The following is a 121,896-nucleotide window of genomic DNA, read 5'->3' as shown; positions in this document are numbered from 1 at the left end:
CCTTTAGATGACGACATATATTGTCTTACAGTAGCTTGTTGTAAGCAAAGAATTTATAGCTGTTACACCACCCTTGCAGTAGTATCCAAGTCCAAGAATGTAAGAGTATGTCACTAATATCAAACACAATCCAATGTATGTCCAATAGATCTACAAACAATCTCTGATAAAAGATCTTACCTTCATACACTGAAGTCAAAGAAATTTTACCACTTTGAAATTTTATGATTCATTACATCTTGGTTATACAAATACTGTTGAAAATCCTCTAAAAGCAAAACAGTTCAGCAGCCATACAATGATACATTCTGAAAAAGAAAAAGAATCTTTAAAATGTCCGCTAAGAACTGGACTTGTCTATGTGATCAACTGCAGGAATCTATATTCTGTGTACTGATGCCAAAGAAAAACGGATACAATTTTACATAAAAATGGACTCTGGAGGATTTTGATCATGTAGTCTTTCTGCAGTCCTCACAAGCAACCTTTCTGTTTTTGTTTTCATTTTTCCAAACACAGAAAGACAAGATGGCCACAAAACCTACAGAGTCGATCTTCTAAAAATCACCAGTTGTTGTTACAGTGTAGCAATTAAAGCAAGGCTCTCTCAAAATGATCTGCATGTCCTGCACATGGCCGCTGTCTTCTTCCTTCCACTAGAACTGGATACAGACTTCCTGGATCACTGTGCCAGCGTAGAATCCAACAATGCTGAAGCAATCGTCTGGTGGTATCAGATCGCGTTTAGCCAAGTAGTGGCCCTCTGTGAACAGGAAATTGAGTGGTCAGCCTGGCATTGAACAGTTGGCAAGATTAGAAACAAGCACCACTTGTACATGCTTCTTTCTAACAAATTGTAAGACTTCAAACAGTCCAGTCACAGCATTAGAATCTGTATCTCTAACATTGTGTTTGGAGAGCTTCCAGTTCAAACCCATGCCATGTCATACCACATAGAACTTATGAGAAAGAGTGGTAACTTGGTAGTTGAATGTACACCACTACCAGTGGGCAACTAGCCCCCTGCTATAGTACTGGCACAACTGTGTGGCTCAAGGGCTACAGAAATGGGGATATCCACTACCTCTTATACAGTTTCTTTACAAGTGTTGACTAGCTCTTTCAGTTCATTCTAATGACACTGAAGAATAGTGGATGTCACTAAAAGTAATCTCTGTAATTTATGCAGTGGTAGGTAGAGTTTGAATTGTCTTTATTCTTTTTTGCCCTGTCGCTTCATTTTTTTCTGAAAAAATCCATGAACCAACAAATCAAATTGGCGTGGCCTCATAACAAAAATGTAAGGACTACAAACCTGGGCGCAGGTCATCATCCTTCTTGACGCTGGCCAGCCTGTAGGTGTCCACACCCCTACACAGGGCGTGGATGTACTGTCCCAGCTGTGCCGTGTCAGCGATCGCAGGCTGCACCACGCGCATCACTTCACGGTTCACGTAAGCCTGTGGCATGTAGCTCCCATCCTGGGGGGACAAAGGGACATCATTTTGCATACTGAAATTTCTTTCTTAGCTTACAGTATCTGAATTGGTATACATGCACCTGGTATAACCGCCCTTTGGCATAACACACCAGCTTCGCAGCCACGTGGCGCGGTGGCAGCTGGCTACATTACACCGAATGACTTGTTACACCTAACCCTAACATTGTTTAAAGCCATCTTATGATAATGCCCCTACTGAACTTGGTGACAGCGAGTCCCACTCTGCGATAGGTCTACAAAAGAGTGAGTTTTTGAACACTTTAATCCTTGGTTGATAAGTCTGGTACTTGAAGGCATGACTATTTCTTGTTCTTTTCTGAATATTATGCATAGTCTGGACAATTTTCGTCTGTCTTCCAGTGACACCCACTGTAGGCTTCTTTCATTCTGTCACACTAGCACATACTAGTTGATTCTGTACCCTTTCCAGTTAATCTTTGTCTTTCTACCTACAAGGATGCCATACTGTACACACATGAAAGTGAAACACAATTGTTTTACATGAAGCTGAAGACAAGGAAAGTCAGACATACGCTGATGCGCATCAGCAGGTCGAAGAGGCTGCGAGGGGGGGACACGGCCGACTCGTTCAGGGCCATCACGAAACACCTCATGTGATCCCAGTCCTTGAAGGCAGTCAGTTGCTACGGGAAGAACAAAATGCAATAATTAGATACAAACAACTCGTAATGTTCCGTAATTACTAAATAATTTCATCAGGTTGGTAAACGAATGAATAGCAAAGTTCTTTGATCACAACCATTTATTTTTCACGAGCCGACGTTTCGATGACCGTCTGTCATCTTCATCAGAATTGCCCTGATGAAGATGACAGACGGTCATCGAAACGTCGGCTCGTGAAAAATAAATGGTTGTGATCAAAGAACTTTGCTCTTTAACTTGTAATGTTCCTGATGAGTGTAGTTTATATTTTGAGTCTGTCAATGTGCTTGGTAGTCATTCGCCATGCCCGTAGCCAGGATTTTGAATGGGGGGGTTCTTCCCACTGCTTGAGGGGACCTCGAGCGCCGTAGGCGCGAGGCGAGCGCCGAAGGCGCGAGGTTCCTAGGGGGGTCCGGGGGCATGCTCCCCGGAAAAAATTTTGAAAAATGAACCTTCTAAAATGGTATTTCGTGCATTTTTGAGAGGGTTTCCAAGAAAAAATCAGAGATAATTTTTTTTCAATAACAAAGGGAGCAGTTTTTCTACGATTCCAGTCCATCTTTTCAAGAAAAATCTTGGACCTTTACATAAAAAGTGGACCAAAAAGTGGACCTTTACATAAAAAGTGGACCAAAAAGTGGACCTTTACATAAAAAGTGGACCAAAAAGTGGACCTTTGAGCCTTGTGGGGGGGTTCTTCCGAACCCCCCGAACCCCCCCTGGCTACGGGCATGTTCGCAAATGTCAGTGTTTGTGTCCTAGTGTCTGTTAAAGTAGTGTATACTTATGTGTATGGTTTTGACAATGATAGTATAGTTATCAATAGATAATTTTGCAAAACTGTGAACTGTAAGGAAGAGAAAAAGGCCACAAAAGATTGCTGACTTAACTTTAAAACATCTTTAAATATGTTCTTTATGTGATCATGGCAATGGCTGCTTTATCCTGTGATTTCCTAACGGATAGCTCACAAGGATATCTGTTTACATTTAGTTGTCAAAGGTATACAACATGATCCTAGTCTTACTTCCATAGTGCTAAAATTGGGTATGTTTCACAATTGACACTTTAGGACTTCCAACTTATGAAAAATGTTGAATTCCTACCCTCCTGAAGTCGTGCAGGACCGTGGCGTGGTTGCACTTGTCAAAGTCGGGCACCTCGATGCGCTCATACTCGCCGTCAATGTCCACCTCCACATCCTCCTCCAGCATGGCCCACTGAGCGCGGGGGGTGGTCGGGTCGTGCCCACGGTTGTAGTAGTGGCTGTTGTAGCGCACGCCGCAGCGCCCGATGAACTAGATAGAGACAAACTTGTTCTTACCAAAACATCTATATTTGATAACATCTTCAACCATTGCAGGAAGGTATCATAGTACCATATATCATATGGGTGAGCAATGATAGCTGAGTGTGAAAGTTGGGCATACCCCGCCTGGCACACCATCATACCTTTCTGTTTGGCACTCTAACTTCTAGTCTAAGGTGATAAGAGTTTTGTGCCACTCTCAGACTATTCCAGAACTTAGGTTTCATAGTCATACAGCACCTCTAGAGAAAGTGTCATTCTTGGCCTTTGTAATTAATATCAACAACTGTGCCAAAATAATGGCCACAATACAGAAATACAATGTTTGTACAGAAAACTTCTAATAGAGCCCTCCATAGATTTGAAACATCTACCAACAAGAAGTAGCACCATTTCCCAGTGAGAATTTTTTGTGTAGCACAAACTTCCAAATTGCTTATGGCACTATGAGGCTCCCCAATTCTTGGCGCACAAACAGTAGTAGGTCTACAAAAGCATGTGTTAGTCAGGCTAGTGTTCCCTGTACCTTCCTGTGGCGTCCGAAGTGGCGGTACAGGAACAATCCACCAGCGATGCCCCCAATGACCAGCAGCATGCAGATGAGGGCCATGATACAGGAGGTACAGCCGTTCCTGCGCCGGGGCATGGGCTGGGTCACCGCAACAGTGGCCGTCTCCACATCATTCTCACCATCTGCTGGTTTCTGGGGGGAAAAGGGAACATTCATACGTCAACTAAAAGAAAGTGGTTTCCTGAAAAAAAAGAATTGTATAGGAGTGAATTGGTGTTGGGCTAGCCTGGGTGCCAGACTGGTACACACTGGACAAAATATCTCAGTGAGCATACTTTGTGTCCAGTGTGCTATGGGTTTGGCACCCAGGCTAGTGTTGGGCCAGCAAGATCTCACTCAGTCCATCTTAATATCTGCATCTAGACTTTTACATGCAACAGTATTTGTTAAGTCCTTAAAATCTACATGTAGACTACATGAACATTATGAGTATTTGACACTATCTATGAGCCAAATATCTAGAGGAAGAAGAAATAGGTACATGTATGTACCACTTTGGAAATCAACTTTTAATGAGATTAAGTAGAAACTCTTAAATTTTCTATGTTACTTTTTATATATTACAATGTATTTATGCAGAGTATTATACATATACGAGTAAGAAGTGTGGTTTAAAAAAGCAGTACATATGCTGTTTGTTTCAGCAGCATTGACTGACATGTACTCGTACAATAACTTGTTGATGTTGAGACTAGTCTTACATGTCTCTGTACCATTTACATTTGTAACTGTCATCAATATGCATGTCATGTCTGTTCCTGCCCCAAAGCCAGACAAATTAACAAAGATCACGACACCCACACAGTCACCTTATATCAGGATTTGAATATCAATCACCAACAAAACCAGTGACAGAAGTGAAACTGATAACCTTGCTTTGTCTACATGACAGCAAATTGCAATTACAAACATGTACAATCTTCACAAACATCTTAGAACAAGATACTTATTTGGGTTGTTTTGTGGCCTCTTGTATTGTATTGAGTTGTCATGTAGACCAAACATCGAAGAACTAAATAACAGTATATTTTCCATGTTCAAACTATTAGTATTATTTAGTATTAGGAATGTCCCAATAAGGTTCTACATAGAAAACTGAAGGCCAAACCACCTGTAACACTACCATATGGAACATCTCTTCTACACCTTTATTGAATTTCAGACTTTAGACAGCTGTGTGTGTAGTTAGCACTGAGTGCACAACCTGTGTGTTTTGACACCAGGTTGTTGGCTCCCTGTCAGCACTATCAATGTTCCCATCTCCCCAAGGTGATAGCAAACATTAGGAAATTAAAACAGCTCTTCGGGCAATTGGTGGGTTGTTTTCATCACCCTTTATGTCTTCCTTACAACATTACACTGTGCAAAAATCCATATACGTGTATATCATTACTGCTGTGGCGCTGCTTCGGTTTCACATGCCAAACTTGGGAAAATTATATTGATGTAACATCATCCTCCAAGAATGCCATATAATAAGAGCTGAAAGTAGATGGTTATTAGCCTGATATGAAAGTGAACATGTTTTTGAATGGGCAACTTGCCACTTCTAGGGAGTGGAAACACACTAAGTTCAGTAAATTTTTTGACATTTTATCTTGTAAATATCAACGCCATTCAGGCAACATTGTATGTCATGTTTGTCTATTATGTTTGGTATCCAAATAAAGAATTGAATTGAACCAAATCTAACATAATGATATATTCAATCAAAAACCTTTTAAGAATCTACCAGGTATTTTCACTTTGATAAAAAATTGACTTAGTCTTTAGATGAACTGGGAGATGATAGAATAGTCAAACATATAAACAGACTGTATGGTGGGGTGTCTCTGGCAGACTTGGACAGACACTACATATGCATGTTGTAATGTTGAGACAGAACAGACATGAATGCATACATATGTACCGCGTACACGTACATGGCGATATACTGCTGTGATCTCACTACTGCACTGCAGCAGACAGACAATTCCCAAGGCCCCATCTCTGTACTGTTGCCAGCAACTCACTCAGACCCTAGACCATAGGTCTGGGCCAGATGGAGGTTTACCCTATCTCCAAGCAGATATTGGGGTAGAAAATCGTAATGATTTCTGTCTACTGGTAGAAGAACTGTCAGAAAACTTGAGAAAGCCTGTCCAGTCACAATAATCTACCACAACAACTGCTTGCAGATTAGTTTTACCCACTCCTTCCCTCTCTAGAAGGCTGAAGAGGTTCACCTGTTACCCTTCAGAAGCTAGCCAAATGTGACGTCTGTAGTATGCTCGTGTATGAAAGGGGTTAGTGTTCCGGTGTTCTGGACTTGAAGCAGTGATGCTTGACTCTTCATAATAGACCACACCTTTAGGGCATATTTTTGCTGCGTCATTCAGCAAAAGAAAATGGTAATGTTCAAATAATTGGTGTTTATTTTGGTGTAACATCGGCAAATATGTGACCCGCAATGCAAGGATGCATTGAACCACCTCACACTTGTTTTCAGCTTAAAATCTCAATCTCCTTTTGCCTGACTGCTTGCAACACGGCCACTGGCATTATACATAGAAAATTGCCAGAACGTTTGCTAGCTGAATACAACTTTTATTTCCCTTTACAGATCACATGACTTTTACCTTGGCTGATTTTTGTTTATATTTTCATTCATGCAAAACAAAAAGGTGAAAAAATACAAAGACCATTGTGTTCTTGTGCAAGAACTTAGTATGTTTTTTTTCTCCCTCCAGACTAATCTAATGCTTTATAAATCATGTATCACACGTAAGCGGGAATGCCACGTTAAAAAGGGTTGCCTGCAAATTGTGCAATTACGCTCAAGGGAGGGCGGATCGTCTAGACATTTTCATATTAACTCAACAGCCTAACACTACACTAATGTACAAATGGACGATACTTTCAGCAACATTTTTATAATGACCTTCAGGGAAAAAAACATCACAATTCTGACACAATTTTTCTCACATTTTACAGTTTGCTTTAAAACATGAAAAGAGGGAAGAAATGAGGGAACATTATTTCTCTTTTGTAAAATCAATACATACCTGTATCTACAGAAATTTAGGAATTAAAAAGTTGGAAGTATTCCAGAAACTATCGATCATTGCAGGATAACAATACTGAAAACAGTACTGTAACAGCTTATGAGGCCTTCCATGGCATTGCAGACAGAAATTGCTTGCAGTGGCTTTAATCTCAAGTAAATAATGCATATATTTATGCCAACAGAAAGGTGTGGCCCCCAAAAACTAGACATGTTCGAGTTTTGGTACAGAATGCAGAACTTTCCTGACATAACAAGGAAATTTCCTTCACAATTTTCGAACTCGAACTTCCATGGGGATTTCCCTTAGTCAAAGAAAAAGGAACATGAGTTATCTTTAAATGTAATTCTTCAATGTTTTTTTTTTTAATGTTCTGTTTTCCGTAAGCGTTGAGGTGTCCCTCCTACCTTCTAGAATTTATGTTCGACTGGTTAACCCTGCCTAAATTTGTACTGATTCTAACTTCCAGTGTTGTGAATGGTGAAGAAGGTGACAAAATAAAACGTAAGAGAACTGAAAGGTCTGTAATATATGATTTCTACTCCGTTGGGAAAATACATCAAGGAGGTTACAGACCTATTAAAAGGTTGTTTACATAACTTAGGTACGTGTACTTTCAAGTCAGCACGTACACGTAACTAGCTGTCTGGAAGGAAGACAGTTTTCGCAGTATTTCCTTGCCACAAAAGTTTTCTTCTCTTTCGTAACGCTTAAAATTTTGGATCCTTGCCAAAAAGGAAGTGGCGATGGTTTGCCATGTCACGGCTCCATTTTCACTTGGTTACATATCCTTTGGGGTTTTCCTCTTCAAACAAATCAAATCGACTGGACTGTGTAGATCATTAAAAGGTGTCTATAAGCATGCTAATTCCCATAAAATACGGCGAAGATGAAGACCAAAAAGTGTCAATCCGTCAAAACTAAACAAACACTGAAAGAACCCAATCTTTGCTGCGATTACACAAACGCAACACAAAATGGCCGTCACCTTTTTACGAAACAACCACTGGCCAAAAATTAACAACACAAGAACGGCGCTTACCATCGGGATTTTCACATCCTTGACGGGGTCCTTCTGCCCGCTGGGGTTAGCTAGGGTGATCTTTCCCATCTTGTTGTCCTGTTCTGAGGGAAGAGGGGGAGAAAGGCCGCCTGAAAGACGCTGAGCGAGAAGGAAACGGTCTCTTCTGTCAGCTTCTGCTTTCGCCTCTGATTAGGTCACGTGACGAAATTGTAAATGTCGTCAGAGACGATTGTCTCACGATTTAGAACTCTTCGTTAATTTGAGTGATTTTGGTTTAGATAACATTTAATCTTTTAATTTTTCGCAATAATCAAGCACTTGGTGGAATGTATAAGTTTGAAAAGTTGATTTTCGGTTCTATTTGTTTACCACCTGTTAAAATAACCACACCCCGGACAACAAGTGGAATCGCCCAGGTAGAGGCTGACGGGAAGTCAAGATGGCGCCCAACTTGAATTTTTTTGTGACTTTGAACACTTTCGGTCAGAGAAACGCGATTTTGACGTTCGATTTAGTATCTATATCACCACGCGACATATCCACTTATACATAACAGACACCGGAGACATTAGAGCAAGATAATTTGGATTTTAGGTGTCAAATCCGAGTAGAAAATGGCTGAGGGACGTAGTCACTGGGTGGAGCATCTTTTCCCTCCCACCTTTGGATACACGGCCGACCAGCTGCTTTCCACGGGAGGACCGACTTCTTCTCAGTCTGACACGGACTCCGGCACCAAACTGGGGTCTCCTCCTCCCACAGCGTTACGGCGTGTATACGAAAAGGTCCTGGAGGATTTCAGTGCAGAAATGAGGGGAAGGGAGACAACATCAACAGCAGAAACCCCGGAAGGTGAAGTCGCCGGGAGAGTGTCTAGGGTATCGTGGGGAGGGGGGCCAGACGAGTCCTGTATCTGGACACAACAGGAGCTAGAAACCTTACGAGAAGTCTTCCGGGCTGCCAAGGATCAGAACAGAAAGCTGACCACTATCTTAGACTTGGCAAACAAGCAGATCAAGACCTTGGAAAGTAAATGCAAAGAACAAGAGGAACAACTGGAAAAAAGGTACAAGCAACTAAAGGAGGCAAGGAAAGAAATACAGAGGCTGAAAATAAACTCTGATCAGCTGATCAGTGAAGTGACAAAAAGTCACAGGAAAATCACAAATCTGAGCGAAGATGTACAAGACTTACAAGCTGTTAGAGATGACCTACAGAGGCAACTAAACGAAACAACAATTGCTTATGAGAAAGAGAGATTAGCGAGGTGTGAACTGGAACAACGTCTTCAGACACAAGAACAACAAGTTGAAGATGTCAAGTTCAAGAGTGAGGAGGCTACGAGGCTTAAGTACGAGAGGGAAGTTCGAGAGTTGCAGCGGCGGGTTCTAGCACTACAGGAGGAACTGGACAGAGAGCAGCAAACTCATGGAATCAACCAGAAGGCACTGGACAATATGAGGAAACATTTTGCCAGCCTGCCAGACACTACAAATGATGAGAAGCCAGAAACTGAGGACCATTTCTTGTCGAAGCTCAGTTACTTCTGAGTTCTGACTTAAAATAATATACTGACATGTACATGGATCACTTTTAAGTACAGTAATAATGTGTAACATGCACTTAACAATTAACTCAAGTTGTAATTGTACAAAGTGTACTCATATTATGTCACAAACATAAATCTAAGTCTGGTGGAAGTTTATTGATCATCATGTTTCAAGAATTTCATACATTGCAGTCATATTCACCATAACTTAAGTTTCTTTAATTTATTTGGCTGACACCTGTCTCACATGCTGTACAAAATAGTGTCATTGTTGAGAAAGTGGAGTGGTTAGATCATGGAAGGAGCCCAATAGTACATGTAACATTACTGTCAAAGAGGCCAAAATACCTCGTCAAAGAGGCCAAAATACCTCAAACAAGTCCTGTACAAGAGTCAATTTTGTTTGGGGCAGCATCCACATCATGTTAGCATACATATAGAGATTAACCTGAATACAAGAATATCAGGAGCATGTTAAGTTTGCTTCAGTTCTTCATGTAAAAGTCAGTAGGTTCCTGGGGTTGTTAATGAGGATCTTGTCCACCTGTTCTTGTGAGATGCCTCTGGTCAGCATCTTGGGTACAACGTTGAGGAGAATGTGGGAATAACCATGGCCTCCATAGTGCATCTGAGGGAAAACACACATAAACAAGGGTGGTCATCAAAGATAAGATAGTGAGAGCAATGGTGAATGCTGTATGGGTAGGACCTTTCCCTCAATCCATGTCAGGCATGTTGTTGTTGTTTTACTTGATCATGATCATTGTTTATCTGGCCAGCAAGCAAGCTAAAAAGAAAGAAATTGAAAAAGATCAACCTGCAAAATGCTTAAAATTGGGAAATAGGGAAAAACAATATCTAGCAGTTTTTATAGCAACTTACAAGTCTATGTTTGTTTGCCAAGTCATGTGCGATCACCACGCGATCTTCACAGCCGTCCTGTATCACGTGTTTGACCATCTGGATACGCTGAGCATCGGTGGGCATGTCGAAGTCTAAGGCCAGCTGATAAAGTGACGTCTCGATCCCAAACAGGTCAAACTCCAGGTAACAGCCCAGGGTGGCAAACTCCGAGAGGTCCTCCTTCTTACTGAAAGTTCCTGAAAAATAAATGATTCCTCCAAGATGTACTCTCTCTAAGATACAGTAGTTTGGTCGTGATGTCTCAAGGATATTGACAATTCTTTGTTTTAGGATAACAAATCTACTCACACTCACTCTTTCCTGTCATGAAATCAAGTCCACCATGAAAGAAAAATGGATGTACTACAGTATGATGCAGAGTCAAATAGTTGGAAACTTACTGTCCAGATGGGACATGGCAGTCTTGCTGATGTCTCCTCCTGCCTCTGCCAGAATGCGGATGACCTCGGCTGGAGCCTGTTTATCCCGGCCGGGGTGGATGATGACTGCACAGCCCAGCTCACTCTGAGCTACAGCAGCTGCCTGGAGGGTCTTCTTCTCTGTAGCTACAGAAAGGAAGAAAGAAAGAAGGAAACCATTCAATAATACAGCACCGCAGCTGATTGGAGGGTCTTCTCTATAGCTACAGGAGAAAGAAAGAAAGGAGGAAACCATTTAAAAACAGCCCAGCTCACTCCCAAGTTTTCTTTCTGTAGCTACAGAAGGAAGAAAGAAGGAAATGGCTAACCCTTTGTCATGGCAATACAGGTACCCTCACCTGTTATCGGCCAGCATGTTCCTATCTCTCCAATTACCCCACACCTGACGTCTGTTCCATCAGCCCCCTGGGTGACGTCACGGACCATGGTAGACACCAGCTCCTCCTGACTTGCACTATGGACCTCTGGTGGGAGGGAGGACCCCACATAGTAGCCTGAAAAGGGACAGGAAAAGCTGTCATTCACAAAAGGCAAAGCATGATGCATCTTTAAGTAGCCAGTACTTGAGTGTACTGCAGCATGACTCGGGTATTCAGACAACCACACCAGGGCACCCCTAATGTTCTCAATAAGTGTGCTGGGTTCTTTGACGTGCAAAGGTTTGACACCTAAGGCTTTGCCTGAAGAAGGAAAACTGCTTTCACAGTGGACTTTGTGTTTCCATTGTAAAAATATTATTTTAGTAAAAGAGTTTATCTACTAATATTACTATGCTCTACTGCTGGGTGCTTTGGCCAAAGTTCGTGCTCTCTTTTTAATCTTTAATACCAGTTCCTGCAATGATGTTCACCCCAGATTCCTCTGACATCTTCTTGAACATGTGTACATCTCTCCTCAGGCCCAGAGTGGTACATTCCACAATGGAGCCGCCTCCACGTTGTTTAAAGAACTTCAGCTCTTCTATGATGTGGTGTTCCTCCCCGTACATAGTTGCATTCGCGTGGTAGCTCCAACTGATAAAAGATAAACTCTACATTAATAATTGAAAAAATTGACATAACATAAACATAACAAGATAAACATACTAATAAAAACATTTCTATAAGGTAATTCAATGTCAAGTAGTTAAACCATGGTGATGTATTATATTTTATTTTAAAAAAAAACAGTTACTCAAGCAACTGGATATGATTTTGGAATTGGCCAGAGGTTTGAGTAACTGTTTTTTTGGTGTATCTTATTACCTGGATGTCTAACCTTCACCGACATATTAGATGTATTACTTGTGAGTTGCGACAATTTTATTCCCAACATCGATCATATGTCGATGTGTGTTTCTAGATGTTTTCTCGAATCCCGTTGCATGATGGGAGACATGAAGCATTATGGGTAGCTCCACGTATAGGTCAATGTTTAACTCACGGGTATTGTCTGATGAAGCCCAGGTTGTCCATGGTGAAGGGCAGGTCGTTCATGTGAGGGAGGAAGGCAGGAGGGGGGATGTCTGCACGAATGGGTAACGTGTCGCACATCAGGTGTTCATGGGTCAGGGTACGGCCCAGGGCTGACGGGTCTATGGGACCTAGAACTGGATAGGTGAAAAAAATGGCTACATTTATTACTGTATTCAGACAACAACAAAAACGCTAAAAAAAAACAACGTATACTTTTTTGGGGGAAAAGTATAGCTTGTAAATGCGACCTACAACTGGGCAAATGAATGAAATGATTGAATGCATCACTTTAATATTGCGAACAATAAAAATGAAAGAACAACGCAAATGAAAAGCTAGAAAAAGAACGGCGTGTGTGTAAAGTTTTACTTCTTTTATAACCCTCAAATGTATTCCCAAACAGTCTGTGTTCAACACAAAGGTTACTGATTAAACACAAGCTGCCACGCCCCCTGTCAATTTCCAGCAAGCATCAAATAGAATAATAAAGACCATGGTCAAACTACAAAAATGTAGTATAGTGGAGACTGTGACTGAAAATATAGAGAATCCGGGGGAAGTTACTAGTACACCCAGTGTCTGGATGAAAGAGTTGATAGTATACAATTCAAAACTACGGTAGCTGGAACATTTTTGGGCCACAGGTCCAAAGGTCGGATATGCAGGTTTATGTGTTTGGCTACCGTACGTCTGCACCGTCAGCACTTCCTCCTTCATAAGTAAATGGAGACTGTACTTGTTGTGCGATACACCTCACCTGTTAGCACCTTCCCTTTCAAGTCAGCCGCCATGCTGCACCGGGTGGAACAGTCGAAGTAGTATTCTGTAGGGACCTCTTTTACCTTTCTCGAGTCAATGATCGTGTTGTCATTTGACTGGAGGCCACAACGTTTACCCCTGACCTATATACAACCTCTACGAAGGATGGCCTCTATGATAAGAGTTTCTCCTTGACAAATTTCCGATCTTCCTTCAAACCAAGTACATATTGGTATTTACTATTGCTAACACTGCATTGCAAACCGGATAGATTGTGACTACCTGTACTTTGCGGAACTTTATCTGCGAGGAGTAGAAGCTTGGACTATCGTATCTCAGGTCTTTCGTAATGGTTAGCATTGTGTTTTACTAGTCTATCATTTCAAAGCGTATTTATTTCTGATATCCAATCCATAATGGTCGTGCATTTTTGCCATGCAACACGAAGGCTGATTTTGAGACTGAAGAAAAGAGACGACTAGCGGAGTGTATGGGAAGTGCAGTTAGCGGAAGTTGACAGCCTTTTTCAACGCATCGAAACTGTAATGGTGACAAATAAAAGACATTGCTGTCACCACTTTCAATAACCCAATCCAAAGTATGAAAAGTTTGAATCAAATATAAACAATTATTTTGTAGTGAGTACAGCTTCTATATAAGAACTACGCAATTTAAAGATCTTTGAAAGCAAAACTTACCATCGTTTGTCTGCGGTGCAAAGGTCAAAGATTTGCCCGCGCTTTTCGGTTGCTTGTTCCTGGCCTACAAAATAAGTGTTTTTATCACGAGTTCACCGAAGTTTCGGTACATTGCAGTTATACAGGATGGTGCAAGAGTTTCACGTCATCCGCTGCTTTTCTTGTGAGACCTTCCAAGTCCACCAGGTTCGTTGAAAGAGAATTTGATGACGGAGTCTTGCGATAAAATGTACATGTATCATGTCGGAAGAGACATGTTTTCTAAGTCTTCTTTGTGTCTTTTCCACAGGTTAAAAAGAGTAACAAGTGGAACTGTAAGTTGTGTGGGGCAAAGCAGTCTATCAGAAAGGTAACGTTGCAGATTACCGTAACTATTACACAGAATATTATTTGAAGTACAAAATTGTCAACATCAGCTTTAGTCTACAACTACAAGGTTGCACTTTTATTTCATCCTGCTAGGTGGCGTACGTGATACATGAGCACCAGCCTTAGTGCACTTGTGTAGTGTTATAATGCCTTCTTGTTGAAACCGTGACGTTAAATGACATAAAACTATTAAGAAGAGGTACGAAGTGAGTCTGTCATTCTAAAAAGCAGCACAAACTCTAACATGCCATGAGTTGAATTTTGTTGTATTTTAACAATACATGTATTGTCCCTGTTTCATGCAATATAACAGTTAACACTAGAAAGGCCAATATTTGCTTTGGAGCAAATACAGCGATGGGTTCACCACATTTTACGACATGGCAGGGAAAGAATGGGAAACACAAGGGAAAACAATGATTTACATTGATATAACTATAATATGAAGTAAAATACAACTAAAACAACAGTTGGATAGCTATTCCCTACTTTATTGGTTAGGATTTTTAATTGCATAATGCAAACTGTTGATTTTCAAAATAAATAAAAAACGTCCATGCCCGGCATTCCAATGCTGGAGCAGGAAAGCTTGAAATACCTACCAAAACACTTGAATACAGACATACTGTCAGTATGGAAATGCTTCTGTGCAGGTGTTAATCAAGTTAAATCCCAACAGCCAATCAGCAAGAAGTATAGAGGAAAGCTGCATGCCTATTGGTTGATGCCCTGCATTCCATTCTGATGACTCATGCCCAAACGTGGTAAACAAGGCAGACTAACACAGTAATACATTTGCTATAACACAGCCAAAAAACTTAAATAAAACCATTCTAAAAGCCTGTATCACAATAATTTAAAAAACGCCTAGGGGTATTTGCCCACTGTACCTCCATACCAAATTTCAGGACCTTAGGCCCTAAAATGAAGAAGCTGAATCCATTTAAAGATATGGCAGGAGGAGGAGGAGAAGGAGGAGGAGGAGGAGAAGAAACATCAGAAAAAGCAATATGGTTTCACCACACCACTTCGTGGTGTGGTGAACCCATAATGAGTGAAGGATGGGGGTATCCTTTGACTATCATCACCTTGACAGTAACTTTACCTGTATGTTGACCAGGAGTATGGGCGTGGTTCTGGGGCAGACTGTAGGAGACATGTGCAGAAACTGAACATGATGAGAGCCACTCTGGACACTGCACCACCTGCAAGTGATGACCAGGAGGTTTCACAACAGGAATGGCAGGAACGCACAGAAGATTCTCCAGATCCACAGGTACACATGTATTATATCTTACCAGTCATGCCAGTACACCTTTGCCAAGAGGGTTATGTATTCAAGTTAATCTCTATATGGCCACAGCAAGTAATTCTTATGGATGACATCAGCGTATGCATCAATTTTCGCCTGATTTTGGAAAAAAAAAGTTGTTCTCTGACAGTAGTCAATATGCAGAAAATGGGCAAAGATGTCTGTTGCCATGCTGGAACGTGGATGGCAGATAGATATGAAGAAAGGAGACAAGACAAGGCTCTGATTTAATGTTTTTTTTTGTACTGACAGTATGACTACACTGAAGATTGTCAGAAGCCCAGTAAGTGGGAGAAGTTTACAGCGTCTACAGACAAGACTGATGACAATCAAGACCCTTCTGACTCTGAAGACCCCCAGTTCACAACTGACAAGAACAGATTCCAACAGAGGAAGAGGAAAGGAAAAGGACAAAGGTATGCATATGATAATGTAGTCTTCTGCAACCAAGAATGCCATTTTTGTTCTACATTTTGAAAGGGAAGACTACTAGTAGCTTTGTACACAAAAATGTAGTCTTATTACCTCCATGAAAAATGGAGGTATTGTTTTTGGCGTGTCTGTCTGTATGTCTGTCTGTCTGTGTGTCTGTGTGTCTGTGTGTGTGTCTGTCTGTGTGTGTTTCCGCAACTTTGTGGTCAGCATAACTTCAGAACGCCTTTATGGATTGCGATGATATTTGGTGTGCTGGTAAGTCTTGGAAATACAAAGGTCAAGGTCAAATATGGGCCTCCTGGTGGATGACCTTGGTACTGCAGCAGAACTTCCGGTTTTTGTATCTTTTGTCCTGAACAAGCTATGGTCTTGATGTTTTGGTGATAGATAGCTTATCCTGTCAGGAATAAGTGGTGTGAGTTTGGTCCCCCTAGCAGCTTGTTCTGGAACTGCAGGGCACTTTCTGGCGAAATGTTTAAAAGCCAATAAGTCCAGATAGGAACAACATATTTTCATAATTTTTGGTGTGTAGGTAGCTGAGAGAGAGATGTACATGATTAAATGCAAATTATGCAAATGAGGACTTTATTTGCATAATTAATGCGGAAATTCTATAATTACAGTGTTTTGCATCATACTACTTTCATACATGAAATGTATGTAACCTATGGCAGGCAGATACTAATTATGCAAATGATGACCTAATTTGCATAATTTATGCAAAAATTCTATGATTTCTTAATGGTGAATGATGGGAATGTCATACTTGGGACATCTGTAACTTAATCAAAAGTTAACATACATCATGATGCATATATCATGTTAATGCAGAGGTAATTTGCATGATTAAAGAAGAAATTTACATTTACATATCAAGCCCATATTTCATGGAGGTATGAGATCTCGGAATTCTTGTTTACCATTGCAGTTCACTTTGGAGTGTTTTGCCCTCTGTTCTCAATTGAACTTGCATTTTTATATACTTTTGTCATCTAAATTAATTGCATATTACCTCTTGCTTTTCCTTGTGAACAGTTCGCAGTCTTATGACAGACCAGGCAAAAGACAGCGCTGCCAGGTATGTTTTCCCCGTTGATAATTCTTGCAGGTAGAGTTACCTAAATACTAGCTCCTCTTCCAGAATGATAATGTAATGTTTTGTCAAGAGAGCTTTGACCATGCTTTGTTGCCATGTTGCCATAGATACCAAGAAATTTGATAATGTAACACAAATGATGTTCAAAATATTCATCTAAGTATTTGTTTTCATTATCTAAGGTGTTAGTTAGCATCGTAATGTAAACAATTACTAGTACAAGGTGATGTTTTTTGTTTGTTTTTAGGGTGCAGTACCAGATGTACCTGCCAGGCCATCAGTTGTCCAGACATGTGCTACAGACTGGCAGCTTCCTACAGCTGAACAAGAGAATTCTCCAACGTTTCATGACCAAAGAGGTTATTCTAATATCAACACTTCACACAACTTGTGGTACAGACGTCAACATCATGAAAACAACATAGGGGGAAACACAGAACCTCAACCTACAGCAGTACACACAACATGGCAACAAAAGTTACATGCAACAAACTTGACACGCAAAATTCAAAATCAGGATTTCACAGAAGGAAACACAGAACGTGAGAGTACAGCCCAACCAAGGTGGCAACACTCACATACAACAAACATGACACACTCCAAAGTTGCACTGTCGGAAACCTCGAAAATAAAACATGAAGAAAGAGAGGAAGTGAAGTTTAGGAATAAAGAGAGTTGGAAAGACCTAGACAAAAATAATGACGACAGAAGTGTAGACAGACAAATGCCTAACCTGGCTATTAAAGAGCAGAAGGGTCAAAGGTCATTGACCTCTAATTTTGGGTCAAGTTCACGATGGAGCAGGTTCACCAGTAAGGCTGTAGATGATGATGATGATGATGACGAGGCTCAACAGGTACATGTAGAAAGCTACGGTAGTAACCAACCAAATGATAGCAGCAGCTCCAAATGTGATATTTTGAGTGCACAATTTACTGCAAATGAAGGTAATGTAGAACAAGATAGTAGTTTGAAAGAGGTGTTGAGTTATTATAGTGATGATCCCGCCATTGAAACATGCCATCACCCAATGATGGTAAAGCCCTGCAGTGACCCACAGGGTGATGTGAAGACCAGGATGACTGGTGATGTACAGACCTGTGGAGTGTCTGAGCTGAGAACAGGGTTCTGTACAGGGGAGGACCTGGATCAGGTACTGGGGGAGGACATTTGGGACGTGTGATATAAGGAATTATATCATACCCGGGCCGCGATAACGGTCGATAACAGGTTCCGGACCGGGCCGTACTTTACGGTACGGCCCGGAACCTGTTATCGAACGCTTCCATGGCTTCCATAAAACGATTTGAACGCGTTTCGCCCTACCCGCTTGTGCCCCTTTCGAAAATTTGAATACAGAATCCGGACGTTGGAATTGATGTTGCATTTTAGGGTTTAGTGGCACCAATTTTTGGCTCATCTTGCATTGAAAGGCGTGTTTTCTTGGGTGGGTATGATAAAAATAAAATACAACACGGTGTATTCTGCATCGCCCTCGGTCCCGGCCCTCCCGCGAGTCGGATCGCCCGGAGGTGATACGGAATACCCCGTGTTGTATTCTATATGTATCTGGTACATGTAGATCTGATGATAAATAGACGATGTATAGCAAATAATGGAAATTTTGTATCTGAAGGCAAGTAGTCATTTCTGAACTTGATATTGTTAAATAAAATGTCACATTATCTAGGTTGCGTTTGAAGTTAGAATTTTTGCTCCAACACAAAGGTAAATGTTCTCACCATGAGCTTTCGACCAGTCACTCTCGTCTTCCTCAGTACACTGACCCAGTGAGGCTTGTCATGTGACTTCTCTGAAGTGTGACGTCAACACTAGGTGTGTATGCACTCGAGTTATCTAACACTACATGCTGTAGAGTGTGATTTACCTAACACTAGATGATAAAGTGTATGTTAGATTTACCTACAATGTAAAACAAGATGAGAGAGTATGTATGCTAGATTTACATATTAGTAATACTAAAAGTGTGTGTATATTTTGTATGCTAGAGTTCCTAATACTAGATGCTGTTGAGAGTGTGTGCAAGATTTACCTAAAACTATATATTTGAGACACCGTGTGTGCAAGATTCACCTACAGTAGGCTCAAAACACACAAGAGAAATTTCAAACACCAGTTCCGTCATATCAAAATATAGCAATTTTTTATTCCAGACTGGGTTTAAATCACGAAAGCTACAGGTTCAGAGGTAGGATTCTTCGGTCAGAAAGTACGCTGAATTAGACACTGCACAGGCTAGCAACTCAGAGGCAAAAAGCACCTTGTGTCAATCTAACAACCAGGGTTAGGACTCCACACTGTAAGCTGAGCTGAAACATAACACAGCTTTTCTTCCCATAAAAAAACATTTGGATCTGAAAAGTGCATTTTTGCACTATTCTTTAATCAATCACTGAAGCAAACAATCCAAAGGGGAAATTTTTGGATGGCAATAATAAGCATGATTTATACAATCAAACATCTTTAATTCAACCAGAATTGCTTAAAAAAATCTCAAACTATTTTGTGTCTTCAGATTCACCAAATCATTGAATCGTTTCAAGAAAAAATTTGGTAAACTAAGACGATTAGTTAGTTGTAAGAGATTTCTTCTTGAGTGAATTTTAGTTTCAGCTCAGGTTCCAGAACTGGTTCAGGCAACATTCTTATCCCCACATACATCCTGACTGTGACAGCTTTTTATGTACAGCAGCACACTTACAGCAGAACAACTACACAATAGTGTCATCTGAACAAAACTGCTTTTCAGAGGTGCTGCTCAAAAACATGTAATAGTGTCTAAAGAGAGAGAATGTATGCCGTACACCCAAGTTGGTTTTGAAAAACTCATCCAAACGTTGTACAAAACGATGAGCTTTTTATGACCAAAGAGCTTAAGTTTGATAAACTTTAGCTCAGTCTTTTAGTTACAATTTGAACTTGGCCTTTTCCTGATAGAAAAAAACAACAACGATGTCTTGTCAAACAAATTTTCCAACATGTAGAGTGGTAAATCAAATTTTCAAAAACAACTTGGGTGTGCAACAAAAGCATGAAACTGTGGATTCTGAATGTGAAGCGCTGTCAGCATATGTCTTTCTAGTGGCAATGTCACGGGGGAGGGGGCAGCGTGGCATGTCAGCATGAAGTTGAAGAAAATCAGCAGCGAATTTGCAGCAAAGAGACAAGAAAATTACCACGTGACATGATAATACATTGATAACACTGGACCAACCAGCTATGGACACAACGCTTGCAAGCTACCTACCAAAAATAGCAATCCCAATATTACAGTGACGTCTCTGGACATTAAAAAATCTAACAGTGCATCTTCTTTGTACAATTCTTTTGAAATATAATCAGTACATATCTAGGGACTATCATACAGGAACAATTTTGTACATACCAACGTTACCAGACAATCATAGATACAAATTGTTTGAAGATCAAGTCCTGTGATCAACCATACAGCACAGGATACGTCTGAGTGGAGGGAATTGGGCAGGGTTTTAAGTTTTGACTTCCTTCAACGTAAAAGTCACAGGCAAGGAAACATGTCACGTACACAACCAAGCTGCCAAGTTCAATCTAACCCTTGGGGGGCCAATTTCTAAATTTAAAACTGTGGCACTTAAACACCTGCAGGAAAGCAGTGGGACGAACAAAACAGACATGGTAGTTACTAAAAGCTGAGAAAACTTGCACGTTTGGCCACAATATACGAAAGTAGTCACCATGTTGTGATTCTATTACCGGTAACGAAAACCCGAAACCAACAGGGCTGGTTATGCCTTATGGCAAAAAATTACAGTTGATATACTAAAAAAAGGTGCCTGCTTCTTTTGTGATGGACCCTTGCTTGGTTGATATATCCCCATAGATACACACAACAGTGACTGTACTCATCATACCGAATTTATCAAAATCCTCTGTCAGTAGAAAATGTCTGTGCTACAGATGTAAAGAGATAGATACAAACGTGTTGGACACCTTGATTCCATGTACCTTAATACAAAGTTTTTTTTTCTCTTCTGCTAAGGGTACAAATTTGACATGGCAGTTACACGCGACTGAGTGAGCAGCAGAAAAATCACAGTCCTCCAGCAATGAATCTTGGGACGCAACCTCACAGCAATGCATTCTGGGACTTGACCTCACAGCGATGCATCCTGGGACTTGACCCCACAGCAATGCATCTTGGGACACAAATTCCTTACGTTGCAACATACGTGTGCTTTAAATTGGTTGCCCCCACAGGCCTTTGAAAAAGAAAACATCACCACTTCTTGAATTGAGGCTCATCTGCTCTTTTCCAGCCTTGGGAATCGAACCCATGCCCTGAGGTTTTCCTTCCGAGTGGTTCTTGCACACCTCTCATTTCTTCTCAGAGGAGATGATGGGTTGGTAGAACCTTACCTTTGACCAACTACCTGTGACCTTACGCCAACTTGAAAAAATCGAACTGTCAGTTTTGCCTCTCGGGATCAGGTGGGGAGCGGGGCATTGCTCTTTTCAAAACACCCGTCTAGCTCTTTTTCAAATTTTTTTTCAGCATCTTTCACCCTTTTTCGCTCTACTGGACATTTTACACAATACCCTGATGACTGGATCTATTTACAGTTTTGGTTTGTCACTAAAGATCTCTGTCAAAGAGCCAAAACAGTAAAATAAGGGACCACAAGAGCTCCTACCCCTGGACCCCTCCATAACCCTGGGCAGTGATTGGTGCTTACAGCGTCTTTTAGTTTTACCTTCCGAAAACAACAGCAAAGCCGAACCAAATCAACACACGTCCTTTCAGTTTAACCTACAAACAAGAACATCAACAGACAAAAATATACAGGGGCGCAACACCAGAATTAATATACAACAGGGGGAAATCATCCTTACTTCACGATTCAATAATAAGTATACTCATTTGTGTGGTGCTTTGGCAGGAGTTAATAAGGATAATACTAGAAACAACACTGAATCATACACTTTTAACATACACGTAGGAAAAATGTGCTAGGCTGGGCTGTATAAAACATCAGTCGCTTCAGGGGGTGCTTTCGTTTGTGGTACAATCAAAGGTTGACTTCAAATCACAACGTCTCTCACGGTGCACACGTTTTTTTTCTGCGGGATACGAGGTATCCGAATTTGCTAAGTTTCCTCCAACGTGAAGGAAATGTCCACCTCCTTCCCAATGTCCGTCTAGAGAAGACTTGGGTCGTCCTGTGCTGGCGATCCTCACGACCTTCAGGTGTCCTTCAGGAATTCCTTGGTTCTCTCCTCGCTGTCAGTTTCAAAAACTGTTCGCTGTGCCGACACCCACTCGTGATCCTGAACAGTCTGGTTTCCAATTGGTCACGTTGTGCTCCGAAGAGACTCAGAGTCATCGCTGGCGGCGCCAAACTTTGAAGAGTTCTACAAACACGATATTGTTCATTCTCTGTACAATGTGTGTGTGTCTCCCTCCTTACTTCAACGTTCTTAAGTCCAACACGCAGACCTGGAACGGAAAGAAAAAGTTGTTAAGTTAACATCAGCATTACACTTACCCTCAATAATTGTACCTTGTACAATCAATCATTAGTAAACAGCAAACAAACATGTGTGCACTTAAAGTTTAGAAAACAAACTTGGCCTTGGGGTTTGACCACCCCCAGAGTTCATACCCTGCCCCTTGTAAAAATCCCTGACCCGACATATAGTTCAGGCCTTCCTATTGTGCCAACAATTGCATTTTCCGTAATCAGTTTCCTAATGTTGTAATTCCTGTGGTTTTATGGCGCATCCGCCGACTGTTTCTGTTTTTACGACCCCAATATGACGCCCTGATTCTGTACCATAAAAGTCAACAATTGACCATTAGGGCCCGAAGAGTGCTCTTTTATGTTATATTCTGAGCACTGAAAGGTTTTACATTTGTCGGTAAGTGCCAGAGCCAATCTCGGTGCACCATCCCTGCTCCCTCAATTATGAGTTTGGCCGAAATTTTCATTGATCTGTGCGAAAAACAGCCCATGAAGGAGGCAGGGTATTGCCGTGTCCTGTCGACATTTCATTTCCGTTCCTGCCTTTATTTAGATGCCCAGTGAAGTGAGACTATTTTCTATCAGCTTCCTGTTGTTTCTGACAGTCTTAATACCTAGCCAGGACCAACTCTTCCTCCTTCTACTAGTAACTGGTAGTGCAGTTCTGAGAGAGTCATCAAAAGTTTCCAGTATTCCTTGCAAAATGACCACAAACACTTCTTTATTGCCTCCAACACTATACCCTTGGCTAGATGATTCCCAGCTCTGAGGCCCAACCAAACGGCTACCTTAGCAGGATGAAGGTAAAACATTTATGACTTCAAGGCATCTTTGCCTCCAGGGACACCCCTAAAGGTTGCTCCAACTCGCGAGGGAAGACTCCAACAGAAATTGTAATAACCCGTGCAACGATACATATCCCAGCAGACAGCAAAGGTTGGAGACATGAAATGTGAGGACGTCACCCAAACAGTCACCCGGCAGGGTTTGGCCTTTAGAGGGATGTCTGCAGAAATGAACCTTGCAACTCGAATCACCGCCCTGGGACCACACGACCTACTTCTGTATGACTTGTGCGTTCTCCTGCATTTGCTGAAGTTTCCAAAATGTTTGGAAAGGGTTTACTTATTTCAAGATACCAAAAAGTGGGGAAAGCATTCAATTCTAATTCAGTATCTAATTTTTCTGTTTTCCAGAGAAACAATATACTGTAGTCAGACAAGTGCCTAGAATCACTTTTAAATCGTGGGGAAAATTTATAGGAAAATTTCCAAAGCAGTCTCTGGCCCTAGTTAACAGAAGGCACAATCTAAAACTAATTTGATTGATTGATTGATTGATTGATTGGATCAAGATTGATTTCAATGTTAAAAGAATAATTTCTTGCTTTGTGACTTCCATCACCTTTCCATGTCACACACTGATGCTTCCAGAGACACAACAGAAGGCGTGACCCAATTCCACTCAAGTCAGGTGATTCCTCATATTTCATTCACCACGTTTCCTGACAATATTCGGATGGAGCCTCATAGTGACATAAAATACTTCTACATAAAGGGACATAACTGTATTTGAATGCTGAAATCCCATTTTGGCTTTGTAATATCAGGACCCAATATACCATCTAGGTTACATGTCAGGTAAATTTGGAGTGTGGAGAATCTGTGGAAAACATAATTATTGTTTTTGCTATGTTTCCTCTTCTTCTCCAAACCAGAAAGGTCATTGACCTGAACCAGACTGTCTGTTACCATGGTAACTAGTCTTGGGTTACATCATGTTGCAATTTTATAGCAGGAGGGATTTAGACTCCTGTCTGAATGTGTTTGAGTAAGAATTCACAGAGCAGACCATATGCGAAGGTAAACATTATGCATTTGCTTTACAAATGTTACCTTTCTAGTCAAAGATTTGATCCATTGTTTCTTAAAAATCTCCCTTTTCTAGCATAGCAGTACAGGTGTGATTTGTCTGGTGCAGGTAACATTGAATGTACAGGAAAATGTGTTTTTCCAGCCCTATTATACGTGTGTAACTGAAGCAGTACTTACTGATCCATCTGACGCGCTGGCCCCCACCCTGTCTCCTGTAGAGTTCCAACACACTTCGAAGATGCCCCCTGTCCCCCGGTAGCTATGTACAAGCTGCCCACTCTGTCAAACAAAACAAAACAAACAACATCCAGGTTAAACTTGAAGTTAACATCATGGCCAAACTTTTTAGTGTTTAACCTAGTTTATGGTGTGGTGCATTGTGGGTAAAATATGAAAGCAGCTCTTCTGTATATTACCCACAATACATCACACTGGACTTGCGCAAGAAAGAAAATGTCAGAAGAAGATATCAGACATTAAACGCACACACATGAAAAGATGAGAACATCATTTACATTCACCAATTAGCCGGCCATTTTAGAAAGATACTGCAAATGTAGGGTGCTAATAGATTATCAATTAAATGGAATTTTCAAGCAGTGAGGATAATATTGAACGAAAGCTCTTGAACATTAATATTACATATAACAGCTAAAGTAAGGATCTTTTGATTGCAGTTTTAAATTCGTAGTAAACGCAAACATGTATTTCCAAGTTCCATGTCACCAGGTGTTTACAAGCTATTCCATGGCTGCACAAGTTTCCAAATCAATCCCTGGTCCTGACAGGTTGGATAAGAACCAAGGACAGGAGCATTAACAGAAGAAACCACCCTTAACCACAGGAAATCTTCTAAGGCCTAGGAAAAAAACTGTTGTGTTTCCTGTTTCAGTCCTGAAAAAATTATGGTCCGTAGATACGGATTATCTCTTCTTTTTTTATTTTTTAGACTTCAGTGATATCTATATAGGGGTCTAACTTACATAATATAGTTTAACAAAGTAAAACTTGCATGAGGACACTTTTATTTTCAGTGTCAATGTTTCGTCACTCAGGTGTCAGATCATGGAGTTAGAAAACGTCAATCACCTCGAAAATTCATGTCCCTTGCAGGGGCCACTCACAAAAAAGGCTGGGGCTGGCAGTTTTTTTGGGAAACATGAAACACAACATTTTTTCTTAGGCCTCATCCACCCCTGCAAAAATGGAGGAGAATCCCCGCCCAGGGCCAAGGACTATGGCTGGAGCCTGGCAGCTTCCCTACCCCTGATAGAGGCAGGCTGCAGATTTCATCACTGACCCATTTGGACCCTTCATGGTACGCTACACCAACTAAGCCCCTATTAACTCTGCCTCACTGCCCACAAAACCCACCCTGATATCCATAAATATTTAACACTTAGCATCCAAGGACAAGGAAAACCGCTAAGGGAGAGTTCTACTGGTTTTCAGTGCACTGTATGTTTGTATTGTTGCACAAGTAACCCATCACCATAGCTGTACTGTTGTTTTTTTCTGATTCATCATGATCAACAAAAGAATTGCCCTAGAAATACAGTAGATCGTACTTGTTGATAAACTGATAGAATTCAGCCATTAAACTTCAACATTGGGGCACCTTTGAAGTTGCAAAACCTGGAATCACCAGCCAAACATAAAATCTGCGACAGGATTTGGAGACGCAAAAGTCAGTTGGTTTGGATTAGGACTTCTTATGAGATGTTACCTTTGTTTATTGAATTGTTGTTAGTATTACTTCAAATTGTGGCTCAGGGATACTTGACAAACAAAACCTGAGTGACCCCCTGGTTAGATAATACATAGAAATGAATCAACCAATCAGAGAACACCTCACATGCCTGTGTATTGTATATAGAAGTGAACTGACCAATCAGAGAACACCATACGTACCTGTGTATTCCATATATGGACACATTTGTCGAAGGACCCGCTGGCGAGGTACTTGCCGTCGGGACTGAAGGCGACACTGTAGACGGGTTCTTGGTGCTTGGTGAGCGTGTGGATGCACACCCCTCTTTCTACGTCCCATAACCTCACAGTCGAGTCAAATGACGCGCTGGAATAAACCAGGAACCATGGGTCATAAGGACATCAGGAAAAACTGAGAGTGCTGGGGAATTGTAGTAGCAAGACGCCCTCTTACATTCATCATTCAGTGATGAAGGATGTCAGAAGAACACCCGAAACATTTGCTTATTAAAACTTTTATCCAGTTTGAAAAGTATGAAAATTACTATCTTTCAATACTTGCGAAAATAAGACTCCCGTTTGTTCAAATAAAGTTATGGCATGGCCATAATTGTTGTGGATTATCATACAATTCTGATGTTGCATGATGTTTGGGCAGCTGACTAAACCACCTTGAAGGAACTAAGGCAAACTTTTCCGTGACAGAATAATCTGGCAGGACACAAGCAAGAATCCCCTCAGTTTGTGAGCGTACAACAATCAGACAACTCTCTTCATCTCTTCAGTCAGAAGTGTAATGAAGATTACCACCCCATCATGTATCTGCTTGGATATTGCAAGTTTCAGGTCATTTGGCCCCAAAAGTTGAATCCATTTAACGACAATGGTACTTAACACAAAGACTGACGCTTTTCCGATAGCTGATGGTACAATGCACTTTGGTCGTCTTACCTGGCTAACATGAGCTGTGCATTGGGGTTGTTGGTACCAGGACCTGTAGGACTCCACTTGATTGTGTAGATCTCCTTCGTGTGTGCCTGGAGGTCATGCACGCAACTGTCCTGTTTCATACTCCAGATCTGGGGACACAAAAATGGTTCAAGTGTACATGAGTGTGTCTGTGAGTGCATGTGTCTGTGAGTGTGTATAGTGAGTGACTTGTGAATAATAAAACTCAGGAAGTTGAGGATTCATTATCAATGATGTTTCCTGTGTGTGTACATGCGTATGTGCATGCGTGCGTGTGTGAAAAGATGTCAAAGCAAGACCACACTCTGACTGTTTGTTGTCACCCGTACCTTGAGTGTCATGTCGTCTGAACAGGAGGCCAGCAACGTTCCTGAAGGATCCCATTTGATGGCATTCACCTCGTTCTAGAGCAGACAAATTAACAAAATCAAGGTCACATAACTGTCCTCATTCAAACAACAGCAGCAAAATTATCAATGACAGCTTCAGATTGTTCGAACCTTTTATAATCGATCATATTTATCGAAAACATCAGCTTGTGAAATGTACACATGAACACAGCGATAACAATGTTAGAAATACCCATCTGCAGTCTGCATTTTGCAGAGACATTTTCAATATAGCAAGATGAAAAATTAAGCAACCTGCAATTTTGCAGACTGAAAAAAATCAGGCTAGTGGTTCAATGGTGTTTAAGTGATTTTATGTTTACTACTGACTATAATATTCACTCACTTGCATGTTTCAACTTGCAGGTAGAATGTTTGCCAACATGCAGTTTTGTGTATGCCATGGGTTTAGATCCGGACTTTCAAGCATGTGTTTGCAGCAAGTATTTCCGAATTGCGGAGCAAAATTTTGACATTCTGCTATATTGCATAACACTGAAAAAAAGTATTTCTACCACTTCAGTAATGTCAATTGAAAAAAGAAAAAAGATAACTACAATTCTCTTTCTGCCTTCCTACTGCATATCATCAAAAACCATCCCCCAGATTTATGTTGTGCTTAAAACGAGATCAGTATGACTGATAAAGCTGATACCTGGCTATCACTGCATCACACACTGGGATCGTATCTTGCTACCAAATGGAACATATGTCACTAGAGAACCCCAGATAGATACTTGGGAGCCGGCACACTTGATCAAAGTTAGATACAGAGTATCGTGTAACACCCATCATCATTTGCGGAGCCCTTCTCCTGAAGCCATGATAAGAACTAATGGTAATGGCCTCCAAAGATGTATGGGCCACAAGGGTGACCGGCAAAAGTTCTACTATAAACCTTGAAATGTTCAAGAGGTGCGTTTTTCTTCAGAGTTTTCGCACTGCAAGTTCATGACACCGCGAGTATGCACTTCTGACTTTACCACAGAAGTTAAAACACCACAAAAACTTTCTTTGCCTCCAACCTCTCTACTGAAGAATTGTGTTACTATGACAATATGCTTGCCCACTGTGCCTTTATGGAACTGGCTACAACTATAGTTTATTCTTTACTTCAGTTATATGAACCTATGAAACAATATATATTAAAATAATAGACTTAAAAATGAACACAGAAAGGACATACAGCAATAAAACCGACGACCTAGCTGCATAATAACCCAATTTAGAATCACAAGGTTGGGGGTTTGAATCCTAGCCTCCATAGCATGCCAAAAACTGGGGGTTTGGGGGGTCTTGTGTAAGTTCATCATCATGTGTAAGTTGGGAGCTTTTTAATATGTGCTATTTTCTGATTGCATAAAGACAACATAGCGGGCATGATTGAATTACCCCCGTAACTGGGCTAATCAGAAAACAGTCGAAGACCACCAAACCCCCAGTTCTATAAGCCTGCTACGGAGGCTATTTGAATCCCAGTCTTACCGAATGCCCCTGGAATGTCTTGATGGGTTTGTCCACGCCGAGTTTGCAGACATGGATGCACATGTCCGTGGAGCAGGACGCGAAGCTGGTGTTGGTCTGCCAGTCCACGTCCAGGGCTGGCGCCGAGTGGAACGGGAACTGCTGCTTTGCTTCCCCTGAGTGAGCGTCCCAGATTATTGTGGTCTGCAGGAAAACAAGAAACCGTATTCATATCACCTTCTCATCCGTGTTTTCCGGTCTGTAACACAATGTAGTAATTTTCTTTGTCATTCTGAACTGATTTGTTAAAGCATCTATTTGTATTACTATTAGTTTGCAATATCTGTTTTCTCTTATTTTCTTTTTTAATATAATTATTTGTTAAGTTTAAAGGAGGCTGGCTCAATATAAGCCAACTAGGCTTCCTACCCCCTCCTGCACACTGTCTGTTTTCCCTTTTATTCATTATCTGTATAATATGTGCGAATGGATAGAAACAAACAAAAATGTAGTACATGTTCATGTACTTTGATGAAGGTAAGACATCCAGGTAGAACAAGATAAATCAATTCATTATCAGTCACTGAGAAAAGATAATGGATGCTCTGGATAATCTGACTGAAACATCTGACTGAAACAGACTCTTTAAGATAACTTTTCTACTTGGTTCATTTCATTTTGTATTGCATATTAGAGAGAGAAGAGAGAGGGATTAGAGAGAGAGAGAATTAACATTGTGCTGTTCATACCACATCCCAAACTACCAATATAAAGATTGAATTGCACATGACACAAAAAGTATAAGATATACATTAAGTATAGTCCAGCTTACCTTATCTACACCTGCGCTAAGTAGGTAATTTCCTTTTTTATTCCACTTCAGCGCAAATATGGGCCCTTTGTGCTGGCCTAACGTTGTGACCAACCGACCTGGAGAACAACACGAAAAGGTTCAGCTATGAAATAATGTAAATAGATAAAATAAATAAGTGGGGATATGTGGAACAGAAGTATTTCATAGACTTTCTGCAACCTATGATCCACTGCTCATGAGTCACGTGTGTTATCTGCGTGACGTCACGGAAGCGGCGGATTGCTCATTCCTTGACAAAGACTGGAGTTGTACAGTTGAAAATTTCTTGAGTCCAATTTCTTGCAATTGCAGTTCAAACTTGTTTCATAATGACTTCTACCAACACAGACAAACTTTCAAGATAAAATTTATTTTGCTGTGGCCTAACATGACACTATACTCACCGTCTGTGGACCAAATTCTTGCGAACCCATCGTACGACCCTGTTGCTAGGAGCGACCCCTCTGACTGTAAAAGAAACAAACAAACAAAGCCATGTTTTCAGGGAAGGGATACTCAAAACACATGTGGTAAAAAACAAACAGGAAACAAAGACAAACATACACGTACACAGAACTACACACACGACACTGAGAAGTAGGTAGGTAGGGGGTCTTTAGTTGTTCTGGGGGAGAACTTAAAGCTACCTACTGATCTTTGAGTGCATTGAAGAAAAAAAGAGGTAGAGGTGAAAATATTGTAATTTGATCAGGAGAAAACAGGAATTATAGTGAAACCTGGCCATCTTTGTTCTTGACTCTAGACTGTACAGAAATAGAGTGTTCAAAGTAAAGGTACCTCAAAGATGTCCAAACAAGCTACAATTTTGTTTCTATTCCTGAACATACGTGTATTGCCTTTATTTCAGTCAAGAATTTCTTCCCAAAAGACAAATGTGAAAAAAATGTACCCAAGAAATTTGAGGATAATCTATCGGGGATCTTTACAAAATAGATGGCATCTGGTTTCCTTACAAAGCTATCACCATGCTTGAAATGGTAGAAAATTGGTCTCTATGCAGTGACACTAGTGTCCGGGAATTCCAACTACCTTTAGTTTCAACCTTCTCCCTGCTGCCTAAACCCGGTAACCAAGACAAGGTAGGTGCCAAATGGCTACCATAGCAGGCCAAAGGTTTGAGATCACCAAATGTTTGTAGGCCTTGCCACTGTCTTCACACATGCAACAGGGCTCGAAATTAACATTGTCCCAGTGTCAAATGACACTAAATTTTCAGCTTGGGACAATTCAAATTACGTTTCGGGACAATTTTGGGGCAATTGGAAAATTCTAAGACCATCCACGTCATTTGGGAACGCGATCCATCCATCCTGCTGCAGACTGCTGGCAGCCTATAAATATATAATACTCTGACAAACATTTAAATTTGACCAGTCAGGGATTCCAAATATCAGGGACGGTGCCATGCCCATGATATTATCATGTATTTCCCTACATTTACTAATAAAGTGGACTTCAAGTTGTACAAATTCAGTTGTTGTTTTCTTATTTTTGTCATCAACTTATTTTCTGAAAAGCAGGCTGGGACAGTCCATCTTCAGTTCGGGACAATTGAAATCTATGTTCGGGACAATTCTGGGACAATAGTGAAAAAAGTTAATTTCGAGGCCTGATGCAAACTCTACCAAAGACAGTGGGGACGTCTGTTTTCGTTTCTCTCTAGTAAGTAGATAGAATAAGCCATCTTAGACAGCAGTGAAAGAGAAAGCAGTGTAGGTTTTGTCCTCATCTGCACTGGAACAGAAATCCCTTTTCAAAAAGAGACTGTCGGCCTTTTTCAAGGTCACCCCGTGGCAAGGTGACCCTTTTTCCAGAGGCACCGAGCCTGTATCTCGGCGGCGAGCGGACCTGATGGCCGCCACATCAAAAAGAAGAAGAGACATGCTCGGCCAGATCATGTCGATTCGAGTACGGGTAAAGCGTGGACACGAGGTACTCACGTTCCAATCTAGGGACGTGACATCTTTGTTGGACGGTACTTCTTGGTCGCCTTCCCATGGCTGGGACTTGACCTTCAACGAAGCAAACGCCGCATTTCAGTGTCTCTACGATTCTTACAATACAGTGAAACCTGTCCATTTAGACCACCTCAGCAAGAGATTTTTTCCAAGGAGAGTTTGAGCACACATGGCTGCTTTTTTTTTAATTTTAATTGTCAGAAATTTCACAATTAGTGTGAGGAAATGGAGAAAGAGAGAACCTTCTGCTTGCCTCCAGAACTGTGCCGTTGAGAGGGGAGTAAAGGGGGCACCCTTCTTTTTTAACAAAGCTTACATCAGTGTTAATTTTGCAGGAGCGAGAATAGATGGAACAGAGATCACAAAGATAGGTTTCACAATGGAAACACAGCAGCAATGTCTTGCGAGACGTCAGACAGGCATTAATACCGTACACATGAATGACACGGGATACGCAAACACCGTGGACAAAGAACACACATGTGAAGCCGATGTAAAGAGGGGTTAGGCACCACGGAACGTGGCAGACTTTGGTTTTAATTTGCAGGTTTTAGTAGTAAGAGCGGGCAAAAAAACACCAGTGACTCTTGGCTGGTGGCTTGAACGAATGGGTGGGAGTAAATTGGTGGTCTTTACACAGGATTCACTGTATTTGGATCAAACATGCGCTGTGACGAGTCAGTTTCTGAGGGACACTCACATTCCAGTCGAGCGACGTGACGTCCTTGTTGGAGGGAACCTCCTGCCCGCCCTCCCGTATACAGTGCCGGAGAACCAGCTGGTTGGCACTGTTGTTATTTGCTGTCAAGTTCCATATCCTTGCTGTGGAGTCACCAGACCTGTGGGGCAGATGGAAGGGGGAGGGGGGGCACACAATTTAGCTGCTAAACAGTATAGATTCATAATCCAGATAAAGAGGTAAAAATGCTAGGGCTATCTCTCAGCCTTTTCCTTCAGCCACTGTGTATTTTTGGATGTCAATTTTTTTTTCACCAATCATATTTTTCACTACCCCTGGCTTGTATCATTTTGTGACTTCTCGAAAAAATATAAATGCTCTAAAAACATATCTTCGTTACAAAACACAGAAACGTACTCTACAATTTGTTATTAGTTGAAAGATCTATGGCAACCTCAACAGAGACATCCAACATAACTCTCAGGTCACTGACCTAGCCAAACCAATCATCGGGGAGCGAACCCGATAACGATCTAAAGGTTTACCCAAGGTCTCCATGCCTGCTGTTCACTGGAATGTAGTTAAGTGACTACTGATCTATATAGGATTATTGACAGTTGACCTGCCAGCAGTGGGCACAGGTATAACCTGTTATTACAGGTCACTCACCCAGGGCAGTGCCTGTAGACTGTGTTGTGTGGAAACATTGACAGTAGACATATCTACCACAGAATCAACATACTAAGGGCTAGTCCATTTGGAAAACTAACAGGGTGGTGGGCTTTTTTTTAACCTTGTCCAAGTGTTGCTAACAGAAATTCTAGTGCACAAATTCTTGGGTTTAAAATTCTTCATCATGCTGAACACAAGAAATATGCTACAGAAAAATTTAATGTCATATTCTAAGAAAAAAAACGTATGTTTGTAATATGTATGCTTTACCCTGATGCTAGCATGTCACTTGTAGGGTTCCATGCACAGATGAAGACCTCTGATTCGTGCCCTCTCAGTACTGTAGCCTTACTGGGTGGGATTTCCATGGTGCCGTCCACCTCCATAGCATCTACATGGTTAGCTGGTACAAACAAGAAAACTTGCTATTAAATCTGACACAATACAGTAGTGAGAAAAAGGCAAACAATCATTAGCACCACCTAGCAGAATGGCATCAAACTGCAGGCTCAGATGTCAATAATCTTTCAAAAACATTTTATATATTTGTGGTCGTATGTTGCTTGGTTTTGGAAGTATCCTCCAATTTTAGATAAAAATCTTTTACAGCTATCAGATTTCTGACACTAAATCCCTTCTTGTTTGTTGACATTTTGGCCTTCCCATCCTGGCAAAGGTTTGTAAACAAACAACCAAACGTGACACCTTTCCTGGTACTAAAATTACATCACAAATTACTTTCACTCTAAAAGCACTCAAAAGCTGTACATGTAACACAAGTAGGTTATACAACATATGTTCCTAGTATAGCTGTCCGGATGTATCCCTATAATGTACATGTATGACGCACGTGCACACATCTTACATGAGGAATGATCAGTTTTAATTATGTATGAAAGATCATCTGTCTTGACTCACTGTCTACGTTATTCGTGGTGTCTTCCCCGTTAATTTGTGCCTCAGCTTTGGCCGCGTTGGCGACTTTTTCTGCCGCGATCTTTTCTCGAAGCGCCTGCGACCTGGACTGTACCACATCCGGCATGACCGCGTCGATCAACGATAGCGCCTCGATGCCTCTGTTGTCTAGAATTGTACCATCCTGCAAGGCAAGAGAAAGTAAAATAACCTTAGCCATCTCTTTACCAAAATTCAAACCAAGAATTTTAGCTCCTTTGATTTGTGAGCAATCTTAAATGCAAGTCTACACATTTTTCTACAAAGAAATGCAAAAAGAACACAAATGCAGTGACAAATAACACTAATACTTTTCCTTCCCCCCAAATGGGCAAGTAACCTGGCATTAAAGCATTCAGGCTGTACGTGTACAGCCAAACAAAGGCTGGTATAAAAACCACAAACAAAAATCGCCTCAGGCTAAGATATCGTTCTGGCGGTCGATGTTTCACAAATCTGACAGGTTCTCTGAAACTTGAGGGGTAGTACTGAGATTGTTATCTACAGTAATGACATGTCTTTTTGTGCATGCCGGTTGCATAACCACTGACATTTACATGAGGGAAGAGGCACCGGTGGTTGAAGAAATGTCAGATGCCATTAGCGATCGGCTGGCTCACGTGCCAAATCCCGGCTAAGCTCCCCGCTACACTGACAATGAGCATTCTCCATTAAAACGTGCAGTTTGAACTGGGAACCACGTGAAGCATTCAGACTATCAAAATATAGCTGCAGAAATGCTGCAAATCTTGGAAATGGAAAGGAGGAGGAGAGAGGGATAGAAAGCTTGGCACTGAAATATGGGGAGCTGGGAGGGGTGAAATCCACCCCATCCATCAGAGTATTGAAAAGGGACGTTGACAGTTGCAAATAGAGATCATCATCAGTTTAGTTAATGTTCTGTAAAGACCTTCCTACAATCAAACTTATACTTTCATCAAGTAAAGCTAGACAAAAGATACTAAAAACATAGCAGTGACTACTTTGCCAACAGAAATCTGTTCAAAACATGGTACTAAAATTACCATATTTTGTACAAGTGAGGTTTAATCATTTGAATTTTGAGCCAGTTCTATTCACAGGTTTCGATTGCTAGCATTTCAAACCAAGTTTCTTCGTGATCCACTGGACTACACACAACCAGCAGTCTGCCAATTTTTCTGTGGCCAATCCCCCATCAATTTGTAACTCCTTCACCAAATGTCAATTCAGATATGTACTAATGTACAGTAGTTCACTGCCATTTCATATTGCCTCCCTGAAACAGCCTTGCATTCCCTCACACAGGCAGCAGATTGGGAGCCTTGTTAAGAGAGGTCCCTGTTGGTACCACCATCAATTTTACCCTCATCTTTCATTTAAAGTAGGGCATGGGGAATGGCAGCTATACAGGTGGCTGTTTTCTCTAGATTTTTGTGTGTTAATCCCTCTGAAGTGTTGGGGCTGGCCAGGGGATTAACTCCTGAAAGACAAACAAGCCCCTGGGTGCATTGCCCTTAGCATGTCGCCTGGGAGACAATATTAAGCATCGCATCCATGCCGGCCCGTGTGTGACAACCCGTGGACCCTCCCCGCCGGCCACAATGGCGTCATCCATCACGTCCCGTCAGGCGGGCAGGTAGCCGTGTCGGCGGCAACAATGACTCCTTCCCGTGCTGCGCCGCCGCGTAATGAAACACTCCGAGCCGCGATCCAGATCATTTATTTTCGGGGACGGGATCGATGGTCCACTCAACGCTTCACACAACGGAGCGGGGCTAGAGTGTCCAAACCCGATACAGAAGGTGGTCTGGATGCCAGGTCTGATGAATGATCATTGAAACAAAGGAGAGGCTTTCCTAAACCTTGATCTATCATCAGGTCCTGGCTGTTTAGTAGCCATTCCAAGCACTCAGTCCTCTAATGACCTGCACTTGCACCGAGTTTTGAAAATGTACAAACATCCTCTAGGGTGTCCACATTATCAACTGGAAGAGGAAGAGAACGAATTGATAGTTTCAGACATCACTTTATTCTCTGACTAAATTGGAAACCATCTGACTTGTTTTCAAACACCTATCAGCAACACTGTGGCTGAAACAAATTTTTTCTCTGAATGAAAAATGAATTTCTTACAGGTGACCAACAGAACTTAAGTCTCAAATCATTCAGTAGGCGTGAAGATGAAGGGGCTAAATGTGGGGAGGGGGGCTGAATGTGGGTTGACGACTGGAGGGGTGTTGCTGTAGGTAATCCTCCTGCCTGGACTGTTTCCAAAAATGTCAGCCAAGCCTGAGATATACTGAGGTGTTGCCAAAGTGGCACTTCCTTTCTCGCTGTCTCCACAGTTGGTTTCCGTCTCCCTGTGTCTGATACTGCACTCAAAAGATAGAAGCATCATCAATCTTCTGACTCAGGGCTGCCTTCTGTGAAGACTTTTCCGTGCCTGTTACTAGATTGTCCATATGAACTGACCACTACAGACTGAGCACAGCCCACTGGTAAGGGGTGTTCAACAGCGTCCTTGCAACTGGTTTTAGAGAAACTTGAGAACTGATTCTGGTGGTTTCTAATTCTGACAAGAAACGGCAAGGAGTCTGAAGTTCAAGGTCTAGTTGGGGGAACAACAGACACAGACACAGCCAGAAAGAAGTTAGTTAGGGGTCATTAACTTTGTAATGGCCTGATGCCAGAGGGAAGATGCACATCATCATGTGGCTATCAGGAACAGTCCTGGTCGGGATACAAACATCTGCGATTGGAATCTTCGTATTTTCGTATTTACCGTATCTTTCCAAAATACTGTACATGTATTAATCTACAGAATTGAAATGCTTTTACTGCAAAAGTATGTGTGAAAGTGAATGAATTTACAATGTTTTTACCCCAGACCCCTTGGTTAGACTGAGCAACTTCTCTGGGTTTAACTGGTGGCTAGCCCATGTACAGTAAGTATGGTATCCAGGCTACATTTTTTTTTCTGGTGGTACTAAGGTACTTACTTCGTTAATACTGATCTCTGCCTCCACGTACTGCAGACCCTTCTGTATGATGGAGATGAGGGCGGCAGGCGGGACCAGCGCTCCGTTGATGTTAGACTGGCTGATGTGACTCTCGATGCCGAACGTGAACGCAGAATGGGTAAACCCTGGGGAAAACACAAGGAAACCAGTGGTCAGACAAGAATCTTTTAGCAGGGGAATTGTGGTGTCGCAGGGCTCTCCCCAAGCAAGGAAGTAAGGGTGCTCCCCCTCTCTCCCAAAAATCCTGGCACCTCTCCCAAAATGTTCAAATCTAGGTTTTCCCTTAGTATTTTCATGGTGTTTTTTATGAAAACTTTCTGGTTTTTCAACTGATTAGAGAGCACCTCTTCCCTAAGAAATTCTGGGGAGACCTCTGGATGTGAATTCTGTAGCCAAAAAAAACATGAAACATGGAAAATCCCTTGTCACCAAAAGCAGATGTGGCACAAAGTTCATTGTTACAAGGGATTGTTACCTTATCTTTCCTTTTCATATGTTACATAAGGCTTATGAATGTAAGGATATGTAAGGACAAATCAAAGGATGAAAATAGCAATTGTATTGTGTAGCTTAAATGTCATTCTGCAACAAATACACATGTAGCAATGCAAGTCAAGTTATATATGGCACATATGATTACTTCATTGTTGTGGGGGATTGTTACATCATCTTTCCTTGTTATATGTTACACAAGGGTTTTGATGAAAATAGCATTGGATTGTATAGCTTCTTAAATGTCGTTCTGCTATAAATAGTAATGTACAATCATAAAGATCACACTAATTAGGTTTTCTATTATTAAAAAGAAAAAAAGAGCCTGGTGATACCATTGTACTGGAATTACAGTAACTCCAAAATGAAGGATGTCTAGAGCTACATATAAATAACTTTATCTTTCACTTATCCTGCAACTCATTAAAGCTTTTATCAGGTGCTAGACTTGCTTTGTGTGAAGCTGTAACAGCAAGACTCAGCTCCTGCTTGGCACATAACAAATGCATCACCGTCGGCGCACTTAAAATTCTACGGACGTTCGCAGTCGTGATTAAAGCTGAGCGTGCCCCTGGCAAGTCAGCTGAGTAATAACTCAGCAAAAATAGAACTAATAAACTGCACTTTCTCCGATTGAAGGTAGCCCCCCCCTCCCTGAAGCAGTCGCAGTCTCCGGGATTCGCCGCTACGTTCCCCCGCGAGGGAAACTGATGGGTCATCCCTGTTATATAATTGCTTTTGATCCAAATGAGGCTATAAATCGTCCTGGAAGTCATTAGCAAACTCGCCGTCCCAAAGGGCTCTATTGTTGTCTTGGGACAAACTCCCGGATGCAAAAGACACTCACAAATCACCATCCCCAACATTCCATCACATTACAATAGAAGAAATATGACTTCACCGTAACGAAATATTCCCCCTACAAAACATCCATTTATTCAAGAATTGTTACTCGGGCAGGAATTCCGATACATCAGCCGGCGACGTCTAATCTAAACTCTTTAACGAAATGCAGGCAGCGGCGCAGGCGGTGTCAACAGAGACCGGGCGGCAACAAAAACCGCCGCTGTCAGAATTTTCCACTCCTTTGGACAGGGCGGAAATATTTACTCTGGGTGAAGGTTCCCAGGACAGGGCGCTCTGCCTGGCTGGGAGTGGGACAAAGGACCTGCCAGGGTACATCAGTCTGTCCACCCACTCCTCTGTGTGTGTGCCTGAACAGAAGGGAGCCTGGGCCTGGCGGGGCTGAAACTAGGTCAACAAAGGAGGCAGGCTGGGGGCAGAAGGGATGGCTGGGGGCAGGGGGGCGGAGTCTGCCGCTGACAGTGACAGATTGAGCAGTATTTGCAGGGGTGACCGACCTACAGGACACCTGATGATGGGATATTGTCTGGAGGAAAAAGGGATGGTTCCACTCTAGATAACCTGGGGAGGATTCAAGGCCTTTTCTAGAGGGAAAAATCGGAACAACAAGACTTCATGTGCAAGGCAAACAGTGACTTATACAATGATTTATAACAACAGAAAATGGAAAGGAATAATATCTGTATAGCCGGCCGGTATAACCCCCCTTCGGCGTAACACACCAATATGGATTGGAGACAGAGCAAAATACTGGGACAGTCAGTAGGTGCATATTCACTTTAGACGCTTTAGTATACTCGATATTGGGAGTGTGCACCTAATTTTTGACTGTGTACAGTTACATATGTAAAGGTAGTATAATATAATTGTAAGCGTGCACCTTCATGTAAATTACTAGTGCACCTATTCCCAAAAATGAATTTCCAGTGCTGTAATTATATTCCAGTCTTCCCATTTTCTACGCCACAGTTATTTGCATGTATCCCAGTTCTCAAAAGCGAATGACATCTGACTTGACTGGCTAATGATAAATTACTGAAGCATTTTGAGCACTGATTACTTAGTGTGCCAGAAAGCTACGGCGAGTGAATACAAATTACCGGAGGCAACCAGTCCCAATGGCAAGCAGGATAGAAAATACAGGTCAAATGCATAAGACTTTTGAACAGTTTTTGAGCATGAATATTGCTTTTGGAACGAATATCAAATACAGACGTCTTTTGGACAGTTTTCGAGCATGAATATTGCTTTTAGAAAGAAATATAAATGTGTGAACTACATAGTAATGGTAGCAACCGGTTCACTGGACTTGGATCCGGACTTGTAAGAATGTTTAGGTTCAAGTCCAAAAAAACCTATAAGTCAAGAACCGAGTCCGGACTTATTATCATAAAAGACAATTTCACATACCCCTTTTCTTTCCAAACCACCTAAAACCTCCCGTAGATTGTAAAATCTTTGCTGCAAAACGAAGAAAACATTGCCATCGGGCATCGTCAAGTACCGGCCTCCATGTTATGTGGCCAAAGTTTCACCCAGACAACATTGCAAGGTTGCCAACATGCAATTTTGTATATGCCATGGGTTTAGGTCCGGACTTACAAGTCTGGAACTGAACCTAAACCTGTGGACTTGAATCCGGACCTGAACCTAAATGTGGGTTTAGGTATGCAACACTAGTAGCAACCTATAGAGCATAGCGATTCACAGTTCAATGATAAAAGAGGGCGGATCGTGTCTGAAACATCTGACTCCGCTAGACACATTATCCAGCTGTATGATTTATTTGGTGTGATACGTTATATACCTGGCTTTGATTGTCTAACCTTCATCACCGTACCGTACTCAATAGCTCTATTGCCGTGCCAGAGGATACGCTGATCCCGCGGTAAATTAACGGAGGACCTTGAAACGTTCCCTTACATCTGCAGCTTACCGATAATGCCACGCTTTTCCCAGCGGCACCGCGGTCCTTAGCTAAACGGGCAAGAAAGGACGCTGATAGACTGAACGCCTCAATAACCAGCCTTTTACCGGTTTCCTCGACAATAAATCAGGGGGTGATTTAGGGTTTCTCCTGCAGACTTGGCTGTTACGGTTGCAGCACCACACCTGCACACCCCAGGGGATCATTCTCACTCCGCCAGTACTAACAGCTTTCCCTGTCCCTCAAGACACTTGACTTTGATTTCAAAAGGGCATCAAGGAAGGCTTTTAAGGCGCTCAGGCAGAATTTTAATGGCATCTCCCCCGGGTGGCTTTCTTCTCAGACTTTCAGTCGCTGAAGAAGCACCATGATTTTTTTTTAGAAGTTTGCGCCGTTCCAACTTTGACTTCTGCTGCCGTGACAAAAAAGGATTTGCTGACAGAAAAGCTTGACCTATAGTACAAGCTTTGAACACCATTGCTTCGGGAGAAGTAGAGCAAGACTAATATATCTCCTTTACACGTTTACTTTTCATTTTCCAGCGCGAAAATCCTCCTATAGAATTATCAGCACATTTGAAGTTATGTCATGCTTGTGATACGATCTTATACATCTTGGTTGATGTCTTATTATGACAGCCGAGAAAACCACGCATAAACTGTAATGCTTCTTTCATCCTCTGCCTGTGATCCATTGCCAGAATGTGGCAGTTACTTCTTCCTCAAACCCTATCTACCCCTGCCATCCGTCTGTCCTCCAGCGGCTAACGAAAGCGCGGATCCATGTTCAATCCCTCTTGAGTCAGCATCAGGCGAGCATAAAACTTACAGAACAGATTTATGATCCTGTACTCAGCTGGATTATAAGCACAGTGCCATTTCTGTGACAATGACGAATCGACTGTGGCGCTCCCAGAGGAATGCATAACCAGGCCTGTCAGGTCTGATTAGTATTCTAGGGACAGGCAATGCCAAATACGGGCACACTCTTATTCTACATCTTGTTTGGGCTTTACTGTATGGTAAATCTCGAAAGGTTTTAGATGGGTTTTTATTCAGGTACCACTAGTACTAATATAGCAATTCCCCTGGGGTTTTGTCTGTATGAGTAGGATCTTAGTAACAATTCTCCTTCTGTATTCTTTGGGTTTTTTTTCAAGTATGGCATATTAGCGCAAATCAAACCAATCATCCGCATGTGTGTCAATAACCTCATTTGCATAACAAAGAATTCACTCATCTTTGAAATGTGTTTTATGTTGTGCTGTACCTCATAATTGTAAATAGATCAAAATCATGAAGACGTAATATCGGCTGGAAATGTAATGAATGGAATATTCAAATAGAACATCCTAAGATAAATGGTGGTATAATTAATATAGAAAAAGAATTGGGTGAAATCTATGCCTCGTCTGTACCTTTCAGGACTATATCTCACTCAATGTGATTTATAATCCTAGTCTTCTCTTCACGCGCAGAACTTCTAATCAGATGCTACTCTGACATTTTCGAAAGCTAACTGTCAGAAGAGATAACGCAGCCTTCACTCCCGAACCTGATTATTCGCCTCTCGCAGCGCGACCACGTTCAATCACGCTGTCTCGGCGAGTTCTGCCTTATCACTCAAACCCACCTGGCTAGCCCCGAGGTACAGTACTAACCACCGCATACAGGGCAGATGGCAGACCATTTGTAACAAAGAACAACAAGTGTACCTACCTGAACAGAAATGTTAACTCGGCAATAAGTGAACTTTCATATAACGTTCAATCATTTGCTGCACTTGTAGTTTGTGGCAATGTGAAAATGTCTGCAACATCATTGACTTTGTGCGTCAAAGCAACACAGATTTCAGACCCTACAAAAATTTCAAAATTTGCCATACTGAAAGGCATTAAAATCTGTTTATTCGCTGCATATTCAACTCAACTGGTACTGGCCAAACACAGCATAATGCCACGGGATAAAAATATCCAGCGATACTTTCACACAAAAAGGTCGCCCTGTTTCAAAGATAGGGCAATGCAAACATTGTAAAATACAAAGGTGTTAGAAATAGGTCATGATTTTCTATTATGGGTAGGCTGACCTGATTTTGGGGACACATTCTTTACATTTTAACTCATTTTTGTCCTACTTTTAAAAATACATAATCAAATAAAAATGATCAAGTGATACTAAATCTATTTATCTATTGCCCCCCACACATCCATGCCAAATTAGAAAATATCTTTATCATAAACACTGACTACTACACTTTAACTGTACATAACTAAAACTGAATGGCAACTACGATTAGTCTTAGAACTTACAAACTGAAATAATGTTTCACACATGCATAACGCTCACCGATATGACCCCTTCTGGGTAATAACTGCCAGCCTACATTATGGAGTGTGCGTACTTTACGACTGGACGTTATGATTTACCACATACGGTGACTTAAAACCCTGCCAGCCTGGTAATGGCCTATGTAAAATTTATCGCACGCAATGGTTTTGCTAACGTCAATGTCTCTCCCAAACTTTTGATCAATAAATATTTATGATTATTGCAACAAGAACCACTGGCGGGCTCCGATAAAACCGTTATTAATAGTCGTGAAGGAAGCAAATGGCAGGGATTTTATCGTAAATATTTCATTTCGAATCTTGCCTGGCATTAACATCTTTTTTCCATGTACATGCTAGCCTTAACGTCATTAATATACATGGTATAAAATCTTCCATGCAGTTAAAATTATACTCCAGAAGCAATATCAAAATTCTGCTTCCTGTTCATAATGATATATCCACATGTACAAATGTTTTAACTGTCTGTTGAGATGTTCATCATTGGTAAATTTAAAGATCTGTTTTCATATATCATAGATTGAAAATGCCCATTAGAGATTGACCTTTTCCATTATTTGTCCTTGGTCTGGTAAATAGGACACTCACAGACAGAAAAAAAGTAGCCTGGATGCCAGACCCATGGCATGTTAGCCCTGGAGCTTAGGACCTGGCCTGTGTAGACCCTGGAAACAGTCTGGCACCCAGGCTAAAAGGATGGCATGTGGCATTCAGAGGGTTATGACTAGAGCAGACCAAAGGTACCAGGCTGTGACAGGTAGGATCATCTGTCACCCTCCACCTTCCCCTCCCTCTGTTCCTGTGCATCTTGTTATGTTCGCCATGGTTTTACTTTCACTTCAATCCATGACACTGGGAATACTGTAATTCCTGATTTTTTTTCGCAACACACTTATGTTTCCGATTTTCACCGTCACTTCTGTACCGCAAACTTATCATTACCTCGAGCAATTAATTTGCACTTCCTTTTTTTCTGCACCTGCCACCACCGTGAATACCTCCATTTTTCTCAGACCGCGAATGTTTGCTACTGTGAACATGAAGTGAATTACAGTATGCATTTCCAATGTATTACTACTGTACAACATAACTGTTTCAGCCATGAATTTAAACCTCCTTTCTCCTTCAATGTCTCTGTGAAAATAAATGAATTTACAGTAGCATCCTGCAAAAGGAATCAGCTTCTATTTAGTATTTGAAATGTGTAACATTCATAACAAAATTTACAGTACTGCAATCATTTGATATCACTGGGAATTAAATGTAAGGCCACACCAAGTAAATTATATGGATGACGTCCGCGCCAGCATTGATTTTGGCATGTTCCTAGAAAACAAAACAAGAAATTCCGCTTCCTGTAACTATGACCAAAGAGTCACGACAGTGCCGCAAATCGTTAGATTGACGTGAAACCCGTAACGCGAAATGGGTAAACAGGGCTCGAAATACCCGGTGGCGCACTGGCGCGGCGCCACCTGATTTTGCTTGGCGCCACTTATTCCTAAACTCAGGTGGCGCAGTGCGCCACCTATAATTTGCGGTAGGGACGTCACTGCTGCGACACCGCTCTTCCCCAGCTGCTACATGTAACATCATCCTTGCGCAAACGAAGAACATGGCACACGTAACACCACCAGCATAAGTGTGCCGCAGTAGCAGCTGAGCCTGAAGACATGTAAAGGTGGCAGCAGGGTTGGACAAGTTAAATTGCCCGATTGCCCCGGGCAAGTAAAAGTGCTAATCAGGCAAGCACATCTCCCTCTGGGCTTGCCCGATCGGGAAAGTTAAATTTTTGTGACACCCCAGTATAGCGGCAAAATTGCTGATTTTTTCTCGCAAAAGTACCAATTAATTCCAGTCAAAATCATGTCCATTTGTAAATAAACCCATTAAAAGTCCCTAAATACCATTACCTTGACAGATTAATCGGTAAATAGCTTTATTTTCTACGAAACACCCGGGGCCCAGCGTCTCGCCTTGATCCGCGGCGCCATGTTTGTTTTGGTCTCGGGGGCCCCACTCTCGCGAGACTTGGTATCCTTATATCACTAGAGGGATCACGTGACGTCACGAGATCTTGCCTTTGACAGCGTTGCGGGAGTGCAGGAACAGCAGACGATGTTTCTAGAATTGTTTGGGGGATTTTGAACTGTCATCAGGCTTAATTTTTGGGGGGAAAATGAAGGAAAGAATATTCTAAACAGCCAGAAAGATAAGATTGTTGGCTAAGTTGGTTTTTTGAAATGGAATCTTCCCTTGTGGCCCAACCACGCATAAGGGCATGAAAGTTGGGCAATGCGTGACTGATTCCCTATTTCCCTTAGGAAATCTGTTTGACGACTTGGTCCTTGCTGTAAGTTACATTTGTTTACAGGTCACCGGAAGATAACACTGGGCTAGATTGTTTTGAAGATTGTTTAAGAAATGCATAGAAAACTTCTAAGTTTCTTTGAAGGTACTATTAAAAAGACATTTGTGTTGAAACTTGTCTTACATTACTGGTAAGTTCAAATCAATGACACCTTTTTTGTTGATTATTCTGCCCATTTAATGTTTTCTACTCTGTATGGTAAAGGAAGTGGTTTAGCTGAATGAAATTATGTTTAAGGTAGTTTTATGTACACTGGCTTTAATAAATTCTTTTTTGGCCAATGAAGCTTCTTCAGATTTGTAGAAAATTTTACCTGTTTTGTTGAACGTTGTCTTTAGAGTACCAGTATATTTTGCACAAAAGTTTGTACCTTGAAGTTGAAGGAAATAGTTTCAGTAGCAGCAAATATTGTCCCATGTTGTCAAACACATCATATCTTTAGTAACTTGACATAAAATTGCCTAATAACTTAACAGTGTTTTTATTTATAAAAAAAATAGAAGGATTGCATTGTTGCAATTAAGAATGCATCAAAATATGTCATATATATTTTGGGCAAGTGAAAAGTTGGTTCGGGCAAGTGAAATGACAATGTACTTGCTCGATTGGGCAAGTGGATTTTTGTTCGAGAATAACAGTAGAAGCTCAACAGAACATTGTTGTTCGGGAATAACAGTAGAAGCTCTGAGCCTGAAGACATGTAAAGGTGGCATTCTTTATTAAAACATTGTTGTTTGAGAGCTTTTGTTCTTTACATTACTTTATTTTATAACATAAAACTTCAGTAGTTAACTAGAAGAAAACGTAATAGATATAAGTAGCAGATTTGAAGAAAATGATAACTTGGAAGTGTTGCCACTTGAATACTGATGGCGCCACCTGGCTTTTGACTCAGGTGGCAACATGCGCCACCTGGCTGAAAAAAGTATTTCGAGCCCTGGTAAAGAGCACATGCTTTGTTTCTGCAGGCCTGCAAAAATGTGAAAGAAACAGGACAGGACAACAACTACATGTTCCACCTGATTTATTGCTGTTTTGATGATGAATAAAAGACTTCTTGCTTGTTAATCTGTCACCTCATTCAATTTGTGTCCTAACATTTGTCGTCTCTTAGTATATTTCTAATGTAGGCATCTTGTTTTTTAGGGCCCTTCTTGTTTTTTTTTTGCCCTCTTGCATTAGATATAGGGTCTCCAAAGGACGTCATCCATAAAATTTACTTGGTGTGGCCTAATATAGGGACGTTATCAAAGTAATAAAGACATAAGTTTAGATACAGTTTGTAATATGTATCCGGGATTATCAACAACATCACAGTCTACAGTTACTAAATTTCATGTTTTTTTTTAGTTTCCAGTTCCTGCAAAAATAAAGGAATTTACAGTAGTGTGGTTGTTATTGTTGGATTGAACCCAAACATATGCCGGAATGTTAAAATTCAAAAGCTGACTTTCAAAACTGCAGACAATCTTGGCATACCGCAAGGCACAGGCTCGTTTTGCAGACTGGCACACATAACACAGACCAGCGGGAGGGCACTGGCACGGTACTGTACATGTAAACCACAGGTCCGGGGTTTGATCCCCAGTTATGTAAATCTATGGTCACTTCCTCCCATGTGTTTCAATGCTATTAGTACCAGTATTTTTCTGACCTCCCTGGCCAAGGTAATTTACATAGATGCAACCCGTCCATGCATCTGCGTGATCTCTCTAAGGTCACAAGTAGACATTGTAACCAAAATTGTAAAGAAAGGACATAGCTAGAAAACATGGGGCGATACAGGGCAAATTTATAGCCGTACTTTTGTGTTCTATGGCTGCTTTTAAGAGCAGAATGGCATTGAGAAAATGCCTTCCTTAATCACAGGAAATAAAAGGCCAGGGACAGATTTATGAGAGTGGCGCGGCACGGGAGGTAGTTTTACTGGCTGCTGAAATTTGGCCGCAACAAAGGGAGTACATTACTCAAGAAATGTTTTTTGTACAGGCTCGTGAAAGGTTGCTGTGAAGACTGTATCATCAGCCCGATCCAGTAGGTCAAGGAATGCTCAGGACCCAAGGACGCTGTTACCGCAGATATTCAAAACACATGCATAGCCGTTGAGGCTGCCAAGGCCAAGGTGGTATATCTAAAATAGCTTACCCTTGCACGCTTGATCCCAAGCATGCATAATCGGGAAAAAATCTGGCTAAGCAAAGTCACTCAAGGTCACACGGAAAGGCAGCAACACGAAATTCACGCGTGCAGAACAAGGGTTGTGTTTGTATATGCATAACTGGCGACGGTACTCTCTTTAAGAAATCGCCGTGCTGTTTTCTGATGACATCTCACAAAACACGTTCTGATTCCCTGCATAGATCCAAAAAGGAATTTGTACACTACACATCTGACCAGTTCTGCCCCTTTAACAATGGGTAGTCATGGAAGGGTCACTGGGTTCCCAAGGCTGCCAGGGCCTTCAGTTACAAAGGCAGAATCATAATAGCGGGGTCAAAGTACAGGTCACGCTACCTTCCTGTTATATAAGCGACCTGGGGGTCAGGTTCAGTTTGTTTATCTGCACACATACAGAGACGGAATCCTGAATAGCAACACAATTCCCGAGACTCGTCCCTAAACAGTCATAGACACACAAGTACAATGCTGATTCCTCCCTACACAAGTCATCTTTTGCATTGTTTGATAAACAGAATGTTTTCTCTGTGAACTTTTTAGAATGTCTGTTAGCAGATTTTAAAAGTAATTCATATCAGTGGTGAGGCTTGCATTCTCTCTCTAAGTTCTTTTTCTAGCTCCCCACAAAAAATTTTGTGCCACATTCAATTATGGCTGTTCACCAGATTCTAACACTTGTAGCTTGTTGATAGGGGGTATGAATGGGGGCCTGCATGACATTTTTCGTAAGGTGTAATCAGACCTTTTCAGTCTTCGTAATCCGAAGGCAGCCTCTTCAAAAGTCAACGTAATATTAGTAAAACACTCGTAAAACGCTGAGACTTTAACGTAATTCGTAGTCGGTGGCAAAATTTGGGAATAATTCATAATCACTATCCCCCCATGCAGGCCCTCGTGAATGTCTTATAAAGGGGGAGGGGGGCAGGTTCATGAGGCTTACCCGACTCTTGCAGATATCTGTAGACCAGAAAGTTGACCTCGTCACTGCTGATACTCATGGTGGCCGTGTCTGTGTGTCCCGTTGTGCTCGCTACCTCCGCAGACAACACATCAGTTTCCCGCGCTCAACCAAAGACTCACCTGTGCATAGAAAACAAAAACTCAATTTAGAATTGTCACACAATTCATTCTTTTGTCCATTCAGCAAAAAATTACACTACAAAGTGCCATGTGTGACATAAAAATCATTAAAAAACTATGGGCAATGCCAACTGTGAATGGAAAACAAAAATTAGACTATTTAGAATTGCCACACAATTTATTTTTTGTCCTTTCAGTAAAAATTACAATACAAAGCGTCATGTGTGATATAAATGTCATTTAAAAAAGGAATGAAAATGCCAATCAAAAGTGAACTTATAACATTTTCAATATCCATTCATGCCACTAAAACATTTTATCACAATGATTTTGACAACTGATTTGAATATGGCCCAAATCCAGTTCATTAAATGTTGATATCACATGGATAACAGCTGTGCTACTAAAAGAATAATTAATCTTTCCCTCTTTGATTACTAACCAGTACAAGTGTGTGTACTAACTGGTAGCCTTAGAGGCCAACATTTAATTGTCAAACTGTTATATGAAAGGAAGGGGTCAACGTCCTGCCAACCTGTGACCTGTATTAAAGACAACAAACAAGATGAACATACTTGTACCAAGGGCACACAAGCTTTTATCTTTGCTCTTTACATCTGTACAAGAGCTTATCCCCTAGCCCTCACATGGTTGTGACATCTTGAATTGGCAACGTATCAAGCTGTCTCCTCAAAGCACACACAGAGCATAGAATACTCACTTTATCAAACGACAATTACTGGCAAAGGCAACAGCTTGCGAGAACAGCCTTGTTTTCGTGAGGTTTCAAATCATAACTATATATCCAGGACAGCTGAAGACAAATGCTCTCCGTTTCCCAGCCAATGGCAAATGCCACCAGAGATAAAGTCAAGCAACATCTGGGTACGACAGATAAAGCTGGGGCGCTGGCTTGATTGATAACATTTCAGAATATTACATGTACATTTGGGTGTTGACATTACTTCATGCACTTTTCCTGATGGCAGTTTTACCAAGTGTTCAGATAAACTCAAGCATTAACCCTCCTCTTGCTAATGTAGCCTTCTGGCACCTTCTACTGCTAATGGCAGTAGGCTGCATGAAAGGGGATAAAAACTTTTCTGATGTTTTGCAATACTTTATCATTATTAAAATACAGACTGACAGATGATTCTGTGAAATACAACCTGATGCGACTAGATAATGAGGACTTTGATGAGAGCAGATAGTAACACGCCCACACACTCATCATTAGGATTGAGATTTGCGGTGAATGATTAGCACAGGTTACAGATGCTGGAAAGGACTTGACCCAATAGCACTTGTTAGCCACATGGCCGGCCACCTGCTGCAAGTAAGCAATTACGGAATTATGAGGTCCCAGATGGGACTTGGCATTATGAGGGTGACTAATTGGTGACTAATTAGTGAGTAACTAGCAACAGGTAGACAATACAAATTCAGGCAAGGGTAGGCTTCTTGTCGCATTTGATCATTTCATTTGCCAGAAGATTTCAAAGTAAAGAATAATTCAGCAGTTTCATATTTATTTCTTGCAGACATCAAGTCGAGAAAGGCAAGAGGTAAACATTTGACATCAAGATTTCAAAGGCAAAATGAGCAGACTGTGATTGAAAAAGTCTTTTCAAAAGTATAGAGTTGATACATAGACCATTCCTTTGGTGTACTTCCTATTATAATAATATGTAAAGGCCAATATCAGTTATTACTCCAAAAAGCTTTTAGATGCACTCGGGAAGAAAATGCAGTTGATCCAATACAAGCATATACTGAGAAGTAGGGGTGCATACCGGTTCACTGGACTTGGATCCGGACTTGTAAGAATGTTCAAGTCCAAAAAAACCTAAAAGTCAAGAACCGAGTCCGGACTTATTACCATAAAAGACCATTTCACGCAACCCCTTTCTTTCCAAACCACCTAAAACCTTCCGTAGATTGCAAAATCTTTGCTGCAAAATGAAGAAAACATTGCCATTGGGCATCGTCAAGTACCGGCTTCCATGTTATGTGGCCAAATTTTAACCCAGACAACCCAGCAAGGTTGCCAACATGCAATTTTGTATATGCCATGGGTTTAGGTCCGGACTTACAAGTCCGGAACTGAACCTAAACCTCTGGACTTGAATCCGGACCTGAACCTAAAATTGGGTTTAGGTATGCACCACTATCTAATACTGAGAAGGCAGTCACGTTCTACCAAACGCGGACAACACTCTCAAGTACTTACCGCATCATGCGAGGAGGTTTAATTGGATGGTGGTCCCCCATTGCGTTAAGTAGGAGGCAAATGCTACAAATGTGTTGGAAAAGGTGAAACGTCCCTGAGAGCCACATAAAAACAAACAGCCATTTAGACTTCAAGCACTTGAATCTCGAACACCTGGTCCCCAGTCTTATCTGCCTGGCTATGGGGAAACAACTTCAAACAAGGCTGATCCCAGGCCGCTGCGTTTGACAAGGTTTCAACTATCCGACCTGCCAATTGGGTATAACACCAGCATAATGACATCCAAAGACTTCTAAATCGACCTATGAATTTTCCAAGGCCACCTCTTGCTTTTATGGAGTCAAACAGCTCCCGGCACAAGTCAAAATCTGAAAGCATCGGGAGCTATATTTAACATTAAAGGACTGACATTTGCTGGCAAAGGCAGCCTACAGAGTATTTATAAATAAGACACTTGTTGCTTCAAGCCAAAATCTGTCCATCCAAAGGCGGCTGTGTAATCTTAAACAGTTGGTGCAGGCCCAATAAGGGAAAGGTCCAGCCCAGGTTGACCTCTGCCCTATTTAGGTCCAGCAATGAGTAAATGGATTCGCCCCTGCAGTGTCTAAAGTATAAATATTTACACCGTGGCGCCCTAGATCCACAGCGGATCCAAGGTCGCTCCAGAGTGACCGAGTGTTATCTGAGGAAGCAGGCAGCAGCGCTGGTTATGTCTGGTCCTGCCCTGTTGTTTGGGGATGTGGGATTTTTCGAGGAATGACCACGACCATGGTGAGGTCTGTGTGGATTTGGAACCGTGCCAGACATTCCCTGCTGCTGCCCTTGGGTGACCTGGAGGCTTGGCTCCACCCCTTTCCATTACATCATGTCTCTTCTCTGGATCATCAAGGAAAAAACCTTGTCTCATGTCCTCGAAAAAATAAGGCTGCTCCCCCCCCTCAAAATAATATATTATAATACATGTAGTCCAATTCAGACATCTGCTTGAAGGTAAGAACACCCACGAAATGAATGTTTAACCCCCCCTCACTGAGAGACAATTTATGCAGTGTGAACACCTACCACATGTCCAACCTTGACTTTGAGTTTGACATTTGCTACAGAGCACAGCTTCAGGAATATCCTTTCAATCAGAAAACGCTTGTAAGTAGCTGAAGGCGCGTGCACTGAGCAGACCACAGCACAATGATCTGATTAAAATACCCAATTTAGATCCTGTCCAGACAAGTTATCAAGAGAAACTTGGTTTCTTGGAAGAATGTAGAACCATCTGAGTAAGTAACTCAGCGTGGAACAATATGGCCAGCCAAAAGCCGTTGAACCGAGGTTCCAAATGGGTTTTCCACAGCTATAGCCTGTCCCATGAACTAGTTTACTTGAACCCAGATCAAAGATGGCCCTAATCTAAATGAGGCCATAGACTATATCTACTGTCCTACATATGTAATTATATAAGGTATGAAAGGCTATTGTGTTGCACGTCATACGCTAGAATGGAACAACAGCCACATCAAATGCATCTTGGCAAGGTTAGCCTTTGTGGGGTATTCGTACAATTATGAAAATGTGCACTGGAGTGCCTAAAACTCCAAGGCTGGCGCATACAGGGCTATTTATCACTGTCTGACAGGTCCGCATACACAGCCCCAGGCTAGGCAGACAAAGAAACTATAGTGGTGGGAAACAAAATTTTGCAGAAGGACATAAAAACAATTTCATACGAATCGTACGTTTGAGAGCATTTAAACCGAATGCCATGAAAAAAACACTGTCTACTTGTACAATCAAACCTGAAAACCTGCCAACCAACCGACATACCGATGTGACATGGTTTTGACATTGTCAATATTCGCTTTACCCATGGCATAAATACAGTTCACATAAACCACAGGTTGCCCTTTGGACCTGCTAAAGTGCACCACCGCCAGGGCGCAGCGAACGACCTTTCTAGCAAAAGGACAAGGGTTACAAAGATGTGTGCTTGGGGACATGTCCTGTAGGTGGGGCCCCAACATTCATTAACTACACATACCTGGACCAACAGCTTGTCTTTGTTGGCTAGCTTGATTAATGACTCGCCCTGATAAAAGCACATGGAAAACATCAGCTTCCACCAGAGCGTTAAAAGAGCTTAAGAGAACAAAAATGATAAGCATCCCTTTGGAAAATGGCAACCTTCGTGGCAAATTGTACCAGAACTGGATTGTATACATACATATACACATATGTTGACACAAAAGAACGCATCCTGTTTGGTCTTTATCACTTCCTGACTTATAAAACAATAACAAGAACGCTAACATACAGGACGCTACCTTAGAAAACGCACATTCAATACTTTTTGTCATTGACCTTTCAGAAAAACACTTTTGTCTCCAGAAATAGTACAGGATATATGAGTCAAGTGTCCTTCATACATAGGTCAAACTCTTCTGTGGAAAAAAATCAATGGTGGACCTCAGCAAAGGTCGACCATACATTGTACATGTAGGCTATGCTTCATGTAGATGTTTTTCTACAACTAACAACGTCTAAAACGGTTCACGGAATGTTCCAGAGCCTTCCACAAAGCTGTACCTAGAATCACACCATTAGGAATTCAAACAAAGGATATCCGTCCAAAATCCACAAGTTTTAGGAAAAGCATTTTAGCAAAACTGAAAATGTGTGGAAAAATTTTGCCAGAGGTTATAAAACTATCATTTGTATTGTACAACTGAAAATGATTTGCTTCTACCTTTTATTCAATGCCACCTGACCTACTAAAAAGGACAGTCAACGATACAATCTGCCAACTGAACTAGAGTGTAGCCTGGGTACCATCCTACTTGTATACCGGGGCTCCCACACTCGCTTCCCTAAGAAGTAGGGAAGCGAGTGTGGGAGCCCCGGTATACAAGTAGGATGGTACCCAGGCTACTAGAGTGAACTCTGAACACACATTTATGCCATGTAACACCTTCTATAATCACTACGCATTTTCTTACATTAAAAAAAAACATGACGCAATCTCAATTTAATCTAAAGTAAAAGAAAGAACCACCAAGATACCTAAGCCATGCCATGGCACAGTTTTCTACTGGGATGAGTATCATCTGAAACAGGAACGAGTGACAAATACGCATACAGAACTTACCTTACCAGCACAAGCATACCTCGAAAGGCTGAATATTCCAACTTATGACAGGCCAGACTGCTAACAACAGTGCTGTAACTGTTTACTAAGCAAATCAGCTAATCAGTTACACATTTACAGGTCAGGCATGGGATGACATCACATTTCCTGACCACAAGTGTAATCTAATCAATCTACGCCACATTCTCGGCCAACCAAATCAAAGAACTCGCCTTCAGTCCCTGTGAGATGCCATTTCACAGACACCTGGCCAGCTTAATCCTTGTCAGTTCCCAATGCTGTCTGGCGGAACATGTGGCATGCTCCGATGAAACAAACCCCCTAACTGGGCCCTCGCAGAAGGAGAAAAAAATGGATCAGGCACTCAGGCACAATGCAGTGGGCAGCTGGTGTTTGACATCAGCAAAATAACCCTCACAAAAGAGGGTGTCCTTTATGGGCATTCGTGACAGGCGATCGATGGGCACCTGACGCTATTTGTCAAGGACATTCAAGACACTCAGCATATCAATTGCAGCAGACTTACAAAGAGAAGCCCCAACCCATCCATACAGATGAGGGGGAAAATCCTTTTAGGCCTCGCAGATAACAAATATTACACTCAGTCAGAGTAGACATCGCGCATGTCCCTGACTACTAGATGTAAGTAGTTGCCAGCAGATAAAACATATCACGCATGGCTCCGTAATGAATCTACATTCTGGAGATATAACAGGCAATGGAAAAGTTTGGCAGGAGCACCAATAAACAGGTGCTTAGGGAGGCCCTTCCCCCTTGAAGGTACCATATCTGTAATCCTCCGCCCGATTTCTGTCTCTGGCAATGAGACATGGTGAGACTGAATGCAGACATTTGGAAGCTAGAAAATACTCCTGAGATTTGAAGTGAGTTACGCTAATCCTTCCCTACTGCATCCATCCGACGCAAGGAGTAATTTCTGTGAGCTATAAACGAGACGGAATGTCACAAATCCATCAAGCAGAAAAATGGTTCGGTCCAGCTGTCTGAAATCACCACAGAAATACCATGATTTTATTTCAAAAGAATCACAAGTACAATAATAAAAAATAGCCCTCCTTTTACACTTTTTCCCAAAACATTGAAGTTATCAAGCAAATGAATGAAAGAGCTTCTACAAAGGTGCGAAAAACATCTCCCACATTACAAAACCGGATTTGCCTGTATGAATAATAACCACAGGGCACGCTGGCTTATATCCTTTCATGTTTAGCTGTGTAGCCACATAAAAGCGGGGACTTAGACTGCCAAACACCTTTCATAACAACTTCTTATGCAATCATTCCCATAAGACGGCAGATTGGTACAGTGATACAGTAATCCTCTCGCCAGTAAGTCTGCTCTGAAAGCACACATGTACACCACTTCTTGTTTCCTCGGGCCCTGAGGCCGCCTGTGTCTAAGAAAGCACACGTCACCGCTCGCCTGCCTGCCGGATACACGAGACCCAGCAGGCACGTGGCACCCGCTCCACAAACAGGCTCCTTCTATTTGCATAGGGGTTCAACGAACTGTGCTTAATACCTTTCCAGCAGCAAACAATGCTTCCGCAGGTCAAGTATTATTCTCCCCACCTGGCTCAGTACACACCAGCTTTTGTGGGATGTGCCCAGAATCGAGTTACCGAACAAAATGGGTTTTACACGTTTGTTACGACGGGGGAAATCTAGAATATATTCGGACGCGACGTTTACAGCGGAGAGCAATATTACCGGGCGTCCTCGGGAGGTATGGTAAAAGGGCTCAGGAATTGATGCCGTAAAGGTCAACATGCAGGAGAGTGCCTGGAAAAATTTATGGGGAAACTAGCACTTTACAGAGCCAATCCTTCTGATTGGTAATGCGCTGTGCCGTCTCCAGTGGGGGGAAGAAATGCCTGACTGATGAAAAATCAATCCCGCCTTTAGGTCCTTCCTCCCGCCTGCCACAATAATGTTGATTGATACAACACTGCAGTGGAATGCCAGGCTAGCTTTGATTATATGGCAGTGTTCCAAGGCTGCCCTTAGAACACTCCTTTCCCACCTGCCTGAGCGAGACGCGATTTTTCACAAAATTCCCCATTCGGGACGTCCTGCCGACTCACGATAAATTGCGGCAGAGTAAATGGAAGGAGAGAGCAGAACAGTAACAGATGAGCCAAGCTGTCACCTACATTGCCAATTTAGGACATATTGATTATGCCAGCATTTTGACGCCAAGATAAGGCAGTGGAAAGTTACCTCTGTGACAAGCGTATAAATCACTCCTAGGCATCTGCGTGGGGGGAATACTAATCAGCCAGAGAGCTAACAGGGCTGTCCTCCGCACCCAGTGCCTGAGAGATGTGCCAGCTGGCTCCAGCCTGGTGTTAGCAGATCACCTGACACCAGCCAGGCAGGCACATAGACAGGCTGTGACGGGCACCCCAAAAACTCCTGGGGATGAAAGGATGTACGTCATAGGCCGCTGAGCAGCGCACAAAAGATGTCAGGGCGTTGTGGCGAGGCACGGTATAAGCCCAGTAAACCAAGCAGGGATAACCTCCCCCCAGAAAGACTGGTTTTTGGCCACTCCTACTATTTAGAAAGCAGACAAAGGGATAAGCCTGCTTTGGGTCACAGTACTCCGGTGTAGCATTACTGACAGGAGCTGGGACCAGCCTTTCAATTTCACACACCTTGGACACCATAAACACTCACATCTCTGATGGGCTCAACCACCTCTAAAACAACCCATCCTTATCATGCATCAGGATCTGCCAAGGCTATTATCTATTTATTATATCTACACTTGTATTGTAGTGAACCGGAAAGCTTTCCCACTCTGTGTTTGTTGACAATTTTTGAACACTATGGCTTCTCAGAAAAAGGATGACACTCAAGATTTGGGTGCCACTTCTTAACAGCATCTGCATCTTAGCCCATTACTTATGGCTCTTAACTTTCTAGGAAGAGACAAATTAAGGACATTAATAAGCAGAGTGTTACACAGTGTTGCACCATAGTGTTGCCTTTCAAGTTTTAATACATTTCCTTCACAAACACTTTGTTTAATTCCAACTCAACCTACATAAGCTGCTTCATAATGCATGAGACTGGGCTGCCTACTGTCAATATCTCTGGGCATCAATCTTGTTGTCTTCTGCAGACTGTTCTGTAGGACAATGATCTAATTATGATGCATCTCACTTCTCCATCCATCAACATGTATCTCCCTACAGTCTGGGGAACATGACAGACATTTGGTAGCTAAGGAACAGCTCTGTTCTTCATTTGCATTCAGAGCCAAACAAGTGACTGGAGAGACATTTTCTCCCATTAATTATCATTGATTTATTTATTCTTTTCTTTCGTAATGGGCTACAATTTTAAACATTCACAATACTTGAAAACTGACATGGGAGAGTTGGAAAAGTAGGGTAGGTGACGGCATGGCTGTATACACGACAAAACCAACAAAATAGGCCATCAGCTTGGCTTTTCATTCCTCCCATTCCTTAGAATTATTCTACACATATTCCCCTTCAGCCAGAGTTTCAGCTAGCTTTTTAGCACCTGTTTAGGGGGGTTATAATATGCTATTTTTCTGATGGTAAATGTTAACTCAGTTCTTCGTATTTAGTTTCTTGTGTGCTCTGTAGAGACTTACAATGTATATACCACGAGGAAAAAGGTACATTATAAGCCTTAGCCGCAAAACAGTCCACTTGCAAAATCTACTAAGGAAGCTTGTCCAAACATTGGATTGTCATGACGTGCGAACTGATCAAGCTCTTTTCAAAAACATCTCCCAGTATCCATTCCTTACATGCCAAGACAAAACTGGAGTATATCACGTTTGATATCTCGAGCTATATATATGCAAAGTAGTAAAAGAAGCCAGCCAAATACCTTCCTATAAATGACAGAGAAACCGCCTTCATACAATCATACGTTGCACCGAAACGCGAGCAAAACCATCAGGCACAAACATCACAGGAAAAATACTAGTCTACTGGTAACTCCTAAAGACGTGCTTTGTGGCACATACAACAACATCATGTGACATGAATTAGAACAAGCTACACGTACCCCGAGGACAACATTATCTGACAACCACTGAAGGGGCTCTCAAGGTCACACGTTTAAACTGTACCACCGGAACGTTACACAACAGACCGAAAGAAGAGACAAACTCACCACAACAGGAGAGAGTTCATTACCCATTGCTGCACACTAACAACCTGTTCCGCTCCATTAGCCTGCCTAACCTTATAATGAACAATGGGCTCTATATATACTCACTTATGGTAACGAGCCCTCTAGCAGAGACAAAGACTTGTCCCATCTGTACCTTATAATTAACTAGCACCTTCAGGTGGAAACCAGGCAACCTGTGCTAGCTGTTACGTCAATGACATTTATGAATGTTTCTATTATCTTTCAAAACACACATTCAAATGCAATATGCCAATGAACTAGTCTCAGATAGTTAAGTTCCAACATTCACACCAATGCGACGTTTCAATTGCATTGCAACCCTGTGAGCTTATATCGACAAAGTAATACTTTTGTTTCCAATATGTACAAAAAGCTTTGGAATCTCAAACTGAGAACAAATATATGTTATTGAGGATAAGAAAGATTCAGCTATAACTACTGTCCCCTGTTGAGTTACCCCAAAATGCGGTTCAAAATTGCACAAGCTTTTCCAGAATGGGAAGAGGAACTTAGCACGGAGTTAACCAAGCAGTTCATCCAAAATCAACCAGCCATTTATTTTTCATACATCTCTCTGTGTAGTTTTTCTGGGGATTTCATGAAAGCATGCCAACCTTTGGCCCCGTTTTCCCCCTAGCTGCCAGGCAAGCCGGTTCAAGTCACGTATGCAGAGTCTGTTTGGGGCATGCAGGTCGGGGTTGAGCTGTGGAGGTCACAGAGGGCGTACAGTTGGCACACCACCACCCCAGTCAGACTGGCTTCAGGCCATTTTTCTCCTCTACCCATAGTAAAAGGTCCTCCGCATTGTAGACAAGTATATGTACTATCGCTGGAAGTTCACACACGTACACACAAGCCGGAGAGCTATAAAATGGAACATTAAATCTCAAACAAAGCTGATTTCCTGTGGGAACGTTAGAAGCAGACAATTCAATCTGTCTGTGAAGCTTTGGTACAGGGTGACACCAGAGGGGGAAATTTACTGACCTGCACACAAAGGGGGACATGAAATATGGGATGGGCTGCCCTCTTAATCTTCCAGCAGATTCCAGGAGAAAAGGTTGTTTGTGGTTTGTGCCTCTTATCAGAGAAGACATTCCCTCCCACCTCTACTTTAGATTACCACCAAGACATACAGAAGGACAATTTTTGTGACACAACACAACAGCTTGAGGTTGTGCCTTGAGGCTGATTAGGAAGTGGACTTACTGGAATAGTACTGACAATTAACAAAACACAATGTATGTTACAATTACTGATACATCCCTATTCTATCCTCTTGTTACCCGGCTTTAAAAAACTGCTTCATAGCTGGTGTGTCACCATACTTCTTTGCATCTGTCTGACTCGGAGTAAAGATAGGTCGATATGTAATTACACGAGATTTTGATAATCACACAAGATTTACTGACAGTCTTTAATCATCTACCTTTCAATTTCCTTTTTCTTAAAGCGAGGAAGACTTCTCTGATAAGACATTAAGTCAGGTTCTCTGCCACATCGACAGGTGTCTTTTGTTTCTACCAAGATGTCACTGCTCCAAAAACATGGCAATATCTTAGCCTAGAAAACACAGTGCTGGCAGCAATACAAGAAAACATTTTAACGTTCTCATAGATCAATCATTCTTATTTTTCCCCCTCAGGGGAAAACGGGCGCACCTTCCATACAAATCAGACTACAAATCAGGCAACAATGACGTCAGGTGAAAAACCGTGTGTGTTCATTCCTCGGGGGTCATACGGGAGGGCACTGTAATACACACGTCTTCATTCCCCAAGCGAACCCATCCACCCTCTCGCATGGCTGCCATCAGGCAATATTTGAGTGCCCAGCAACCAATGATTGAACAGTGAGGAAGGATATTGGAGATGTTATACAGCTTGTGGGTACTGGCACGCCTTATAAATAAAGTTGTTGGTTGTGGAGATCGATTCTCATCAGCAGAAAAATGGCCACTGCGCTATTTGGCACGGAGCCAAATCCAATATACACGGTTCAGCTCGCAATGGATGGTGCTGCTCGGGTTGCTTTTAAGGAAGGAACGCCTCACACTTACTGCAAAAAGACAAGAAAACAATGTGCTATCAAAGAACAGGCAAAGGGCGCCGAGGTAAAAGGGTCCTTCACCTGCAGCAACAACAGGAAATGGTCTACGTGAGGAATAATCTGAAGTTGTCCGTGTACGTGACACTCAACAATTCTGGGCGCAGCAGGCCGTGCATATATCAAAGAATTCATAGCACGAATAAACCATTTTACTGCGTTTATGATATACCTTTAACAATACCTTCTGTAGACAGACTTCACAGACCCGACTCATTCATAATTAATGGCAAAATCACATGCAAGTGTAAGGTAATAGCACATGAAATTTGCCACCCCAGTGAACAAAGGACAGGGGAACACCAGGCATGTGATATAAATGTCACGTTTCACGGATTACGGGAGACGCAAATCTCAGCTTTTGAATATGACTAGTCAGGGTATTGGGACGTACAGAGCCATGACATCTCATGCATTCCACATTGCGACAATAACCAAGTGCGTAAATCCGTGCTGGGATCCTTGAATATGCAGTCTTTCTTTCACTTGCAAGTCATCCAAGGACACGCAACTTCAAAATGGAAATACAAATATCATTCATACAGCAGTATAAGACAGCGTAACCTTTGCAATGGCCAGCCATAATCTACAACATAAATGCATTTGTGCGCGAGTGCGTCTATAAATTTCAGTGGTTTGAGACCACCACATTTAGCACGAGGGCAGGCACCTAGCAGCACCCTACTGGGGATAGACAGGTGTCCCTAGAAGCTAGAACCCAGGGTCTCGGACTGTGGGGCAGACAGGCAAGACGGACCAAGGTAGGCCCCTTGGCTGTAGGCCCAAGGACAGTCCTAACAGACACCATATTTGGACGGATGGATAACACTTGTATCAGTGAAGTAGGCACGTTTTGAAAAGGAAGGGGCCTCGCATGACGGCCCCTGGTCTTGCTGACATGTCCAGAACAGCCGATATGAACTGAACCAGATGCGAACGTTCGGGGAAGGGCGGCCAGAAGAGGGAACGCCGCTCCCTGGCCCAGATTCGGGCGGCAGCTGGGGTGCTTCAGGGATAAAGCGCAACAGTCAACAAAATACCTTTCACCAACAGTTTTTAGCTCCGGTCAGTACGGCAGGGCCCACGGGCTTTCTGCATATAAATAACAGTCTATGAAAACAATGTCCAACAGCATAACATAAGCCTTATCTCTCAAAAATATAAAAACAGAACACATCCAAAACAGATCATTCACCTGATAATCACAATCAGTTTCACTGAATCTGTATGTTTCACCTAGTGAAGTGACAATGTGTCATAATTTATGCCAGTTTTGTAGGCAAGCCAGTTTTATCACCATGATTAAATCCAAAAAAAGGAACCAGACACTCAGCCGCCTACCGCACCGTTTACCGTACGTATCTTTTGCTTGCCATCCGATAAACAGGAAGCAAGCAACCCCAGCACGGGTTATCTGTTCTGGCATTGACAAATTATGAAGCTATTTTTAAGTTGATTTTGGCAAGTCCTCTGGGGTACAGTAAAGGTAGCAGCATATTTACATCTGCATTCAATTTCTTAGATACAGCACCAACCCGAACACCTAAATTTGCCACTTTGCAAATTCAAACTGTACCATGTGCTTCCTTAGCATGATAGGAATCCTATCATGCCATTATACATCAAATACCATACCTTGACCTTAATATGTTTTGTACAGCTGGATCAAATACTAGTAATGTCCTTGGTAAATAAAATGCATTTTTCCTTGAACATATGCAACGACTGCATGGCAAAATTCCTTGCTCCGTGCTTCATAAAAAACTGCCACAAAAATATTTCCGAAAATATTCAGAAGCTTACCTTGACATTTACTTCTGCATAAAAACATCACATTATCCTAGATCTAATCCCTGCCTGTTTATATACGCCAAAACCCATTTGGCTTCCTGGAAATTTACACCGAGAATTTACGACAAAATGTATCAAAGGAACTCCTGAACAGCTGCAGCGCAATAAAATGTTTCACTTACGGCATTCCCAATATCGTATCGTCCATTTTATGTACCCAGATGGAAGTCGGGACTCCATATCAAGTAGCTAACATGGGTACATTTACAGTAAAGTGGCAGTAAAATTCTCTGCCAAAAACGTCTTTGGGGTGGTTCCTCAAATGACATTGTAAAAAGCAACCAAATAAAAAGATTTCTATTTTTCACACAAAAACCACAACTATGTTGAAGCTAAAAAAATTAAACGCTATTATATCTCAATGTCATTAGATAAAACATTGATATAATAATAATAACTGAGACATTATTTGCCATGTACAACTACTTGGCAGCAAGTTCATTTCCACTGCCAAAAACAAGTCAGCAAAACCCCCCAGCCAGTATAACATAAATCACGTTACCTGTTTCTGGTTAGTGAGAACTATTCCAGATGTCAACAGCATTTACAGAATCTAAGGTGTTCGAGACATTGAACTGGCGCGGAGGAAACTAACAACACACCGAAATGATTGCCATTGAGTGAGTCCATCAAATGTACACTCACAGCTCCAAATAAAACAGCTTGTTGTTATGAGGAGAATAAACAGTCATAAATTGTTAGCAATTCAAAAAGATATTCAGCAAAAATGCACACCTTTCCACAAAACATTTACATATGCATTTTAACAAACACAATCAATTACAATGACAGTACACTAATATACTGTCACTAACAACCAAAAATCTAAATATCCTAACATTACAGTCTTGGAGAAATCAGTGGGTTATAATATTGAACCCAAACAGAGGACACCTATGGATTTTCAATAACCTCAGGTGGCCAGAGCCTAACAATAATAGACAGCAATTTCAGACATAATTTGCTGTTACGTGGGAGAGTTACCCGTAAGATAGTAGTAGTAGATCATGTACTGATCATGAAAATGACCCATTCGCAACAGCATGATGGCTTCTTTTAGTACCCTTCTTTTATATTTTCTGCCACCCGGCTACTAACTACCGCCATCACCAAGACAAAATATCGTTATACACTACAGGCTACCGGCGGTATTGAATCCACTGATATGAATTTAGATAGCCAAATTAAAACGACTGATATCGACTAGGGGCAACGCAACATAAAAGCCCAGGAGAAATTATCGCATATTGAGAGAGGGTGACCTTGGCAGGCGCCGGGGGCTGAACTTGGGCCAAAAATACTGGCACCGTCCTCGGTAAAATCATGGCTCTATAATATAATATACGCCTGGTAGAGGGACAAGTGAAAGTGTGTGTGGATGTGATCAAATGTAGGCGGAGAGAGAGGTTCCTTATCGATTAGGCTAGGAGGATCTAAGGCAGGATATCAGCGCATGCCGTCCAAAACAAATGACATGAACTTCAAACGTCGGTGCGTTTTTAGCATACTCCTCGTAAAAAAAATTACGGCCGAATACCTTTGAAGACGTCATCATCAAACGCGTTAAACGTACACTACAACAGACTCAGATAAGCGTAATGATAAGGGTTGGTTATAATTCTATAATGGGGGGAAATCGGGAGAGAGAAAGACTTCTAGTTGAAGGCATGCCGCCACGGAGTATTCATGGCTGGCTTTGACACACCGGATAGCACAGAATGCACACGGCGAACAAACTCACCCGCCGGCCGCAGGTCCCGGGAAAGGGCGCAAAACCGGGTTATACGCCGCTGTTCCTGACAAATCTGGCCGCCAAGCTGTTCCCGTAGAACCTGGAGATGTGGATCTAAAGTCTGATCCGCGTTGGACGTGGGAACCACGAGGAAAACGCCGACAAAACCGATAAAGGTAGGTCGCAAGCCCCGCAGGACTGACTGCCATTCATCGGATAGCGGCGAGCCAGGCCTCACCACGCACAGTGTAAATACAAATGCACAGAGACACGAACGAGTCCCCTCGCATCGCCTCAAAACATTCATCAACCCCACCGCGTTCGCTCAATACCCCAGCACCATTTTATTCTAGTGATATCGTGTGCGGCATAACGTGGAGAAATTATGGATTTTCTGCTCAAGTTGCCGAAGTTGTGTGTTTTCGCGGATGGATACTGACAGGTTGTCAGCATCACGTGCCCTGTTTTTGAAGCGCCAAGTCAAGTCCGCGGCCCCGGCACGAGCATGACAGGCCGTGTTCGCGGCCCTGGAGCGAGCGTAATTCCCACACGACGATTACTCTCCGCACTGGGCGTATCAAATTACTGTTTGTGTTCAGGGGGACGATGTTTACGCTGACCAGAATCGAAGCGGAAAAGTGCCTGAGGAAAAGTTTATAGATTTTTTTTTCTTTTACCACCAGGAAAGGCATAAACGCTGGTGGTGTCATTGACACCGTAGCCTTCTCAGTCGCCGCTGTCTTTGCTTGATCTTGATGACTGTTTTGGTTTATTTGATCTACGTGTGCGGCATCTCATATTCATCTGTTCATTTTTTTTGTGCCTGAAAAATAGTAAATCAGTCGTTTGCTACGGAAACTAAATACATAGGCATATAATAGAAGGAGTAATACTAAATCAGAATTGTCTAAGTCAGGAATTTCTATTCAGGTTCTACCATTCCTTGAATTTGCGCTGAATGTTCTTATCTCATATTTAACGGCTGCCTCCATTTTTCATGCTCTAGTTGCCACAGGAATACAGGCAGAAAGCGAAGGGCACGTCTAATGGTGCGTCACCCGATGCATTCGGACCGAGGAAATGTGTGTAGGCCCGTACTGGCCGGGGAAAGGAGCCATATTTTCGTGTCCAGCCTACGGGACGCCCGTTTGTACTTTCCCCGGGTCCCAGAGGTCAACCCCTGCGTGATGGCTGAGTGCGTTTATCGACCGAGGATCAACATTACGTCATGCTTTTTTGGTAGGGTCGCCCGCTGCATCAGACAACCCTGCCTGAAGAACGGCGTGAAGGCAGTCCGCTATGGCATAACCGCGTGCCTGAAAGAACATCACTATCATAGTATCACCAGAATTGTACCAACATTGTATGCTTAAGAACTATTCTTATGATATTTTTGTGCGGCATTTTATACTGAAATAGCCAATATGCTACTCAATAATATATATTTTACCCTTTACGGGATTTAGCTGTCTACCTTATTCCATTTATGTGCCTGCGAAAAGTATGATATTCCTTTATCAAGTACGTTTGAGATCAATGTACATGACCAACTTAAAATTCCTCCTTATTTTTCTCTATTAAGTACTTTCATCAACTGGACGTCAAAAGAATGTAGTCGTTGCAGCGTTTGGGGGAATGCCGCAAGCATGACAGCGCAGTGCCTGTTTGAAAGTTCTGCCTCATCACGAATTCGGATCACGTACGCACAGTCACGCATTCCTGCATGCCTCCCTGTCCCGTCCTCGCAACCGGGTCGAGGGGCGTGGCGTGGCTATTGTAAATTGCCAACCAGAGTCAACAAGGTTCAAACTTCTGTTAGGACACAGGGCTCAAAGTCTGGGTTGCACAACTTTTATTGTTTATTCTCGTGATCACGCGTTTTGTATTGACTCAACCAACGTATGTGACAGATAGCAATGTTTTTGAGAAACAGCCTTTGCAGTCTTTGATTTTTGCTTGCATATTACGGTTTTGTTATTGTTGAAACCGTCAGGGTGATAGCAAAAAGGTGCATCCAGAAAACGCAAATTGTTACTAGCAAAATATGTCTACGATTATTTTGTAAATAAGTGCTCAAAATTATATGCAGTACGTGTACATGTAGCGGAACACATTTTTGTCCTTGTATCCTCTTCAAGCTCTCATTTTTTTATTACTCCTACTTACATTTTGTTGCGTCACGACGTTCATGCCTTAATAACGTTTGACATGAAATGGTTTTGAAAACGCAGTTCAAGGCTGGGCGGGCCTCATCACGGGTGTTTTGTGGAGGCTCCAGGCGTTAGCTATTACCAACCCAGGAATAGTGCAGGAAACCATGTGCTTTTTCCATCACCCGACAGCGGAGAATGACTCACAAAATGCAATCGTTACTCGGAAATACATTTAATTTATATCACAATGAAGTCTATGCGACTCCATCCAAACACCTAAGTTGATGACCCCCCCCCCTCCATACCACAGGCACTTGTTGGACGGCTAGGTGCGCGTTGGTGTGCACGTAATTCCGTCATTTGAGATAACTCAGCATTTTCTGACCTCGTAAAACAAAAAAAAGTGTGAAAACTCAGGTGTGCACTCTTCAATTTCCCTTCCAACAAACGGGTGCCAAATAACGAAATGGCACTCTTGTCTTGACAATAAAAAGAGTTGTACACGCCGGACGTGAGGATTTTTAATGCCTGACAAAAACACATGGCATTAGTCAGGGCTGTGACATTGAAGGGCGGGCGTTCCGTACTCCCGACGACCTAGACCCTGAGGCAGCGAACGGGGACGATTTGAAACAGCTGTGACATGTGTTGGGGATGTGCTTTGGGTAAATCCCTCCGGAAGGGCCACGGGCGAACCCGACATTAAATCTAAAGCCCGTACAATGTTGGCAATTTTTTTATTTTTTGGTTGGGGGGGGGGGGCTCATGCATGCACACGATATTCTCTTTTACACTCAAGGTAACTGAATAGACATTACCTACATCCTTTGTTTACAGTATGACTGTCACAGATGATTACTAGTAATACTATAATTAAGGGAGAGGTTTTCTAGGAACAGAGGATAGAGGCAACTCGTGATAGGTATTCTCCAAGCAGATGTTGGGAGGGGATTTAACATTTTTTGGCCGGCTGCGGGCTTCTAAGACAGAAGCCTACCTCAGCAGTCAGAAAACGTTACAATCATCTACTCCAAGACCTGCTTGGAGATACCAAGAAAGGTCTTCTCTGTTGAAAAAAAAGACAATGCCCTCTTCCAAAGGGCGTACACTGACTGACACAAAGCGAAAAGAAGGCTTATCTTCAGGAAGATGTGTTCAGTAACTTGTTGAATGGTCACCTTTTACTCAACGTTGTGTGTTGTCGTGCTGCAATATCCTTCGTGGTTTCTAAGCAGTAGAAGTGCCGACGTGCGCAAAATTGTTATTTATGACTTCCCTTCCCTTTCTAGTCCGTTCCGTTTTCGGCTCCCTTCGCACGGTGACGTGTAATCTGGAGCGACGCCAACAGAATATTCTGGCAAAACAAATTTGGATTCGGGGGCAATGTTTAGTTAAGGGAGTACTGGCAGAGCGAGAAAATTATATTACTCCCCTTTTCATGAATATCTTTAATACAATTATTCAGGTCAGAATAGAATATTTGTCCATGAGAGGCCTTACAATCCTGAAATTGTCTGAACGGAACCGTTTTGACCTGGTTTAACACGAGTATGCTTCCTGTCCTGGGCTATGTGAAAAACGCCACGTGTCCGACAACAATTCGACCTCAGGACTGGACCTTTGAAAATAGACATGCGGTCGTTTATATCTTACAGGGCAAAATTCAAGACATAACCCAGATTGTTTGCCCGGGTGTCCGTGGTGTCAGAGGCAGCGTGCCTGTTTGGATATCGGCCAAAGGTTCGTTTCCACAGAATTGACACCGTGACTCACGTTTCATATTCCGTGTCTTTTAGACCTTTGAGACGCCTGCAATGGGAATAAAAAAATCGAAAGTAGGTGAACGTATGAGATGCCAATCTCCCTGGAGACGAGGGAACGTAAAATACGATGCATACAGATTGTCATATTAAAAGTTGGGCACAGGCCAGATATTGACTCGTCATAAAATACACAGGGAGGAAATCGAGGCGCCTGAAAAATACTATTTCAGTGCCTGATTGCTTGCTGTAATTGCAGCCCAATTAAGATACAAATCCCATGGGGGAGGTTAATCCATGATCTTTATCAGATGACACATTTTACTACAGCGCACGGTTGTGCTCTGGTTCAAATGAATGGCGGTTTTATCATCCTTGAGTCACCAGTAATGGGTCGTCTGTCGTGTCCACTGATCACCATATGTTTCGTTTTCATTCATTGGCTGCCGTGATATTTCTAGATTGTCTAGGATATTATTAAAGCGAATGTTGATCATTAGGTATTCTTTTCGTTGCGATTTTCGACACAAAAAAGAATGAACTGAGAGACGGAAAGATACTGGGGAGGATCAAACCTGCTGTCTTCGTCATTCAGGGTTCTGAAATATTAATTTGCCCTTTGACATACTAGTATTAATAAATATATGAGAAGCGCATGAGAATCAAACGAAACAGTGCTAGCACACATTTGTATGTATGTAGAAATGAGATGCGCTCGAAGGGAACGTGTTATGTCCTCTAGTGCACTTTCGTACGCGTCGTTTGCGTTAGAGTCGGCTGTACAAATGACCGCTCATGGCGATTGACGTCATAACCTCTATACATTGAGTTACACTTGTTTCAGAAGTGTAACTCAAAGTACACTTGTCCCAAACCTCGTCCTTTCAAACGTTCTCTATAGTCCATCATGAAAGAATGGGGTTTCCCCCTAGATCGTCTGTGTATGTAGGATATTGCGCGTTACCGCCACATGTTGTTGGAGCATTCTACACATACATGGATCCTCCGTACCAAATGTATCGAATTCCCGCCGAAAGAGGATACGTCCAACCGTCTGCTGCCTGTGCGATTTGGGTAATGGGCTCTCTGCCCGCAGCCCAGACAAAAAACAAGCAAACAAGCTATATTTGTGGAAGGCATGGTCCTTGAATCCGGTCCACGTCACCCAGTGTGTCACGGACCCGTCTAGTGTAATCCCCATCAAATACAGTGTGCGCCCTCAAGTATTACCAAACCAAAGGACGGGTCGACATTGAACTGCATGCATGGAATGCTGTCGTACTATTTTCAGAGTTCCAAGAAACACGTCTTGCACTTGGACGTGGAAAACAAACGAATGAATTACCTAGGAACCAAAACCATTACTTGGTGTGCATAGTGATACATTTCTCATCCGGTCACTTCGGTGAAATTGAGTTTGTAGTATTCATGATAATGGCCGTACTGAATCAAGATTCTCAGGCAGCGCCGAACGCATTAAAACGTGCAATAAAGCCCGCCATTTTTATGCGGGAGGCGCACCGTACTTCGGGTGAATTACTGGCGGTAGAATTAACACAGGGAGGGAGAGACATTAGTTCCTCCAAAACATCACGCAGCCGGCTGACCCCGCGCACCCGCGCCCATTCATCAACGCTAATGGAATTGGATCTACACCAGCACTTAAAGGAACAAGTGCATGTCTTGGGTTGGTTGGTGCAATATCATGACAGTCTCCAAGCAGAAGCAGTGAGGAAAAATTGTTACGTTTCTGTTTAATACAAGGTGAAATTGTAGGTAGTAGTATTAAGTCTGTCCACACATTTTCTTGGAACAAGTGCATGTCTTGGGTTGGTCACAGTGGTGGAATATCATGACAGTCTCCAAGCAGAAGCAGTGAGGAAAAATTGTTACGTTAAGGTGAAATTATGGGTAGTATTAAGTCTGCCCACACATTTTCTTGGCTTCAAAAGTCAATCGCAATGTTGTGGATAACATAGAGGGTTCACTCCGGGTTATCCTATAAAATAATGCAAACACAATCTCCTTCCCAGAGCACGTAGCGGCTGCCCGGCGATCTCCTTCCCGGAGCACGTACCGGCGATGTGAGGAAATTGAGTTTGTTCATAAATGGAAGCCGACGTCTCTAACTCCTTATTCAATACCGCCCACTGTCGACGCTCATCCATTCTTATTACGGTTCAGTAAATCCATAAGAAGGCTTGGAGCATAAACCTTAGATTTTGCAGGTGTGTGTGTGGGGGGGGGGGGGTACATAGAAGAATCGCTTTTTATTGTTGTTTTATAGAAAACAGCATTTACATTGGTAATGACCTTGTTTGAACTCGTTTTTTTTATGGTAGTCCCAAGTCGTTCGTATTTTTTGTCAACGCGGATCGTTTTGTCGAAAAACATCCTGTACACTTTATTCACATGGAAGCACAAACGCTCGATCCACAAAATTTCCAACAAGGGCCAAACTCGAGATACATCCTTACCAGGCTCCAATCAGGTCAACTACAAATGGGCTTTTCAATTATCGTGCAAGCAAGGCTGATCAGAGACCAGACAAAATGACAAGGATCTCCCAAGACTTCTGGAGGAAATTAAAGTTTCTTGAGAGGACAGCCTTTGCTTCTCGGCCTATGATTATCATTATGATACGCCCACACGAAATAGGACTAATATGTGATCATATGTAGGTTACGCTATCCCGTAACACGCTTATAGAAAACCCCAGGGCCCCCAGCTACCAATAATAGGTTGTTGTTTCCAGGCACGCTCCAGTAAAAGCTGTAGATGGGTTCTGTTATAAGATAATCTATGTAACTGGGACAAGGACGACCTCGAAGGTCATTCGACATATCCCCAATCCAATAACCTACGGGACGGGACGACACCGGTGCGTTTGGCGCCCTTTGACCCAACACCAAGCCAGCCAGGCTGTTCCCAGTTGGGGTAGTGGCTGTTTGAGAAGCTAAGGCCTGTCAGAAAACATTACCATCTTCTTTTACCCAACGTCTACTTGGAGATCTTTTCGCGCGCATTGATTTTGGCGCGAAATGTCACTCATTTCAAACGAGATAGAAACTACAAATGCATATTCTGCAGACTGCGTTGCACATACATTCCTCGTCAACTACTCGAAAGTACATTCGTTTGATTTTTTTAAATATCTAGAATAGCCAACACGGTCTTGAAGAAATAGCAAACGACGAAACAGCTTTCGGCACATCCAATAGTAGAAAATGTCGTGGACCGACGTCAGCAGTGTTAATAGTTCGTGAACTTCTCAGTCCTAGCTGAAGTTTTAGCTATACGGTAACTTAGCGTCTCGGCCTGTTAGTTGGAAGTTGGTAGTCCTTTGGGAAGCCATGATTGCATGCCATACAGACAAGATGGTTTTCCACACGGCAACGGTAAATTGCACATTTCGCCTGCACTCTATATCCTCTGACAGACGGGCGCTATTACCCTGACGTCCCATGCGGAAACTTTCCCAACCGTAGCGTCGCCGGGGTAGTAAAACACACGACAAAGCCTCCTTACACCGGGGATTCCCCTGCATTAACATCAGGGGCCCTTCGGACGTAAAAAAAAACAACTTTGCCTTGGGCAATATCCCACTGGAGTCCCACATCAACATTAGCTTTGAAAAATCTATACATCTGTGCATCTAGATATACTCCTGTATATATCTGTACATCTGTATCTATCAATCAGTCTATCTAGTAATTGTCACCTAGTGCGGTAGGGGCCCGTGTTTGATATCTCAGAAAAATGCCTAGACTATAAGATCGTTGTTGTATTTTGATGAATATCGCGATGGAAGTAGTTTGTTTTATCTTTTATTGCATGGCTATGCCTATTTTTAGAAGATCTGGTCTTTTCTACATTTCGGTTATTAAGGCTTCGCCTCTCCATTCCGCGACGCTTGGGCGTCTCTCCAGGCCATATGTTTGCCGGTGGGACGTCAAAAAAAAACGCGGGAATAAATGGCTTCTCGCAGACGATATCTTGGTGAAATGGATGCCAACATCAGCAGGGTCTCCCAGCGTCATTACTCCACCTGCCGCGCCATTTTTCACCGGCGTTAGCTCTCTCCGGAGTGGACAGGTAATCGTTTCGCAGTAATGCCGGCCGAGATTGAGTATTTCTGTCACGGCAATGTTACAGTATAACGACACATCCGCACTATAGGGTCACCTGAACTGAACCTCCGCCAACGCACCGTAACAAAATAAAACAGACTCATCACAAAAGCGAGAAGGGGCACTCTAGAAACTGTGGCGCCTTTTGTCGAAGGCAGGGTTTGTAAAATAAAATCCACTCTTATGAGTCCCCGGGTGTGCGTGAGCACTATCCGCGGTGCCGGGCTGTCTGCTCGCAGTCATTAGGAAAACCCACGGTCTAAATGACGCGGCGCAGCGGGGCAGCCGGGGAGTTTCTGACAATCGATGATGGAATGTGAAGGCACCGGTTCTTGTCCGACTTAATGGCACATTTTACTGTGGAGATTGCGCGACGGAAATGGATTTTAAAATCTGGAGAAACTCGAAAAAGCCAACATTAGTGCGCTCATATATTAGACTGGGTGCCACTGAGTACTGTTGGAAAGTAAGGGAAGAGGTAGGATATTATGCCTCAACGCACCAGGGCGAGGGGCGGCCTAAGCGAACGGGGGATCATTATGATATAGTGTACCTTAGTTTTCCATGGATATCTTTAAAGATAAAGCTATATCTTTTCGCTGGCGTAATAGGCAGTTTTGGATTGACTACAACATACACGGTGCGCAAAACATATATTCAAGATGGTTTTGTTGGTTCTTCGCAGTTAAAAACTGAATCGTAAACCAATTTACAAAACATTAATATGTTAAAAAATAAGGTATACATTCTAAAATATAAGATTCATATAAGTTATACAGGCGCAGGATTAAAAGACCAATAGAAATACAAGTTTCAGACAATATAGTTTTCAAAGACTATCACTGTTGAAATTTGATACAATATGTTGTATGCAGTTCGTTTGCCAAATCACAAAGCTGAGCTCATATAAGTTTTTTTCGCTTTGTCATATATAAACCATACGTAGCTTCCAATATTCTGCCAGCGATGTGCTCTAGACAAATTATGCGCAGTAATTTCCCAGTTGCTTGATGGTATAGGTAAAAGCGGTGATTAATGTACAATATAACGAGGTTATGGTCCATTGTTCTCGCCAGATGAACTGTGGAATATGAACATATCAATAACCTGGAGTCATGACGTCACTGCCATACGGTGTGTGCGCAGACCGCTGGGAAATTCATAGCCACGCAGGCTGCGCTTTCATTTACGAAACAATAAAATATTCCTACAGGAAACTTTCTCCAACTTCTGACACAGTTGTACTTATTTGAACCCACATTCCCCGATTTTATTGCTGTTGTAATGGATGGCACCTATTTCATTCTATAGCTGTTCAGCCATTCCTTTTTGTATCATATTAAGACCTATTCATAGCCACACAGGCTGCGCTTTCATTTACGGAACAATAAAATATTCCTACAAGTAACTTTCCAACTTTCTAACACAGTTGTACTTATTTGAACCTACATTCCCCGATTTTATTGCTGTTGTAATTGATGCCACCTACTTTATTTATTTATTTCATTTTAACACACCTGGGTAGCCCAACTCAGCTTTGACAAGTTGATTTTCAGTGGGGCCCAGTTTACAGAAATAATAAAACATAAGTTAATACTTGAACAGAAGAACCTATCTCATTCTATAGCTGTTCAGGCATTTCTTTTTGTATCATATTAAGACCTAAGATGGTCCCTGCAGTGTGTGTTTAGCCCCTGGGTATGCCTATGTAGTATTACGGTAAGGATTTTGTACTGTAAGTACATCTGGAGGCATGCTCGCCCCCGGAACGCATTAACAGAGCCATGTCTCCCGCTATGTTTTTTTTTCAGTCCTATCGTGACCCATCCCTGCTACGTGTCGTCCGTTTCCCGTGCGATAAATTTGAAGCTCCTGAGTAGAGGACGAACCAATATCCCGCTAGCTGATAGCGCGCGCCCCTAGCAACGACTCTCGTTCCCAGCGCACCCAGAAGCAATCTATCTGGCTTATCGTCTGCGATCGCCGGGAAATATCATTACAGATGCCGTGTTTACTACGCCCGTGCCTGCCGTAAAGATGGGCTTATCTTCTGATGGAAAGATATATCACGTACGCTAAAAATAGCGCAGATATCGCACAGTTGCTGTGATGCTGGGTGCATCACCTGTGGTGTGAAGTAGCGTGTTTATTCGCGCGCTTGCTAGCCTAGTTAACGAGGCGCTTTCATCTGGCTATCAATCTGTTCTAACACATTTATAAGCCGTATGTTGAAGGTCAGCTGAGCGCTGGTTGAAGAAGCTATTTACCAGACTACATCGTTCACTACAAGCCTCAAGCATCCATATATACTACTACTAAATCAATCTGCGGTTCCCCATCAAAGTTGAAGTTTTTTTTCCGGGGGATGTTGATGAATTTTGAGAGAGCACTTTGATGTGGACACGTGTGCGGTACTGATGCCCGCTCATGCCGCTGGTCGATGTCGGGTCGATCGCAGCCTGTGCGGCGCACTCCATCAACACCCGCCATTTCTCATCCACACGCGGCTGTCCTTGGTGCTGATTCTACGGTGCCTGTTACTAGATCCGCGAGAGCTGCCAGAATTTGATATTAGCACGTAAGATTCTCGGCGTGATCTTTTATCCATCATACTTTCTTCTCCTTCCTTTGATGGATAACTCTAATTTGTAGGCCACTTCCTCCGGGTTACACGATGTCTCATGTATCCAATTTAAGTTCAAAGAATGCCGGTAAGTAAGTTGCGTGGGGAAGAACGCCAAAGGGCTAGGGGAAATTTATCAAATATATGTTCTTATTATCGTCAGTAATTTAGATTTTGCTTCGGGACTTAAACGCCCACGCCGCTTGGCATCAATTTCACGATGGCGCGGACATCAAAGAAACAACTGTGGCAAAGGATGACTTCAAAGCGTGGAGAAGTAAAGGGGTGAAAATCATCAGAAGAGACGAGGGCGTTCAACTTATCGGGATGCAAATCAGATCATTTTTTTCATCGCTTTTATGAATATGATTCTCCACACGAATGGAAACTAAAGATATTTTCAAAAGAATAGGCATTTTGATTGAAGGCTACATCACAAGACGCTAATCAGTCAGTTTTCCGCTACTCTCAAACATCTAACATCAAAGACAAACACATTGAAAAACATGTTGTATAACGTTATATGCATACGAATATATTTAACAGGCGGAAACGTACTCAAGACTGCGTGCCACTCAGACTCAAAATGTAGCCCCTAAAGGCATAACGTACCATACGAAATACACGAATTTAAGGGATTTAAAATGGTATATAGCTTGTTATTGTAGTCTGAAATATCACTGATTTGTGTTCAGTGTTTTGAGCCCTGCCTTTAACTGCACGTCTTTTACTGGCTTGAAAAGGTCATTCACCCAAGAGAGCGCGATCTTGGTTTTATTAGTAAATGTCAGACGGTAGATTTGATACGTCGGCGTCTCGGCTGTAATGTCTGGGCTTACATTCCGAGGGCAATTTGATTTGGATCAGTCACGACGTTACAAAGTCGGGCGAAAATTGAGTCAGCAATCCCTGGAATCATTTTTAACCTTTGGTGGTGTTGAATTCTAACGCGGCACGTGCCAGGTGGACGATTTGTCTCCGGATTCTGACAAAAACTTTGATCTTCATGTGGGCGACAGAGTGAGTCGCTGGAATGAATTCTTCCAAGAATATTGTAATAAGTTTTCCAGGAAGACGTCGGTGTGTTTACAAACCAAAAAAACGCGGAAACGGGGAGCGGCTCTTGGGGAGCTGACTAAAGCTAACAAGGCTGAAAACCAGGCTAGAATATCCCGTCGCTGAAGCAAATTCTTCCAGGAATAGATTCTCGTTCCGGGAAGTCATTCATCTAACGTAAGTGAGGCGTGCGGTACAGGAAATTAGATTTTGCGTTTGGCATGGTTTTGTATTACGGGAGAGAATCGACTGGCCTGTCACAATATCCGTGTCAAGGATTGCTCGATCTAGCAATGAAAATGGATCAATGATCATGTTGCAAGGGAACTATCGTATATGAAGGCGTTTTGGAAGCTGACCAACTCATAAAACCTCTTTGTCATAGGGTTTTTTTAATATAATAGCTTCTTGACTTTCCAAAATGATTTAAAGGGAGGAAGAAACGACCTTGCCAAAAAGATGTTGTGCCAAAAAAACAAGAAGAGGAAAAACAAGGCAAGATACTTTCGGTCAGCCAATCGCGCACGTTTATCCAAATAAGGAGATGTCCAAATTGCATGTGACGTACCGTTACGTAGTTAGTGGTATCCATGGATCATTAAGAACCAATATTTGCCGATGTAGGATTCATTCAACCCAGGCTTGTCTCGTTATGACTAATGACTGGATACGATTCGTGGTCATTATCTCCGGGAAAGAGGTTTAATAAATGAGTGTTCTTCGTGAGACGAGAATTTACTCAGTAATTTGTCGGAGTGAATGTCTAAGAGCCAGCAGGATGTGGTTATGTCAGAAAACAGTACGCAACTGTCACGAAACGGATGGCAAAACCAAAGCACAGAATCCGAGCCCACTACAAGCCCTAACAATGTTCCCTGTCCATGGTGCTGAAAATGTCTTCCATTACCCTTACGATGGCAACCGGCTCGGAGTGACTGCATACAGAAGACTCTATTATGTCTCCTTTCGTTAAACATACGCAACACAGCATGTACTATATATGGCGACCGTCTATGGATGTCAACAAGAGCAAGCATTAAGATTTGTCTTGTCGCCTTCCACACTCTTTGTTACAGCGTCTTGTGTAATCTTGGGAACGAATATCCCGTAATGACTTTATTCATGAGCATCTAAAATCATACTGCAGAGCACAAATGCCCTGAATTACTTGGTGATTGGATACGAATGCCCATTGTTGAATATATATATATATATACATGTACAACATAACATAGCATAGCAACAGCGGGGCGATCAGGTTAACATTTGACAGCCTGTAACAGAAATGAATTTTTGCTCTGGGGTGGCTGATTTCTTTGTGGTTGCCTAGCTGTATACTTGTAACCAACCCCCCCCCCCCAAGCATCCGTCTATGTATTGTAAGCTGATGTGTATTGTACATATATTGCAATTTTTAATTACTAGTATGTAAATGTTAATGCTTTTAATCTACGTACCTGTAAAATGTCAACGCGATTCAGTCGTACGTATCTGATGAAATTCGGCGCGTCTGCAATGTTGATTTTAATAGGTAAAGATTTGATTTGATCCGTGCGTTTTAGAACTGCCCTATCCTTACTGCCGCTCCAGCGACAGCAACATAATTACTGTTCTGGTATAATAAAGAATGGGTCTCTACCCCGTGCGCACAGGCCCGCAGTTCCAGCGGTAATAACCCGGCCGTGGATCGATCCTCCCCGCCGTAATTGTGACCATTACGGCGGAGACAGATGCGCTGTCTGTCACCGGGGCCGCCGACCTTACAGCTGACATTCACTTTCAAACCGACCAAAGCTACCAGCTTTTTTTTTCAATTTCAATTTCAATTTTCAATTTTATTAAGAATAGTCAACATAGCAGGGGTACATAGTACTCCTGAATTGTGTGGACTTTACATGTTATTAAGTATAAGAAACGCACAAGACATTTACATACAAGAGTGGGACATAAGACAACAGAACACTAGGTCTGCATTTGGCTATTGTACAGTCTGATTGTGCAGTGGAGGAACGAGTTATGCAGTCTGTTTGTCCGTGTGATTCCCCCAGAGTTCCTCAAACACCTCCCTGTGCTGTCCGACCTGGCTCCCGGTACCAAATCATGTAGTGGGTTTTCTTTTTCACGTGAGTGTCAGAAAATGAGGAGGAACCAATACGTCAGGACTTACAAGAAGGTGGTCATCTTTGGTCAGATCTCTTTGGGATGCAATTGTGATGATGGAAGTGGAAGTACTTGTATCTAATGAGTCGCTGTATAGTAGAGACATTGGGGTGAAGTTTTCGCCGGTAGCGTGCGGGGAGCTCTCATTGTATAAATCAAACCGAATGAGCAATTTATCAGACCATGTACATGTACTTGGAACGCACACAAGGTGTGATCTGAAAGAGCTCGAGAAAAAAGAAGATAAATGCGTAACTTCAAACAAGAATAAAGATCTATTCAAGCTTTCAACAATTCATACAATAAGAATAAACTAGCCACTCGTGTCAAGATGTTTCCATGCATATGAACATTTCATACACTGCTTCATAGATTTTTATAACAATGCACAGGGGCCAGAAATATCTCATCGCACCCGTGTGACCTTTCCAGAGCCTGATAGATTCTGAGCGCAGCGTTCTCTTTGAACTACCTGCCTGTTCAGACAGCTCCATGAATCTTTGATGTGAGGCCCAATTAGTTCTCCAGGCGCGATCTATCAATACATAACACGCTCCTCGGAGCTATGTCGTGCGCAAGTACTCTCCGAGCAGGGGTTTGGGTTATTTCTGGCGTGTTTTTAGGCTTTTTCATCGGGGTTTCTTTTTGCACTGGAATTTTTTAGGGGGGCTGGCGTTGGGTGACCAGTGCAAAGAAGAAACCCCGCGTTAAAAAGGCCTAAAACACGCCAAAGATAACCTAAACCGCTGCTGTGACTGAGAGTAAATCGCAAGGCTCGTTCATGTACGTCTGAAATAGAAAGACGAAATTTATGCGTCAGGGATTAATTCCTAAGGATTAAGATCAACCGACCGACGGATTGATTCGACGCTCGCTCATACGATTCCTAAAATAGCTTCAAGCAATCTGGATCTTTTAACCGTGTTATTCAGATGAAAATGAATAGAAATGATTTCCGTGCGGTAGTCACTAAAGAAGCAAATTTAAAATCATCAAACAGCATTTTGTACGTTAATTGTTTCAAAGATAAACTTCGTTATTCGGATCAAAAATGCATACAAATGATTTCCGTGTGGAAGTTAGTAAAGAAGCAAATTTAGAATCATCAAACAGCATTTTGTATGTATACGTTGTTTCCACTTTCGAAATTCGTTATTATTATCAAACATGGCCGGTTACAATAATTACACGCGCCTTTCAATCCTCAAGAGATTGACGTTCCCTTTGGGATCAGACCATGACAAGACGAGCTAGTTAGGCTTTACACGTGACCTTACGCCATACAGCTAGCGGGGTTTGCCCTTTTGTCCCTAGTGAACTGTGTTCTGATTAGGTCATTTCATCAGGAAGGCGAATTTCAAATATACGTTATTGAACGTAATGAAAACCAATACACATTCCACGAAAATCATCCTTGGAAATTTAGTTCTATTAATTCTACTTCTACCGGCGTAGTACCGCCATATAATCGCTTTGGACGCCTTTTAAGTTGTTTACATCGCATGGTGATAGACAGATTTGCCAACCTCTTTGTCCTTATTCTTCTAAAACACTTCTTTAAGGTTTAAAGTACAAATATAGTAATTAAAGTAAAGCTAAGACAAACTCGACAAGGGTATTCCGTAAAAGCATTTATTGGTTGTTGTGTAGTGGAGTGCGTTCTTCATCCACTTGAGCATGCACCAGCAGCGCCTCCTGGCGAGACATTAGCGAGTTACAGAACAGGAAAACATAAATATTCCATGGTAGCTGTAGTATTATCAATATTATTATTCTTGTGGTGTGAATACAAATTATGATACCTTCTACACAACTGTGAATTTCTAGGACTAGACCTCACACCGAAGGTAACATGTTCTGGACATAAATTAGTGGTACGAAGGAGGTTTTAAACCTTACATGGTGCAATGGAAAGATATTAAAGTCACTATCACTTGGCATTTTCATCTGCCATTTAGCTGATGACAACATTTGTACATTCATATACAACATGTAATATTGACTTGGTGCATTTGGAAATAAAAATTATAAAAACTGACTGTCACTTCACCCTCCACCATCCACCCGACCCTTCTTTTTCCCCGTTTGTAAAATTCAACTCTAGATAAAATACAAATAAGTCTACAATTTTGCCACTGCAAATACAGCAAGGGCTCCTGAAAACAGCAAATAGCTACCTAAAAAACAAAACAACAAAAAATGGGAACAAAAAAGGTTTTAAAAATACAAAGGGATTTTCAGTATGCATATAATTACATAAAAATGGATTTTGCAAGTTTTTCCACATCCTACTGTTATTATACACAATTGTTTCTGGACGAAGGCAACACATCATAACATCCATGGGTAGTGTTGGGCATGTCTATGTATTGCTGTAGAGGGTACATCTACAATCATTTGCCAAACTACCAGACATCGAAACCCCTACTTGTCCTAGTGTTACTCATTTGAAGAATATCACATAAGCTAGATATTTTCGGTATATGCCATCGCAGTGCTGTGTATATGTAGGAAATGATTCTAGAATTGCTTTGAGTCATGGCTAGGCTTTAGCTAGTGTGAAGACTACTGTATACACAGTGGATATACTCAAATGGAGACAGGATAGTCTGACTGTTCTTAAGTCGATCATCAGTGAAGAACTTCTAATAAAAAAGTATGGACAATAGTAGGGACAATAGCACCAATGAGACCCAAGTTTGAATACTATCATCGCTCCCTCCAAGCACAAAGTGAAACCACAAAAACAGTACATTTCTAGGGGTGAATGCCTTCCCCAAACCCCTTCCCCACATACTTCCACCCCCTTTGACACTGGTATATTCATGTGGCACAGAGTTCACCCCCAATAAATAACTACACTTCCTCCTGCGAACTCCTGTTTCCATGTAGTACATACAGCCCGCATTTCCATCCTAACCCCAGCTCCAATAGTCCAATGTAGTCTTACCCTGTACATATTGCTTATGAAGCAATGTTTCATGAAGTCAATAAAAACATGACTGTCTACTACCCTACTTGACACCCCCCCACTGTAAAATGGCATGCCCCTCCACTTGCCATGCTCCTGGTCAAAACTATCACATCCACGGGCAACAACCATTTCAAAAGGGGGAAGTCAGTACAATTAACAAGTGAGTGCCTGTAAATTGGATGATGTGTTCATATCTATCAAGTTGGAATAAAATGATGCCTATGGACAAGTTCAATGCGACATTTTTGGTTAACCAGTCTCTTCACCAATGACTCGCAAACAATACAATCTACCTAGTGTAGGACGTTACAACAAAAAGAATATTTGCCCTTGAGATGTCGTTCTTATCTAGTTTATAGACCTTTTTTCTTCCTTAAGTTCTTTTTCCTGTACCAAAAAGAACAGTTGTCATATCAGTATGTCCCAGTGGTTCCTTTATAATGAGGATATACTGTACTATACTATACATGCAGATGACTGTCATACTCTGCAGCAAAACAAACCGATAAAATGTCTCTCACATGGTCAGATGTTCTTTCTATGGCTTGTATTTTAGAGATCTTTAACCTCCTCCCTGCTGCCTAACCCTGTAACCAATACAAATTTGGTGCCAAAAGGCTACCACAGCAAGGAGGAAGTTAAAACATTTACCGTACCTATTCATATAAGAAAACCCCTGGCATGAAATGGTAAAAATGTTGCAATTTTACAGATTGCTCACACACATAATTAATTACTTATACACGGTGTACTGTCGAAGTTTACAATCACAGAAATGTTGAGTTGACCCATGGATGCTGGCATTTGCACATGAAACCGTTTTCCTTCTTCAATCAGTAAAAACAAACAAACAAACATGTAATAAAAAAATGTCATCCATTGCACCTGACTCTGATGCCGATCAATTTTGACACACACTGTTGGTTCAGCTACCGGCCCGCCCTCCATATCTCACCTATACATACAAGTAATACTACAGATCTAGCAGGGTTCATTCTTACACGTACAGCAATATACATGCTACATCTGTACCAAGTAGTCTTGTCATCATTAAACACCAACTAAAACCCTGTCCAGGGAGACTCTTTTAAGTCTTAAAATCTTCCAGCGGAAGTTATCATGTCTTCCAATCACAAAAATCATATTTTCATCGCAGGTATTCCTGGCCAGTTACACTGTAATCATGGGGGTGATCACTTTGGACCTACACAGTCATACGTAAAAGCTACATACAGCCCGGACAAGTCAGCACTCAATAAAAACAACCATCTTCTGTACCATCTACAGTACAGCTCTTATGGACAGCACCATTCCTTAGTCTTCTCGCAGTCTTCAACCCTCTGGTGTTTTTCTGTTAAAAGACACTATCGACATTAACGTCCCCCCCTTCGTTTGTTTACAATGGTTCCTCCCGAACAGACAGCAAAACAAGTCCTAGCAGCTATTTGTTGGTATGTATGGTAGATTTTACATCGTGGAAGCTTTACACTTGCTGTCGTCCCAGCAAAAAATGTTGTTGCTATGGATACAGCTTCTACATTGTTACTATGGAGACAGTGCCATATTGACCTGCCAATCAATCAATGGGAACCGTGGTGTTTTCTTCAGCTTGGAATCTGTCTTGACGAAGTCTTGGTTACTGTAAGTTGTCGTATCTATGGCTATGGGGGTTACCATGGACACAGCTGTTGCATTGCTGTTGTCATGGCGACTGTTTCCGTGGTTACCACTGGATTTTGTTGAGTGTCATGAAGTAGACTTGACTGCTAGATCCCGAGCGAGTGGATGCAAAGAACACCTGAAACAGAAAAAAGAATGTTGAAGTCATCACAAAATCAAGACAAGCAATAGACATCTTCCCTCCATGAACGAGGTTGGTGTTGTTAGGGTTCTTTTTTATGTTATCACATGTGTTCATTGTTAAAACATGACAGCTGGGTTTAAATTTAATTGGACGTTATATGGCCATGAATAGTGAGGGAGTTGCTTTGTGTTGGTACAATTTTAATTTTTATCATGTAACGTTAAGTACCAACCCAGATAAACTTTCAAGCGAGTTTTAGTACTTAGAGACTTGTATGTTCTGAATTGAAAGAAAGAAGTAAAGAATTGATGGAGCAGCCTGCAAGGTGTTTGGTATACTTTATTCCATATATATCATTTCATAGCTATTAGTAATGCAAGAATCCTACTCTGATCTCTTTGTTAACTGAGCAAATTGATGTTAGGTGGTCACGAGAGAGAGGGACGACTTCACTCCCAGATATACAACTCAGGACTGGCCCCGACCACACGGTGGGAGGTAGTTTATTTACATCACTAATTGGTAACAGAGGTTGGGGGGGGGTACAGAGGCACAGATATCAATCCTGCAGAGGTGAGGTCATTGACCTCTCAATCACAACATGTACACAAACAAACCGCCCCATTAGCAAGGCCGGCAGGTCAGTAACCCAAAAATAACCAGACCAAAGAAATATATAGCCTGTCAAACAGGAGGTAAAAATAGATACAAGTGTATGCCAATTGGGGTCAACAAAGACCACACTACTATAAAATAGGGGTGATAATGTAGAAATCCTTTTAAATTAAGCAATACAAATATACGACAACCTGCTAATGCACTCTAAAACGCAAAGAGACTCAACAACTACCCACATACCAAATATTATACCAAACGACCCACCAGATTTTCCAAACATTCAACACAAAAAGACCAACTTTAAACATATTGTAAATATCAAACGCAAACAGCTAGGAAGCCCAAATTTAAACCACTAAACCATGGTAATAACAACTACATGCTACCTTAATATCGCACAAACAGTCCATAACGCGCAAACAACAGAATAAAAAAATTAAACTGCAGTACCAAGGTCAATCACCAGGGGCTCAAAGTCAACCTACACAATCTCCAAGGCCCCATCCATCAATCTGCCAAATATCGTACAGTTCCTTCTCACCGATCTTCAGATATCAGACCAAACATGAAACGGAGTAAAAACAGTACCCCCATTTTCATGGAGGGTAAAAATAACATCAGACTAAAAAGTGCCAGCTGAAAAATCTCTTCCCTGAAGAACAGGCTAGAAGGGGGTGGTACAAAAATGAAAAAAAGGAGGAAGAGTGAGGTTTGAAAACATGAAAGGTCTTAGCAAAAATATAGCATGGCAAGTTAGAAAACGTTATATTCCCACCAAACGTCTGCTTGGACATGAAGTGGTCATTCTTTCAGATTTTTGCTTTGTTGAATGTCAATGCATCGGCACGTGTTATTAATGTACATTCAACAGATAACATACCTTGTCATTCCTCTCACACAGGAACTTGAGTCTCTGTGCCCTCTTGTGCATGAAGACCCCGTCCAGATGCCCTGTCTCTACTGACCGGATCTCTATAGCCTTCTGTCCCCAACCCATGATCTGCCCTGTCCCTATATATGCTGGGGGAAACAACAGTGCAGCTTTCAGTAAGGGTCGAGGTTTAAATGCAAACTTAACATTACTTGTGAGGTATTAAAAAAAAAAAAGAAATCTTGCACAAAAAGGCAACAATCAATCAACCAATCAAACAATCAATCATTTTTCCTTGAGTGTACTCACCAACAGATGTGGGCATCTCTCCCCACTGTAGAACAATATCCTTGATGACTTTGCCATATGTATTAACATACACCCCCTCATCTGGAACAGAACAGTATCGTGGTGAAGACTAGATCTATGTTCTAGATCTACATTTTTAATGACCTAGCTTCTAAATGTTCTAGATCTATGTTCTGATTGTTATAGATCCTTAACTTGTTCTAAATCTTCTAAAGTAAGTGTTTTCAATGTTTTAACTCTATGTTCTTAATGTACTACAGTAGATCTATCAGTATGTTCTAGATTTTATGTTCTAAATGTTCTAGAATTATGTTTTTAATGTTCTAGAAATGAGAACAGAATAATCTAAACCAGGATAGTGAGTGAGTGAGTGAGTAGATCCATTTTCTAGATTAATGTTTTTATGTTCTACATGTTTGTTCTAGATTTATGTTTTCTGATATTCTAGACCTATGTTCTAGATTAATGTCTTAATGCTAGACTAATGTTTTAATGTTCTAGATCTATGTTCTAGATTCATGTTTTTAATGTTCTAGATTGATGTCTTAAAGCTAGATTGATGTTTTAATGTTCTAGATTCATGTATTTAATGTTCTATATGGTCTAGATGTATGTACCTTCGTAGCACAGCAGAAGGTCCATTCCCTTGGAGTTGGGGAGAGTGATGATGGCGTGCGGCAGGATCCCACTGGAAATCTGCATGTGGGAAACAGAGGAGTGTCGATGGTGTAGGAACAACAGCTACACATGTGGGGCGGGAGGGGGGCAGGCAGATGGGTGTACACATACAGGAGAGAAGGGACACCGGTCAACAGAAAGGACTGCGTACACACACAAACAGAAAGACTCAGGCAGTATGAACTACATGTAGATGTTTCTGAGGCCTAGGAAAAAAATGTTGTGTTTCCTGTTTCAGTCCTGAAAAAATTAAGGTCGGAAGGTTGGGATTATCTTTTTTTTCTTCTTTTTTTACTTCAGTGATATCTATGTAAGGGTCCAACTTATACACTACAGTGTAACAAAGTGAAACTTGCATGAGGACACTTTTATTTTCAATGTCAATGTTAGAAAACCAATTGTACAATGTTTAATCACTCAGGTGTCAGATCATGGAGCTAAAAAAGGTTGATCAGCTAAAAAAATTAATCATGTATGTTCCTTACAGGGGTCCACCCCCCAAAAAAGTCTAGGGTCGGCAGGTTTTTCTAGGGTTAGTCGGGAAACAGTTAACACAAATGTTACATTTTTTTCCTAGGCCTAATGAAATAACACCAGGCACTTAACATTGAGACGAGCACTAGGCCTTTGACTGTATGTATTGTGACATAAACATTTAGACATCATAGCACAGTTGAAAAGCATGCCGTTTCAAATAAAATTAAACAAATGATAGTAGTGCACAATGTGAAGAAAGCTGTAGAAGTTTTTATCCACCTGCAACCGCTGTAACAGGCAGAAGGAGGTGGGGCAGTAGACACAAACACAGCACACAACAAGATGTGGATAAAACATAGGAAAGAACACCATAGAAGTATGGAGAAGAAACAGAACTCAAGAACTATCTCACATGATGGCGAACACACATCACCTCCAAACAGATCTTAGAGTAGAAAAACGTACCATTTTCAGGTAGGCTACCCTACTGACAGACAAGCTGGTCTATCAGGAAATGTTACGATTTTAAACCCAACATCTGCTTGGAGAGTAAACACACACACAACAAAGGCTTATACATTTACAAACATTTTACTTATTGTACACATACAACAGGACAAAGGTGCAAGCTACTCAAACCAGTTCAAAGATACACATGCAATATTATTACTAGAGTTCCACGATCTCATACCTTCGCCAAATGATGTTAGCCTTTATGAATAAGAAATATACTAATCACCCTGATTATGCAAATAGGATCCTCAATTGCATGAATTTTATCAGTCTGTTGATCATATTCTCCAACAAAAGACAGTCTTATCTTAACAAAGAATTCCATTTTCTCATAAATTATGCAAATGTAGTCCTTATTTGAATAAGTTATGTTTAATTATGTTCACCTTCACTTAACTTTCAAACACCCCAAGTATGAAATTCCAGGCAGTTACCACTACGCAATTATAACATTTTCTCATTAATCATGCAAATTAAGTCTTCATTTGCATAATCAATCTTTGCCTGTGTTTCTCTCGTTCTTAATAACATATGTTACAAGCTTGAACTTCCTATCATGGAATGCAGCTGATTTATAGAATTTCCTCATTAATTATGCAAATTACATCAATATTCGCATAATTGTAATATCATTACGTCAAGCATCACTTAAGCTACCTACATACCAAAAATCACGATGATCCATCAATCGGTTCTTGAGTTATCCTCTTTTAAACATTTGTCCTTTAAACCCCCCTGCAGTTCTAGAGCAAGCTGCTAGGGGGCCTAAACTCACGTCACTTCTTCCCCAGCACAAGAGCTACCTACCAACCAAATTTCATCACCATAGCATGTCTGGATCTTGAGATATCAAAACCGGAAGTTCAGCTGCAGTACCATGACAAGCCGCTAGGGGGTCCAAAATCTAATCATTTTGAGGTCTCATCAAGACCTACCCATCTACCAAGTATCAAGACAATCCATCAAAGCCTTCTCGAGTTATCGTGTTGACAGACAGACAGACAGACACACACACACATACACGAACGCCCCTGAAAACATAACCTTCTTGGCGAAGGTAATAATACCAGAGAAATTATTAATAAACAATATTTCATCTTCCAGCTAACTGTTTTTGAGTGTTACTCCACTAAGGCCATTTGCAAAAATCTCAATTTCATTCATTGACAAGTATCATTACTTCTAAATTCATTGAATTAAAAAAATTAGCTGACATCTGAAGCAACTTTCTACAGTAACATACATTGTAGAAACAATTATGAACAGTAATACATAAATAACATTATATAGTAAAACACACTTGTATTATAGTTATCATTTTAGCAGCGATTTGGCATTTAGTGTGGCTCAGCTGGAAGAGCCACAGAATCTCTTGGATTTAGCAATGAACGTGTGCAGGGCTTTTTACCCCCATGAAAAATGGAGGTATTGTTTTTGGCGTGTCTGTGTCTGTGTGTGTGTGTCTGTCTGTGTGTGTGTCTGTGTGTTTGTGTTTTCGCACATTTTTAGTCAGCATAACTTCATAACGCCTTTATGGATTATGTTGATATTTGGTATGTTGGTAAGTCTTAGGAAGACGAAGGTCAAGGTCAAATATGGGCCTCCTGGTGGATGACCTTGGTACTGCAGCAGAACTTCCGTTTTTTTGTATCTTTTGTTTGAGTTGTAAGGACACTTACATGTGTGGGGATGTAGATGTTTTGTGAGTTGTAAGGACACTTACATGTGTGGGGATGTAGATGTTTTGTGAGTTGTAAGGACACTTACATGTGTGGGGATGTAGATGTCGTAGACTGCCGATGTGTCCAGGTCGATGGCGTGGAATCCCGCTCCTGACCCGTAGATGACCTTGAGCCTGCTGTCCTCCTCTATCGTCAGGTCCACCATCAGGGGTTTGTGGAGAAGGTCACCGAAGGACTGTACAGGAAGGAAGTGTTACTGTTAGTCTTACATACAGTCTAACTGTTTCACCAAAGGACTGTACAAGAAGGCAGTGTTAGTCTTATGTACAGTCTAACTGTTTCACATACAGTCTAACTGTTTTACCAAAGCCAAGGGACTGTACAAGAATGCAGTGTTAGTCTTATATACAGTCTAACTGTTTACCAAAGGACTGTACAGGAAGGCAGTGTTAGTCTTACATACAGTCTAAGTTCAGAAGTCTCACATATTGAATTGCTTCGACATTGAGTCTCATTGGATAAAGTAAGAATCTTGGACAGTGGATACAGAACCAGACATTTTTGCACAAGGGATTAAAGAGGCCATCTACACAAGGGCGTTACAACCATCCCTCAACAGAGACCAGGGTCTCCTCATGTAGCTTGTTTTGTGGCTATTTTAAATGCTTCAAGTATGAAAATTAAAACTAACATGTGCTAAGATACCAGTAATAAGAAAAGGCAATAAATGTCAATATCAGACAGATTTCCTCTTCAAGATTATTTTTGTTTTGCCCTCTTGAAATTGCATTGGATGCCTTTACGACAAAACAAAACAAAAGGCCGGCATTTTCTCTAAATTAGCCTGGGTACCATCCGGATTTTTGCTCTGCAACGCTGAAAAAAATCTTCGAGCGTTGCTGAGCGAAAATCCGGATGGTATCCAGGCTATCTTTAAATGACAACAAAGTGTTGTATCTCACCTTGAAAGCCATGAACTTGTGGTACGGCTTTGGTGCCCAGGCGTAGACCTCGATGCTATTTCTCAGTGCAATCACCAAGAACTTGATTCTTTCATACTTGACTGTGGGAGGAGAGGAGGGGAGCAAACCTTCATGTCACGGTTAACAATAAATATAACACATATCAACAGTGTTCTACGGGTGTGTCGGGTGTCTCAACATACATTTGTAAACCATGACATTCTCTGTTGTTAACATGAAATCAGTCATTATCAAATGTTATTAACTACATGTACAAGGATGTAAATGGAGTAAAGTTAGTCATCACCATAAGAGTTTTCTTGTTTTAGGTCTTTGTCCATTGAGTAACAGGAAAGAAAATTTATTGTTTTGGTACATGTGAAAGGCTCTTCTGTGAGAGAACTTTACAATATGGAAATGGATCTGTCATTAGTAAAACCATCATATATGTTTACTTTTAGAAAAAAAAATTGTGGCACTGCAGTACCACCATTTGTAACTAGGGGGCGTGCCTATGTCAGGCACTGATGTGAGAGACCAACTCATTGTGTTAGACTATTCCGAGGACATGGTTAACAGATTCATAGTCTTTGTCTTTTTAGCATCCTACAAAAGGAATACCAGGAATGAGTTGTTGAGTACATTCTAGCCAAAAGACACGTTAGTACCTAATGCTTGTTGGTGTTGTTGGAAATCAAGAGCAAAATATGATAAAAAGAGTTCAAAAATAATAATAATATGCTAATAAGAAATAAACTGCCAATCCCAGCATACCATGAAAACTTACCATCACATTCTTCCCATACAAGGACAAAAGCATGATGGGTAAGAATACAAAGGTGAGCAGTGGATTATGGGTAACACAAGACAAAAACTGGTGTACATGCATTGCCATGGCAACACTCCCCCTCAAAACAGTCATGATTAAATCAAACTTTTACCTTTCAAAAATAGCAAACTTTTTTCTTCTTTTGAATTTACTTAAAGCAAACTACAAAATATTTCAATATGAAATAAAAACGAAATGCATGCATGCTCCCCAAATATCGAAGTTTTGTTGATATTGCACAGCTACATGTATGATGTACAACATAATACCATGCAGACAAAAAAGTACAAACAAATACAAATCAACTTTAGACCTGAAAAAAATAAAATAGCAGACTATTATTTCAATTTATCTTTTGAAGAATGTAATAAGAAAAGGTTGTTTCTTGAAGTCTTTGGGCAAGGTTCTGTAGATTTGATTCAAAACTCTGCAAATATCTTGTTGATTGTTTATGTTCATTTTGTTTATGTTTATTTTTGAGAGGGAATGCTGGGAGGGGATTGGCCAGTAGGTGACCAACAAAGGCAAAAAGAATACATAATAAAGATGACTGGTACAAAACATTGCAAAGTGCAGTTAATCATATGGTAATGATATGTGTGTGGACAACTGAATTAACCGCTGTTTAAAAGGCAACACCATTTGTATAACTTAGTTTTAGTGTATAAAAATGTGCACTGACTTTCCTATATGTACAGTCTTTCCTGTTTTATCATCAACTATGTAGAGTTTTTTTTAATTGTCTGTACTAGTTCAGGACATTCCCTGAACACTGAGATGAGTTTGAATGGCACACACTCTCTGTGTACTTACGGGTTGGAGATGTACATGTGCAGTGCTATATGGTGACAGCTATCCTGCGATTACTTACCCACTTTATAGTGGACACACCCCTCTAAGTCTCCAACTGACACCCAGCCATGTCTTCTCTCAGTCTGGAAAATCAAAATCTCTCTTAAGTGCTGAATTTTACAATCTTATCATTCTAAGAAGAAATCAGGAGCTTTTGTGAATTTATTGGTAGAACCAAAGAGATGGTCTGACATCCTTTGAACGAACGTGGCATTTTACATCATGTGGCAGGCATGACTTGAGACTTACATCTGTATCCCCTTTCAGAATCTTACTCTTCAGCCAGGAGAGGTAGTACACCCTCAGTTTGTTCTTCTTCCCTGGAGGAACAACAGGAAACAATGATGTTAGTACTTGGCTTTCAACATAAGGACATCTCAGCTCAGTTAGAGTTAAACCTTCCCACAGCATACATGTATAGTCTATAGAGCAATGCCCATCTCTGTTTCTATAGCCCTTGGGCCACACAGCTGTTTAAGCAGAATATCAAGGAGATAGTTCACTGGAAGTGGTGTATGTTCAACTACCATTGTACTCTAACTTACTCTTTCTAAGTTCTGATTGCTAAGCTGAAAGCTGTATACTTGGCAGAGGATCAAGCCTACAGCATATTGCATGCATGGCAAACATTCTGGAGAAATTCATAGTGACTACAATGTAAGCTGGACCATGTAAACGATCAATCCATAATACTACAACACATGTGTATCCTGTAATTTAAATGCTGAATCATCATTCCCTACCTGATATAGACACTAGGATGTTCTGCCCTTCTAGAACATCGATCTGCTGAAACCTTCTCCGACTGATCAGGGGATAAACTGTGGAAACAGGAGGAAAATTCAGTATCAGCATCGGTCTGCATTATTGCTGTCATACACTGTCTAGCTTTTTTCTGGTCTTAAACGTTAGTGGCAAGAGCACTACATGCTCTGAGAAGGCCATTTGTTGCGAGGATCATTTCTGTCTTCATTGTCACCATATTACTGATCATGGTTGCAATGAGGCCTCAGTCAAGCTCTTGTTATTTCTGCTGACACAAATAATAAGTTTACTACTTCTACTACAAATGTTATCATTGTTTCTTGAATACATGATTGACAGGTGTCAGACCTTCTCCATGTCCGCTCCTATCCAGCAGCACCAGTCCGTTCTCCGTCCCTATCAGCAGATTCACCCCTACAGACAACACAAGGTCAACGACTGTTAGGACAACGACCCTTAGCTTAACATCTTCTGCCTTTGTCATGAAAGTTCATCTGTGTTGGAAGTTGCATGTTTAAATTAAAGTTAAAACTTTTGACCCAGTGTTGATGTCACACTTCCAAGAAGCCATGTGACAAACCTTACTGGGTCAGTCTACTGAGGAAGACCAGAGTGACTGGTAAGAAGCTCTAGGTGAAAACATCTTTGTGTTGGATCAAAAGTTTTAACTTTAAACATCTTCTGCCTTTAAACATCTTTGTGTTGGATCAAAAGTTTTAACTTTAAACATCTTCTGCCTTTCTAAACATGTATTCAAGCTTACTTTCTTTCAGGAATTCTCCAGTGACATATCATTCAGTTAGCAAACTGAAACTAAAAGTTTCTCCAATGCTGAATTTGAACTTTGGTTTGGAGAAGAAGAAGAAACAGAGCAAAAACAATATGTTTTCCTTCGAAAAACAAAAAAAATCTGTGAGTAACGCTGCTCACCCCACAAAGCAGCACACAGAATCTCCGAGTTGAACCTCTTCTTGTACTTGCGAATCTCGGGCATGTCCGGCTGGGGGTTGATGGGAGTGACATTAACATTGACCTGTGACCCCTTCCTCTCGGGGGTGCGGGGAGGGGTGCGCTCAGCGGAGCTCCCCTCCCCGCCCGGCTGCGGCCTACGGTCGCCCGCGCCAAACCCAAACGCCGTGAACGATTTCTGTTTGGCAAGGTTGTTGCTATTTTTAGGGGCCACCGCCTGTCGGTACTGCATAGGGAAGAAAGCAGAGAGGTAGACATAAGTACATGTACATGTGCAGTGTTACACATTCAAGCAACACATTCATATTGACTTGACACATCAGTACAGCAGTTTAACACCTACATGCCAAGGAATGATTTCAGTACCAAAACTGCCTTAGAAGTAAATTTGCAAGTACAAATGTACAAGTTTAAAATGAGCTGTTCTTACATCAGAAAATTCTCTGTCACAAAACATGGATATAATTGTCAAAAGTATCTGATAATTTTTTTCTTGACATTGAGTGTTTATCCATGGATGCCATTTTGATATGTCAAAGTCAAATTTGTTAATATCAAATTGACATAATAATCAGGACTTAAGTTCATCCATTCAATACTTTATCAGTAAATTATCACATACAGTATGTATGCTACATGGTGTATATTTGTTATTACACATTGCCTTTACATACACTATCATGCAGAGCTTAACCTCAATAACTCATAAAAACACTGCATGCACAATATGATAATAACAACAGTGACATATAGACACTATCACCCAACCTTTCAACAGAAGGGAGGGAGGTGGGGAGGGGGGCACTAGAACTGAAACATGGGTGGAGAACTGAAAACTACACACGAGACGTCCCACAGAAAAATGTATGGAAGGCCACTGGTCACCACCCACACAGCACCGCCACAAGGATTCATGCTTCAGTTGGCCTCACCTCAGTACAAGTTGACTTACAATTATGTCCAGCAGGAGTTAGTGTGCAGCGGGAGGGGGGCAGAAGAAACCGGATTAGAATAGAACTGGCACACCACCACCACCCACAATTGGCAAGGTCACTCCATACTTTTGGCAATGCTTGCTTCAATATTTTGAGTAGGCTGTCCAAATGCCTCTCTCAAGTTCAATATCCTTTTATGTAATGTTAAGAAGCTTTTTTTGTCTTCATCCCCAAAGCTAAAGCCTTTTGTAACAGACTCAGAGCTGTGTGCTACGATGAAACCACAAATGAACAAAAACAAAAAAAAGACTTTGTTGCTTTTGAGTTTTTGTGACTAACAGAATACTGGACCTATAACTCATGATTAGATCAAAAAGAATAACAGATTTGTCTCTGTCGAGCAAGACCACAGGTCAACTGATGAAACAACTTTTACTCAATCCCAAATATCATCCCATCTTAGTGCAGAAATCCATTAAAGAATGTATGTCAGAAAATCCTCCTTAAAATCATCTAGAGGACCTGAAAAAGTTAGCGTGCTGAGAGACAAAAATTTTCAGTGCTGTCAACGCTCCAAAGCCTTTGTAAAATTTGCAGCGTTACCGACATTTAAAATCAAGCAGCTTCAACACATAAGCGTCACCTTGCCAAACAGAAACAATGGGCACTGGAAGAAAAACTCACAATCACACAGGTCATATTTGTCCATGCCAATGTTATCCCAGCAAAGGAAAGAGTAGCCAAGTCTACAGAACTCTGCGAATCACCATCTTTTACTGGCTAGTTTATAACGAGCTACTCTTGCCTTTGGTTTTCTGCGTACCTCCTCAGACGTGGTCTTGTCCTGTGGCACCTGCCCGGACTTGTTCGCGCCCGAGGATGGTGACGAGTGTTGGCTCTGAGGCAGCAGGTCGGGGAGGACGTCACCAGAGCTGCGCGCGTTCACCACCGAACCATTGGCCCGTCTCTCGCCTGAGCCCTGCTGTGATACGCATACGGAATTGGCATCATATCAGACATAGCTGCTGATCTTGGGATGACATTTTGTGCCTCACATTTCTCAGTGTTACACCAACCCTGCTGGCAGCATATCAGATGTACTGTACATTCATTTACTTTTGCAGGATTTTACTTCGCAGTAGGAGTGTTATGGCATATCTTCCTCTGTTCTGAGTTTGTGATAAAAAAAATACTGTAGCACAAGACCACATTAACACAGTGCTATGATTTCACATTGAACAGGTTGCAAAAATAAAACCGCCGCAAAGGTTTCAAAATCTACAGTAGTCCCTGGTCTCAGGATGACATTTTGTGGCTCGCATTTCTCAGGGTTAGTCAGACCCTGGCACTTCATCAGTGTGACACATTAACGGGGAGGTTGAGATCAGGACACTCTGTCATCCACAATCTTCCCTGGCTTAATGATGCATCTAGACTTACTGCAAAGATATCTGCACAAATTGCATTATCCATCTCTTTTACACACAATGGGGTCAGGGAATTTGTGCTTGAGGAAAGAGAAGTCATACAGTCATACCATCAACTGTACCTTCGGGATTTTTTTTAGAAACATATACATTATAGATACTTGTTATGAAGTCTAAGATAAGATATCTACACTATACCAAATAATATAGTAGACACATCTAGATGTCTTCTTTTCAGAAGTGTTTTACATACATTATCTTACATACATATCTTACATGTATATCCTTTCTGTTGGTATCATTGTGGTTTTTCTATGCAAATGGACTTAAGTTATAATGGACGTACTAGTATCAGAAATAAGACTATCCTGTTTACCTACAAATTTCACCACATGTAGTTACATAAAGTTGTTTTCTATGCGATTTGATTTGAATTATTGAAATTGCAACAGTGCAATACACGTGGGACACAGGCAGCTGTTGCTGGTGTTGTGTGAAAAGCAAGGAAACTCACATTTCTGACCACCAGAGTGTCACTGTCATTACTGGAGTTGTCCTGTGCGCTGGGAGTGGGCGTGGCTGTAGTTGCCGTGGTGACAGATGAGATGGAGGGCTGGGCGGAGGGGGGGCGGGGTCTGTGCTCGGGAGACACCTCCTGACTCTCCTCCTCATCCTCATGCACGATCAGGGTGTCAAAACCGTCTTCTTTCACCTCAGGTCTGAAAACACAACAGCATCATATTACCAAGTTCATCTGTGTTGATAGTAATCATAGTAAAATGTTGAACTTTATTCCAACACACAGATTACACAGAGATCAAATTTTCAGCAAAAATGTTCACATTTTCCTTGGAACAAATAAATTTCACTGTCAGTCACTGAGGATATGCAAATCCCCTAGCAGATTTTTTCAAACTGCAGAATGCAGGCATATAACTCAACTCAACAGTTCAAACAATGCAACATTACTGTTGAATAATTTTGACAACTCATAAACTTGTCAATTTTGCCATGCATTTTACAGCAGACACTCGCCTGGCATCCATACTATTCTAGCACTGACTACCTCCTCTGACTGTTTCACTGGCAAATAGTCCAGAACTTATCAAAAGATTCCAAAATCATATCCAGTTGCATGAGTAACTGATTTTTGGCGTATCGTATTACCTGGATGTCTAACCTTCATCGACTTATCAAAAAATTATTTGGGATTTGAAAATTTGCCTAAAATATGATAGCAATCGGAGAAGAGCACTGCAGCTAGAAAAGGTCGGATTCCAGGCTAAGTAGACGGTGGTTAACACGGCAAAAACAGCAGACCAAGTCCTGTTAGTTCCACCTCTATGCAGAAGTAGACAGACTTGCCTGGCGTCGTTATCTACATACATTGGTCTTGGCGGGTCGGAGGCCAGGATGGTTCCGTCACGCGTGATCTCCGAGATGTCGTCCAGACTGTCCTCCTCCTCGCTCTCCTCCCCGTCCCCTCCGGCCGGGGGCGGCGGCGCCGGTCTGGCGGGAATGCTGGGAGCCTCGATGGCTGTCGCCATGGCACTGAGCTCTTCTGCCAACACCTCCAGGTCCTGAGGGTTACACACCTCCTTCTACAGGACAGAGAGAGAAGAAACAGACTGAGAACTAGAAAGGTAACTAGAAACTAGAAAGGTAAGTCCTCCTGCTATAGAATTGCAACATGATGTAACTCAACACCAGTTACCATGGTGACAGACAGCTGGTTCAGGTCATTGACCTTATTGGTTTGGAGAAGTGACACTAGTCTGGCAAAGCAAATGCATAATGTTTACCTTCGCATATGGTCTGCTCTGTTAATTCTTACTCAAGCACATTCATATATAATTATGGTCAGACAAGAGTCTAAATCCCTCCTGCTATAAAATTGCAACATGATGTAACCCAAGACTAGTTACCATGGTGGCAGGTGTCTGGTTCAGGTCATTGACCTTATTAGTTTGGAGAAGAAGAAGAAGAGGAGACAGAGCAAAAACAATATGAAGGGAAATTGGTCCCTGGGTAGACTAGTAGGTGGCTACAAGATAGATTCTTCTTAATCATTTTGTCAACAGAAAAAAAATCACCAAAAAAGTTGCAACAATGGCAAGGTGGTCCTTATAAAAGGAGCTTATGGAGAGGTGGTCACAGACTCACTAGGTTTACTTAGCACTAATGGTCCAAAAGTTTATATTGTAAATGGGGATGAAAATCCATGATAATGGTTGATGGTTAAAAGTTGATGGACAAATATTTTTACACAGCAAATCACTCACCTTGGGTTTGTTGATCTTGGTAATGCCAGATGGGCCCTCTCCAGCATCAGCCTGGCTGGAGGTGTCTGCCACAAACAAACAAACAAACATGGTAAACAAAGATGATCTGTACGTAGAGACATTTCAATATCTTCACTTAACATATAATCCAGAAGCAAAAAGACCAGAAAGAAGAATGTAACTACAGTAAATTTATTTGATTTCGAGATACTTCATTTTACAGTTGGGGAAAAACATGGGCATTTGTTGTGTTTAAAGTTTGTTGTGGGCACACAGAATGCATTACTGACTGTACTGTTTGCAGAATGGTAATTTCCTGACTGAGAAATCATGATGCAAACTTTGAACAACAAATATTTCAAGATTTCTAGCATGACATTACCTTTCTTGGCATGTTTAGGTGAGGCTGCGGCCCCGTTGACGACCCTGGAGCTGGGAGGAGTACTCTGTGCACTGCTGGAGGCCGAGCTGTGAGCCGGCGAGCCTCTGGACTGGGGAGGCGTGCTAGGCTTGACCGCGTGCTTGGGCACGGGGGGAGGCGTCTGTGGTTCGTAGTTACGCGGCGGCAACTCCGGAGGAACGTCGTCCGAACTCGAGGACTGAGACGAGCGGGTAGAGTGCGTGGGCGTGGCCTGGGGCGAAGCACGTGAGACGCCGTGGGGCGGGACGGGGGGAGGGGTGTCCGACAGAGACCGTCTGAGCTGCGCCGGTAAGTCCTTGGTGGCGTGGCGGACCTCGGGTGGGGTCTGTGACCTGCCTGGGTGCCTGACCTGTGGCGGCGTGTGCTGAACTCTCTGCACAGGGATTCTGGAAGAGTCCGATTTTGGCAAAGGCTGCTGGGATCTGGGCGGAGTCTGGGATTCCTTGGACGCAGTGGCCTTGGGCGGAGTCCGTGACTGGGGGTGGGCAGGGGGGAGGCCCTGGGGGGGCGGCTCCACCATGGGCTGAGGTTGCTGGGGTTGAGGCTGGGAGGGGGGGAAGTTGACGGAGACTCGCTGGGGGGAGAGGGCGTCCGACTGTAACTGCCAGGGCTGGGAGAGAGGGGGGACCGGGGCAGGCTGGAAGGGGGGTGGGGGGACCTGGGGCTGGGGCTGCTTTCTCGACTGTTCTCTCGGCTGTGGTTCCACCTGAAAAGCATTACAAGTCATCACTATTGGTTAATTCTTGTCACTTCAAAAGGTAAACTTACATGTGGGATGATATAGAGAAAGTATCATTTACCTGAACAAACCATACCAAAAGGATGAAGTTCAAGCTTTAATAACTTACTTCCTGAAAGTAATAACTGTCAAAGCAAAACAAGTTAGCTTTACTGCTTTCTAATCAACAATTTCTGCTTTCTAGTCAACAATTTCAATTTCATATCAAGAATTTTAGAGAAGAGCTACCTGAGGTTGTGGCTGCTGAGGCTTCTGGGAGGATTGCACGGGCGCAGCGCTCTGTCGCTGCAGGTGGCGTGCGTTCATCTTCGTCCGCTCCTCAACCTGGGGCAGCCAAATAACACAGTCAGGACAGGGACATGGAGCTACTCAGCGCTAATCTTACATTTCATCTGTGAATCTATAATTTGTTAAACAGAAACTCCAGTCAAACCTGTACTAGTGACCACCTCTGTGTTTGGACTAATCTCCAAGCAGATCTTTCGGTGGCAAGACAGTATCCATTGGCCAGAGGAGTGTCCATTAGCCACCTTCGGTTGGCTAATGGATACAGGACAGCCAATGGATACAGGATGGCCAATGGATACTGTCTTTTGCCACCCAACCGAAAGATCTGCTTGGAGATTATGTTTGGACCACCTGCCACTTCAGACACTTTTTGTCAGTCCTTTTAAGTTATATCACTTTTTCTGGTAGGTAGGTAGGGACTATCTTCTTTTTTCTTTCCTTTTTAAAGACTTCACTGATATCTATATAGGGGTCCAACTCATACAATACAGTTTAACAAAGTAAAACTTGCATATGGGGACACTTTTTCATTCACCCAACCATCAAGAATACTATCTACTGTGATCAGTCACATCCCTGGAGTGGTACACACAGGTTTGACTGTATACTGACTACTTAACTTGTAGTTACAAGTGAATTGCTGTATGGATGCACAAGTACAAGAAGAGAGAGATTTGAAATAGACATTTCCTACAACATGTATGGCTATCCACACTCAGTGATTTGTGAGGAAAGCCTAACACACTAGGCTGTGGTATCTGTGGTGTGGAGGTGGGGGAGGGGGGCACAGACGCTGTGTCTTTTACCGCAGGCCCTTCCCAGCATTCCTGTAGCTTCTGGGCACTCCTCCTGGTTAGGTCATCCACCTAACACGGGATGGTCAGTCATCCACCATGGGAACATGTCAGATAGATGGTCAAGTCATTCAAACTTCTAACTTCATTTTAACTTTTAGTTGTTTGTTTTTTTTGACACCACTTCAAGGAAGGATAATGATACACAAATAGGACTGGTATAGTATCAGTAGTACCTAAGTCAGAGACATCAATGTTTGACTCACTGAGAGTATGGTATGCTTACACATGTAATGGAACATTTTTTCTCTAACTTTCATAAAGGACCTGGTGCAAAATCAACTATGCTGCTGGTAGAAGAATGATAAAGATGATGAAAAACAAAACAAGAAAAATATACAGCTTGGAACATCTGACTTCATGTCACCATGTCAGTTTGATTTTGAGTGTTAACAGTGCAGACTTATGAGATAATCCCTCTGCACCTGTGAGGGATTCCTTAGCCCACCCACCTGCTGGGCCCAGAGGGGTTTCTGTGGCTTCTGCTGCATGGCCTTGACCTCCTGCGGCATGCCCACCACCAGCCCAGCCGTCTGCTGCACCTGCGGGGAGGCCGCCACCTGCGGCACCGGCTGCGAAACCGGCTGCGACTGGCTAACCACCATGGGCTGCGGGATACGCGAGTGATCTTTCCCCGACGAGGGTCTCATCTACAGAGGCAAGAAGAGCCACCACTCAGCAGGAAGGACCACCCAGCTAGGAAGTACACGTACCTTACACCAGCTCAGAAAATAACAGTCAACAGAGTTTGAAACTACAAACGTTAATCCAGCGTTGAGGCATTCCCTGGCAAGTTTAAACTGTAATTTCCAACACAAAAAATTGGGCTTACCCATTCCTGAACACAGATGAACTTTCAAGAGCTGGCAAGTTTGTTAATGAATTCTCTAAGAAGCCAGAACCGATAGAAAAAAATCCTTCCCACACCGTTCAGTGTATGAGGTGGTGGCCATATATATTACTATAGCCCTTGGGCCACCCAGTCGTGCAAGCACTACAGCAGGGGATAGTGCAGTGGTAGCCAAAACTGACAGTATTATACCTGTGAACAGTTTCATCAGGTTGGTAAGTTACTGACTAAAGAGACTCTTTTCACACAACCAAGACATTAGTGTTTAGACATTAGACATAGATGCATTCCCAAAGCAGCTACACCTGTGCTGCAGTGCAATGTGAACCAGTCAGAATTACCCTCAGGAAGGTGACAGACGGTCATCGAAACTTCCGCTGTGAATAAAACACTTGGTTGTATAAAAAGAGTCTCTTAACTCTGACAGGACTAAGCACGTCGGCAGAACGTACTGCGCCTGCGCAGAACCCCGTATTTTCGTGTTTTTCGTCTGGTTTTTGGTCAATGTTGCATCAGAATTTTGCCTGTTGCAGAGGATATTCTTTCAGACAAAACAGTTGGAAACTACTGTCGAAATGCTAACCTTATATGAGCGAATACAACCTTATATGAGACATTCTGCCAAAGTGCTATGTACAATACATTGCGGGTTTCGCGCAGGTGCAGTACGTTCTGCCGACGTGCTACCGGACTACACGTTTGTTCCTGAGAATGGCCGTGCCTACCTGCTGGGGCTGTAGGGGAGGCTGCATGTGCGACTGCTGCCCAGACCTCTGCAGCTGGTTGATGGCCATGTGCTGAGGTCTGTGGTTATGGTCCCGCCCTGACCTCCCCTGCACACAACAAACAAGGTGGTTCAGTCCAAATCTTAGACTCGTTAGAGGACATCGCCAAAAAGCAGTTACTCAAGCAACTGGATATGATTTTGAAAACGTCAGATGTTTCAGCTAGTATCCACTAGCTTTCGTCAGTCACTGACGAAATGGGTTGCTTGAGTAACTGCTTTTTGGCGTATCGTATTACCTGGATGTCTAACCTTCATCGACGTATCTTAGAGGACATTATTGCAAGTCACGTCAGACGTACAAGTGATCTTGGTCCAGAAGCTAATCAAGGAGCTACTCTGATCTTCTACTGGGCGTAACATTAAAGACAAACAATATTTCATAGTTTATACAGGTTCATTGTGATTGGGTACTTGCCCTGTTCTTTTTATTACAACAATGAACAGTGGAAAGGACTGCATCCCTTTCCAGTAGCATGCACATGTCATGTGAGTGACAACAGCTTGAATCGGAACTCCCAACCTCTTGGTCCAGAGGCAGAGCCACTGACTACTAGACTGAGCAACACACATAGAGTGGATAATGTCGTCAACTTTGAAACTTTATTCACACACCTTCTTGCAGACAATAAGTCTGAATTGGTAGGCATTTACATCGGTAATATAAAAGTGCTAAGGAGTTAAACAGGAGCTGGTGCCACCCGTACCTCTCTGTCCCTACGTCTGTCCCTGTCCCTGTGTCTGTCCCTGTCCCGGTCCCCTCGCCCCTCCCGTTGGCGTTCCTTCTCCACGCGATGTCTCTCCAGCCGCTCCTGCTGACGCTGCATCTCACGCTGACGCTCGTGCTCAATCTGTGGGGAAAACACAATTGAACCAGTGAAAATTTTTCACTTGTCTTTTGCACCCACAGATTCAGTTATCTAGAATATATGTTTGATTGTTACATCACTTGAGAATGTGAATGACAATATTTTGTATGAAAATTAATGTCCGTAGTACCTTGGCTTTCCTGCTTCCTCAGTATTGTATATGCATACATATAAAGGCTGCAAGGTTCTGTGTCAGAAAAGAATTCCCACTAACAATAATACCTTTTGATAGCATATTTTAATGAATGAAGACCTTTACTGTACATTTTGCCCCACTGTGCTTAAGATATTTTGTGTTCACCACAGAGCAATTCTGGCACCCGGTATGGTTGCCTGTGAGTCTGTTGTTAGAGCGTATTGTGTATGTTTGAGTTTCAAAGTGAAATAAACCATTCTACTACTACTACTTCTACTACTAGCTGACCTGCTTCTGGCGTTTCCGTCTCTCGTCCAGTTGACGCTGCTGGTGCTCGCGCTCCCGCTCGTGTCTCCGTCTCTCCTCCTCCGCCCTCATCCTGGCCGCCTCCCGCTCACGGTTCTCCTGCTGAAGCTTCAGGAAGTTCTTCCTGAGGGTGGACTCGCCCGGTGCCTGCACGACAGAGCTGGGGGGGACAGAACGTTTTTTATGGCTTCACCACACCACAAAGTGGTACGGGGGATGTGATGAAGCCATCTGCTGCATTTGCTACCGAGTTGTTTGTTTTTTTAAGTTATTTGCACATAGTACCTAATACAAGCTCAAAAAAGAACAAGAAATGAAGAAACAACAATGCCTTCAAGTACCAGAGTTATCAACCAAGGGTTCAGGTGTTAAAAAACTCATTCTTTCCTAGAACTGTTGCAGAGTGGAACTCGCTGTTACCAAGCCTAGAAGGCTTATATAGAGCCCGCCTTTTCATTAACGGAAACAAAGATATTGCAAAAAAACAATGACAATGACTATGGAAAATGATGGCTGTTACTACCTTGGCTCCCCCTCTTTCTCCAGAGTGGGATCTTCCTCCCCTTCACTCCCACTGTATTTGTACTCCTCCTCCTCTGTATGACTCCCCTTCTTCTTCTTCACATATCTGTCAATGTGGTCCTTCAGTTGTATTCTCACCTGGGAGGAAAGGGACAAGAGTTACTGTAAATGTCTTTACTTTCCCAGGCTGATGACTGGTTTTATTTCTTTGTATGAGAGAAAAGGAGGACTACACTGTGTTTGGATTCATAGTTGAAACAATTTTGTAGTGCAGTACATGTAATTACAGAAGGGAGACATATCCATGGTGTCATGAATTCACGGTGGAGGTTACCACGAAAATAAAACAACTGAGAAAGCATCAAGATTTACATAATTATGACACACTTCCTCACCATCCATGAGTTTGATTCTTATCCTATTCAATTTCATATAAGACTGAAGGTTGTCTTTCAGGACTAAAAATCTGTATACATGCGTGTGTTTGTTTGTTTGTTTGTTTGTTTGTTTGTGGACGCACCTGTCTCTCTGTGGGCTGGTCTCGTATGAAGGGGTGCTTCAGTAACTGCTCTGTACTGGGCCGCTGGTGATAATTCTTCACCAGGCAATTTTCTACGAAACTTACAAACTTCTTGCTCCTGAAAAGATGACACAAAAACACAAACCACAAACTGTTAAGTGCATGACTTTACAAGAAAACAAGAGGTACATTGTGTATATGCCCAAACCATCTTTGAAGACATGAGGTGTTGAAACACTGGGAACTCCTACATTGTACGATACTGGTAGGTACTTGCAGTAGATTTTTTAAAAATTTACTTGATGTTCACCACAAAACAAGGCTCATGGGAGCCACTCAAATGTTTTGGGTTAGGTAGTAGTACAGGTAGTGAGGACAGATGTTTGTTGACCTTAGACGTGAAAAGATCCTAGAAACCTGTCATCTCAATATTTTGAAAGCAAACATGAGGTGAATCTGATGGTACTTATACCCCTTGGTCTTATATATCTGACTATGACATGACAAAGCAAAAAAGTTTAAGTAAGATTCTTACCATTTCTTGGATTTTAATCTTGGAGGAGGGTTCCTTGGGATAAGGAATAAAGCCCTCATTGGGTGAAGATCACATAGGGCTGAAATAAAAGAGATCAGAGTGTTATTGTTCAACACTGATATTGTTTTTAGGATGATCAAAATATTATTGAAATTCATATACAAAGATCTATTGCAGGTAAACAAATAAACATTTATTAGGTACTTACGTGGCTGTGATTCAGCCATTTCTAATGCAGTGATACCGAGAGACCACAGGTCACTCTGAAAGCACAAAACAGATAAACGTTAACTACTTCAAAATCTCTAGATCTATAGCAGCGACACCTGTGCTGCAGTGCAATGTGAATCAGTCAGAACTGCCCTGAGGAAGGGGACAGACGGTCACCAAAACGTCGGCTGAATAAAAGACTTGGTTGTGTAAAAAGAGTTTCTTTACTCATCCTTTATGCTGTTTAAGACATGATTGTGACAGTGACCTACCCTGTAGTCATAAGTAGCATCAGGGTTCTCATCACAAGCGATGACCTCCGGCGCCATCCAGTACGGCGTGCCGATGAAGGTATTTCTCCTGCCTATAGTCCGGTCCAACTGTGCGCTCACTCCAAAATCAACTACAGCAACACAACATCATCATCATTAGAATATAGGGCTTGATATACCACCTGCATATGCAGGTTATATGTCAGTCAGTCTCAAAAGACTATGACTAACTGCGCAGGTCAAACAGGATGGCTCATTCCTATCTACATGTACAAGACAAAACAGATTTGAGCCTAAAGTCATGTTACAAAAATGTTACAAATATGCAGGTTAGTGCAGGTAAAATAGACAAGTTTACCGTTCACTGATCACGTGAACTGCTGACATTTCGACTGAACACCATTCTAGAACCGGCTTTTGCTTGCGTTGTCCCCCCTGGCAGATTTACTGACGTATGCAACTCTGATTTCTGAAAGTTCCTGACCTGGGTCCGTACAATGAGTCTAAAGTTTATGGATACTTCGAATAAGGATGGCTGTCCCTTGTTTGCTTCCACCCAAGTTAGTTAGTGTTTTGTTGTGTGGATGACTGACCTAGTTTGACCTCTGCGTTGTCTGTAAGCAGGACGTTCTGCCCCTTGATGTCTCTGTGGATCACCTTACAGCTGTGCAGGTGGGCCAGACCCTGTAGGGACACACACAGGACATTGTAAACATACACACACATGTTCTTACCATGCATACTTGCCAACAGAAAATAGCTAACATGTTCCTAAAGGTTTGCTAATACAAATTAACTAGTTGTTGCCATACTTTGTATTTAGCAAGTCGGCAGAACGTACTGCGCCTGCGCAAAACCCTGATATTTCACGGATTTTGTTGCATGTTTGGTCAACGTTGCATCAGAATTCTGTCTGTTGCAGACACTATCTTTTCCGACAAAACCTTTGGAAACTACAGACGGGGTGTTAACCATATGCACATGAATACGACCTTATATGAGACATTCTGCCCATATGCACGTACTGCATCTGCCCGTATACTGGTTTTGCGCAGATGCAGTACGTTCTGCCAACATGCTACTGTGTACTTGATAACACACATAAACACACACATACAGACAGTCATATAAACACACTTCCAGTCTTCAACTTTCAACAATGATACTACAGATAAACTCCAACACAACAATTGTTAATACCTACCCTAAGAATTTCTCTGCAGATGTAGGCTATCCACTCTTCCTTCAGGGAGTTTCCTTTTGTTGCTGCGAAGAAAACAGGCATCGTTAACATTTAACAGCACCACCTACTGGATCTGATGAATATTACAGCTCCAACTCATTCATCATATCACACAATGTAATATAGAATCCTGAGATAGATGTTAGGATGAAGAAAAGGTAAGAAAAATGTAAGAAGAACATACCTTTGACCAAGTCTGTGACTGATCCAGCTCCACAATATTCCATCACAAGCTGGAACAATGAAGTGAAAACTGTCACATTGATTCAATATAAATCAAACTAGAGTTCCACAACCTTAGAATATCAAACCAAACATTTCCTGGTAAAAAGCATTACAACCATTCCTCAACAGAGACGAGGGGATGCCACAAACTTTCTGCAACCTATAATCCACTGCTCATGGAGTCACGTGTGTTACATGTATCTGCGTGACGTCACGGAAGCGGTGGATTGCTCAATCCTTGACAAGGACTGGAGTTGACAATTTGGGTGAGTCCAATTTTGGCAATTGCAGTTTAAACTCGTTTCATAACAACTTCTACTAACACAGATAAACTTCCAAGACAAGTTCTTTGAAATTGTCAATGTTTTTTTCCTCACCCATAGCTGGTCATCCTTTCCTGGTGGACTTTTCTTGATGAAGGCTCCGTAGTAAGTAGCGATGTTCCGGTGGTGGGAATACTTCTTCAGCATGTTGATTTCTAGTTTGATCTCTTCTTCTTCATCCTGCAACAAACAAGAACATTCCAGTATTAATATCAAATCAATCCATGCCTTCATGCAACAGTTATGCCACATAAATCCACAGTCTCCCACACTACACCCAAACCGATTTCATACCCTTCTGACAAAGGTAATAATCAAGTTTAGCATGTTGATTTCTAGTTTGATCTCTTCATCCTGGAACAAACAGGAACATTACAGTATTTAATTTGTACAAGCCAGTTCACACTGACATCTTCAGTTTCTATTCTCTCAATACAGTATTCCATAAAGTTGTTGAAACTTTCATCCACCCTTTTTCCTTTTTTGCCCCCCACCCCCATGTAAAAAGACCGTACCCTTTCCTTCAAATCATCTGCAAATGTATTTTGTAGTATGGTCAAAATGTCAATGACTAGGATTGTCATTATCATCAATGTCAATGATATATTGAACCTAATATATTAAAAATGTATTACAGATGCTCAATGAAAGCAGCCAGGTTGACAGTGAGCTCTGTTTACAGTCCAAACACTCTTTTCAGTAGCTCTACCCAAACTACGATCTGTACAGTGATAAAAACACATGTACAGGTTTAAACACATCACTGTAAACAAGATCCCCAGGGCCACACCAACCATAACTGTGAGCTCAGCAGTTGTGTGTACAAGGTACATGGGTGGGCACTACATCACTTGAGTAAATTAGGAGGTGAGGAAAGACTTGAAGATACAGTTTCTTCAGCCTCCAAGACTTCTTTCTTGTCCCTTGAGGTCCCGTAATCCTAACTTGTCCTCAGGGAGGTTTACAGGAACTACAGGAACAGTTTAGCAGAGTAAATCTATCCTGGGTGAGTTGGAAGGTGACAGTGTTAACATGTGTGCCTCCCCTTGAGATAACACCTTTCCTAGTTCTGGGTCTCGCCTAACAGTCGCTAATTGAATACCCAAATCCTCGCCAAGCGGGAGGGGAAACGCTTTTTCCGAATGGAAATCTTCCCGGGAGCGAGAGGTCGCAGACAGGCTGGTAACGAAATGCAAGGTCAGGTTTGGAGATTAGAACTTTTAGGAGTTAACTACGCACGATTTGTGACATGTCAGCATCCCTCTGTGGGGTAGATCCTTCCACAGATTACAACTTTTAGGAACTAACAACTTTTAATGAGATTTGCTTAACATCAACAGCCCTACATGGGGTAGAGCTATCTAGCTCTGAAGATTTTTGCACAATGTACAATGTATCAGCACCTACATGTATCTGAATTCTAGCTATGGCATTGCAGTAGTTTTATGTTTGCGGTTCATGCGGTAAGAGTATTACACAGTGAACACATGCTCTGTCCTGCATTACGTTACTACGGATGTTTTAACTGTGACTTTAAATCACCACCAATGTCTCCTTTGGCTTTGCCAGCGATATCAAGCCCACGAAAATACATGAATCTACGGTATTTCGATGACTAGTGCAGAGGGAAGCTAGCAAAGGAAACATGAACATGTAGGCAAGTTTCTGAGGAAGTCACTCTGGCACCAGCCCAGCACCTCTGTGGCTGAGACTGAGATGACAGACTAGGGAAAACCCAGCGGTGACCGGAAAGGCAGCCAGGGGGTGGGAAAGGGTTTTTATTAGATATTAACACATCCGTGAAATGATTTAAATGCCTCAGAGCTGTCATAAATACGAGTGATATGGGACAGGTAACAAGCCTTGCAGCAGGAGAAATGTGAAATATAGATATCATGTATTTATGACGTGTGTCTGGCCAGAGGCAAGTAAATCAATCACTGGTTGACAGTATCTTTTAATTGAACCCTGCATGGTGCATACACTGTGGGGCTCACCGTATCAGCCTTTCTCTCTCTATATATATATCTATATTATGAATGTTTTATTATTATTGAGGAAGACTATAGGCTGAATTGTGTAATCAATAAGTTCATAGTAAGATCTACATGTAAGTACTGGTAAATAAGTAAGTATTGAAATTAAAATGATATAATGATATAAGGGTACCAAAATGATGCACATATAAATATTTAGAATTGCTGTAATTAATTTTCTCTAAAATCGTCAGGCAAATTAATCTTGGAAATACACAGCTAGATGAGGTACTCCAAGAGCCCTGGGCTGATTTTTAGGGCACCACCCAGAAAATAAAGGATTCATCTTGGGGCTTGTTTCTGCAGTTTTGAATACCCAAAGCATGAAATGGTGATTTAAATGTGCTAATGTGAAGCAGTATGTGTCAATATGACAATGATTGCCTTACTCAGAATATTTCCAGTTTTGCTGCCCTCAAATGACATTTTTAATATATAGACACATTCAATACTCAATAGAGGGATACCATCCTTGAAGCTGTCTTTCATCACAATGATCAGCATGTTTCCTAGCATTCAGTCAGGTGCATCAAGCTTGTCTACAAGACTCAACATTCCACACCGCATTTCTGTCAAATATTTTGAACTTGCGGGAATAACTTTAGACATCTGGTCTGTGTAACGTTTGAATTTTCAAATACACCTGCTTTGCAGGCACATGGCGGTGGCTGGTTTCTTTACACTGAACGATTTGACACACCAAAACATAAGTGAGATCAAACTCAAACTACCGGTATCTAACGAGTTAGTGGGAAGAACAAATCCTTTCAAAGTAATCAATTCCTGTGCATCTACAAAAAGAGCAGACTAGGAAAATGTTCAACAAATTCTGGACAACATTGAAGTGATTTGTCGCTGATTTCTGACAGATCTCTTCAATGCCGATAAATGTACGGCATTCCAAATATTTATTCTGAGCGGCCACCAAGTTGGAAAGAGACAATTACTATGACTGAACATTTCATCCCTCCTGACTGACCCCATACAAATGCCACGGTTATGGAAATAAACACGACATCAGAAGAACCACCAGATGTCAATACTCGCACCATGTCCCTCTGGAAGTTGGTACAAGGCCTAAGAAAAAAAATGTTGTGTTTCCTGTTTCAGTCCTGAAAAAATTAGGGCCCGTAGGTAGGGATTATCTTTTTTTTTTCCTTCATTTTTTAAAAAACTTTGGCTAGTGATCCAAGTTCATCCAGCTCATACAATACAGTTTAACAATGTAAAACTTGCATGAGGACACTTTTGTTTACAATATCAATGTAGGAAAACTGATTGTACAGTGTTTCATCTCTCAGGTGGCGTTCATCGAGGTAGGTTCATAATAATTCTAAAGCCCCGAAATTAAAATGGTGCAGGGTAAGCATTGGCTCAATAGCGCCTGGGCTCAGCGTTGTTGTCGGTGTCAAATCTACTCATCTGATGCGCCGACAACAAGTATTGATTCCAACAACGACATGCGCGGACAGACCTTTGGGATTACCCGGGGATGACTCATCGATTCACCTCCCGCTAGCCCCGATAGTATCTCCCCGACGATCTTTCACTATCCGCCAGTCTCGGCATTTGAGCCAGTCGTTGTTGCTTGAATATTTACCCATGTAACTATGGTCCTTTGTCGTTAATAATCATACTAAGGCCTAGGGAGATATATGTTGTGTTACCTGTTTCAGTCCTGAAAACAACTAGGGTTGGTAGGTACATGTAGGGATTATCTTTTTTTTTTTTTTTTTTTTTTTTTATTTAGACTTTGGCGATCTCTAGTGATCTATCTTATACAATACAGTATAACAGTGAAACTTGCATCAGGACACTTTCATTTTCAATGTCAATGTTGAAACACTGATTGTACAACGTTTTATCACTCAGGTGTCAGATCATGGAGCTAGAGAAGGTTGATCAGTTCGAAAAATTCAAGTACCTTGCTTTTTACACAAAAAAATGCTAGGGTCAGCAGTTTTTTCTAGGGTTGGTCGGGAAACAGGAAACACAACATTTTTTTTCCTAGGCCTAACAGGAAGTGGCCAGCTAACGCAGTCTATGGTCTTACATGCAGACTGGCAGCTTATAAAAACTCATATTCAAACATAATGGTGTCGGCGCTGCGGTATTAGTTTATTTCATGCCATTTCCATGGAAACCGGGAAAGACTGACGTCCGGGGAGGGTGATAATGAGGCAAGCAGGAGCAATCATACTCACGGTTAATATGGATATCTTTTATTCATGGATTAATACGAGTCTCGTCGACTGTTTTTTATTACCCACATCTTGTATTTAATGGTGGTAAGAGGAAGCCTTGGGTCTCCCCACTGGGTATGTATGGAATGTGACAGTGCTAATGAGGGGCAACTGCTTCCCAACCTGCCCACAACTGTGGAGTATAAATTACTTTGAATTCCCTTTCAAAGGTAACACGGTGTTAGAAATACTTATCTGCAGTCTGCATTTTGCAGAGATATTTTCTATATTGCAGAAGAAAAATTATGCAACCTGCAATTTTGCAGACTGAAAAAATCAGGCTAGGGGTTCAATGGTGTGTAAGAGCTTTTGTGTTTACAACCAACACGAAATTTTGTGATGCCATGGGTTTAGATTCATACTTTTAGGTGTGTACTTGCAGAAAGTATTTCCGAATTGCAGAACAAAATTTTGACATTCTGCAATATTGCAGATCACTGAAAAAGGTATTTCTAGCACTAATTCTCGTAGGAGGAGGTATCAGAATGACTACCGATTCTTTGTGTACAGTTTGTATCATTTTCATACGGTGCACGTGCACGAATAAATACCAAATCATTTGTTTTGTTCACAGTTGCAGCATCTTTCAGAGGAACCCTGCTTATCTTTTCGCAGCTTACTTCCGTCCGACGATGTCTTAAGGGAACCCATTTGTTCAGATTAATTTTGTGCCTGCGACATTATCAGACAGGGACTTATGACTGTCATACATCTGCAGATTAGTCACGGAAAACACCTCGGGCATCACTGTAACTCCTGATTTTTTCACGGTACTTTTATGTTCACTGTTTTCACTGTCACTTCTGTACCGTGAACTTGTCATTACTGTTAACATATAATTCCTGGACTTTCTTTTTCCTGCACCTGTCGCCAAGATGAATATATAGTTCCGTGAACATGTCCACTTTTCTCAGACCATGAAATTTTGCTACCGTGAACATAAAGTGAATTACAGTACGAGGAAAGGCAAGAAAAGCACCCGCTAGACAGGTGAAAAATGAGGTATTTGCACATTTTGCTGGAGCTACAGCACAATGATTTAGTAGCAACGATTCTGGAATAGCTATAATTTCTTTCAGCATCCGAGGGATTTCACTACAGCTGCTTGTTGAAGCATGTTTAACTTTTCTTTGATTATTAATTGATCCATAGGTAAGACCTGGGGAGGAAACAAGTCATCAAATTTGCAGACAGTTAATAGGATTGCATGGTCGGCAATTCCCTTATACCGTTATCAGTTTACTGTTGCGCTCCTCTCCTAATACATGGTAATATTATGGAATTCCCAACAGGACATACCGCCATCCTATTTTCCCCTTAAGTACCCATAGATGGCTGCAAGGATCTTATGCTTTTGATGTCTGATCGGTGCAGAGCCATAAAAACGCCGCGCTTTCTGACAAAATAAGGTCATGATCTTGAATGCATCAATACCTCCGAGGCTCTTATCACAGCCGCACAACGCTTCTACGTGAATGAAATATGCATCCGATGTTTCTTCATAAAACGCCGGGCATTAACCATCCACATATGGAATGACATCATTTCTACCTCTTAGTACCCATACAATCTATATGCTAATATTTCCTCGGTGCTTTGTTTCGAAAATTTAACGAGCAAAATTTAGCCTTCATCTGATAACGAATGAGACAAGATTAGCGGATATCTTTGTGTTTTCTGCCGGGTGAAAATTCACCAGGCGAGAAACTCAGGCAGCTAGGTGGTCCTGGATGATGTCATTTGTTTATATCTGTGGGTTAGACAGAACGATCGGTCATGGATGTATCGCGGCAGGAAGCGACGGTGGGTGAATAGCAATGCAGAATCAATGCCTGCAGAAAGTAGGTAATATCCCATGCAGAGCACAGCATCATCTGTTTACATCATCTATTTACAACACAAGGCTGTCTGGAAGTTTATACTGTCAGATACAGACACATTTCAACGAAAATTGTTAGAAGAAATATTTTACGGATGAAAGTACAATCATATTTCTGCTTTTATCATACTGTGAATTCTTATATTTTCACACGGACTTGGGGACTTAATTTTGGGGTATGGAGATTGAGTTTTTTTTCTGTTTACAGTTGATTAGTTATGTATTGTAGTACTAGCAATGAGAAATACATTTTCTGTTTACAGTTTCCAGTTAATTATTGTAGCAATGGGAAATACATATTAGCAGAGATCCAAATCCCAAATAGGTGAACCGTTCAACGTGGAATGATTCGCATGGGATGAATAAAATACTTGTTTCCTTCCTTTGCAAACATTAACACACGAATCAGCATAAACTCATAGGAGGGCAGCCAGTAATATTAATGGCTCTCCCCCCACCTTTCATTCTGAGTACCCTCCCTTATGAATTTAACTGTTCCTGACCATCCAGCTTCCTGCTGAAATATTGTCCTAACTGCCTGCCCTGAACTTTTGAAATGGCGTAGCCAGCCCTCCACGGTTCTCCCTTCTGAAACACTTGCAAAGGGCATTCGGTAAAAACAAATCATACGAGTTGTTTGCGCTACATCACGCCTGTCCCTCGGGACTGGTCACACATCCATCCATGCGACCATGACCGTTTTACACGGCTGACATTTCAAACAAGTGTTTTTATGCTCTTCGGGATGAAAAGTCTGACACGTATATTCTCCCAACCTGATGAACTTAGCGAGAAACACGATTTACGGTCGGTGTATCGTGGAGGGGTGGCGTACGGCGCGGGAATATCTACCGGGGGGTAACCTGTTTGCGCGACGCTCGTGAGCTGGGACTTAACATTTATGAACATCCATCAGGTCTGTCTCCAACAGCAGGACAGATGGGAGGACGGAGATTGCTCCAATGACGTCCTCCACGGATCAGCTCAGTTGCCGCCGTGATAAAACAGAGGTGGAATAATTGGAGGCCCTTCCTCTGCCATACAGCTGGTCCGCACAGATAGTGTACTACCTGAGGAGCCAGGTCCGAGGGGCGTCTTGATCACTTTAGGGCGGGATTTTCAAGATTTAGCAAGCATGGGATCGTGAGGTCATGGGTTTGATTCCCGGCATTAGATGTTATGTTCTTGGCAAAGGCACTTTGCACGACTTTTCTCTCTCTACCCAGGTGTAAATGGGTACCCGATCACGACTTGTTGTGAGGGTAAAAGAGTGAAGAAGAGAGATGGGCTCTGCCTTTCAATACTGGGTCAAAGACACAAAGGATTAACAACCCACTGTCCCTACAGCCTCAAAAAAGGCTATGGGATATTTACCTATCACCATCCAAAATCTCATCAATGCTACAAAAATAAGACTTGTCAGTATGAGCTACTTTTCTGATGCTATTTCTTTGTCTTTCCTGTACTGAATACCACGTTAACACCAGTCAAAAGTTATACGAAAAAACACAATTACCAGAACATGTGCTGGAATAGTGTTTTGAGGTCTAATACAGGGAAAATCATTCCCAATTTGGGCTGACATGTTCTGAGATTTATTGATCACCCTACAGTTTATTGTGGGTTTAAGTTGCCAGAACATGTAGAAACCGATAGGCTGGGATTACATATGATTGCACACAGCATAATTACATACACACTTTGAAATTAAACATGCAGCCATACACTTCTACAATTATAAATCTTCAATTTCTTGTGGAACACACACATGGATATGAACATGGATCATCATTTTTGTACCAGCATATCTTTATACTATATCTAATTTTGACAGTGTTACACAGAAAAATGTGCACATCTGTGTTCTAGTAATGAATTTCAATTCCATCTTTCATGTAATCTTAGCAATATTACTAGCATGAAAGCTTGTCTGTGTTCGTACATACCTGTTTGATCATGAGGTAAGCAACAATCTTTTGTGTGAATGAATGTACTAACTTCATCATGGAATCTTAGAAATGCTTTAACTTCAACTTTCAACATATTTTAAGCTGGCAAATATACTATTTCATATTTGTACGATGTGACAATTTATTAGATGGCATTATACATTTAGTAAATCATACAGTCATTGACTAAAATGAAACCGTGCTGGTGATTGGTCAGCTATGATATTAATGTCAATGTGACAATTTAATGGATGCCATAAACCATTCATTTCTTCATTCCTTCCTTCCTTCATTCATTCATTCACTCATTATGTTTACCGAAGGAAAACATAGTTTTTGCTCTGTTTCCTCTTCTTCTCCAAATCAGTATGGTCAATGACCTGAACCAGACGTCTGTCACCATGGTGACTGGTGTTGGGTTACATCATGTTGCAATTTTATAGCAGGAAGGATTTATACTCCTGACCATATAGATGAATGTGTTTGAGTAAGAATTAACAGAGAGGTCCATGTGCAAAGGTAAACATTATGCATTTGCTTTGAAAATGTTACCTTTCTGGTTTACTAAAATGAAATCATACTGGTGATTGGTCAGCTATGATAAACCCTTGTCCTGATGAGCGCAACATTTGTCGTTCTGCACATACAGTACCATCTATATAGCACCCTGTATAGGTACGATTTGGGGGTATTTCTCGTGCAACGCATCACACCGCAGCGCAAACGCAACGAATGCGGAAGTAACTATGCCACTGCAGGGCAAAAAAATTTGGGGGTCTATGATCTAATTAAGACATGAAATTTTTGAAAAATATTGTGCCAGGAATGTCAGCAGGACAAGGGTTAATGTCAATGTTCTCTTTGCCAGCATACCTACAGAGTGTCCACTCATATCAACCCCAGCCCTATAGTATAACTCTGGGGTAATTGAAATGGCAGGAGGAAGAGTAATCTGGTGTTGGAGGAATGATCACCTCCTGACAGGGTCGGGAGGGGTCAGGAGGTGTGTGTCCCCAGGGAACACTGATGGATGGACGGCTTACTGACCATCTTGGTGGAAATATTGATGCTACAAGCACGTCGGCAGAACGTACTGCGCCTGCGCATAACACTGATTTTTCACGGTTTTCGTTGGATTTTTGGTCAATGTTGCATTAGAATTTTCCCTGTTGCAGAGGATATCTTTTCCAACACAACATTTGGAAACTACAGATGGAGTGTTAACCTTATATGCGCAAATACAACCTTATATGAGACGTTCTGCCAAAGTGCTATGCACAATACATTACGGGTTTCACGCAGGTGCAGTACGTTCTGCCGACGTGCTGATGTTACAAGGCTCGAAATCCATTTTTGGGGGAATAGGTGCACTTTTAAAAAAAAATTGGGTGCACAAAATTTTTTGGGGGTGCACTATACAAAATACAGTTTTGGAGCTATCAAAAATTCTGATGAACCCAAACTTCAATATATTCAACAAGTACTACCAAGGAGGTTAAAAAAGCTTTTTTTTAAACCTCCTTGGTACTACTACAACAAAGATTTTATCATTTTTCTGACTCTATGATATCAAGAATTAGGTATACTAGTACCTAAACCCACGAAAATATCTGGGTGCACAGGTGCACCCACAGAAAAAAAACTGGGTGCACAGCTCCAATTTTGGGTGTAGTAAGGTGCACATGCACAGAGTATTGGCTCAAAATACCTCTTTCTGGTACTTGAAATTATGTAAGTTATCATTCTGGAAGTGACGGCTGATTTTTTATGACCTTTTTGGTTTCTTCCACTTCAGGTAGGGGTTACACTCACTCACTGTATGATTGTGTGAATTATATAATTGAGTTTTTGGCCCCCTACCAGGTTTATTTTAAACTACAGTTAAAAGAATTGAGATTCTATGGATGAAGATATACTGCTTTTGTCTAGAATTGTATGTACACCTGTAGCACATGTCACAGCCAATATAATACAAAGTTTTGGTTCAAAATAGTGTTTTCTTTACCCAAACCATATCTTTGTAGATGAGGTGGCCAGGTACTGTGTAATGCTGATATGACACGGACTTCAGGCAGGCTAGCAGTGTCATACAATAATCATCACTGGGGCTGACCTGGACACAAGGGTACTGCCCTACTGACCCCACAGTCCAACAGACAATTCATTAACATTTATTGCAATGACATTTGGGCTAGGGATAGAACTGTACTAGGACATTTTCTGTCTGATTTGTGATACAACCACAAATGTATGATTTTTAACAACTGTGTTTTCATTATCACATTGACTCTTGCTATTTGTCCAGGCTCCGTATCCAATAATAATTTTTCCGGCTGAATAATTGTAGGAGAATGATTTCCATCTGATTGATTTGTGATAAAACCATAAACATACATGTATGTTTTCTGACAACTACAATGTCAATGTCATGACCATGTTGACACTGACTCTTTGTTGTAACCTCGTACATGAATGCATATTTAATGTTTAAAGTAAATCTTTGTATGTCTATACACACATGTACATTAGGTATGTGTCAGTTCCTATAGTTGTATGTTGTTCCCAAAATAAAACAATTCACAATATACCCTAGTGCTCTCCCTAAGAAATGGAATACAGTCATGTAATTTTGCTTGAATCAATAAAATTGGCTTGTTTTGGCCAAGTTTTACTCTGTCTACACCTACAATACTATCACGTTCTAAATTTCTAGTAACCTGGGTGCCATTTGATTTGTAATTGCAACCTTTTTTCGGGGTTGCCCATTACAAATCGGATGGCACCCAGGCTAAATTTCTAGGGGAATCTTTGCCACTTATTCCAATGTAAGTCCTGATCCTGTAATGTAATAACAATGGGTAGGAAGAGTGGTAAGTTGCCCGAAATGATGATGATGATAGCTAGAACATTTCCAAAGCTTACTTCACACACTTTGAAGCCTTTTTCCTGCCTTATTCCTGGCTTAAAGGCATCCAGTGCAGTTTTTAAGGCTTGAAAACCCAATTTTTCTAAGTCAATATTCTAGTCACTTATCTACATACTGAGTTGAAACCACACTATCCAAATGTAATTATTGACCCTCATGGAGCAAAAAGTCTGACGGAAAATGGTTACTGGAAGGGCCCTGGGCTGATTTTTAGGGTACCGCCCAGAAAATAAAGGACTCATCTTGGGGCTTGTTTCTGCAGTTTTAAATGCGAAAGTATGAGGTGCTGATTGAAATGAGCTAATGTGAAGCAGTATGTGTCAATATCACGAAGATTTCCTTATTCAGAATATTTCCAGTTTTGCTGCCATGAAATCGCATTGGATGCCTTTAAGACGTCACTAGCAGGTGACCCTGGCCTGCACTTTGGAGCGTTTGCCTTGCCCGAGGTGATTCCTTGCATGGCAATTTTTCGTATTGATTGCGGCAGAGACAAACATTTTTTTCTGCATCAGAGTGGAGAGAGAGGTCGCAGAACCCAGTGACCCCCACCTCCCACCAACGCACAATCAGCAAGAATTCTTCCACTCCAGATGCATTAGTTATCCTTGACTGATGAATGTCAATTAGTTGAGCACGCTGGGAGATTCAGGTGCTTCTCTTCTCAACAGCTGAACAGATACTGGCAGATGTGTTATTACCTTTGACAAGAAGGTTATGTGTGTGTGTATGTATGCATGTGTGTTTGCATGTATGTGGTTTAGCACAATACCTCAAGAAGCTTTTGATGGATTGTCATGAAACTTGATAGGTGGGTAGGTAAGTCTGTGAAAGTGTATCTCGATATATGTGTACTTTACAATATTAGGGTAAGACTGATACTTTTGTGTCTATGGAAACCTACCTCGGTAACGTCCATGACTTTGATGGCCGCCAACTGCCCAGTCTTGGTGTGGCGACCCTGCAAACAACAAAACAACAAACGTTTAATGATAAACAAACAAACAAACAAACAGATGCAAAAGAGCTCAAATATATGAGATAACAGTAACCGTCAATCAATCAGTAACCATACATTTATATGTTGTCTGTATAATATTGTCACAGTGGGAGTTATAGATTTTCAGTGCTGTATCAGGTCAATATTCTGACAAAGTTTACCATACATGTATATCTGTGAACTATGGATCTGATAAAATTGTTTGGTAGACTTTGATCAATGTAACAATGGGTATTTAAAACAAGCATAGTACTACATCTATTCAATAGTTCTTATCAGAGTTATTGCATACACAGATTTTACAATCAGCTGTGAGCCTTGTTGCAAAGTGCGCAGAGCAAGAACTTATTTTTTGATAGTCAATATTCAGGATGACAAGGCCTATATAGTATTGTATCCAGGGGGTCCCAAAACACTTCGCATAGAATAAGACTCATCCCAACAATGTATTATTTATAAACATCAGATAATAATTTACTATTTCCTTCTACCTTCCTCTGCCTTCTTGTTTTAACCTTTTCTTGCTGCCTTACCCAATAAACATCTAGCAATAGCCAACAGACAACTGGTAGTCAACGGCTACTTCAGTATGCTGAAGGTTAACCAATTCTGAAACACTGCATTGTTAAGGACCATTTCATATTCATAATGCCACTAATTTCCACACAGATACTGCTAGCATTAGCAAGTATTCAAGTATTTATTTTTTGATAGTCAATATTCAGGATGACAAGACCTATAATGTATAGTAGGGGTATCCAGGAGGTCCCAAAACAATTCACATACAATAAGACTCATCCCAACAATGTATAGATGACAGATAACAATTTACTACTTCCTTCCTATATACTGTTTTAACCTTTTCTTGCTGCCTACACCAACAGACAACTGGTAGCCAAACGGCTACTTCAGTATGCTAAAGGTTGTTAACCAAGTTTGAAGCACTGCATTGTTAAGGGCCATTTCATATTCATAATGCCACTAATTTCCAGTCGGATATCGTGCTGTGGGAATCGAAAGCCGTTCCTTCGCCAGCGGGGATGCGGTAAGCCGTAATCCCCGCGACTCTCCGAGAGGAGATACACACAGATGTAGGCTGACCTCATCCCTCATACATGCCAGTAAATACCAGGTATTCCCAGCAGAAATCTACAGGGGCCAGCACTACAAATTGGATTTGCATGCATATTCCCTGTACATCAGGGGGAAGCCTGGTTAGCAACCCTGGAACAACAACCAACCACACAACACAAGTCTCATCACTCCCAGCAGTGTTCGAAATACCTGTCTGCAATCTGCAGATAGATTTTCAAGATTGCAGAAGAAAAATTTATACAATCTGCAATTTTGCAGAAGGAAAAATTGGGATTTGGGGATCATTTGGCGCTCTTGGCCCCAAGGACAGACAACAGTTAAGCTCCTGTTCTGAAACAACAGGAGCTTCTTCACTAATTTACATCAACCTTGTCTTGACTTGTCTATCTTTTGTTTCCTTTTGGACTTCCAAATATTTGTCTTCACTAATTTGCATATCAATCAATAGTTCATGCTTATAAACTTGCAACATTGTAGTATAGAGGTTTGTGTATTTGCAGAAAGTATTTCCAAATTGCAGAACAAAATTTTGGCTCTTCTGCAATATTGCAGAGCGCTGAAAAAAAGTATTTCGACCACTGCTGTACATCAGGGGAAAGCTGGTTAGCAACCCTGGAAAAACAACCAACCACACAGGTCTCACTCACTCACAGTAACATTCAGGCAGGCTTGCACTATATAAGAACCCAATAAATTCGGCTAACGTAAACTACCAGGCCCCATTCTGTCCCTGACTACCGTGGTGGTAACATGGGCACAGGGCTCTTGAAGACACTTTGTGTTTGTAACATATTGAAGACAGATAAGGAATTTATGTACATGTACAGTCTGTTTTACAGAAAGAAGATAGCCTCACCTTACCCAGAATATAGTAATTACACCACTGTACTGTTTTGCCAAGGTTTGGTGGTGTTATAGATTGGCCGGCAGTTACTTGAACAGTTCTAACAGAGATCCAGTCTACATGTATACTAGTGCTGCTTTCTCATACTACCAAATTGACACCACAATTGCAACCCATATTTCTAGACTCACTTACTATCCAAGCTAATTCAGTTGTGAGGTTGCCATTTTAGATATCTATAATTAGAGGCTTTGATGAAATGTTGACAAGACAGTTTGAAAAATTGAAATTTGACCACAAAGTTGGTTTTCCAGAAACTGAAAGTTGCAGATAGTATTTTCTTGATTGATGTGACTCAGTTACAGCTATCCCGATCATTCTGCATGGTTTGATATTGTTAGTTTGAAAACGAGTATAGAAAAAACATTTGAATTTGTTCAAAAAGAGTGACAGTTATTATGCTAATCTGTCCCTGCCATTGTTTTCGGTGGCTGGACCGTATAGGATGTTTATTAGTTTATGTGGTTATGGGGGTCAATTCACTATTCAAGCTGCTGGAGAAGCCACAGTGGGGAGTACTTCCTTATTGCGTCGCCCTGGGCACCGAATCCTCCAGTTCCTAATAGCCCATATGGGCAATAACACAAACAAACCTGTCTATGGTAACCCACTCAAGGGACTGGAAGAAAGTAGTCATAGCACACAGGTGGTCACTATACACAGGATATTAAGGCTTAGATCAATGGGAAAAATAATTTAAGAAATCAGCAAAAAGGTGGAAACAATGGCCAGGTGGTCATTAAGAAAAGGTCACTGGACAGGTGGTCTCCTTGAAGAGGGTCGACTCGCAACATGATTGAGACAAAAATGGTTTCGAGATGTTTTATTGTCAAATGCTGTAAGCATCTTCAGTTCTGAGGTAAATGCATGCATGTATGCATGTTTGTATTGGTCACCAAGTTGTGCAACAGGGAGAATGTTAATTCATTGCAACGTTTAAAGGAAAATCTCCTGAAATTGAGACGTTTTCTCCAGCATTATCTTTACACTAACAATCAATTTTCTTTCAGAGGGAATATATCAAATTCTATGCATGTGTAGATATTATCCATAAAGTTATGTTAGTGTGGCCCAATAAAACAAACATATTTCATGGTGCTCTATTACTGTCCACTCATATCCCTTCCACAGCTATTATTATATAATAATATGGAAGTGTGGTGACTGCATAAGTGAGTTACATCTTCTATATATGAATAGGTATTGATCTGTATGGCTGTAAGACCTCTGCTATACTAATATCATAACATAAGGTCACACCAATTTAATTTCTTGGTTAACGGATTCGCCCGCTTAATTTTTTTCTGATTTGCAAATAAAAATAAAAATTCAGAATCAACTGCAAAATGCTCATATTTTGCCCTGAACAATTGAAAACAGTCCTTTTCATAATAGTTATTACAGTTATTCCATCTTTCAATGCAATGTTATCATTAAAAATTCAAAATTCATTGTTTCAATTTTGAACCAGCCTGGTGTGTTGACTTTATGGCTCCTATCATACCATTTTGGACCATAATAGGATGCCTAGGCCTGTTTTTATTTTTTTTTTTCGCCCGCCCGCTCCATTATTTTTCTAGAAAAATCCGTTAACCAAGAAATTAAATTGGTGTGGCCTAAGAGCGGATTGTACCTATTGATTGAGTCAAAACACTCTGCGTCCATTCTAATAATGGTCTGAAAACACTCTAATAACAGTGGGCTAACAAAATGTATATTAAGCATAGCCTTATGAAAAGTGATATGATGGATAGAGCTATTACAGACTTATTAAAGCTGCAAAATAAATTAGGAAACCCCAATTCATGTAGATGCCTTTGTGGGAATAGGTTCGGGCATGAGTTACACTGTGTATGGAAGCAAATTGCCCTGGGTGCATTATAGTATACATGTGGCAAGAGCTTTAATCTAGGAAATGATATTAGAGGGTAATGAATATGGTTGGTATGCCTGTGTGCGTGGGGCATGATTTTATTACCCTTTTCCACTGCTACTGGAAAGTTCATCAGTGAAGAGCAGTGCTCTAGGCGACGTGAATTTTTTTCTGTCATCTCAATTTTGTTTGACGTAATATCATGTCGAGTGTGAGGCGCAAGAATCCTAGGGGGGGGGGGTGCAGGGGCAAGCTCCCCAAGGAAAATGTTGATATCTTGACTCTGTAACTTCTAAGACACTATTTCCTGCATTTTGAGGGGCAAATTTTGCTGGAAGGCTAAGCTTAGTTAAATGGC

General features: G+C 41.7%; 6 protein-coding genes across 13 annotated transcripts in view; 2 read left to right on the top strand and 4 right to left on the bottom strand.

Annotated features, from left to right (window-relative positions):
* Nucleotides 1-499: 499 nt before the first annotated feature.
* LOC109485024 (integral membrane protein 2C-like) lies at nucleotides 500-8,327 on the bottom strand. Its single transcript, XM_019788414.1, has 6 exons — nucleotides 8,131-8,327; nucleotides 4,000-4,176; nucleotides 3,271-3,462; nucleotides 2,035-2,145; nucleotides 1,316-1,481; nucleotides 500-763 (listed from the first exon to the last, which is right to left on the bottom strand). The coding sequence occupies exons 1-6, from the start codon at nucleotides 8,197-8,199 to the stop codon at nucleotides 657-659; spliced, it is 822 nt and encodes a 273-aa protein (XP_019643973.1). The 5' UTR covers nucleotides 8,200-8,327; the 3' UTR covers nucleotides 500-656.
* Nucleotides 8,328-8,486: 159 nt separating this feature from the next.
* LOC109485021 (coiled-coil domain-containing protein 160 homolog) lies at nucleotides 8,487-10,077 on the top strand. Its single transcript, XM_019788412.1, has one exon. The coding sequence runs from the start codon at nucleotides 8,727-8,729 to the stop codon at nucleotides 9,660-9,662; it is 936 nt and encodes a 311-aa protein (XP_019643971.1). The 5' UTR covers nucleotides 8,487-8,726; the 3' UTR covers nucleotides 9,663-10,077.
* On the bottom strand, nucleotides 9,907-13,249 carry LOC109484971 (phosphotriesterase-related protein-like). Its single transcript, XM_019788344.1, has 7 exons — nucleotides 13,216-13,249; nucleotides 12,427-12,592; nucleotides 11,833-12,017; nucleotides 11,343-11,498; nucleotides 10,966-11,130; nucleotides 10,544-10,761; nucleotides 9,907-10,289 (listed from the first exon to the last, which is right to left on the bottom strand). The coding sequence occupies exons 1-7, from the start codon at nucleotides 13,247-13,249 to the stop codon at nucleotides 10,155-10,157; spliced, it is 1,059 nt and encodes a 352-aa protein (XP_019643903.1). The 3' UTR covers nucleotides 9,907-10,154.
* Nucleotides 13,250-13,936: 687 nt separating this feature from the next.
* LOC109485016 lies at nucleotides 13,937-18,317 on the top strand. Its single transcript, XM_019788402.1, has 6 exons — nucleotides 13,937-14,101; nucleotides 14,205-14,264; nucleotides 15,405-15,560; nucleotides 15,849-16,012; nucleotides 17,067-17,109; nucleotides 17,375-18,317. Exons 1-6 carry the CDS (start codon nucleotides 14,042-14,044, stop codon nucleotides 18,308-18,310), a joined length of 1,419 nt encoding a protein of 472 aa, XP_019643961.1. The 5' UTR covers nucleotides 13,937-14,041; the 3' UTR covers nucleotides 18,311-18,317.
* Nucleotides 18,318-21,144: 2,827 nt separating this feature from the next.
* On the bottom strand, nucleotides 21,145-63,984 carry LOC109485014 (F-box-like/WD repeat-containing protein TBL1XR1). Of its 4 annotated transcripts, none has more exons than XM_019788394.1 (15): nucleotides 63,717-63,984; nucleotides 48,314-48,453; nucleotides 37,171-37,316; nucleotides 34,154-34,334; nucleotides 33,506-33,638; nucleotides 32,585-32,723; nucleotides 31,867-31,938; nucleotides 30,310-30,373; nucleotides 29,885-29,982; nucleotides 29,074-29,256; nucleotides 27,529-27,603; nucleotides 27,182-27,309; nucleotides 26,432-26,597; nucleotides 24,698-24,799; nucleotides 21,145-22,621 (listed from the first exon to the last, which is right to left on the bottom strand). In XM_019788394.1, the coding sequence occupies exons 2-15, from the start codon at nucleotides 48,369-48,371 to the stop codon at nucleotides 22,589-22,591; spliced, it is 1,578 nt and encodes a 525-aa protein (XP_019643953.1). In that variant the 5' UTR covers nucleotides 48,372-48,453; nucleotides 63,717-63,984; the 3' UTR covers nucleotides 21,145-22,588. The 4 variants fall into 4 exon arrangements, with proteins under 4 accessions (XP_019643953.1, XP_019643956.1, XP_019643954.1 ...); XM_019788397.1 differs by lacking the exon at nucleotides 63,717-63,984 and adding an exon at nucleotides 56,060-56,080; XM_019788395.1 differs by lacking the exon at nucleotides 63,717-63,984 and adding an exon at nucleotides 53,820-53,928.
* A 15,223-nt stretch (nucleotides 63,985-79,207) lies between these two features.
* LOC109485061 (mitogen-activated protein kinase kinase kinase kinase 4-like) overlaps nucleotides 79,208-121,896 on the bottom strand; it is a 74,152-nt gene continuing 31,463 nt past the window's right edge. Inside the window, exons 3-34 of one of the 5 annotated variants that reach the window (XM_019788484.1) lie at nucleotides 117,571-117,627; nucleotides 105,688-105,813; nucleotides 105,270-105,318; nucleotides 105,047-105,108; nucleotides 104,436-104,526; nucleotides 103,843-103,973; nucleotides 103,569-103,623; nucleotides 103,361-103,439; nucleotides 102,826-102,943; nucleotides 102,307-102,443; nucleotides 101,766-101,943; nucleotides 101,180-101,323; nucleotides 100,414-100,521; nucleotides 99,291-99,488; nucleotides 97,925-98,020; nucleotides 96,919-97,663; nucleotides 96,537-96,601; nucleotides 95,620-95,855; nucleotides 94,769-94,973; nucleotides 93,633-93,809; nucleotides 91,854-92,118; nucleotides 91,272-91,337; nucleotides 90,902-90,979; nucleotides 90,408-90,478; nucleotides 90,178-90,241; nucleotides 88,478-88,578; nucleotides 87,601-87,750; nucleotides 85,600-85,608; nucleotides 84,783-84,906; nucleotides 84,166-84,246; nucleotides 83,866-84,005; nucleotides 79,208-82,361 (exon numbers count right to left, since the gene is read on the bottom strand). In XM_019788484.1, coding sequence (XP_019644043.1) covers nucleotides 82,287-82,361; nucleotides 83,866-84,005; nucleotides 84,166-84,246; nucleotides 84,783-84,906; nucleotides 85,600-85,608; nucleotides 87,601-87,750; nucleotides 88,478-88,578; nucleotides 90,178-90,241; nucleotides 90,408-90,478; nucleotides 90,902-90,979; nucleotides 91,272-91,337; nucleotides 91,854-92,118; nucleotides 93,633-93,809; nucleotides 94,769-94,973; nucleotides 95,620-95,855; nucleotides 96,537-96,601; nucleotides 96,919-97,663; nucleotides 97,925-98,020; nucleotides 99,291-99,488; nucleotides 100,414-100,521; nucleotides 101,180-101,323; nucleotides 101,766-101,943; nucleotides 102,307-102,443; nucleotides 102,826-102,943; nucleotides 103,361-103,439; nucleotides 103,569-103,623; nucleotides 103,843-103,973; nucleotides 104,436-104,526; nucleotides 105,047-105,108; nucleotides 105,270-105,318; nucleotides 105,688-105,813; nucleotides 117,571-117,627 — 4,281 coding nt within the window. In that variant the 3' untranslated portion in view covers nucleotides 79,208-82,286. The remainder of the gene's footprint in view (nucleotides 82,362-83,865; nucleotides 84,006-84,165; nucleotides 84,247-84,782; nucleotides 84,907-85,599; nucleotides 85,609-87,600; nucleotides 87,751-88,477; nucleotides 88,579-90,177; nucleotides 90,242-90,407; nucleotides 90,479-90,901; nucleotides 90,980-91,271; nucleotides 91,338-91,853; nucleotides 92,119-93,632; nucleotides 93,810-94,768; nucleotides 94,974-95,619; nucleotides 95,856-96,536; nucleotides 96,602-96,918; nucleotides 97,664-97,924; nucleotides 98,021-99,290; nucleotides 99,489-100,413; nucleotides 100,522-101,179; nucleotides 101,324-101,765; nucleotides 101,944-102,306; nucleotides 102,444-102,825; nucleotides 102,944-103,360; nucleotides 103,440-103,568; nucleotides 103,624-103,842; nucleotides 103,974-104,435; nucleotides 104,527-105,046; nucleotides 105,109-105,269; nucleotides 105,319-105,687; nucleotides 105,814-117,570; nucleotides 117,628-121,896) is intronic. The other 4 variants (XM_019788486.1, XM_019788485.1, XM_019788488.1 and 1 more) reach the window with 4 other exon arrangements.

Source organism: Branchiostoma belcheri, unplaced genomic scaffold (genome assembly GCF_001625305.1).
Source record: "Branchiostoma belcheri isolate BF01 breed outbred unplaced genomic scaffold, Haploidv18h27 scaffold72, whole genome shotgun sequence".
NCBI classification, from domain to species: domain Eukaryota; kingdom Metazoa; phylum Chordata; class Leptocardii; order Amphioxiformes; family Branchiostomatidae; genus Branchiostoma; species Branchiostoma belcheri.
This window is presented reverse-complemented; position numbering and strand designations above follow the sequence as displayed.

Excerpts from the sequence above, each read along its gene's own strand:
- LOC109485024 (XM_019788414.1), bottom strand. The coding sequence starts at position 8,199 with ATGGGAAAGATCACCCTAGCTAACCCCAGCGGGCAGAAGGACCCCGTC. Across the intron at positions 4,177-8,130 it reads AGGATGTGAAAATCCCGATG|AAACCAGCAGATGGTGAGAA; the intron begins GTAAGCGCCGTT and ends TTTTCCCCCCAG. Across the intron at positions 764-1,315 it reads GGATGATGACCTGCGCCCAG|AGGGCCACTACTTGGCTAAA; the intron begins GTTTGTAGTCCT and ends TCCTGTTCACAG.
- LOC109485021 (XM_019788412.1), top strand. The coding sequence starts at position 8,727 with ATGGCTGAGGGACGTAGTCACTGGGTGGAGCATCTTTTCCCTCCCACC.
- LOC109484971 (XM_019788344.1), bottom strand. The coding sequence starts at position 13,249 with ATGGCGGCTGACTTGAAAGGGAAGGTGCTAACAG. Across the intron at positions 11,131-11,342 it reads AACATGCTGGCCGATAACAG|CTACAGAGAAGAAGACCCTC; the intron begins GTGAGGGTACCT and ends TCCTTTCTGTAG. Across the intron at positions 10,290-10,543 it reads TGGCAAACAAACATAGACTT|ATGCACTATGGAGGCCATGG; the intron begins GTAAGTTGCTAT and ends GTTTTCCCTCAG.
- LOC109485016 (XM_019788402.1), top strand. The coding sequence starts at position 14,042 with ATGGTGCAAGAGTTTCACGTCATCCGCTGCTTTTCTTGTGAGACCTTC. Across the intron at positions 16,013-17,066 it reads AGGAAAGGAAAAGGACAAAG|TTCGCAGTCTTATGACAGAC; the intron begins GTATGCATATGA and ends CCTTGTGAACAG. Across the intron at positions 17,110-17,374 it reads GCAAAAGACAGCGCTGCCAG|GGTGCAGTACCAGATGTACC; the intron begins GTATGTTTTCCC and ends GTTTGTTTTTAG.
- LOC109485014 (XM_019788394.1), bottom strand. The coding sequence starts at position 48,371 with ATGAGTATCAGCAGTGACGAGGTCAACTTTCTGGTCTACAGATATCTG. Across the intron at positions 27,310-27,528 it reads CAGACGACATGACACTCAAG|ATCTGGAGTATGAAACAGGA; the intron begins GTACGGGTGACA and ends TTGTGTCCCCAG. Across the intron at positions 24,800-26,431 it reads TCCATATATGGAATACACAG|AGTGGGCAGCTTGTACATAG; the intron begins GTACGTATGGTG and ends TTTGTTTGACAG.